The sequence below is a fragment of the Eretmochelys imbricata genome, chromosome 1, assembly GCF_965152235.1.
Source record: "Eretmochelys imbricata isolate rEreImb1 chromosome 1, rEreImb1.hap1, whole genome shotgun sequence".
Taxonomy (NCBI): domain Eukaryota; kingdom Metazoa; phylum Chordata; order Testudines; family Cheloniidae; genus Eretmochelys; species Eretmochelys imbricata.
Genome location: NC_135572.1, coordinates 324232754 through 324376932, shown reverse-complemented (window position 1 = coordinate 324376932; position 144179 = coordinate 324232754). Strand labels below are relative to the sequence as shown.

General features: G+C 40.5%; 1 protein-coding gene across 7 annotated transcripts; it reads right to left on the bottom strand.

The window, feature by feature from the left end:
- Window positions 1-26680: 26680 nt before the first annotated feature.
- Window positions 26681-134061, bottom strand: BRD1 (bromodomain containing 1). 7 transcript variants are annotated; one of them, XM_077834824.1, is made up of 14 exons: window positions 133786-134061; window positions 129226-129297; window positions 127208-128588; window positions 102750-102906; window positions 86867-86998; window positions 85230-85358; window positions 84026-84338; window positions 82760-83020; window positions 73866-74354; window positions 47580-47715; window positions 45376-45503; window positions 35251-35360; window positions 33544-33698; window positions 26681-28288 (listed from the first exon to the last, which is right to left on the bottom strand). In XM_077834824.1, exons 3-14 carry the CDS (start codon window positions 128572-128574, stop codon window positions 28105-28107), a joined length of 3561 nt encoding a protein of 1186 aa, XP_077690950.1. In that variant the 5' UTR covers window positions 128575-128588; window positions 129226-129297; window positions 133786-134061; the 3' UTR covers window positions 26681-28104. The 7 variants fall into 7 exon arrangements, with proteins under 7 accessions (XP_077690950.1, XP_077690940.1, XP_077690969.1 ...); XM_077834814.1 differs by lacking the exon at window positions 129226-129297; XM_077834843.1 differs by lacking the exons at window positions 129226-129297; window positions 133786-134061 and having other exon boundaries at window positions 102750-102923; window positions 127208-127271.
- Between the last annotated feature and the right edge of the window lie 10118 nt (window positions 134062-144179).

The following is a 144179-nucleotide window of genomic DNA, read 5'->3' as shown; positions in this document are numbered from 1 at the left end:
ATGACATTTAGTTTAGATTCAAACAAGGTGTCTGACTAGTTCAAAACACTTCACTCACCTTGCACTGTCAGCATTGAATTTCACAGGCTACCACTCAGACTACTGAAAAACAAGAAAGAAAAGGGGCAAACCCCCAAGAGTGCGGACTCTCCAACAACATGGGCATGAAGAACTCCGTGCTTTAGCATATTTTTAAACTGAATACGAAAAAAAAAGTGACAAAAAAGGGCAGAAAAGGGGAGGGGAGAAGAGGAGAGGCAAATCAAGGACACTGAGCTGTGATCTGAGCTTGTTGCATTTTTGGGGACCTGAAAGGCACCTAGTACCCATGCCCCAGAACCCAGAGCAAAATAAGGGGGTGAGTGGTCTCAGTTGACAGTGTTAGGTAAAAGATTTCAGTATTCACTTCCACAAAAGCAGGATTTTATATGGGTAATTTGCAAAGCAGAAGGCTGTAACTCCTTCAAGGGTCTAGTGACAGGAATGGACCAGATCAGCTTTGGTCTTATGTCAGAGTTATCACTAAGTGTCTCAGGTATTTCTAAGGTTTCTGTCATCTTGGTATGTAAGCACTGAATCCTAATCATCAAAAATTTCTTCACTGAATTACAAAAACAATTATACTCAGTAGCTAGGAGTAATTTAACAAAGCTATGTACTGAAGACAGCATAAAAAAACGTATAAATCACACACACGCAAAGGGAGCCAGGAGTAGAATCCTGGTTCTCCAGTTTAAAAAACACTAGCCTCTGACATGGGAGACAAAAGAGATCTCCTATAGCTGCTAGGAGTAGTAGAACCTTTATCTTGGCAATCCACCCACTAAAGGGCGACATTGCCCACTAAAATACAAATCTAGTACATTATAGTGCATTATTTCATATTTTAATCATTTGAGGGACAAAATAGTAGATTCCAAAGTGTGACTACAGAGATTCTTGGGATCAGACTTTCAAAAATGCTTTTGCAAGAGCAAAATGAGCATCTGTGTTTGGTATGAAATTAGTATAACTGTGTTCAAATGGCTAATTATACATCTCACTGTCTGTTTGTATATGCATATGCTATATCACAGTAACTGCATGCCAATTTTTCATAGCCCAGTGAACATATTCATGTGCTCTCCCTGATGCATTAGGAAAATATCCATGATGGACTGATTGTCCTTTCCTACACTTGATCAAAAAAAGATCAAGATAAAGACTTCTGTTTGCAACCAGTTTCAACAAGGTCTGTGACAGGTTGACCCCAAACCAATAGATTTTCTGCATCACTGGGACTTCAGATGTATTAATGGTGGTTAAAGAAGTGCCCCTACTTAACCGATCCAACAACACATCGCTGTCTCCTGCCAAATGTTATGCATACCAATCCCAGAGACAAATTGCCTCCATGCACAACAGAGCTGAATGAGCACCTCCCTGTCGGTCGATATAATACATAGCTATTTTATTATCTGTCGCTACCTGAACTACTCTCCACTTTATGTGAGGAAGAAATTATCTGAGAGCCAGGCAAACTGCCCTCAACATTTACATGCAATTTATTTTCTTGGAAAACCCAGAGACCCCAAAACTGTCAGAGTCCAGATGAGCTTCCCATACGTTGTTTGATGCATCGAGGTTATTGTGACTGATGGTGTGGGATGATTGATCAAAATCAGTTTCAAAACATTGGACCACTGTCTCCACCATATCAAGGCATCACGTAGTATGGCATGCGGACTAACTTGTGTAGACGGTCCAAATTTGGCCAGTAATCTTGAGCCAAACAACATTGCATCTGCCTCATTCAGAGACGTACATAAGGAACAACGTAAGTTGTCATTGCCCTGATGCCCATAAACCCTAAAAAAAAAGGCCACCATCTGGATTATAGAATCAGACTTTTAAGGTCAGAAGGGACAATTATGATAGTCTGACCTCCTGCACAATGCAGGTCACAGAATCTCACCCACCCACTCCTGTAACAAACCCCTAACTTATGTCTGAGCTATTGAAGTCCTCAAATTGTGGTTTAAAGACTTCAAGGTGCAGAGAATCCTCCAGCAAGTGACCTGTGCCCCATGCTGCAAAGAAAGGTGGAAAATCTCCAGGGCCTCTGCCAATCTGCCCTGGAGGAAAATTCCTTCCTGACCCCAAATATGGCAAATCAGCTATGGGCAAGACTCACCAGCCAGACACCCAGGAAAGAATTCTCTGTAGTAATCCAGATCCCACCCCATCTAACATCCCATCATAGGCCATTGGGCATATTTACAGCAAATAATCAAAGGTCAATTAATTGCCAAAATTAAGCTATCCCATCATACCATTCCCTCCATAAACTTATCAAGCTTAGTCTTGAAGCCAGGTATGTCTTTCGCCTCCACTGCTCCCCTTGAAAGACTGTTCCAGAACTTCACTCCTCTGACGGTTAGAAACCGTCATCTAATTTCAAGTCTAAACTTCCTGATGGCCGGTTTATATCCATTTGTTCTTGTATCCACATTGGTACTGAGCTTCTTGTGTCCACATTGGTACAATCATATCTCCCAGCAGCCTTCTTTTGGTTAGGCTAAACAAGCCAAGCTCTTTGAGTCTCCTTTCATAAGACAAAAAGAAAAGGAGGACTTGTGGCACCTTAGAGACTAACCAATTTATTTGAGCATAAGCTTTCATGAACTACAGCTCACTTCATCGGATGCATAAGACAGGTTTTCCATTCCTTGGATCATCCTAGTAGCCTTCTCTGTACCTATTCCAGTTTGAATTCATCCTTCTTAAACATGGGAGACCAGAACTGCACATAGTATTCCAGATGAGGTCTCACCAGTGCCTCGTATAATGGTACCAACGCCTCCTTATCTCTACTGGAAATACCTCGCCTGATGCATCTCAAGACCACATTAGCTTTTTTCACGGCCATATCGCATTGGCGGCTCTTAGTCATCCTGTGATCAACCAATACTCTGAGGTCCTTCTCCTCCGTTACTTCCAAGTGATGCATCCCAGTTTATAACAAAAATTCTTGTTATTAATCCCTAAATGCATGACCTTGCACTTTCCACTATTAAATTTCATCCTATTACAATTACTCCAGTTTACAAGGTCATCCAGATCTTCCTGTATGATATCCCAGTCCTTCTCTGTATTGGCAATACCTCCCAGCTTTGTGTCATCCTCAAACTATTAGCACATTCCCACTTTTTGAGCCAAGGTCAGTAATAAAAAAATTAAATAAGATTGGATCCAAAACCGATCCCTGAGGAACTCCACTAGTAACCTCCTTCCAGTTCACCTTTCAGTGTGACCAACTGTAGTCTCTCCTTTAACCAGTTCCTTATCCACCTTTCAATTTTCATGTTGATCCCCATCTTTTCCAATTGAGCTAATAATTCCCCATGTGGACCCGTATCAAATGCCTTACTGAAATCGAGGTAAATTAGATCCACTGCATTTCCTTTGTCTAAGAAATTGGTTACCTTCTTTGAGAAGGTGATCATGTTGGTTTGGCACGATCTACCTTTTGTAAAATCATGTTGTATATGGCCCCAAATTACCATTGGCCTCAATGTCCTTAACTACTTTCTCCTTCAAAAATTTTTCCAAGACCTTGCGTACTACAGATGGTAGTTACCGGCCTGTAGTTACCCAGATCACTTTTTTCCCTTTCTTAAAAATAGGAACTAATGTTAGCAATTCTCTAGTCATACAGTACAACCCCTGAGTTTACAGATTCATTAAAAATTCTTGCTAATGGGCTTGCAATTTCATGTGCCAGTTCCTTTAATATTTTTGGATGAAGATTACCTGGGCCCCCCCGATTTAGTCCCATTAAGACGTTTGAGTTTGGCTTCTACCTAGGATGTGGTAATATCTACCTCCATATCCTCATTCCCATATGTCATCCTTCCATTATCCCTAAGATCCTCATTAAAGACTGAGGCAAAGCATGTTAGATATTGGGCTATGTCTAGATTATCCTTAACCTCCACTCCATCCTCAGTGTTTAGTGGTCCCACTTCTTCTCTCTGTTTTCTTCTTATTTATATGGCTATAGAACCTTGACTATTGGTTTGAATTTCCTTTGCAAGGTCTAATTCTACATGGCTTTTGGCCTTTCTCACTTTATTCCTGCATATTCTGACCTCAATAAGGTAGCTTTCCTTGCTAGTCCCTCCCATCTTCCACTCCTTGTAGGCTGCTTTTTCTTAATTACCTCTGAGATGCTTGCTCATCCAGCTTGGTCTACAACTCCTGCATATGAATTTTTTCCCCTTTCTTAGGATGCAGGCTTCTGATAATTTCTGCAACCTTGACTTGAAGTAATTCCAGGCCTCCTCTGCCTTTAGATCCACAAATTCTTCAGTTCAATCCACTTCCCTAACTAATTTCCTTAATTTATTAAGGTTAGCTCTTTTGAAATCTAAAACCCTAGTCACAGATCTATTTTTGTTTATCCTTCCATTAAGTTTGAACTGAATTAGCTCATGATCGCTCGAACCAAGGTTGTCCCTTACAATCATTTCTTCTATGAAGTCCTCACTACTCACCAAAACCAAATCTAAAATGGCATCCACTCTTGTTGGTTCAGCAACTACTTGGTGAAGGAATCCATCAGCTATCGCATCCAGGAAAATCTGAGCCCTATTATTACTAGCACTTGTCCTCCAGTCTATCACACAATTCCCATTAGTATTTACTCCATTAAAAACATTTGGATCCATATCCAAATTGGATCCTAGCGGTCTATAGCACACCCCAAACTCTGTCCCAGGGGAGGCTCTAGTAGTTTTCTCCCCCAATGTGATTTTTGCCCAGGCAGACTCTATCTTATCCATTACATGATGCTGAAGCTCTGATATCGAGGCTCATCTTTAGAAATCTCTCCTCTGGGAGAAAAAGCCACTCCTACTACCAAATCCAGCACAGATCCTATAAAAAAGGATTCTCTGAGTCAGACAGAGGTATGATTTTTTTTGACATTGAGAAGCACTACCAGAGCTGTGAGAAGAGAAGTTGTAAATTGAATGCGATTCAGCAGCACCTCACAATGCTTACTTCAGCAGTCAGTCATCTAAATATGGGTAAACAAAAATATTTTGCTTTCTGAGATGTACTGCAAAAAGATACTTTGTAAAGACTTTTGGAGCAGTAGAATAGCCAAATGGGAGGACATTTTCAACACAAGTCCCTGTCCTACCACAAAACAGTTATTTCCGATGACTCAGTCAGATGGAAATAGGCATCCTTGAAATCAAGAGTTGCAAGCCAATCCATGTTTGAGAGTGAGGGAATGATGGATGCTAGAGTTAGCATTCCAAAACTTCTAAATGAATTTGTTCAACTTTCTTAAATCCAAAATAGGAGAGAAACCAGACTCCTTTTTCTGCATTATGAAATATCTTGAATAAAACTCTTGACTCCATAGATCCTCTGGAACTTCCTTTATAGCTTCCATCAGAGTGCAGAAGTTGCTTTTCAACAGAAGAACAACTTTGAGAGAGGAGAGGGTAGGGAGAATTGAAAGGAGATGTTGTTTTGAACTGAATCGCACACCTATGTTTCTATTATCTCTAGAATCCATTGGTCTGGTATCATAAGTCTCCAATTGCTGAAAAACGGGACTAGCAGGTCTCCAAACAAACCAAAAAGGTAGGAATTATGCCAACTGGTCTCTAACTTACAGATCGTATGTCAAATCTGAGGTCTTGTATTCACAGATGACAAGGGCGCAGTAGATGATTTTGATTTTGGCCTGGATCTAAGAGTCTGCAACTTCTGTTGAGCCTCACAAACAGTAGGCTGCTGCTGTTGTTGCTGATGTCTTGAGGCTGAAAAATATGAGGAGGATGTGGATAAATGTGTGTGTCAGATGACAAACAGAAAGAGTAGATGGTCTCTTTTACATATGAAGGCATAACTGAAGTGAGTGGGTAGTAAGTCGTCTCAGACAAGTTTTTGGAAGAGTCTCATTACTAAGACTACCATCACCCTTGAAAGGGAGATCCTCAGACTTAAGCCTACTATCAATTGGCCAATGAAGAGTATCTCAATGGACACATCTTCTTAGAGCAGTGGTCCCCAAACTTTTGTCCGTGCCCCCCCCCCCCCCCACTTACATGGTCCACATCCCCGTCCTCCTCCCGGGAGCCATGGTCGGGAGTCAGGGCCAGGAGCTGGGCTGTGGTTGGAACCAAGGTCCAGGCTGCAAATTGGGAGGGGGCCAGCACTATAGCTAGGGCCTTGGTCAGGAGTGGACCCACAGTCGCAGCTGGGAGTCAGGGCCGGGAGCAGGCCCAGTTGGGGCTGTGGCCAGGAGCAGAGCTGCAGCTGGAGCTGCAGTCTGGGATGGATCTTCAGGTGGGGCCATGGTCAGGGCCAGGAGCTGGGGGCAGAGGCCAAGGCCGGGGCTGGACCTGTTGCTGGGCCACAGTGGAGCTGGAGGCAGAGAGGCACTGAGTGGTACTCCCTCCCCAGCCCAGATCAGGGCTGGCCTGGCCTGGCCATGCCATGCCCCCCAAACATTCCTCCGTGGCCCCCAGCAGGGTGCACCCAACAGTTTGGAGACCAGTCTTAGAGTGATGGCAGATAAGCCCTAGCTATAGAATCAGAGCATCAGAGGATGCCCAGAGGGCTTATTTTGACACATTCTGACCTTCAGTCAGTATAGAAGTGGCAAATTTCCTCTTATCAGGTAAGTCTAGAACAAACATAGCTCTCTTCCCATAGATTAAAATGGTAATGGGACTCCAGTTTCTCCCCATCTTTGTCAGAAGGTATATAATGAATTTGACCACTCCTAAATCCACTACTTGCAGCTGCAACAACCAAAAAATTGGGAGCCAGGAGAGTATGAAAATACAAAATACAAAAAAAAAATATCCTCACATGGGAGCTCATACAAGTTATCTTCCTTCTTAACAATGTGTTGGCAGGAGCAGCCCAAATAGCTTTAGTAGGCTGTAAACATCTAATATAGGTACAGAAATCCTATTCCTTGAGGGAGCACCTAAGATGTTGAATATCTGATGGGATGTCTCTGAAGGAGAAGCAGCAGAAGCAATGCCCACATTCTCATCAGGAGACAATTCCATCTCAAATCTTTGTGTCCACCTGTTGTTCCACGAGAGGGACAAACTTCTCTTCCTCCTCAGACGATGAGTCAGGTATGATTGTCTGATCTGCAGGCAGATCCAGGCCGAGAGTGGGAGAAGCAAAGAGCCCATTGTAACTGGATCCAGTTACCAGCAGAAACTTCACTAATTCATTCATTATGTGGATTTTCAAAGAATGTTGTACACAAAACCCAATGAAACCAGGGAGTTCATGATTGCCAGTCTTTCCAATAGCTAGTGTTGGGAAATATACCCATAGGGTGAACAGGTACGAACTGACCACAAGACAGACATCTAGGGCAGGTTTTCCACAAACCTAGAAGGCTCAGATCATCTGATCTTATCCTGAGCCTCTTCCAATTCTGAATCTAACCTTGGATCCACAATGGATCTAACCAGAGAAACCATGGCACCAGAGAATGGAGAGAAAAAAAGAAAGAAGAATCTACCTGAATCCCATGGGAGTCTTAGGAGGAAGAGGCACAGACCGGTCTGGGGAAACACTGGGGTCATCTTCATTCCTGCCCTTCTTATCTGAAGTATCAGATTTATATCTTTCTTCTTTCCCCCACCCCCAAACAGATCTTTCATTCAGTTCTGAAGAACTATCTGAACTAGCATGGTGAACTTCTGTAAAAGTTCTTTTCAGATCTGCTATTGGTGCTGGGGCTGGCAATGACAGCAGTGCCACTCTTCTACGGATACTCAGATCTGGGTAAAGTCTAAAATCCATAATCTCTGTCCTGGAATCATTCCTTGTATGCAGAAATGTAGGTTTTGCAACCGCAATTGAGGAAGATGGATCCAAATCAGTAGGAACCAAAAAATCTGACTCATGGGATCTGGCACTACTAACAGTGGCAGTTTTCTCCCTTATCTTCTTTTTTGGAACCAACACAGTCAGAGTTAGTGGCTTTAATATAGGATCCTTAGCTGCAGACTGAGCAGAGGGTGCCTTGGACACCTTGACAGCCTTCATAAATGGATCCAATGCTCCTGAATGTGGGGGCCACACCCAGACCCAAAGATGATGCAGATCCCACCATCTTCTTGGGCACCTTCGATTTACTAGATGAAGTTGGTGCCAACATAGGCATCTTTGCCTTAAGTTCCAAAGATCTTCCAGAACCCGAAGGTGTAGCAGAAAAAGCTTCCTTAACCAAGCATGCCTGTAGCCTATTTTTGTCTCTCCTTATGAGCTCTAGGTGATCCAGCTGTCAGACTTCCCACCTAGACAAAGAACACATCTGTCCAAGGCACACCACATGGTCATCCAAAGCCAGAAAGATTGCTGGGAAGGAAGCACACCTCTTGAAGCCTACTTTCTTCTTTTCAGATCCTCCATAGGTCATGAAATGGAAACTTATTAAAACCTAAATGCTAATTTATAGTCTACTGTTAAATAGTTAACACTAACTACACTAAAACAACTTTAAAAACGAATGCTAGCAAACTAATCTTATAAGGCACTAACATACCTTTCAACCCTGGATACTGAAATGAGAGATAGTAACCATCAAAATTAGGAACAAACCTTGAAATGAGTGACAATTTTTTTTATTGATCACACTGTTATATATTTAATACACACACAGACACACTAAAATTAATTAGTGTAACTAAACAATGATTTCTGTTTACTACAAGAGGTAGGCTTTTTAGTAAGCTACTCCCCCTGCCCCCAGGAAGATCCCAGCCTCCCCTCCCTCATGTGAGCCTCCAGGTCTCCCCTTCCCTCTACCATTTCAGAGGAGGACACCCCACGGGGCCTTCCCAAACTACCCACTCACATAGTCTGGCCTGGTCCCTGGTGGCTGCTGGAGCAGTAGGACAGAGGCATCACACACACAGCAGGGGAGGAGGAGGTTTCCACCACTGCTGCTAGGTGTAGTTGTGTCTGGGTGCTGAAGCAGGACTTTCCAGTAGCAACACAGGACCACTTTACAAACTGGAGCCAGATGCAGGATGTCTTGCACGATGAGGGACACTTGAGAGGCAAGAGCACCAAGAGCCATCTTAGTCGTTCACTTCCCTCTCAGTGATTGGATAGAACTGAAGCAGTAGAGAGCACAGCTTCCCTTCTTCATAGCCTTCCCCCCAGGATGAACCCTGAGGGATGGGCCAGAATGGGGTATGTGAGTGCTCCAACAGGCTTAAAGAAGATTCCACAATTAGGCTACATGCGTCAGCATTTTCCCCACAGGTGGACATCTGCAAAACCACTCAAAGAACAAACCATGGAAACAAACTTTTTGAGAAGGGGTGCTTCCCAATGCACATTAGCCACCCAGGTTAGATCTGAGAGTCTGTGCAATGGGGATGAGATGGATATCCTGGATGTGTTGTTTTCTGATGCGTTCTCTGAGGTGTTAAAAATAAATGGCTTCTTTTCCTCAGATACAACCACCACCATTTTATGTGAAATCTGCTTCCAGGAGGCCACCCCTGTAAATGAGATATTGTCCGCATTGTTCTAGTCTATGAAGAACAATAGAACTCAAATATTTCACTACCTATTGAGAGAAAGCAGAAAGTAAAAAAAGATTTTTTATAGTAGCTGAATTGACATCTCCTCAGAGGAAAACAAAAGTAACGGTTAAATGTTTCTTTTAAGAGACTTAGCCTTATAAATTAGGCCTAGTTAATGGTTTTCCTGGTGGGGATGAGGGGAGAAAGAGTTCCACCTGATTTAAGAGTTTGGAGAGAACAAAAGGTTATGCATACAGTTCTTCTCCCATCCCAAGAGTGTGCCAAGATCTTTCTTCTGTGTCATTGAAATCCCCTTTCAAAGAGTGACATTTTCTTCAAAAACATAGGTTGTTCTTTAATGTAACTGAGAACACATTCAAGTCCCATATTGTCACCAAGGTACACCTGCTGAAAAGTATGGTATCATGCACTTTAAGAAATGCCATCTGTAGAATGGCACACACAAGAATTCAGCTAATTAGATTGTCTCAGTAAAAACTATTTGGTGAAACCGATCTGAAAAATTGATCTTCATGCTTCATTCGTACCCTAACTGTGCCCTGGATGTTATCCCCATAAGCACTGTCTGAAGAAAGTGCGGCAAACTAACTGTTTAATTTCAGTTTCATACTAAAATATGTACATTAAGAACGGTGCCGTTTCACAATTATCAACACAGAAGTCATTGAAAAGGCATGAAATTTAGATTGCTAATTAAACTCATGTACTACTTGTCTAGAGTTTCACTCTTTCTGTTTAAATCCTCTTATTAGATTCATTTCCCCCTGGGCACAAACAGTTATTTTCCTGTCTCATATTCAGGGAAAAAGCAAGTTTAATCAGAAACAAAGTAAAGAGAAGAGACATGCTTTTCTATTGAGAAAAGTCTCAATTTTAAATGGTCACCCTTTATTTATTTATTTTTAAGAGGGACCCAGTTAAAACAATCTTTTAACACACTTTACTGTGTCATCACCTTTTTAGATGATGAATAATTATTTTTCACCAATGGAGAGAGGCAGCTCCAGTTTCAACTGGGTATCTATTAAACTTCTAGACCTTGCACTTACTTTTTGGCTCTCATCCCCATGAAAGGGGAGTCACTGAAGATGCTTGAACGACGACCCTACACCCATGTGTCAGGCTACCACCTTTCTTCAGACAAGCTTCCTCCATGACGACCACATACTTCCAATGTAATATTGGAGTAGAGTAAGATCCAGAGAGGTGTTGGGGACAGGGGACATCAAGTGAATATTGTGGAGAAATGGGAAACGGGGTTTTTTGTTTGTTTTCAGAAAGAATGAGAGACTCAGTCCATTCCCCACCCCCCCACAAACAGTACATCTACACTACTCACTCCTCAGTGGCATTAGAGTATATACCAGGGGTGGCCGGCCTGAGCTTGAAAAGGAGCCAGAATTTACCAATGTGCTTTGGCAAAGAGCCACAGGAACACATCAGCAGCCCTCCATCAGCTTCCCAGCCCCCGCCCCCAGTGTCTCCCACCCGCCAGCAGTACTGCCAGCACCTAACCTTCCATCCCTGCGCCTCCCACCCACCACGATCAGCCATTTTGTGGTGTGGAGGAGGCTGGCGGGGTGGGGTGAGGAGGCGCAAGGGCACAGCAGACTCAGGGGAAGGGCCGGGGGCTTCAGGGGAAGAAGTGGAGTGGGGCTGGGGCCGAGCCAGGGGTTGAGCAGTGAGCGCCCTGTGGCACATTCAAAAGTTGGTGCCTATAGCTCCAGCCCCAGAGTTGGCACCTATGCAAGGAGCCGCATATTAACCCCTGAAGAGCCACAGGTGGCTCCAGAGCCACAGGTTGGCCACCCCGGTATATGCTGTACGTCCCACTTCACTCCCAGCATGGGTATAAACAGTAGCAGAGACAGTGAGGCACTGCTTCGGAAAGGACATGCCTGAACACTGTGGGTGTGTACTCTATTCACCCAAGCAGCACCTCCCCTCCCACCTCCCACCTTCTCTGCTATTTTTAGGAGTGTAGTGTCCCACTGCCTCCCCTCTTCTGGGGTCTTTCCTGTCACATGGTAAGGCGCCAGCAGCAGGAAAAGGAGCCAGAAGCTCTCCCCCCACCAGAGCCTTTCATTCACATATGTAGCTACACAGTACTGAAAAGACACAGCCGGCATTTCGCTTTGGCATTAAACATACCCTACACACTGCCACCCATGGTGTAATGAAATATTAAACTTTACTATACTGTCCAGCCAGTTGGACCCGGGATATTAGAGAGAAACTGGTCCCCTTGTCTCTCCAATACCTTATCTGAGCATTCAGCAGATATATATATGGCAGTGCATTAAAGCATCTCATGGAAGTGGTCTCCCTGTCTGTCTCTGTCCTTCCTTTCTCTCCCTCCCCCCATATTTGGTACAAGAATCTGACCCACTAGTAAAAGCCCTACCACCACAAATAGTACATGACAGCGTAAATGTAGCCAAGTTCATTGAGCATTCATAGACTTTCCTATCAGTAAGAGTTGTATGGGTCTTTCTGGCCCATTGTTCAGTTTCCTGTAGAATCTGGAATCCCTGAGGGCGTAATTAACAAAATCCCAATGCTAATTATGCAGATTGTGGGGAGTTGCCAGCAGAGAGACACATGGAAAACCCCAAAACTGCAAGCTTTTAGGTATTCACTGACAAAGACAGCCAGGTGCTCAACAACAACCCCTTATATGGCAACTGTGGTCATGAGCGAGGGTAAACATAAACATGGGTAGGGAAATTAGAGGGCAATTATTGGGCCAAGACGAGAACTGCCAACCTGGGGAGAGGGAAGGCTGATTATTACAATAAAAGGGGAAACACAAAAGGATCTCAGTGCTCACTCCTCAGGATGTGGGGGAGGGAAACGAGTGTGGTACAGCTATGCTTTTGCAGGGTGTAGCTGAGCTTCTGCTACAATAAACATGACCCATAACCAAAGCCACCAGTGTCCATGTGCTTCTGTGAATGTGTTGATCATGCCTGAAATACACAAGGGATTTCCCAACACAGATACCCAGCCTGTGAAGCTTTTCCCCCTTGGGGAAAGTGGGCATTGACTGACATTTTATCAGTTTCAGGAAGCATGGGAACAAAGAAAAAAAACAGTATGATGCATCAGCCTGATTCTGAGGCCTCTCCCTTGAGTAATGAACTGACATGAGGCTTCAATCAATGGGACAAAACCCTGCTGGAAGGGTTTGAAAGACTGGAAACCAACCAAGGGATACAGCTGGTAAGCTTAGCATGCACATGGACTATTGTTTTATCAAGTGTTTTCTCTGGAATGCTTTCCTCCTAAGCATACTGTGTTTTGTGAAAACCAGTTGGTTGCTGGTAGAGACTATCATAGCCCTTGGAAAAGAGCAGAACTGCAGGCAGAGGACTAAAGCCAGACATGCTAGGACAGGCACAATGAATTGCAAGGGAACTGCAACCCTAAAACTCCAGAGGGAGAGGAATGAGGGATCTGACCCATAGAGAGGTGACTGCTAGAGGCCTCAGCCCTCAAGGTGTACCCAGAGACTGAGGGAGCAGAGGTGCAGTTAACCCCAGAACTGTGACAGATCACTTCCTGTCAGCCTCCCAGTGCTTCTTATGTTGTGTTTACATTACAGCATCGAACCATTTATCAAGAGAGAATGGATTATGCTTAAACCGTTTTAAGCACAAATAGCTCAGTCACTATGGTCACGCTGAACTGGTTTAGGAACTTTTGTTCTTTTGCCCCACATTCACGTGAGTGCTGTCCAAGATCATTTAATCTGCAATGCCCTCTGGGTACTTCAAATCTCCCAGAAACAGTAAATTCTGACAGACTTGGAAAGGCCACTACCATGCTGTGAGACAATAACTATGGACTGAACTGTTTCAGTCTGAACAATTTAATGTTAATTAAACAGTTTAATTCACACTGGCACTAAACCAGTTCCAGATTAAACTGATTTTAGTCTTCCAGAAAGTGAGTCTAATCCAGGCATTGCTTAGAAGTAGGGCTGGCCAGAAAACAAGATTTCTGTTTCATGAAACTGTTTGAACATTTGTTGCTGTTCCAATGCAGAAGGAAAATGAGACCTTTCCAATTTTTTTCAAGGGGTGGGGTGGTGGAGAAAGAGAGAAGAGACACACACACAGATGCCAGAACAACCAATAGCCTAGTGGTTAGGGCATTATAATGTGTTTTACTCACTGCTAGGTCTGGGGATCAGCTCTCAGTCAGTCTAGCACCCCCTTTTGTTGCTCACTCACCGCATGGTCCCTCTTGCTCTCCAGGACTTGGGGTGCTCTCTCTGTGACTCAGCTCTCCAGCTAGGTCACTATATAGTCTTCCCATTTCAGGGCAGCCAAAAGCCACCAGATAATCTGCCTGTGCCATCACAGGCAGTTGTCTAATTCCCAAATCCTGCCCCTTTTCCAGTGGCTGGTAGAGGAACCTGGGCCCACCTGCTACTCCAGCTTCTAGTCCAAGACCCATATTATGAGCAGCCAAAGTTTACACAGTATCAACCCCCACTCGTCTTTCTCTTCGCTTCTCCCTACTCTGTCTTCTATAGGCTTTCTTCCCCACAAATCCTCTGAGTAAACCCTTCTCAGAGAACTAGGACCCCAGGGCTTTTGCTCCCTGGTGGATTTACTCCTACTCACCTCTTTGTGGCCTGAGTGACTGCAGAATCTGTCTGCAAACACCTTCTGCTCACAACTTCCTGGCTTTATACAAGTTCACCCCGTCCCTTCCCAGCTGGGCTTCATCTTCCATTAGTGCTTATTAATTAGCCCCTTCTGAGCCATCTTGACCTCTTCAGGGCTGGTGTGGAGTGAACAGGGATGTGAAATTGACCAGGGATGTGAGAGACTCTGATTCAAATTCTGCTCCACATGATTTGGAGCAGGGATTTGAATCTAGGTCTCCCATGTCCCCACTGAGTGCGCTAGCCATCGAGCTACTGACTATTCTGGAGGAGTGGGTCTTTCTGTCTCTTAGGTCCAGGATAAAATTTCTGGTCAAGACCAAAGAAACTTTCCTGATTAAACTTTTGTTGAGATCAGTACATTTCTATGAAAACTTTTAGTTTCAATACACCAGCATTTTCTGATGAAAAAATGTTGAAAAAATCCCAACCATCTATACTTGGAACACATGTGAGCCCATTATGGCACTTTTATAGGTGGATAGGAGGTATTTCATAGTCATTCTCAGGGGCCAGAATAGCTATTAGACCAGTACATTTCTCTATCATAGACAAAGTTTATTAGCCAGAGTCACAGCAATTAAAATGCTTCAGTATAAGTGAGCAGCTTCAGGAAAATATCTGTCATAGATTCTGTCAAGGCTAATTCTCCACTCTGGCCCTTAGAGTGCAGAAGGTGAGGCCTGCAAGGATTCTAAAGATTAATACTGGCCACTCCAGGCTTGTATTAAACTCCCAAGGTTACAGCTTTTCTCTGATCTTGGATTGGCAGATGCTGCCACCACTCAAGTGCAGAACCCCTTTGAGAACCCAGGAAGGCGCACTTGGGAATTCCTTCCTGTGGGGTACCCTCAAGCCCTTTCACTTGCCCTCTGGGAAAGAGCTGAGAAAGAAAGAAAGGGGGGAAAAAGGAAACCAGCTGTTGCTACCAGCTAATTAAACATGTGCACAAACCTCTTAAGACATTTCCTGATCTACTTACATATCTAGGGTTTCAAATGCATAGTTTCTAGGTATGACACCAAGGATTTTTCATACCTGGCCCCAAGCTTCTTACAGCACAGCTGCTGTTCTGTCTATCTCTCCCCAGAAGAACAACAGCCAGGCAAAAGGGGAGTCTTGTTTCAATTTTAAAAAGTTGTAGCCTTCCCATTGGCTCTTTTGGCCAGGTGCTCACTCACTTCCTTTTACCTATGCATAGCAGTAAGACTTTTTAACCCTTTATAGGTAGAACAATTAGAGAACAGCTACTAAGAGAGATTTTATAGCTACTGGCTGGCTTTGTGTCCATAAAAGGGAGATACCCCCCAAACCCCTTCATTTATCACAGGTTCACACAAGGGACATTCAGAAGTCATGAAAAATTCCATGGCCCCAGTTTAGATGGCTATAAAAGGAGAGAATGTTACAGTCACTTTGCATGGATATAAGATCCAATATCCACGCATGGGATAAGATCATATACAGCAGAAATTGACAAACATGAACTTGCAGGTAAATAACCCTAAGGCTTATCTTAAACCCCACCCAGTAAATACCTGAGTACAGGTTGTAGAGAGTAGGAGAAAAACATCAATGCCCTTCCCTTTCCCCCAGTAAAACAAGATAGCTCTGTACATGAGTTGTATAGTGGAAGAGAATTGTTCCCAACTCTGTAGCAGTCACTCAGCTGGCTCCTGCTTAGATTCCAGGCTCCTATAGAGAGACTACATGGGCTAATTGAATGAGGCATTGGGTTAGGGGACCCTGACTGAAAGGCAGCTTCCACAGGTGGTGGATGATCAAAATGTAATGGTTGGATATCCCAGCCCTTGGCAAACATTCTGGAATACCTCAGGTGTAGACAATTACTCAGGCAGGAGGGGGAGTCCAGCTGTGTTATTTTCTATGACATTGTCCCTGTGATAGACAATTAGGACTCTGCCCAAGCAGAGGGAAAGGACGTGTAACCTACATGGGGCAAGTGTTTTCTGTAATTAATAAGATAATAGTCATTGAAGGATGCTTTTAGTTTATTAGGAGTTACTCTAACAGATTATTTCTGTCACAACTTGGTTATAGATATCTTTTGTAATTGATAAAATAGTGGATGGTTGAACAAATATCTTTAGCTTATCAAATATATAAACCATATACCATGAAAAGAAGTCCATGGTCAATAGCTCATTTTCTTTGTCTCTTTGCTGTGGACGCACAAAGTATATAAAAATGTATGTTGTAATGGGAAAAATGATGTAATTGAGAAGGGAGGTTCATAAATGCTCAGTAACTGATAAAATTAGTAATTGTTCCTTATCCATTTTGTCATGTGGTATAGCAGGTGGGTTCTATGACCAATGTATTGGCAAAACATTAATGTATGGATTAATATCTAAGCATTAAAAGCTAATTGTGGTCACAGGTGGTCCTAGTAGTGATAAATTAATGTTATGGGATGTATGTACCCCATGCCAGCCCAGCAACTAAAAGGTTAACACAGGCACTTCTGGCCATGGCTGATTGGCAACCTCAGTGCAGCTGGGAGGATAAAAGGACTGGAAAGCAGAAGGGGTAGGGTAGCTGCCAGAAGAGTAAGTAGGGCTGGAGGAGGGAACACCTACTAATGAGTGACTCAGGGATACCATGCTGGAAAGAGACAGATGGACAGACCAGCAGGCTGAAGAGCCTCCAGAAATCTTGGGGGAGGTAGGAAAGAGTTCAGAGCACAGCTGGAGATGATGAACCCTGATCTAGCTTACCTAGTTTGAGGTTCCCTGAGTTAGAGCTAAGTGGAATAGGAGGACCTAGGTTCCCCTACCAGCTCCCTGATGGATTTATGAGTGGAGAGTGTCTTTAGACCCCTGGGCACCAACAACAGACTAACAGCCCACCAGGCTGAGTGAGTTCAGCTGCCATGCTTGCTCTGGCCAGAGGAGGCACGGTTGCACCAAAACATTGACACAATTAGTTACAACTATCATTGCCTTTATTGATTCAAAATTAGATCAAGCATAAGAAAAGATTTTTCTTCATTCTGAACAGCATATTAAAAGTGAGTGTTCTAGGGAGTTAGTCAGAAATGAACTCAAATAGGCTGCCTTACCTAAACATACCTCAGATTTGGTATGTTTCCTATACTGCATTAAATATTGCTTGATTGTCTTAACTCAGTTGAAGTTTTATTTATTTGATATCATGACTTATTAAATCTGAGCATGCAATGCCTTTTTAATTTGCTGCATTGCATACAGCCTATGCTATGGATTGGGGGAGAACAGGGACAGTGAACGTTTTTCAGAGTGGAAACTGAGGCTGTCATAGTAGGAAAAGGGCACATATGTATATCCATACCTCAGGGAAGGAGTCAAATGAATGCAAATCCACCTGGCCTCAGCTTGTTTGAAAAGCAGAATGATGAAGGGGTAAAGTGACTTATTTTTCCTTTTCATTTAAGGACTTTCCCATCCTATCTCTATTCCCTTCTCCAAACAGGAGGGGGAAGAGTCCCACTTAAAAACTAAAACCCCAGACTAGTATACTGAGGTCTCAGGTTTTCTAGCCCTAAGGCTATCAAGATCCTACAGAGAAGACTCCAGTTCTGCAGGGGCAAAAGACAAGCCCTGTGTCTAGGCCTGTGGTTCTCAAACTGTTTTTTTCCCCACGGACCACTTGAAAATTGCTGCGGGTCTTGGCGGACCACTTAATGGTCTTTCCAAATGTTGTTTGTACCATTAGGTAACTTTGTAAAGCACTTTGGATAAAAGCACTAGATATAAAAAAAACTTAATGAACATTTTTTTGTTCTACATATAAAAGCACACAGCTCCTATTTTAATATCAGTAGTCTTACCTTTCTAATGTGTTGGAAGTGCCCTCTCTCCCCCACTGCAGCAGCCCCTGAGTTGGGGCTGGGAGGGCAGAGGGTCTCTCCCCAGCAGCCACAGCCCTGGAGCTGGGGAAAGTCACCTCTTTCTCTGGCCGCCACAGCCTTGAACATCCTCCCACCCCCTCTTCTCACCCCACTGTCCCCTACCACCTACCCCCAAGGCCACCACCTCACCTTACATATGTGTCTTCTTAGGGGCCAGGCACCTAATTAGTGGAGTCATGCGTGCGTGGCTCCACTAATTAGGTGGGTGGCCCTTCATTCTCTTGTGTACAGCTGCCCAGGTGCTCACCTTAGAGGGAACTATTTGCGGACCACCTGAATGGAGCTCGCAGACCACTGGTGGTCCATGGACCACAATTTGAGAACCTCTGCAGTAGAGCACGCAACACCTGCACTGCACACTGGATTTTCAGTGCGAGAACTCCTGGGAAGCAGAGAGGAGCTATCACTTGAACCCAGAATGCTAGTACCAGGAAATGGGGCAGACACACAGATGAGAACTCTCTCTATTGCCCTTTTTGAGCTTTCCCTGTTCCTATAGGCTCTGTATCCTTTCCTCTCACCCCCTTGTTCTGTCTTCTCCCTTCTTTTATTACTAGAAGGAGGGAGGAAAGAAGAATGGACAAGGGTAAATGGGGCAGAAGGACTGAGGAAACTGCAGTGCTATATTTCTAGCATTTAGGAAGCTAACGAGGAAAGGGGTTGGACTGAGGTTTAATGAATGCAGTTGATTGACAGATCTTGCATCTTGCTCCCTAACTGGTAGGATCCTAATGCGATAGTAAAGGCTTTTGCTAGATAGGGTAGGAGGAAGGACTTACAATAAAGGGGGCTGAATACAAATGGCTAAAGATAAAATAAATTAATCAAATGCGAAGTTTATACAAAGTTGTAAAAGCTTCTTGCTTTTAGCAATTTAATTTTATTCCGAAACAGCATTTTTCAACTTCAAAACATTCATTCATTTGAATGTATTATTTTTCTACCTTGTCAGAGAGGCCTTAGGGGAAATAAATCTTTCACAGAAGTACTGATAAATTATTGTAAGAAATTAATTTAGATATAGGATTATGGGGAATAGAAATGAAGACAAACTGGTTTTTCATAAACAGAGACTGAACCTGCCCCCTAAAATATTTCCCGTAATAGTCCTCTTCAAATAGTAAAGAATCATACAAATGTAGGGATGGAGGGAACCTCAAGAGTTCAGCTAATCCATCTCCACATGCTGAGGCAGGATTAAGCAAACCTAGACCAGGGGTCAGCAACCTTCGGCACATGGCCCATCTGGGTAATCCGCTGGCAGGCCGTGAGACATTTTGTTTACATTGACCATCTGCAGGCACAGACCTCCGCACCTCCCAGTGGCCGCAGTTTGCTGTTCCTGGCCAGTGGGAGTTCCGGGAAGTGGCAAGCCGCAGGGACGTGCTGGCTGCCACTTCCTGCAGCTCCCATTGGCCGGGAATGGCGAACCACGGCCACTGGGAGCTGCAGGGGGCCAGGCCTGCGGATGGTCAATGTAAACAAAATGTTTCACGGCCCACCCACAGATTACCATGATGGGCTGCATGCCAAAGGTTGCTGATCCCTGACCGAGACCGAGAGAATGGTCATTTTAAAGAGAATGGTCACTTTGGATGGGCTATTACCAGCAGGAGAGTGAGTTTGTGTGTAGGGGGGGGGGGGGGGCGGAGGGTGAGAAAACCTGGATTTGTGCTGGAAATGGCCCAACTTGATGATCACTTTAGATAAGCTATTACCAGCAGGAGAGTGGGGTGGGAGGAGGTATTGTTTCATGGTCTCTGTGTATATAATGTCTTCTGCAGTTTCCACAGCATGCATCCGATGAAGTGAGCTGTAGCTCACGAAAGCTCATGCTCAAATAAATTGGTTAGTCTCTAAGGTGCCACAAGTACTCCTTTTCTTCTCTTGTATGCTACACCTTGGAACCTTCCTGCCACTAACTGCTATGTGTTTGACCCACACGATGTATCAGGCCACAAGTGAGCTTCAATGAATTGGTGTATTTCTCTGTTTGTAAGATTATAAAATGAATTCAGTAGTCTGTGTAAAAAGGAACTTGCAACTAGAGAATTATATTAGAGAGGTAATATCTTTGAGTAATATGGGTGAGGTAATATCTTTTAATGGGCCGACTTTTGCTGGAGAAAGAGACAAGCTTTTGTGCAACACAGAGCTCTTCTTCGGGTCTGGGAAGAAGTGTCACAGCTAATCCAAAGCGGAAAAAATTGCTTGGCATAAGTAGTTAACATACATTGTAAAGAGACCATTCTAGGTGAAGTGGCTTGTGAAAACCTTTGCAGTCATAAGACAAAAAAAGGGGGGTTAGTGGGTTACAGACTGTTGTAATAAGCCATAAATCGCTTATTACCTCACCCACCTTGTCTCTCTAATATCCTTGGACCAACATGGCTACAACGCTGCAAACAGAGAATGATATGTAATGTAATAGGAACATGCATGCTAACGGGAATGAAAACTTTAAAGTCATCTCTCCATGTGAGATGGAAGCAGACAAAAGAACCTGGAATAGAGATCCATTCATTAATACGTCAGCAGAAAATTTAACCATAACCATTTCTCCAAAACTGATCGCTGGCTGAAGAAATCACTTAAAGAGCTACTTTAAACAGATTACAAACATTTCAAGAGATTAAACACTGCAGGTAAACACAGAAACTGAATGTGTTCATAGCAGTGAAAGTTTAAAAAGAAAATATTCAAATATTTAATTTCTTAATCTGAAGATGACCTAAGTATATTGCTCCCTCTTGTGTAAAAACACAAAACTACAATCAACAAAAAGGAAAACTTCCACAAAACAGCAAAGTGTTATACAATACAAACAATAAAGTGGACAAAAGATTGATTTTGGTGATAAAAACAGAGACAGAAAATGGTGAATATCGTGTGGGGCAAAAATAAAAACTGTACCTACCTGTAACTATTTCGCTAAAGTTGCAGTAAATTACAATCTGTAGTTGTTTTGCCTCAGACACAGGACAAATTTAATTTTGATTTAGCTCTCAGTCCCAAGCCATGACAATAAAGCAGAGAGTCCTGAGTCATTCTACCACTTCTTAATTCCTTTTTAAACAAACAGGAGAAACACCAGTATGACAAACCACGGTGGAACCCTCCCACCCCACAACACTTGCCCATAAAAACCTGTCTCTGAGGAAACAATGAGAAGCAAATGATCTCTCTTCAGAGATCAAGGATTTTTTCTTCTTCTTCTGGGAAGTGATAGATTCCCATTCTATGGACATTCCAGTGCAAAATACTAACAATGTCTCAAAAACAAGACTTCTGCTGCAATATGAGTTACAGATAATTAAATAATAGTAAAACACAGTGGAGCAGATTCCATTCTCAGACACATGCAATTAAAGCAAAGGGCTTTGCTCACTATCTACCTACTTGGGTGCAGAATTTGGTTACTTTTAATATATGGTCAGAGATCATTTTAGAGGGACTAAGATTTCTTTCTGAGATGATTAAGAATCCTTTAAATACATAAAACTCGAAATGGAGATGGGAGACTTAACCCCAAACAGGCCCTGCATCACCAATATGTCAAACCTGGCTTTGCATCACAATACCTAGTCCTGGTTATGCTCTAAAATGTACAATATCTGGCTACCATGCAAACGTTCTGGCTGTAAACCTAAAGTGGGCTAAAAACAGTCATAGGTTTACATCTCTGTGTCTTATCATGACTTTGAATTATGAAATCTTCATCTCTCCTAAACTTGATTCGGAATAATCAGGTGAAATGGAGAGCATACCATTTCATGAACATTTCTCAGGGTGTGCCCAAGTATCAGTTGCCGCTGTGTTTTTTTGTCATAAGCAAAATGCTGTTAATTTTGGGGGGGATGTGTGCAGGGGAGATGAGATAGTGATATGGTGAAAAGAGATATCAGTTGTGAGTACTTGAGAAAAACTGGTCAATCAGCTAAGGACCAATCCTGAGACCACATTGCTGTTTACTTCCCGAGGAAGTAAAACCAGACTGATCCGGCCACTTCTCTAGGTAATGTACAGTTCCACATAGTGAGAGGTCCCCTGAACAGAAAGCAAGAACTTGTCCTTTTTTGTTATTGACATAGAACATAGCTGTCTGGGGATTCTATTTCAAACATGGACAGTCTTTTGGAATTCCAGATCTCTCTGAATGACCAAAATACATATAGGACAGCCCTTTCCAGAATGGAACAATTAACCAAGGATTGTGTTGGATTCTCCATCACGGGCCATTTGAAACCAAAGTTGGAATTTTTTAAGAGGTGTTCTAGTTCAAATAGGAATAAATTCAGGGAAGTTCTATGGCCCTGTGGTATGCAGGTCAGACTAGATGAGCACAAAATCCCTTCTGCCCTTACAACCTATGAATGTTTATGTGCAGATGAATCTCCTGAAAGGACTAAAACATCCTTAGGAGAATAGGAACTTCTCCTCCACCTGCCTTATATGGTCTCCCTGTTTCTGTGTTTACTATCGGAACTAGAATTTTGAGTCTTTTTGGGATTGAACATGGTCATTCGTGTGCCACCAAGCCAGTGAGTCTTGGAAGGAAGCCATCATTCATATGTCATACAGGGAGTCCTCAGACTTACGTTGGACACCACTTACAATGCTTTTCAACTGACTGCCCGTTTCAGCCTTAGGATGCTCGATTTGCATAAAGTTTGCTTGAAATCACTTCCTGGTTGTGTTATACTGGGCTGGAGCTGTAAGGGGTCGCTTCTGATTGGCTTAGAGGCAGTAGGATACCTTGTTGCTGGGTAGGGTTGCCACTTGTTTTTGATTGGCTCCTGGCCCTGGGCCTCAGCCAATCAGAAAGCTTGAAGTGAGCTTTCTGAGCCTGAATTGCCAGCATTCTGAGCTGCATATGTGAGTTTATATGTTTATTTGAATGCTGTTTACAAAATAGTGTACAGTAAATATATTGATGTTGCAACATTATTCATCTATAATTCATTTAGTACAAAAAACTGGGTCACTGTGGAGAAAATAGTGTATTCAAGCCTTGCTTCAGGAACCAATCCCCACTTCATACCATTGATTCTTATGGGAAAGCGGTTTTGACTTACATTGCGACTTACAACACAATTCTGAGGAATGAATTGTGTTGCAAGTCCAAGGACTCCCTGTATAAGCCAGCATTTCCTAGGGGCACCATTTAGGGAGGCGTGAAAAGACCACCATGATGATGGAGGGCATCAGGCTCAATATCTACAACATGGTCCAAAGTGCTCCCTCCTGCTCAGGCCATTGTGTCATGGACCTGCCCTAAGTACCATTTTTCTATTTGAGTGTATATATATCACACTCATCACTGTGATTTCAGAACTATTGAAGGGGAAAGAAGAGACTTTCCTTAGTTGTCTCCAAGCAGGGCTCTGATATATATGAAGTAGTCTGTAGGAATAAGCTATGACTTGGTAGTTCATTCTGAATCCCAGGAAGTATAGCACTATGATAGTAACCAGACATGGTCCTTAATCAGCCAGTTGTCTATTTTAAGATACACATGGATATGAATTTTGGCTCGCTTCCATTATGGCCAAACTACATTCAGATGTAGTGGAGAGTAGCAGCTGTAAGGAGTGAGCTGTGGCTCACAGATCCCCAGCTGCTCAGCTGTGGCAGTAGAGGAACAGAGATTTGTAGTGCACAATTAGGCACAGCGGAGTTCAGCTGAGAGAATGGGAAAGGAAGGTGCTAGCAGACAATGCTGCTAGACATATGTCATCAGCTTTATACCCCCTACACAAGGGGAATTCCTGAAGAGAAATCTCCAGGTGGTTTAAGTTCCCTTTGTTCCACATGAGAAAAACAAAAATCTAGTGTGACATTCTGCACCTTGGGGGAGTGCCCTGTAACCCCCATATTCCTCACTTATGTGATCGTGATCTTACATACAAAGCATGCCGTGTGAGGTATCAGGAGAATGGATATGATCTCCTGAAAGTCATTTCTCTATCCATATATGTGTATCATTAATGCCTATGAAATTATGAGAATTGTGTTGTATGGTGGTCACTAAAACATGCTGTAAGTTGGGGAATCAGCCAGATATTAGCTCCCCAGAGGCAACAGCAAGGAAAGTAGCCAATATCCAGGTGGGGTGTCAATCAACCCATCAACAACCATTATCCAGCAAGGGAGCTACAATGCAATGACTCACCTGCATGAGGCCGCACCAGGGGAATTGCTTAACCTTGCTTGGAGACACTCAGCAATGCCCCCCAGACATGCATGGACTTTTGTTTTCCAAGCACATGGACTGAGAGTATAAAACAGACACAGTGGCCCCAGGCTGGGCCTTTCTCCTTCACCCACCTACGCTGCAAGCAACAAGGACACTCTGAAGTCTCCAACTGAGGGGACTGGCGCAGATTTCAAGGGTAAAATCTGCATATTAAGGATTACAATATCCAGTGGGGTGAGAAAAACTGCTTAGTCTAGTTGTTGCCCAGTCTAACAGAGTTGAGAGTTTAGACTGCATGCTTATATTTTATTTTGCTAACTAACTCTGACTTTTGGCCTATCACTTAAAATCTATCTTTTGTAGTCAATACATTTGTTCTATTGTTTTATCTTTACCAGTGAGTTTGTATGAAGTGTGTGGCAAAACTGCTCAGGTTTGCGAATGCTGATGTATGTCCACTTTCCATTGATGAAGTGGTGAATCAATTAATAAATCTGCATTGCTCGTCTTGAGCAGTGCAAGACAGTATATTCCTGAGGTGCAAGGCTGGGAGGGATCTGGCTCTGGTGCCTTTCTCTGTGAGATTCATGAGTGGCTCTGGGAGCATTCATGCAATCTAGCTGGGTGTTGGGTCTTCACATGCGGTTGTGCTGACTGATAACAGCACCTGGAGGGGTTTGCAGCTGGTCACTAGCAAGGCATTTTGAGAGACAGCACAGGTTGGAGAAAGTTTGGGGGCACAGCAGTCCCACAGTCCCAGGCTGCACCCCGCAGATCCTGTCACATCTAGCCCTTTATGTAAATACACCACTCTGACAACAAAGGGTCTTGTAAATAAATGGGCTGCCCAAAGTTTGAATAAGTAGTAATGTTCTTCTATGTCGTAAGACCAAGAATGCATAAATACACCTTCCTCTGGAAGACGTGGAATTGTTTCCAGACGCAATCTTCAATTCTTGACCAGGTAGTTTATTTCTAAGATGATGATGGGTGGAAGCTTTTGTTGTCTTTTTGAAATCAAGCAATAGATTGGTGTAAATGTTTTTTCAGTTAGAGTAGTACATGCTCAATGGAATTATTTGCAACGAGGAGTTGGTTTTTCCCAACTTCATTTGTTTCTAGTACTAAGAACATACTTGATGCGGGAATCTGGAGGAGTTTTCAATAAGCCACATTTTGTAATCCTAACCACTTTTGTGGGGGCTGTGTGTTTTATAACTATTTAGGAACCAGGAGATTGTATGAGGGACACTAGGGTTCTCTTACTTAGCCTCAAAAAAACGTTAGTTTTTGCTACTTACCGATATGAGGCTGAGAACTGTCTCTCAGTTTGATATACTACCTTTGAGGGTATTGGGAACATTTCAACTGGAATTTTCAGAAAAACTGGTCCTTACTCTTACTTTAGCATGAGACCGATATTGAAGGTTAAGCAGCAGACTCAAGGACTTAAGTGTGGCTTTATTTTTTCTGGTCTTTGTCAAACTGGGCTCCATTTTTTTGCTCCCTCCCCAAGAGGTGAATACGGTTACACAACACGTCCTCCAGCCCACTGGAACCCTGAGGCAATCAATCAACTTTACCTTTTGGGTTTCTACTTCAGATGCACTGTCAGTATCATATCACAGACCTTTAAAGGTTATCTTAATTGGATGCATGCCCATCAAGGTTTTCTGCCATGACTAGGGAAGGCAGTCAGCAAATGCATGACCAATTTTTCAAAGCCCAAACTGCTTTTTAACCAGGGAATCCTTGAAAGTACTAGAGTTCAGCATATAAGACTGGTCTTGGATAATGCAGCCTCAAACACCAATCTCTTCAGAGGAGGCTAGTTGGAATAGACAGCAGTGGCCCCCGCACAAGATGACACTTTCCCTCTTTATGAAAACAGCCAGAAAACGATTAAGTTAATGACATGGTAGCAGTTCCTTAACAATCCAATTTACCTCTGGGAGAATGGACACTAAACCAAGATTCCACAGGGGCCAAATGCAGGACAAAATTATCAGTTGAGAAAGAAATTTTATTTCAAGTTTCTAAGGGGGTATTACAAACCATAGAGAATAAAAACATCAAAAAGTATTTAAAAAGTAATTGACTGTCCCTTTAAAATAAAGATTCAAGCAGATTTAACAATGTAGAATGCTATGCAATGAATTAAAAAAAGATTTTAAAAGTATTGGTTTTGCTGTATTCACTAATCCATTATAAAAAAAGCTGGGCATAAATACTTTGTGCATTCATGTGCATTATTTGGTGTTGCATATTATGTAACTTGGTACAGTATTTAAGATATCACTGCAAAAGAGTTCAACACAGTGCATTTATAAATAATGGAGTCATTATAAATCACATTGCAAACATACCTTGCCATTTTCATTGTTACAAATTCAGTATTTCAGTGAACGTAGGAATAAAGTAGCTACAACAATCAATATCTTGACTTTATTTTTTTAATATAAAAAAATGCAGTTCTGGAAACCCACCCTTCTTTCTTTTCCCTCACCCATACATAATGCTTTACTTCTTAAAAATAAAAATAAAGTACTAATTCTATATACATCACATGTACCATACAAAAATGTATCCAAAGTTTCTATTGCTACCAAAGTGTTCTAAATTAAAAGTTACATAAATCCCCTCATTGGAAACAAAGGCATACAGGTTACAAAAAATCAAATTACACACAAGCCATCAAGTCATTTTATACAATTTTCAATACATTTTTCTCCCAAAGCAAGTTATCGCCTCACGTGCCTGTATAAAAATGCATATCAATATACTTTGTCAAATTTATTTTTCATTATAAAGGAAATTAATACATTTTCTATAATAAATAAAACAGGGAGGCACATATATGAAAAAAAAAATCTATGGGAGATAGATGGGATGGTTTTGAAAAAAAAATAATGTGCTCACTGGCTTTAAGCCAAGTTTGTTTATAACAAAGAAAAACGGGAAAAAAATCTCTAAAAAAAAGTTATTTGGGGCAATAATGGAGCGTTTTTGGTGATTTGCAAGTGATGTACATAGCATAATTTTACTCTTGATGCCTTTCTCACAAAGTACCCTCCAAAATAATGTAATTTTCTTTCTTAAAATACACATTTGTAATTGTAAATTTACATCAATCTTAAATATGTGGTACTTTGTGCAAAGAGCAATGATTTACACAAAATTAAACATTCACAAGTCTTTCAAAAGCTACAGATCAAGGGAAAATGATACAAGCAGCACCATATTGTATAATATATGATTTAGGCAAACATATCTTTGATGTTATTTTGATATTAGGCTTTAAATTCACTAAGCACCTTAAGCTGGAAGATGGTGCTTATGTACTTTACTTTTTTTTTTTTATATGTAAAAAACATGGAAATGAAAACCTACTCTCTCCCCATCAAAATTAAAAAAGGGAATTAAAGAGCTACCTCTAAAATCAGAATAAGTTAAGTGTTGAATATACATATATGTACAATTTATGAACACTATGAACAGGACATTTTAACAGGTTTAGTGGAAAATCCTCCAAACTACAACACGATGATAAAATCATTAATCTATATGGCAATGGTGATTTAGAGAAACTGCTCAAGTGTTTGAAGTTTGCAGAACTCAGCCACTGAATCAATGATTAAGGAGTTGTATTGTCAATACATTCTTTTAGACAATGAGGTTAATTAATAAAGTTCAAGTCTGTGTATGGTGTGTTTCTTGCCTTGGTAGCACCTTGTCAGTCAATATCACTGAAGTCGCTGACTGGTTCTCCATGGACTCTACTTAGATGAGTCATAGCACGATCAAAAGCAATTCTCACAGCTTTACGAATGCTTGAGTTTCGACCTTCCATCATTTTTAACTTGTCTATGGTCTCATCAATCCCCAGGGGAACCATTTTGGATTTTGGAAGCCATTGCCTATAAATAGGATCAAATAAATCTTAGGTTAAATAAAGCATAGATCAACAGGATTGTCCTTACAGAGGACTAAACTAGCTCTTATGTAATGCTTCTCATGCAGTGTGTCAAAACAATTTATCATCACTTTAAAAAAAAATCCAATAGCAAAATTCTTACCAAAGATAGGACACCTGTTTTTAACGTGGGGTTTAAGACACAAGTAGCATCAGTCTCTTGAATAAACAAGACTTACAAATCCAACAGGCACCATAGGATTGAAATTGATGGCAAATACTGACTTTAATAGGAGTCAGTCTGATGCAACATCATATCTAGGTATTAAAACAACTCAGGCTTAGATTAGATAGTAATGGATTGTTTTCAGTCACTACTAGATTCAGCTGCTTTTACCTCTAGAATTTTTTTTAAAAACTATTAATTCTTCAATTTCCATCATTGCACAAATTTTTTGCAAAAATTTGGTTACTCCACACTCTAACGTGTGTTAGTTTTGGTCTCCAATAAGGAGTTCCATAGTCAATGTAATTCTGCTCAGTCCAGCATTCTGCATTTACCCTACAACATTTTAATACCACTAATTCGGTGCATAGGGTAGAGAATGTGCAGCTCACTCTTCTCCATTAGGTAGTAGTGACTAGAGCCAGGTGTTTTTTAAAAAATCAATGCTATTCACAAGCTTTCCAAATAGTTTTGAGCACATTTTTTGTGTGGGGTCTGAGGCACCTTTCACAAACAGACCAAGGAGGAAGGGAATAGAGGTAATAGTGCCTCCCTTACAGGCACTGATCTGGGATGTGGGAGACCAAGGTTCTGCTCCCCTCTCTGCCTGATAGGGAGAAGGGATTTGGACTTGGGAATCCCACCATACAGGCAAGCAACCTAGCCACTGGGCGATGGGGTATTCTGATATGGGTGTCTCAATCTCTCCTGTTCAAGCTGTTACACTGCTATTACTAAAAGCAATTACTCATTGGAACAGGGATTTGAACTTTGGTCTCCTGCCTCCCTAGTGAGTAGCCCAGCCAACAGGCTACAGAGTCATTCTAACTCTCTCTCTCTCTGGCCCAATAACCATTATTTATACAAAGTGGAACAGTGTCAACAGAATAGACTGACAGACCCACCATCAGAATATCACACAGCCTAGTGGCTATGGCACTCTCTTGCAGTGTGGAGACCCAAGTTCAAATCCCTTCACCCTGTCAGGCAGAGGGGAGAACTGAACCCATATAGACTCAAACTTCCATCCCACGTCAGTGCCCTAACTGGTGGGCTAAATCTTAGGCAGGCACCATCATCTCATTTTGTCAATCTAGCCATTTAAACACACACAAGGAAACAAAAGGTTTCTGATCAAACAAAATGTTTCATTCATCCGAAACAGATTTTTCTGATTTGCCAATTTTTTCAAATTCTGTTAAACCACAACTGCGTTTTTTATTTTAGTTTTCAAAACTGCCAACAAACCAAGAAAGTCAATTGTTCACCCAGCTCTACTAGTTATAGCATTAACAACTGCAAAAATAAAGAACTCTGAACTACAGTCTTACAAGTACAAGGAGGAGATCTGTTTACATAAAATAAAAAAAAAAATTTAGTTCATCTTTAAAAAGAGATGCTCATTTTAGTTAATTCACTTTTTTTAGGCTTTAGATACTGGGAAGATAGTCTCACTAGGTAAAAATGAAATTCTTTTGAAATAAAATATTTCAATATCTGCATTTCTTATATTAAGAGATGGCAGAAGCTATGCTTCTGATGAGTTAAACTGTTCAAACTTGTAAGATGGGGGCCCCTTTTAAAACTGAATATGAATAAAATTTTTAATGACAGTCTTTAAGAGAGAAACTTTGTTACCAAATTATTATTCATTTCTTAGTATTGCTGTGGTACCTAGCAGCCCTAGTCATAGACCAGGACACCACTGTGCTAAGTGCTGCACAAACAGAGCAAAGAGATGGTGCCTATCCCAAAGAATTTACAATCTAAATATAAGACGAAAGACACAGATGGGGGAGTACAAGGTAACATTAAGACAATATTGGTCAACAAGACAGACAGTGGTCTCTGTACACCAGCAGTCTAGCCACTGTCAAGATTATTGTGGACATCACAGAAAATGAGAGTTCTAAGAAAGGATCTGAAGGAAACTGATGAGTGAATTTTGCAGATGTTCAAGAGGAGCTCTTCCCAAATGTGAGGTAAAGCATGGGAGAAAGCATGAAGGTGCTTGTTCGAAATTTTAACAAGTGGGCAATGGAGGCTGGCATCACAGACCAACAACGGTAAAGGTCAACATCTTGATAGAGAGAGTGGGGACAGGTTATGAAGTACCTTGAAAGTGAAGACAAGTAGCGTACATCTGATGTGATAAAGAGTGGGGAGTCAGTGGAGGAATGCAAAGAGAGTGAGACATGGTCAAAGCAAAAAGGCTAGGAAAACGATGTTTGCAGAAACTTTCTGAATGGTTATCAGTGGGACAAAACTGCATTAGCCAACGCCAGATAAAACGATGTTACAGTAGTCGATATGAAAGATGATGACAGCTTGGATAAGAGTTTTATCTGATAGGGTGGACAGGAAAAGCCATATCCTAGATATGTAATGCACAAAGAAGCTGCAAGATTTAGACAAAAACATGTGTAAGGGCCTAGAGAGAGGTTTGAATCAAAGATGATGTCCAGGTTAGGGGCGTGAGTGACAGTCAGGATGGTGGCATTGTCCACAATGATCTAGAAAGGAGGTAATAAGGGAGGGCTGAGGAGGAAAGATTAAGAACTCTGTTTTAGCCATGTTGAGCTTGAGTTTGTGGCTAAACATCCACAAGGAGATTTTAGTGAGACAGGCCATGCCCATTTGGCCTGACAGGATTGCCTTGTGGAGTCCTTTTAGCTACTGGAAAGGACGTTTGGCACTGCTAATTCACATTATCGTGCTAATGGAGGTGCCCATCCAAAAACCATGCTGTCAGGTGTAACGTCCATAGATCTGAATGCCTGAGTCTGCCACAGTGTTGTGTCAGCAGTTACCAGAAACATCTGGAGCAGAAGTGAAGATTGTTTCAACATGCGGAGAAGAAGGGGGAACCAGAACTGGTGAGGACAGAACACAGTTCATGGAGGAAGTTGCAGGGGGGAAGGGATGCGACCAGAGCATTGCTTAGTGGTGTTGCTGTTTTGTCCGCTCCAACGCAGCCTGTATTACCCAGGAGTTAGGTGGAGGGTGTGAAAATAAAATTTCTGAACCTTTGGGGGACGTAATATCTTTTGTTGGCCCACTTAAGAGTCAGTGCACATGTGGCCGGGGTATGCCACTCGCTGCATGCCAGTTGAAGAATGGCATCATTGTTCTGGTGCCGATGCATGCAGAATGTCTTGTAGCTGGTGCTGACTGTCCTGCACCTCTTCCAATGGCATCTCGATATTCTACAAAGGAGTTCTTGAAAATGATGATAGTCATCTGAGGGGCAGGAAGATGTCTATGATACGGAAGGGAATCTCTCTGGATCTGCTGGTACCATCAGAGCCCGGCTGACTGGAGCATCATCTAACCCCATTTCCAAATGTCTACCCCCGTGTACATCGGCAGAGCCCTGCCCTGACCGTGGAGCCTCCTTCCAGATACTCGTGAAGGATGGGTCGGTGACACGGGAGTTCTCCCAAGCTGAAAGAGACTGCTCTGAAGGCAAATACTGGGGCCGTAAGCTCCAATATGACCAATCCAGTTGATACTGCTGTTTTTGTACTTGTACTCAAGGAGTCAGATAATCAGCTTCTTGGGTAAGGCAAAGGAGGAAACTGTCATGGAGCCGTTGGAACTCTCTGGTAGTCATGTTTCTCTGGAAGTGGTGGACTGTGCTGAACATCTGGGTTCTTGGATTCAGATGAGTTGGACTTTTGCATGAATGGCAGTGCTGATGGAGCCCCTGGAATGGAATGCGTTAGAGAGGCATGGCCAGCAAGAGGTAGATGTAATGCAGGAGATGGAGCCCACTGCACTGGTGAGTGCACCTGGACATGCATAGACCTCGCTCCTTCCAGGGATAACAGTTTGTGAGGGCCGCTTCTCCCTGGAGTCAATGGAAGGTGGTCTACTAATGGGATCGGAACCAGTAAAGACACCTGTCTCAGGACTGACGAATCACGGGGTCTGTAACACCGGTACCAGAGTATCTGGAAGGAGGCTCCACGGTCAGGGCAGGGCTCTGCTGATGTACAAGGGGGATTTCCCAGCCAGGATCCAACTTGGGGCCATGGCTACCTCCATGAGATGCTTCTTGAGGAGAAAAGCTTGGCCTTCCCATGTATGGGCAGGGAAAGAGAGGAAGATACTTTATCTGGAGGCATTGTGGGCTTCCCCCAAACAGTGCAAACAGCACTGGTGTTCATTGCCGATGGAAAAGGAGCACGGGCAGGAAGCACAGACTTGGAATCCTGGCATCTATGGCATAATCCAGTACCCAGACATGGGGGCTGGGAATGTTTGGCAGGAAAAAGCATCCCAATTCCTCAATTATAAAAACTGATAGAAATTACCAAAGTACAACAAAAAACAATAAAATCTTAACTATGAACAAAAATAAGAACATTTTTTTGTAAAAAAAAAAAAAAAAAAATTAAAAAATTTAAAAAATATTGAAAATATGACACTAAGAACGACAGGTCAGCGGAAGCTCCAACTTGGACCATGCGGCAGTGAGAAGGAACTAGAGACGTGGCCAGTCCACCCTGCCCTTTATCGCCTCGGGCAAAACTATGAGGAAATACAAGGGCACCTGACTGGACCACCAAGCAATACTACTTTGAAAAGCTCTAGGCGCATGCACGTAACCCTCAGTGCAATACAGTAGGGACCATCACTCAAAGAAGAAGTCAGATATTTCAGATGAAGAGATAGATATATACAGAAATGTAGACTATCATCCTTTAAAACAGGTTTTGCAATCAAAGGGAGAATTTTAATATGCCAATATCAAAACAATGATTGTTCTGATACCAAACCTGTACTAAGGAATGATAATATCTAGTTTATAATCATACTGTTCCTCCAAATTGGCAGTCTTTTAGCAAGATGTCTGGTTCCAACATCACATTCAGAAATGCTAAATGTTAAATACACATTACAGTTTATATATGTGGAGAGAATGGTGTTTCAAATTTCTTTTAAAACTAAAATATGGCTTATTGCTTTGGATTATAAATCAGTGCATTAAACTATATGTTTCTTACATTTGATTAAATAACTATACGTACCAACTCCTTTTATTGTCAAAAAACAAAACTAAGAAAAGCCTCTCATCAGATTTGGTCTGCATTTGTTCTCCAATTTTCAATACATCTAGAGGTGGAACTGGTATTGTAACACCATTGTGATGACCGGCAACACGAGGCATCTTAGGGTCAATAATCTACAAAATGGAAAAAAAAGAACAGTTCCTAATTTTTTTAAATCTGTGTTCACTAATAGTTAAAGGTTTTTTTATCATGAATGTATTTAATGGGAAAATACTATACAAATCAAACAGCCAATGTGTATAAACTTAGGCCTTGTCAACACAAACTTGTACTGATTTAATTAAACAATCTTATTTTGGTTTAGCTTAAATCTGTTCCTAAACAGTTTTAAGTTAAACTGAAATAAACCTGGTTTAAAGCAAAATAAGAGTGTCCACAATGCATTTTAAACCTCTTTTAATTAAACCAGTTTAAAATCATGTCTTAACTGGTGCCACGCTCCATGTAGAAAAGCCCTTAGAGATCACAAATTCAGAGCACTCAAATACAATTGACAAATTCACAAATAAGTTTAGAAACACAGGCCAATTTTTTAAATGCAATTAGTGATATTTGATACATCAAGCTTTGGTGTCCAACTGACACACCTAAAAGGAGGCCTGATTTTCAGAATGTGGGTGATTTGACAATTTCTGAAAATTAGGCCACTTTAAAGATGTCTCAGGTTGGGCACCCTAAAACTGAGACAAAGTTGACTCAAAAATCAGTAGTTGCATTTGAAAACCTTGGCTATTGGTTTATGATGCCTGATCAGCCTGTCTGTCTGTCTTCAAGTCTAGTACTCTGCCTTTATGTAATGATCAATGGTTGATGCTTCGGGGGAAGGCAAAAAACCACGCAATATGCATCTAGTTAATTCTGCAATGCTGAACATGGAGATTGAGGGAGAAATTCCCTCCTGGTCCCTGGAGATGCTCAGCAAACACAAGGAATCAGGAGAGTTAGTCACCATTTTCTAGCATGTGCCTACTATTAACAGCCATAAGATTATCTACCCTACTTTAAAAGTCTAGCCACGGTATTTAAACAATTTCTCATAAAACTGAACACCAGAGGCTGGCTACTCACTGGAAGAAATAGTATTTTCTCTGTGTATTATCTGTCTAAAGTTGTTAATTTAATGGAATTAATTGTTATTCTCAAAGCAACGTGAACGTGACTGAAAAGTTTCCCCTATCGACTCCATAATTTCGCATGTTTCAATTGAGCATATACCAGTTCTGGCAGATGGGGGGGGGGGGGGGGGGAGAGAAGGAGGTGTATAAGCCAAAGGAGCTACAGAAATAGACTTTTCTTACATTTGTTTTGCAGCAGACAATAGCATACAGTTCCCGTACTGATAAAAAGTCAGCCTGATGTTTATTCTAATTTGCCTTCTTCTAAACAATGCAATATTCTCTTGTACAAAACACGCTGGTTGGTCTATTTTGCTTACAGAACAGGTATTCCGAATCCTATCGGATACATTTATGGTGGCTCACTATTAGCCCACGGTGTCATTGTCTGCCATTGTACGAATTCTGTGTCCTGAAGTTTCATGGAAAGTATTACACGCAAGGTAAAGTGAACATTCACTTTTGCTCCACTCTGCATTAGATTTTATCGGTCCATCTGGAAATAGTGAAAAAGTTTCAGTGTAATACTGGTGGTATGCTGTACACTCACCAGTGCTGGATAGGAGGGATATCCACTGCATTTGGCCCACACTACTTTTAGAGGCTCAAGAACAGATGTTGCAGCATCAGTTGAAATCCACATACTGCTATGTCCAACTTCTAAGAAAAACCATAATTAAATATTAGTAGTGTAAAGATTCAGAGCTTGGGTTACCCCTCTGCAACTCTTCACTATGGGCCATTTTATCAGCCCCTATCTCACCATAATTATTATTGCTAATACTCTGCACCCACACAGCATCTTTCATCTCAGGATATCAAAGTACATTAAATCATAAGACCCACAACATTTCTGTGAGGTATGCTAGTATGTTACAGATGGATTAACTAAAACGCAGAAGGATAAAGGCCAAGATTTTCACAGGTGACTAGCTTATAGGTGCCTCACTGTCTTAAAGGGCTATGTTTTCAGAAGGTGGGTGCTCAGCACGTTCTGATAATCAGACATCTTTAGCTTGTCTTAAATTGGGCACCCAAAATCACTAGTTACTTCTCAAAATCTTGGCCATAATTACTTGCCCAGTGTCACCCAACAAGTTAGTGGCTATCGTGATTTACAACTTTGGATCTTCAAATCTCAGGTATAAATTAACCCCTGTTGGAACACTGAGAAGCATGGTTGGGATTTGATAATTTAGGACCACTGTTCTGCCATTTACATGGCATACCAGCCTTTTGATTTGCAAGAGAGCAAACTCAGGAGTAGATCCTCTCCGCTCTTCTTCTCCTCAGCTTTTTTCATCCTCCATTGATCCCTTCTGTCTCGCCTTTCCCTGGGGCAGCTGTCAAAACTCCTTTCTCTACTACCAAAGCCCGGAACATGTTACAGGACAGTATAAAGTTGCTGCAGTGCTTATTTCTCCACAGAAGGCAGCACAGTAAGCCTCTGAGGCTGAATAAAGCTACCTCCATCTGTTCTCTCAGTTCCCCTTCTCCTCCTTGGTAACCACCACTGGAAGGAAGGAAAACACAAACTGACTGCAGGACACAAGGCAGTCACAGACCAGAGAGAAGATGTGGCCCACAAAGATCTACAGGGATGAGGGTGGGAACAGAGAATGGGGAGCGAGGGACCCACATATCTCTTTTGTGGGGAAGTAGGATGGGGCTCAGAATACTAGAAGGAAATTAAGAGGCTCAGAGCTCCAGGGATGGTTGAGACCCTGATGGCTGTAGCAGATGAAACTCTGGCAAGAGCACCAAAAAAATTATGAGAAATTACAGTCATTTTCAATTTTCAGGTAATAGGGCCATACTGAATAGAAGAATTTTTTTTACATGTGAAGGAAAAATACATTCTTCGGATTTGAAATGGGTAATGCTTCTAGTGAAAACAACAACAAGAACATGTTTCCCACCCAGTACAGATCAAAAAGGTTGTTGTAAAATTCCTAAGGATTGTGGTTTATTTTCCGAGTACTAGAAGTACCCAGGAGATGCTGTAGAAAGTCAGAGAATAATATATACTTTAGCACAGAAAAGTTGTAATCGTTTTCTTGAACAAAATTTTCAAACGTGGGCATCTAAATCCATTATATTTCATTTTCAGAGGTGTGGACACTCAGTACTTACTCAAATAAGTGGCCTGATTTTTTGGAACTAACTTTTGGCACTCAAATTTGTAAACACTGACTCTACTGATAAAAATCTCCCTGTCATCTACTCATCACCACATCATGGCCAAGATGTCAGAAGTTTTAAGCACAAAGAGCACAACTGTGAAATATGATTTATTACAGTATCAATGTAAGCAAAAAAAGCAGAACCCAAGACAGTTTTCCCAGCAGTTTTAAAGGCCTGATCCAAAGCCCACTGAAGTCAATGGGAGTCTCACCACTGACTTCAAAAGGGCTTTGGTTCAGGCCTTTGATCAAGAGGATTGCATTATACTGATTTATTCTTGATGGCACAATTCTACTTTTTAATACTAAACTGTTCAGCCTTCGGGGAAAATAAAAAATCTTCTCATTTATTTTCTTCATATGTAACTTCTGTAGATTTTTTTGAGACATGAGAAAAAGTAGTATTAAGAAAATTTTATACAATCTAACACTTTCTTTATCAAAACCATACAATATTCTTCAATACATAAGTGACAAGGGAACAATAAGGACAGACGTACATCTTAGGGTTCTGATGATATCAAACTACCCTTTTAAGAGCTTGGTTAAGGAAAGAAGATATTCAAGAATATTACGGAAAGAGCTGTGCTAATTCCAAGTGAAGAATTTTGGCAAGATCTCAAATCTAACAACATTGTCAACAATCATTTTCAGCATGATTGACAAATAAACTGGTTTAGGTACATTCTCTATTGCTCTGGTCTCTTAATTCCATCTTGAGCTTCATTAGGATCCAAAATACTACAGATACAGGAACTAGATGTATTTAAACTTATGTGAAGAACAGTACAGGATCTTTATTTAGAATAAGCTAACACAAGGTAAACAATAAAGAAACTTACATTTCTCTCAGCTGCAAAGTCAACATAAAAGAAAAGGAAATGATTTAAAGCTAAGAAGGTGTATATGCTTTTGTTGCATGCATGTGGAATGTGGCAAGTCTCCCTCAGAGAGAATTCTCAAGACGTGACCAACAGCAAAATCTCATGGATAATACTTCCTTTAATAAGCACTTACCTACTTTGGTGACGGGGATGCTATACAAAAATGCACAGTCAGTAATTTTCTCTTACCACAAGAAAAAATTCTGATTACCCCAGTCTAGAAGAGGAACTGCATTTATTCCTGTTGTGCTAATAGTCATGGCAGCTTACACTGCTAGAAAATCTGAAATCTGTTGTCAAAAGATGTAAATAAAAATACTCCTGTGAACTGAAAAAAAAACAGGGAGAGTCTGAAGGGTCCTATAGCTATGGTTGAGACAGATACCAGCTTTGATTTATAACTTCAAACTTGGTATCTGCACAGTCCTAAATGAGGAATTCAAGTTTTGTAAAGTTTAAACCAACTCATTAATAATGAATTTGGAGGTTAATTTTAAAATATAACATACTATATAGTCACAAACCATTTGCATGTTCTAGGTGGAGCTGGTGGCACCACTGATTATTAAGGTTACTCGACGCGTCCCATTATTAGACCCTATTTTCAGTTCATTATAACTTTGCCAAACTTAAGAACAGCCATACTGGGTCAGACCAATTGTCCATCTAGCCCAGTATCCTGTCTTCTGACAGTGGCCAATGCCAGGTGATTCAGTGGGAATGAACAGAACAGGTAATCATCAAGTGATCCCATCCCGCCATCCACTCCCAGCTTCTGGCAAAGAGGCTAGGGACACTTACACGGTGTTGGATCCCTAACCATCCTGGCTAATAGCCATTGATGGACTTATCCTCCATGAATTTATCTATTTTCTTTTTGAACCCTGTTATAGTTTTGGCCTTCACAACATTCCCTGGCAAAGAGTTCCACAGTTGACTGTGTTGTGTGAAGTATTACCTCCTTTTGTTTTATATCTGCTGCATATTAATTTCATTGGGTGACCCCTAGTTCTTGTGTTATTTGAAGGAGTAAACAGCATTTCCTTAATCACTTCTCCATAACAGTCAAGATTTTAATAGACCACTATCATATGCCTTACTTGTCTCTTTTCCAACCTGAAAAGTCTCACTCTTTTTAATCTCTCCATACCCCTAATCATTTTTGTTGCCCTTCTCTGTACCTTTCCCAATTCCAAAACAACTTTTTTGAGATGGGACGACCAGATCCACATGCAGTATTCAACATGTGGGCATACCATGGATTTATATAGAGGTATTATATTTTCTGTCTCATGATCTATCCCTTTCCTAATGGTTCTTAACACTGTTGGTTTTTGTTTTTTTGTTGTTTTTTCTTGGACTGCCGCTGTGCTTTAAGCGACTAGGCTGAAATTCTACATGCCGCATATCTTCCTCAGGCTGACTTTTTTTTTTTAAAGTTTCAGTTAAAATGGTTTAGCCATTTCTGAGACAAAGGCTAGGGAAAAATACATAGTTTTGCTTATGTTAAAATATTCTTGGTGACCTTGTCTTTGAAAAGCTCTATTACTGTGGTGCAAGGACTCTAAATTTGACAGGAAGTGGCCTTGATGTCAGGGATGTGCCTTTTGCTGTCCCAGTGAAAATCCACCCACATTTAGCCAAGTTACAAACCTCTGTGGAAAAAACCCACAGTTTGCCCATGCTCAGTAGGGACTTTAATTTAAGCAGCTAAAAATCTCCTTAGAGTCAGTACTCACTAAGCATGCTTGAACCTCTCTCAGTTCTTAGTGGAGACCTGACTCTCCCGTGCTTTCAGTGACTTCCCGTGGCACCCAGGCAGCGCGGAGGAAGCTGAATGATTCGAATGCAGAGGAGCCAAAAAGCTGAATTGGGAGGAATGGATGGGGAGGGACTGGGACTAGGAATCTGAGGGTGGGTGTTGGAAGGCAAGGACAAGGAGCCAAGTGGGGAAGACTGAGACTGGATGAGAAACCTGGGGAGGAAGACTAGGGATATGTTTTCACTACCCGTCGGATCGGTGGGCAGCGATTGATCCAGCAGGGATCGATTTATCGCGTCTAGTCTAGATGCGATAAATCAACCCCCAAGCGCTCTCCCATCGACTTGTGTACTTCAGCGCTGCGAGAGGAGCAGGCAGGTCACCGGGGGAGCGGTAGCAGTCGACTCACTGCGGTGAAGACACCATGGTAAGTTGATCTAAGTACGTTGACTTCAGGTACGTTATTCACGTAGCTGAAGTTGCATAACTTAGATTGACACCCCCCCCTCCCAAAACCCCCCAGTGTAGACCAGGGCTAGGACTGGAAGGCAGTGTGGTGGTGAGACAGAGAGAGATAAATCAGATGAGGAGCCAGGAAGTGGGGGGGATTAGACTGTCTGAGCAAGGAGACGGGGATAAGGAGTTGAGGTAGGAGAGTGGGAACTGGGACTGGCTGAGCAAGGAGATTGGGACTGGGATGAGAAGATAAAGGAGTGTAGCCTGGGACTGGGTAGGCAAAGAAAAAGGGACTGGGAAAAGGAACTGTGAGTGGGGAAGGGAGACAGGAGGAGGACTGGGAGAGGTTGGAGGAAATGGGGTAGAAGGGATCAAGTTTGTGAGAATGGGCTAAAGAGTCTGTGTTCACTAGAGCATACAGCCCTCCAGAGCCTGGAATGCAACCCAAGATTCCGAGAGTCTCACCATTTCTCTGCTGTCACCAAATAACTATGAAATCAACTGGCAAAGTGTGTCCCATCCCCCTCTAGTGTGAGTCCACATAAAGGAAGACAACCCATTACTGCAATCAGTTACTCTGTTAGCTCAAGCGGAAGCAGTCTGGGTGATGGAGTTTAAGATTCCAATCCTGCTGATGGACAATGCTATCAATGATATCAATATGATGCCACATGATGGAATTTCTCAGTTTGCTTTTTAAAAACCTAGGATATACACACACATAAAACAATGTTAACAGAACATTATTAAGACTGCAAAGTCAGGCAAAAGCTTGGAAATCCAAGAATTAAGATTGCCTGTGTAACTTGAGTTCAGTCCTTTTGTGTGCATGCATGGTATAGGCATTAATTAACATGATCACAAACAATTTTTTTCCACATTATTCTGCCTTATTCAGTGCACAGGATGGATCTGCTCCGAGTATGAATCAGGTTTGTGTAGCAAAGGAGGCTGTTGTATGTAGGACTGCTGTCTCATTTGTTGCAGAAGTTAGGTGGTGCACCTACTGTGGTTCCAGGAAAACAATAGGCCTAAGCCTGCCAACAGCTAAAGACCCTTTATCTTAGCCAGGAGGGGAGAGAGGGGCAGTAAACCTGGGCTACAAGTGAATACTGGGGACAAAAAATAGGGATGGGAGTGAAAGTCACAGGGCAAAAATCAGGTAACTGGAAGGGAATACTGGGCAGAACACCCCTGACAGCACCCACTGCTCCTCAAAGGTATCTGAGGAGTCAGTGGACACCACCCAGGGGAACTCTGCTTTGAGGAGTGACAGAACAAGGTAAAGAAAATAGAATATTCCACTGTCCAACTTCCTCTTCCTGGTATGATGTACACATGTGTTGGCCAGCAACAGGAGGAATCTGATAAGGAGGTCCTGCAACTTTGTGGGGCCACGGACAGGTGTCCCAGGATCAGGAGGTGCAGGGAGAAGTGCAACCAGAACCTCAGTAAGAGATTCTACAGGAGCTGGAAGAGGGGCTACAACTTGACACACTCTATGCAGACGAGTGCCAGCTCTCCCTCTTTCTGCAGATGGAAAGGCATATAGCGAATGAGGCAGAGGACTGCAAAGAAGAGAAAGGATGGTTAAGGCAGTCGAATGCTTCCCTAGAGAATGGGATCCCATCCTTGCCTCTGCTACAGAGTTCCTATGATATGCTGCGCAAGTCACTTCAACCCAACTTTTCATTTTCTGGGTGCCTAACTTGATACCCTGGGGCCTGATTTGCAGAAGTAATGAGCACTCTCAGCTGCAACTGAAGTAAGAGCAGTGCTTTTAGCATATAAAGTGCTAAATAATACTAAGTACTGTGAAAAATCTGTTTTCTAGTCATCTCAAATTGGATACCCAAAATTAGTGGATACTTGCCCTTAATCTTTCTGTTCCCTTAATCTATAAAATGTGGATGACACCATCCTCTCACCTCAGAGACGTCTGAAAATACATGTATTCAATGTTTGTGAAGAACTCATAGTACTGTGATGAGTGACACAGAAAAGCCCTTGAGGAAATGAGAAATTCTGTCTTCAGAGCAGGGTTTGAATATGCTGCAGTGAATAAGGCATGAGGCCACACACTGAATAATGAGGAAAATATAAAATATTGAATAGCTGCTCGTTTATTGAGTGCTATCTGTCCTGTCCATTGAATGAGGCAGGAGTTCTGTCAAAAAAAATAGTAAGTGAACGTGTTATTAAAGACGCAGACACAATGGGTCAAATTAAGGTTGCACAAGCAGTCTTAATTCTGGCACTTCCTAACTTTACTTGGTAACCTTAATAATGTTCTCCTAGAATAGTTTGTGTGTAATATATAAATAAATTTGCAAAACTCAACACAACCTTAACTACATAGCCATGATAAGTGCCCTCCATAATATATATACACACATACACACACACACAGTGCACTCCTTTTATAAGAATCACATCCTTTTCAGATGATTTGATTCTTATAAGCCATTGATTCTTACAAGTGGAGTATAGGAATGATTTTGTCCCAGTGGTTTTGATCACTATATGCAGCTGATTCTTTTATAAATTGAATGCACTGGTATTCTACATTCAAGCAGACGGTACACTTAAAGTTTATTTTGATTTTAGAAAGAGTAAACGTTTCAAAGGTATTCCCTTTACTCAAGGTGAGGGATACTACTAGACTTGGTAAAATCTCTAGAATCAGAATGTACTTTAATTGGGTCCATAATCTACTTCCATCATCTGTGTGCGTGTTGTATGCGTACACTGAAATATGCCACTTTTTATTACAGTTACACATATAGAGCAATGTAAAAAGACTAGAATTTCAGCATTTCAAAATACTGTACTGGGGGTTTTGAGGTAGCACTTGAGGTTCATTTTACTCCATGTACTACATACTCTAGGCAGTTCTGAAGCTGTTAAAACAACATAAGCTATTTTAAAAAAAATACAATGAATGTACTTTGCCTCCATTAAGGTTTCTGTGGGAGCCATTATTTCTATTTTGTGCATTTAGGTCAGCATTTGCACAAGTGACACTGGATGTCCAACTTGAGATGCCTTAAACGTGTCCCATTTTCAGAAAAAGATGAGCACAAACCCTCTGAAAAATCAGGACCGGGAAGGCACCACAGTTCTGGCCAAAAATGAGACATGCCAAAATCGTTGGTCACTTTTGAAAACCTCGGTCCTACATAATGAAAGTTAAAATATAACTTTTTTGTACTGAACTGTAGCATACAGTGGGTAGTCAAACCATGGCCTCAGAGTTAACTTTTGTTGTAATTCATTGGATGGAAACTGGACATTTCACTACATCTCCCTCTCTATCTAGCTTCCATAAGGTACCAAAGATACCGATTGGTAAAGGATGTTGAAATCACCTCATGTCAGAGAAAATGCAGCAATAAATACCAATCCAGTATTTCCTCTGGCTCTATTAAACAGCATTTGCCTCCGAGTTATTTCAGCACAGCGAACCAGCACATTAGAACAGAGACAGGAGGAGGAGCAAGCAACACCCAACTAAGAGCTGGGTGTGAAGGGAAGAGAGCAAGTGAAAAAACTCAAAAATGAAAAAACTAAATGTAGAACTGCCCACCAGTAGTTGTTGAAGTAGAGAAGCTCTGGGGATGAGGGAGGAAGAGATGGAAAGGAAAGGATAAGCCATGTAATAACATGAAAAATAAGGAAACTGATGAAGAAAATATTATACATCCATTTTTCACAACCTATTATACCTGTTAGATGTTTATGCTATCACCAGACCTATTATTTCCTCAGACTACTGAGTTATTTTGTTCTGCATGAATCTGTTGAACATATAAATCCATAGAACTCTAATACGTGTGAAATACCATTCTGCCATCAAGTATAGCAAATGCCATTAAGCCCCCCAATCAAATAATTAAAGTAATGGAACATTACTTACAGCTTGTGCTACAATTCTGTCTTTTCACTTCACTTATTTATGTGGTTTTCACCATGACACAAGTTTATATAAAAATAAGCACATCAAAGAGAGACAGATGCAAATATTAATTAATTATGCACTGAATATTTAATATGCTTGATGATGGAATACAATTGTAGATAAGATTTTGAACCAAACTGTGCTTGCATTACTTGAGTAGCCTTATTTACTTCAAAGAGATTAATTTCTTTTAAAAACATATTTAAAAGTTAAATAGTCCAAAACAAAATTAGTAAGTTTCTATTGGTCAGATTCCTACACCCTAACTTTAGGAACAGTGCCAGTGAAATCAACAGGTTACTTGTTGAGTGAGATACTATATAATGCAAATAAAGATGTCAAAATCTGGTCCTAAGCAGCTTGGCAAAATACACACTTATAATAGTGTATGTTAGGATACAGACATTCAGGCCTGTCTGTAAAGGCCTACACTCTAAGAATATAGGTGTATTCTTATCACTTAGCTAGTTATAGAGGTATAAAAGAAAGAATCGAAATCACTGTCCGCCAGCGTAAGGTCCTTCTCTTACTAGGATAGTCTGAGGCCCTGTGGTTAGGCTAAGATATTTGACTAAGCAGCAGAGGCAGCCATAAGCTGGGAAGCGAATGGTCACATCCTCACATTCCAAACTAGTCACATTGAGATAAGGTGCTATTGGGCTGTTAGGAATACAGTCCTGTCCTGATAATGCCTATCGCCTCCAGAGAAAGGGAAGTGCCTAGAAGATGTAAAAGGAAACTTAGTTTGATAGCATCCTGTCTGGCAAGAACTCACTTATCAATAGGTGGGATGTGAAATCCTCATTTCTTTGTTGCTCTATCACTGTAGTCCCCATTTCCCTATTGTTTATCTGTATAATCTCTGTCTGCTTCTGTGATTGTTTCTATCTGCTGTATAATTAATTTTGCTGGGTGTAAACTAATTAAGGTGGTGGGATATAATTGGTTAAATAATCATGTTACAATATGTTAGGATTGGCTAGTTAAATTTCAGTAAAATGATTGGTTAAGGTATAGCTAAGCTGAACTCAAGTTTTACTATATAGTCTGCAGTCAATCAGGAAGTGAGTGGGTGGGTAGGGGAAATGGGAACAAGGAATGGGGGTGGGGAAACTGGAATCATGTTTTGCTAAAGGGGGAAATGGAAACAGGGAATGGGGGTGGGGAATTGGAATCATGTTTTGCAAAGGGCAGAAATGGGAACAGGGGCACAGGTAAGGCTCTGTGGTGTCAGAGCTGTGAAGGAGGACACCAAGGAAGGAAACTGGAATCATGCTTGCTGGAAGTTCACCCAAATAAACATCGAATTGTCTGCACTTTTGGACTTCGGGTATTGTTGCTCTCTGTTCATACGAGAAGGACCAGGGAAATAAGTGGTTAAAGGAATAAGCCCCCTAACAATGTACTTTAAGAATACAATTATTATAGTTACCAGCTGCAATTCTTGCTGCTTTTGCGTAGTTTCCATTTTCAATACATGATATCAACTCACTTCGGTCTTCCAAGGTGTGTCTTCGTATAAGCGCTGGTTTGCCTTTACCACACTTTGGCAAGCTAAAACTGCAGAGGTATAAATATTAAATGTTACTGGAAAACTAGTATGCTCACTTCCCTCCACTCCCTTCTGTCAAAATGTTTGGAATTTAAGATATAGTACTCATATGTCACTACAGTTACCTGAAGGTGAGTAGTAAATTCTACTGTATTTCACAGAATGACTGCACCCACCTTAAGCGGGGAGGGCCGTTGTCCAGCTTGCTGGCAGATGGGAAATCGCGCTTTATGGGCAGAGGGTGGGAGAGTGGCTCAGAGGCTGCTGCAAAAGAGCACTCATCCTCCAGGGATTGGAAAGGCTGGGGAGTTGAAAAGGGGCAAGCCTAGTGGGAGAATACCCTTTTCCACAGACCAGGTGGCGCAGCACCCACCTTCCCGTCTCTTGGAGACGGGAAGGTGGGCAAATACCAGGTTTGGTCAGGACCTGCTTTGGGCATTGCACTAGCCGCTCCTTTCTAGAGGGGCTGGGAAGAAATTTTTCCCTACCACCAGATTGGCCTAGGTGGAGTAGGGGGTTTTTCACCTTCCTCACAGCGGTTCAGGAAGAACTTTATTATGGTGAGTAGGAACAGGAGTTAGGTTCTGATGCCGCAACTCATTATGTAAGTGTGGGGCAGGTGTCCAGTGCAGAAATCCCTTCCTTATTGAGTACAATGACCAGATAAATGGGTTGATAAAGGACTTAAAAAGGAGGTGTTTGTTAAAGGGGAGGAGGGGGTTTGGGGCTCCTATGACTGGCATGGCAGGAGCCAACCCCTCTTCCTTATAGCCCACCTTAACCCTCATTCCGTGGGGTGGGGATGGTAAGGTCTCAGCAATGGATTGGCTGGAGGACCTGGATGGAAGGGGGCTGGCAGAAGCTTCCCAGGTACATATTGAGTGATCATGGAGTTACCTGCACTGTACACTTTTATCTGCCAGGTAGTCCTCAACATTTAATAATAAGGTTGCAGCCTGATTAAAACCACATCAAGTCTTTTCTTTCAGTATAGCCGGACAACATGTACAAATTGATTGATTCAGCTTGTACTGATAAGGAAAAGATCTAACTAGAGAATAAGAATTCCTTCTCCTCCACCCTCCCAAAAAGTGATGTTCAGAAACATCACTGAACTATAGATATTTTCCCATGGATAAATTTTGCACACTCCTGTATTTTCACTTTAAAAGATTTAAGTAATTTGACCAGAAATTATTTTGCACTGCATGCACAATACATCACTCATCCTCAAGGAATGCAATATGAAATTTTCCTTATGCTATGCAAATCAAATTTTGGGGCATGAATATGTTAATGCTAACCTCTTAAGCAGTCCAACATTGATGGTGAATTTAAGAGTACACAGCAGAAAAATGGTTACTTATTAAAGCAACTCTGGTTCTTCCCGATGACTGCCATATCAAGTCACATTCACGGGAGATACGCACCATTGGTGAACAAGCCTGGAACTTTCAAGCAAGCTTTCAAGACTCAAGTGAAGCCCCACGTTCATCCACCCTACCCTCTTGCTCTAGAACATAAGTGCACAAATGTGGGTGCAGCCCAACTGCCCTTTCATTTCTTTTTTCTTATTCAGGAACCCTTAACAAGAGATTTGTTTCTCACCTTCCCTCCTTTTTTGGAGAGTGGATTCATATGGACAACCATTCAAGAAATGCAATTAAGAACTATATCACTGCATGAATTACTCCCTGGTTCTATGGCCATGGAATTTGCTATGTAATTCACCCCCTGCTGCAAAACTGGGCTCCAGAATATATGCCTTCATTAATAGGGGGAAAAAAAAGTTTCTAGCCCTAATGGTTGTGATAACCTACAAAACATGAATTTCATGTAAACTGAGGCAGTGTTGGGTTCTGATTTTGCAGAAAGCCTGAAATGATTTCAAAAGATATGAACCTCAATGTTGTGTTAATTTTGAAACCTAAAAATGAGAATTTAAACATTTTTTTTAAAACCAGACATGTATGTGTTGTTGCTCTAGTTTAGGGCATACTTTTTAGTTTGCTGGTGCAGGATTATAGTTCTTTATTTAAAACTTAAAAATTTTAAAAGGGCAAAAAAAATAGTCAGATTTTTACCTTGAATTACATAAAAAGCTGTTACTGGAGGATATGCTAGATTCGGATGCACAGCGGCGACGAGGTTCAACTTTTCTTCCTGGAGCATCATCTAACTCTCTCTCTTTACTTCCATCTCCAAAACCATTTGATAGGCCTGTAATGTAAACGAGTGGTATACATTACACCGAATTTTAAACTACATTTTGTTTTTATACAAGTCTATATACATATGTTTACATAATTTTTGTTCCGCATCTGGTAAGCGACTGTGATGTGAGTAAAAGAAAAAATAAAATGTTTCATTTTCAAAAATGAAAGATCAGGCAAAGTTTGTGTAGTCCAGATGTTAAGAAACAGGAAGTTAATTTCAGGTAACAGGAAAAAGATAAAGATTATATTATAAGATATGCACAATGGCACATCAAAAAATATTCCCCATATGTCATACTTCAATAAATTCTGTGTTGGATAGTTAATCTTGAGTGCATGGTTGGAACCAAGGAACAAAAAAAGTGTTACAAAATTTGCAGACTCTTAAAAATAAAAATATCAACAGAAAACTCATCTTTATAAAAGTTTAATGTACTTAAAATCTGTAAATTGCAAGACAGGAAGTACTGAAAATAGCCATTCAATGCTCAAAGTAACCAGCAGTGGTGATTAATTAAGGGTCCTATCCAATGTTCACTGAGTCAATGGGAATCTTTCCACTATAATCAGGTCCTGAAAACCTATTTCAGAATAATGTATTTCAACAAGAATCCAGACTTAAGACTATTAAGAGACTTAATCCAGACTTAAGACTATTAATATTTTGTCTACTTCTCTATCAAAATGAATAATGTAAATTCAGTTGATGTCTGTTGTCTTGTCACCATAGTTTGTGTGTTTTGTTTCAGCCTTCTTATGAGGAAAACAGTAGAAAACACATAGAATGCTCAAGCTACCAATCTGAGACTTTTATAACTGGGCCACCATAAATCTTGCATCTATTTGCTTATTCATACAGTCTGTATTTCTTAAGACTCTTCATTTGTCCGTGTTTAAACAGCATTCTTTACTTAAATAAAGTGTGTATCTGTATAGGATCCGATGAGAAATACATCTTTAAAAACTCTATATTTTAAACAGATGTGAGTCAAAGCAGACATAGGAAGAACATCAACAGAAATGGAGCAAATTAAGCTAAAGCAGAGGTCCCCAAACTCTGGGAAGTTCAGGGAGGATCACCTTGCTCCATTCCTGGCCCCGGCTGAGGCTCCCCTCCTGCCCCTAGCTGTAGTCCCAGCCCCCAGCTGAAGCTCCACTCCCACCCCCAGCCCCAGGCTGAGGCTCTGCTCCCACCCCCAACCTCAGCCCTCTTACCCCTGTCTGTGGGCTCTCTTCCCAGAGCTGTGTCCCTGCTCCTGTGCTCAGCTCCGGGGGGAGAAGAGGTCATGGACAGGGGTAAAAGGGGGGGGGGGAGGAGGAACATGATGTAAAAAGTTTAGGGACCAGTGAGCTAAAGGAATCCATGTTCAGCTAGCTGCTATGGGCCTTGAGATCCTCTAGAATTATCTAATTTTATTCTTAAGTAGGACTTCTGAGAACACACTTATTTTCTTGACATACAGTATGATGTACATTCAAATTTTTTATTTAAATCACATGTGCAAAATTGTTACATTTTGTACTTTTAAATCGAAACTGTAAAAAACAGCCATTCTACATGCTATAAAGGATATCGGGACCCTCATTTCCACAGGCAGAAGTTGCTAAAGACGTTTCTCAAGTCCTCTGTCTTATTTAATTTTCTAATTTGCATTAGGAGATTCTTGTGTATTTTGGAAGTGCAACAAAATTGACAGGAAAATTATAAAAAGTAGTAAGTACAAAAAAAACGTATTACATACCACACGGTAGTAAAGACAAAGGCTGATCACATGTAGAGTTACTTGTAACTTTACCACAGTCTAATTCATTTAACTACTAACTAGAAATGCCACTTCCCAAGCCCTCACAAAGTCACTGACTAATCAAATCTTTTTATATTAGCGCACTATTTTATTTGATACTATCCAACCCTATCCTATGGTGTTTGCACACAGCAGCTCTTTTCAGCATAATTCTTGAAACCTTATGTATCAAAGTATTTAGATTTGTATAGACAATGTAAAAACAAGCACCTATCCAATGCTTTAAAAAACAGACTGTTATAGTCTGCTACCTTTATATTTAAAAGATGAACAAATTAAAAATGACAAGAAGAGATTACTTTTTCATTTTTCACTTTTCTATCATTCTTCCCATTCAGAAACTTCTAGTGTCTTTTGCAATTCTCCACTGGATCTGTCCTAGTAATAAAATATACAATTTTTTAATGTTCCTCAGTACAAAACTATGTACATGCTATGAGGAGGAGGAAGAGGAGAATAAAGTAATTATTTTATCAGTGTCATGAAGCCCTAAATTGTAAATCATTAATCAGCCCTTTATCATGCTCATTTTTATCATGTTTATTCTCAGCCAGTCAGTGCAGGTAGTTCCAGGAGATTAACCTTAATGTTGCTGAAAATTCCTTCAAAGCAAGAGTGATTTAAGAGGATGCCTATATGAAATGTTTTAACAAAGGACATGAAGCCTTACTGAGAAAGACTAGTAATAGGTTTCCGCAGGTTATCCTTTCATTGTAGGATAGCTGTCAGCAGGTAGACAGACCTACTCTTAAATAAAGTCTTGCCAATTTGTTTGTTTTGCATCGTGGCCAGAAACCAGAAATATAAATTACACAATGATTAAGCTACTAAAGAAGCTAACAGATGTTGGCTCACATATCAATCCTAGTGCTGTGGGGTCAGGAGGTAAATCAGAGCTGTTTCCACAACTTAATTTATCAGAGTTCCTAGCCCTTTAATGAACAGAAAAGCAAGAGGAAATCTGTAGAAGCACCCTTGCAAGGTTAGGGTAGCATAACATGCTACTGTATAATGTGGCTTAAATAAGTCTGGCCTATGTGGGATCTGTGCCACCTGTAGTTGGAACGGTACATTTTCATCTGCAGGGCCTTCCTAGGATAAAGAATTTGAGTGGGTTTCATTGTTTTTGACTTCACCAACGCAATATTTCTAACATTACATCTAGCAAACTTCCAATTGGGTCCAGGGCGGGTCTTTAACAAAAAGAAAACAAACCCAACACACATCACAATCGTTACTGTGTTAAGATCACTTTATGATTTTACATCCCGAGTCTTCAATTCCTGGCTGAAAGTTTCATAAAAGAAGACTGGTAGCTAAAGTCTAATTAGAGCTGTATTATGAGACAGACCGTTAGAATCCGCCCCCAGGACAAGATTAAAAGTCTACTTGGGGCTTAGTAGTACAATATGATCTAAAAGAGTCAAATAAAGGGAAACTTTAGAAAGTGCAATAGCACTAATCACGAAACATTTAGCTATTTCTCTATCTTTTTGTGGAAAGTTCAAATTTAACTTATTTCATCTTCAGAAGCTGTTCACAGTAATCCCACTAAATGAATACCAAATCCTAAATGACAAAACTCCACAACTTCTACTTTTTAAAAGTAAAAAAAAAAAAAAGGCATTTTAAATAGAGACTGACTCATTAAATCTTTGAAACTAAAATGGCAAGATTGTTCTGTTATCTAGTTGCAAATCTGTATTGTGACTTCATAACTGGATGATAAAATTTCATCACCATAATTTTCTAAGTACTCCAAAGCATCGCTGACTTATAAAAAAGAAGTAAACATAGCAGTGACACCATATTTAAATTATATTAACTGGAACTGCTTGGCTAGACACCCATGAAGCTCCCTGTCCCAAGAACAGGAGGACATCCAGGGTATGTCTATACTGCAATAAAAAAAATGCGTTGCACTGAATCTCGGAACTCAGGTTATTTGAAGGGCTCAGGTTGAGGAGCTAAAAACTACAGTGTAGACGTTCTGGCTCAGGCTGGAGCCTGGGCTTTGATATCCTGCAAGGGAATTGGGTCCCAGAGCCTGGCCTCCACCCTAAGCCAGATCTACACTGCAATTTTAACCTATCAGCCCAAGCCAGGGTTAGCTGGCCCGGGCCAGCTGCAGGAGTGTTGTGGATCTTTCATTGCAGCGTAGACAGACTCCCAATCTCCTGCAAATATCAGGCAGTTACAAAATACATCAGGACAAGGCTCCCTCCTGTAAAGTACGCAGGAATCTTCTCTCAATCCATTTGAATCTTACAAGTTCAGCAATATATCTTCATAGCAAGATCCACTAAATACAAGACTTTGGGGGAATCTTAATTTTGCCCTCTTTCGCACTTTACAAGTCTATAGAAAGTCTATTAAATCAGCTGTGTATGCTATATACTCAATTTTCAAAAGCCCACAACTTGTTCACATTAAAACTAGTTTTCTATGCAACAGGCAAAAGTCACACCTCGGTGGCAGCTATTTCCATCGACTGCTTCAACTTTCAACCCCCAGTTACGTCAGCTATAGAACTATTCAAAGCAGTCTATACAATTTCTTTTTATTCGGACTTTCACAAAACAGAAAACAAAAACAAAAACTCCCCTCCACAAACGTTTTTAGGCAAAGACCAAGTACAAACCTTTTCAGCCTGATCGGTGAAATTTGCAGGAAGTTTTAAACAAGTGCAAACTGTTAGCAATTTTAAGTGTAAGGGGTCACTACTGCTCCCACTCTTAATACATAAGAGAGCTTTCTAGAGACTGTACAATTTATAAGCAACATTAGCTTCCATGTGAATCACAGAGTAATCATCAATGACATGGGTACTACAAAATACATTTTAAAAATTTACAAAACTACAGAACAGTTTTAAGCTAGAAATAAATAATGCAAATTGAATCCACAAGTTACTTCTGGGTTTCTCCAACGCTGATCATTTGGGGAAGCAAATTTTCAGCTATTATTATAATTATGAATACTGCAATTAAAAATATAACACTTCAAATAACGTAGAATCCTGTGTACATCTAAACATATTCAGTGAAGCAGGAGGAGGTAAAATGCAGAGATGACAGAGCAGAGGCAGGGACAAGGAAAGGAAAAATACAAAAGTTTGAAGGGCAATATATGTTAAGAATATACAAAATACTACCAAAAACATACAAGGTTGTGCATTTAAGGCTGCAATCTCATTCTGAGATTCAGTTGACACCGAAAGAACAAGCAACCAGCAGAATTCACGTAACCAATTTAATTCCAATGCAAGTCAAACCTTATTATGCACAGCTTGATGGATATGTAAGCATTAGTACAGGATAAGGTGTGTTGTTATACCTGGGTACATCTGTATGCCTCTTACAGTGCATCACTGTTTATATAAAAATAGTTTCATACACTTTAGAAATGACTGGTTACCAAGTCCTGATCTGTGCACTTATACTGGATACCCAGACAGTCAGAACCTCTCTTAGCCAGACACTTCTTCTAATAATGCATATTTTATAGAATTATATAAACGCACCAAAAGTAGGTATGGGATTTTTTTGTATGCATTATTTCCAATCTCAAAGGAAGATTCGATTGGTGGGAAGGGAAGGTAGGAGGGCAAAGATGGAACATTCTTAACCAATCATCCCTCAGAGAGCATGTTCTCTGAGTAAGGACTCTGGGGATTGGTAAAAAAATACTGCGACCAATTTGTGTCACATATATTGTAACATGTACAACTTTATAACTTACGGAGATGGGGAAATATATTGAATGAAGAGCATAGGTTCATATATGTCAAAGACTTCCTCCAACAGTGTTCATGTTTTTTGTTTTTGTTTTAAGGATGGCTGGTGTCTCCAACATGATCCAAAATAATTACTTGAAATGTAATTGTCTTTCTGCGTTCCAAAATGATCATTTAATTGAATTCCATTCCGTGTTGAGGATAATATAAAATAATTAGGCTCCAAAGAGATAAATACCCAGCATGATATTAGTTAATATGAGAACCTGGAAGACAGTGAAAAAGCCATTAAGTCTCACTGAAAGGAAACAAAGCTTTTAAATAAATAAGCCATCCTTGCAGCACAGTGTCCAGAGACAGTGAAAACTATACAAATGTTCCATGTACTAATACTTAACATAAGCTTCACAAGAGGCAAGACTAAAACAGAGGCTTCACTCAGATTCAGTTGCTCATTGTTGAAAAAGAAAATTACTTACATAAGAAATTGATAGCACAGAAAACAATCTTTGAGAGTGTGATACTCATCAAGAACATGGTTTTGATATTTTCTAAATTCCTTCCAATGAGAATAAGAAGACAGATGACCCTATTTTAAGAGGTTTTACACTGCCTATGCATATACCTATATACATAAAGGAATAGTCTAACCAAGTCTACAAATATCTGAATATCTCCAGTTACTGAAAACAACCAGTTACTTTCAAACTGCATCAACAGCCTGGGAAGACATCCATAAAGTTCTCATCAAATTAGTCTCAGGGTGAGTTTGAGAAAATGTATTTGCATCAGTAAATCTTGGAGTACACTGCAGACAGCTAAAATACACCCCTCAAGTTCAGAGCACACTGGTGAATCTCAGAGCATGTCAAAGTCCAGAGAAACTCAAACAGAGGTGGCAGACAAATCAGAGCAAGTTACTGTAATCTTGAAGAGGGTACCCAAGAGCTGGGATGAAGAGACAATGCTTAAGAAATGAATTTTCAATTTTTGCCCATAATTTTGACTACGGTTCAAAGAAAGCAGAGAACGCTCAGAATGAGCTCATGATGTAAGGATATTGGTAGCCTACATACTGTACAACAGAATCCTTTCAGTTCCTAAATGGAAAATTTTCACGTAGTGGAAATTTAGTCAATACACTCAGCAAACATTAACTTGAATGATCATAAAAGTGCTTATTTTAGGTATATTTCTTAGAAAGAATGCTTAAAAATTCATCCTATATCCAATTGTATCTACAGTAACGCTGGAATTGTCAGAAAAGTCCCTAGCTCACCATGATTGTTCTGTAAAAACAGTATGTTTTGAGCTGCACACTTCTAGATGAAAACTAATCAACTGTTCAGATTGAATCTTCCACAGGACAGGATTATGTTCAAACAAAAAACAAAAAATGAAATTATATATATAGGTAGGAGACAACACCTACGGAAAACTTTCAAAAACATTCCAGAAAAAAAGTGGTGGAAGAGAAACAGAAAATGTAGAATATGCAAGCAGAATGATCTTAAATACAGAATGTTTTAAAAGGGTTTTCCAAGAGGCTGCTCCAACAGTAAAGAAAGTACTTGTGATGTCAGGGACAAAACAGTATAAACCATGAAAAGCACACATAGCTCAGAGGAGTTTAAAAACTTTATGTGAGTTCACTTAAGTCAGCTCAAGTTTGCATGGCCTATGACAAGCAACAATAAATACAAATGCAACGTATCTATCTACATAGATTTCAGGCTTTTACTTTGTATTTTACAGTGAGATGTGGCTCAGATACAAGAAAAGACTCACCTAGGGGGCTGTTAATATTTAGGATAATCTATGCCAAGATGCAGTGAAAGTAAACAGTAAGAAGATTTAACACCAGAATGGGAATACGTATTTCTGAATTATAAGAAGATACAAATATTAAGTAAGGGTTTCTGCAAAAAGAACTGGAGAAAAACTAAAGTTGCACCCTTGGTAATTTCCATTCTAAATTTTCCACATTTTTATAAAAAACAACATGTAAACTGTGTATTTATACATACCTGTATGTTTTTGCAGACTAGAACCAACATAACATATTCCCATTTTGAGGCACTGATGCAGAATACTCACATTTTAATGGGAACTGTTAGCTGGAAAAATAGTACTTACCTGTTAATATCTTCTTATATCAAGTGCCCAGAATTCTTCATTAGGTTAGATGAGCCTAGCAGTCTCAGAGCTGTCCAACAGGACCTGCTTTGCCCACATCCTCACCTTCCCCTAATGAATGGTTCTTCTGGAATTGTAGTTTTAATTAATTTAAAAACATAACATTTCCAACTAGAACACAAATATCTATTTTCCTTTGTGGAAAACAGAAGTTCATCATAAAAGGGAAAGTCTGACTGCTGGACATTGTACCTAGAGGAAAACTAATTAACAAGCAAGTAAAATTTTACTCCCTTATGAAGACATGCCCAGCAATTCTGTATTACTGGTAAATCACTAAGAAAATCCCAGTTCCTGGGAGGAAAAAAGATACACAATATATAAAACTATATACACTTGTAAACCTTTTAATTTCTGCAACGTGGAAAACCTCACACTTGAAGACAATCACAAGATGACAGCAAATCCAATGTCCAGTGTATGGCAAAGGTGGGAATGGTAGTCCAGATAGCTGCAGTTTAGATTTCTTCAGATTAAAAGGCTGGAGTGGTTTAGTAAACTCCAGTTCCTTGAAATAGCTAGTTGTGTCTTGTATGGCTTGCAGATGAACCTAAGGTGTGCAACCTGCATAGTTTCTTTTTCAGGTAGCAATCTGAGCAAAAATTGAAGGGGACAGTTCTTTGCAACTTTTGAAAGTGTAAGTATTTGAAACCGTTCACACAGCAATCTTGTCTTAGTGAAAAGCACAGTAGTGATTTTCTGTGAATAGTAACCCCAGATCCAATATTTTGCTGAAGAGGAATGCAACGGGGGAGAGGGGAGGGAGAAGTCCCATAGAAAATACTCCAAGATGTTTTAAAGTTCACACAGTTTGTCAGTGCACGGAGGGCTTTCAAATGAAACATTCCTTGATTGCCCAGGAATTAATCAGCACCTAGTGCATGGACGAATGGACAACTTTGTGTTAAAAAATCAGACTGAACAACAATGCTCAATGTTATCACTTGTACTTCTAATGAATTGACACTCAGATCTAATTAGAAGCTTCCCTGTAAGAACTGAAGAATCTGCAGGATGTTAATCTCCCTGGGCCAAAAATCCTTTTCTCTGCATAAATACATGTATTTTATCCAATTTGGGGCATAGACCCTTTCTTCTTAACAGCAGGATGTTAACTCCTGCCTCTGTATTCTCTTAGAGGTTTATCCTTCCTAAAGCTAGTATGATGGGAAGCTGTGCCTGACTGGCAGCTATACTGGTTCTGGCACTGAAAATTGTCCCAGTTTGGGACAGCACAGCCTGCAAGACCAGTTTGGGACTACCAGATGGATCCGTGACCATTCTATTTTGTTCTCTGATAAAAGATCTTTTTAAAATTAATGCTTCTGTCTGCAAATATTTTTCCTACTATTGTTACATGTAATATCTGACGTTCCTATCACTAATAAATACATTTTACCAGCATATTTACTTTGTGCATTAAGAGCATCTTGTGTAGTTTCCTCTGTGTAGTTAATTTTGTCTTTTGGACATGCGGATGTTTCTCACAGTTACATGGGAGAGAAGAATAATTTTTGAATAAAACAAACACGACTGTGTCTGGGGAATTCATGGGCAGGTGTACTACCTGAAACTACTATCAACTTATATTTTGAAAATAGATTTTAAGTTGATGGTGTCCTTTTAACACACTGTTTAAGAGCAAAATCAATGGCAAGACAAAGAAGAGCAGATCTGTGACATAACTATTTTTGTTTCAACCTTGGTCTCAGTTCCCTTATCTATTCTCTTAGCTGTGGTCACGGCAGGTCTAAATTTTGGGGTAACCCATCTGTTCCAAGTAAAAGATTTCTTGATGTAAATTCCGTTCGTCCAACATGCAGAAAGTAAGCCAGTCTGCCTGTGCTTCTGTTTAATATGCATTGCTTAAACTGAGACTACATATACCTCTGCCCACTGGAATGAAGTAGATGCAGATGCTTCCTGTTAGTTTTAGATAGAAGACGGTGACTGCTTAATGACAGCTTTGTAGTTGGCTCTGGAAAGAATGTATGCTCCGCCTTATGTTCAAGAAAGTTTATACTCCATTACTTTCTGCAGATTCCATGACTCCTGCCTGGATGTTCAGTGTCTTCGCTCTGTCCCACATTTAAGGCTAGAGTCAGTTGTGATAATTTCCTTTGGAGAATACAAAAGCAAACACCACATTGTACTTCTTCATTTGCCAAAGCATAGAATCTTTTATCATCCTTTGCATACGGTCCTTCTAAAAAACAGAGAGTTTTACCATAAAATGGTCTTTGATACGGCCACACATATAACTTTGTGCAAGGAACCACTTAAGCCTGCAGAGATCACTGAATGGAGAAACTGCAAGAAGGATTTTCTACATTTTCTTACTTTAACTCACACTATGAACCATTTACATGAATGTGGTATTGGACAGAACTGCTCAGCCTAAAAGCGCATCCAGAATCACCATGAAGTGAGCAATTCTCTCAGAGGCGATAAGGATGACTTTCTGCTGATTTATCACTGGCCTGTGGATTTCTCTCTGAGAAGTATGACTCCTTGCATCAGCCTTCCTTTGTGATCCAGCTGTGATGAGAATGTGATACACAATACAGGTATAAATGGAATTACTTTGACAACAGGGAGATGACAACAACGTACAATATTTTGTAAAGAGCCTATGGGCTAATAAGTTGAAGGAAAGAGGGCTGTATATTGATACCCTTTGTATTGCAAGTCTAGGTAATTCCAGTATTTACCATTGCATCCACATTCAACAGATGTCTCGCATACAAATCTACTGGCAATGTTGGTGGGGAAATGGACAACCCCATGAAGTGCACTTTCATAAACTAATATTTTCATCTATATCTAAATATGATTTTGAGTGCTGAACTTTCAAGCAACGGATTTGAGCTCCAGTAATTTTTCCAGAGACACAGAGAATCAATACTGGCACCAAAAACCAGGTCTCCAAATCTTATTTAGGTATTTTTAAAATGTCAACAAGAGCCGACGATGCTCTGATCCATCTGGGAAACAAAACAAAAAGGCCCTGAAAAGTGCGGTTTTCTGTATTGGTGTTTGTGGAAGAATTATTTAAGTCCTGCTTGGCAACAGTTTCCCTTGTTCCTATTCCACAGTTTTCACCAGCCATCTGAGAAATCTTGTCTGGTGTTTGACTGTAAGACTGAAATTAATCCTTGTCCAAGGAGAAGCTTCTGTAGTAATTTGGAAGTTTCAAGGATATGCTTTTCCTTTTCATCACCATGTTCCACAACAGACTTTAACGCTTCCTTCCCAGTAAGAGGATGAAAATATTTTTGGACACATAACAAGTCTCTATGGGGGAATGCAAGAGCTTGACAAAAGAGCTTGACAAAATCAGGGAGACGGACAGGTCAAAGAGGGCCCATGAAAATGACAGCTCTTAATACCTCTCTCCAGAACCTCTCAAAAGAACAATAAAGTTCCTTTCTTCCCCTTCTCCTTTTCTAGAGCCCTAAAATAAAAGTCAAGCTAGTCCAAAAGATATCAGGATGAGCTCATCTAGGCACTCTCTTATAACTACTTCTACACACTTATCTGAAGAATATCACCTAATAAGGACATAAAAAGATATATCATAATCTTAGAACTACAATTTGTGAGGATGGATGTGCTGTGGCAGGAGAATGGCTGCCACTCTTCTTGCTAGAAGCAGCTCGTTGTGGCAAAAAGAAAGAAAGCCAAAAATGTTCAAAATTTATTCCAAATAAGGATTAATAATCACCACTTATGAAAAAGCACTAAACAAATAAAATGTTGAAAAGATGACAAAGCACAAAAAAGAGAGCCTTGCAGATTGCCTGATCCAAAACTTCTGATGCAGTCTGAAAGCAGAAGACTGCTAGACCCTGTATATAATAGGAACATTTTCTAAAAATGGATCATGTTTGCTAACAATGATTCAGACTGACCAATTATTGCCACAGACAGGTCGCCACCAGAGTTTAACAGTGTTGATCATATCTGCTTTAAGTATGGTTAAAAACTACTAAAAACCCAGCAGCAGCTGGCAACATGTCTATTCTGGGGCTCCCAATGTTGCTAACGCTGGTAGTAAGAAAATGTCTCTAGAGTTCACAGAGCTTTAGTTATGGCTTTGCAAGAGAACACATTCAATTAATTCTAATTATTTAAATAGGGCAAAAACTATTAAAAAAATTATACAGATCTTCTGTATAAAATTTGCAAGAAAAAAAATACACCAAAAACAGAAAAATAGAAACTTTTAATGTGTATATCTGTCCATTTTACATTTACTTCAGTTTGTACAGATACCCAACTATTATACACCACACATCAAAAATGCATATATTTGTATCTGTATATATAAGCATTTGATCTTTGAGGTATAGGGTAATGCACAAAACATATTCTGTGCTCCCAAAATTTAAATGGACATCTGACGCAAGCCATGTACAGTATAAAAGCTGCATTTTATCAAATATTATGGAAATTTATCCTCTCAGCATATACAGTTAAAGCACATGGGTTGACTTGCCGAGTTTCAGTTAAATATTTCCAACACTTTGATTAAAAAAAACCCAAAACACATTTTTGTTGGTGTATGCAATTGATAGTCCTTTTTGGTTATTCTAACTTCTCTTCTCAAAGCCAATTTCAAATATTCTTCACTTCTTCAAAAATACTTCTCTTACAAATAACTAGAGTTTTAAAGTTTTTTTTCTGTTTTGGAATAATACTATATTCTTTTCTTTATTTCAATGTATTACTAATAAAAAGAAGCAGCACTTATCAGGGGCTCGATACCACTGATGTAACTAAAAGCACACTGGCATAAAATATACACAGAAGTTTCCCTATTAATAAAAATAAAAGAGCCTATTAGAGAAAATAAAATCTAAACTATACTCTGCCTACTCCCATAAACACCATATTGACCTCACTGATCCATCTCCCCGAAAGCGTACGTAAAGAGAAAGGCCTTACAGTATACCCTGAAGATCAAATGATATGAGTTATTTTGGATCATACCGGGAAGTCAGTTCCAAAGTTGTGGCCCCCGCACAGACAGCATACTATGAGCACAGCCACATTCATACCAACAAGACTCTAATTCAAGCATTAAAGATGATTGCAGCTGTGGTAGCACGGAAACCAAGTTATTTTACTGCTTATTTATCAGAAAACTAACTCATCTGCAGTGTGTAATAGTGAGGTAGACAGGTGAAAGGTGACTGGAGAAGATTTATTAAAAAGAAAACCCTCAGCCATATTCTTTTTGTTTATATTATTGTAAATGAAGGGTGATGCTTTAAAAATAAAAATTAAAAAGCTTTTCTGCTTGCTTTTATATATTAGAAATAAGACTGGAAACTTTGGTCTTCCCTAATTATTCTGGAGAACTCCTTAGGGGTCTCAAGAGATGTTTAGTGTAAGCTATCGCACCTGAAAGAATAGGGGTTTTGCATCCTTAATATTCATTCTCTGAAATGTTCATAAGTGGGTTTTTTGTTTGTTTGTTTTAACAAACTGACTAAAAAGCCCTTCCTTTTTGCTCTGCTTTCAGTTCCGCGTGATTTCATTTATCTTTCATCTCATCAAGTCCTTCAGGTTAGATGCATGAATTTGTAATAACAAGCCCCCGCCCCGCCAAATCCTTCTCCCACTTTCAAGTTAAAAAAAAAAATCATGGCCTTTTTACATTAAGGCAATAAATATTTCTTTTAAAAATGAGACACTCATTTATTTACTTATTACAGTTCATCGCTCAGTAATATGCTCAATGCCATGAGGGAAAAAGAAAGTTTGTTTCAGGCCTGGGATTGACCCTCAGCTGTGTGCTTGCATTGGTTGTAATAATTTTAGAAAGTTCATATTATTCCTTAGTGACACCATAAAAGACACCTACAGTAAGTGTTACATAAAGTCTTTGTATCATATCACCATGTATTCTGCAGTCCACATATATTACAGGGGAAACATTTTACAAATATTTTAGATATTTTGTGAAATGTATTTGGATTATATCTTGTATCCCTCTACCTTCAAGCCAATGCCTAGTTACTACACAAATGATGGGAGGGAAAAATATAAATAATGAATTTAAAAACATCTCCAAAAATTACCTAAACTCTTCTACACATAAAAATGTCATTGCTTAAAAGGTATCTTGAGACATTAGAAGCAAAATGATGCACCTCCCAATCGAACACAGCGAATTCTCCCTTCACACTGATATAAAACTAAATTTCTAGCCCTGCAGGGTAAAAATAAATAGGGAAATATAACCTGTTACTGCTTTAGGATTGAATAACCCCCCTCCTCCATCTCAGATTGTGATTTTACTTTGTGATGGGTAAAGGGAGAAAATACAAGGACATTGGTTGAATCTGGTTTGTTTGTTTTTTTTTTAAATAAAGCAGTAGCTGATCCAAAGTTTGGAATATTAGAATTAAGTTTGGGGGGAGAAGGATTCACAGGCAGAGCAAATACCAGGTAATTAGAGGTGTGTGATACATGGCCCCACAATTTACCTCATAGATATCTCCACCTGTGATTGTATAATTACGCTGTAAACCTTTCACTGGTCCAGAGACAATATAATCTTTCAATGACAGAAATTCGTATTTCAAGATGGGGAATGGAGGCGAAAAACATTTGAGCAGTCTGTTCATAAAAAATGGCAGTTCAGAAGCTATTCAGAAGTTTGGTATGTTAGTAGCAGTCCTGGTGGAGATGAATTAAGGGGCAGAATACAAGTGAGAGGACCACTGATACCAGATAAATACAAATATATCATTCCCACGTGTGTGTGAGGTGTACACAAAGATTTCCTGAATATAATTTATATATTTGACACACCCCACATGTGGAAGAATTTATTTCCACCACTCCATATTATTTACTCACAAACACACACATATACAGGCCCTGATCCTGCAAATATGTGAATGAGTAACTTTATGCATATGGGTAGCGCCACTCAATTTGTACGATTGGATCCTATGTTAAAAACACACACATGCCTCCTCTTAAAAAAAAATCAAACCTTTATGCAAATAAATATATTCTATAATTATTCTTTAGTTTACACAAGCCAAACAACTGTGATTTTGGTTATCACTGGTACTTTATACATTTGATGTAGGCACTGAAGAGTATGAAATTGCAGATAAGTATACCAATTTGTGAATTTAAAGTGAAATATTTATAACAGGTCTTGAAAATGCAGTTATTTGGGATCAAGACGCAACAGCATACCCCCATTTCATGAGTGTTATATTCACCTCCACAATTCATTGGCTTCTATACCTTTACATGAACAGGGCAATTCTCAATTCACTGTTTATATTCCATGTGCACCACAAAATAATAAATAGCAATTCAGTAGCACTGCTGCATTCACCTAGATGCCCATAGTATTTTACTACTCACCATAAAACTAAACCTAGAGGATCATCACAACCTGTAGCATCAAGAAACATGAAACATTTCTTACCATTACAAAATTATTTAAGTTACAATGATTTAAGAAAATATAATTCAACTCTAGTAAATTTTCAGAGGGTCAATAGTGAACAAGTCTTGAAAAATAATCTACCTTAAAAAATATTTTCAAAAAAGGTAAAGAAGTTTAAGAACTATAACGAGAACAATTTTTGAAATGTTAAGCTGTATACTTATTTATGTTTAAGTATTTCATACACATATTTCACAAGCTTTCAAACAAAACAGAAAACTATCTACACGTTTGCGTACTGGTACATAGAATTCCCCTCATTTATGCTGCTTTAATCTTTTTACTTTACTAATTTAAATAAAAAAATGTAATTTTTAATTAAAAGATAAAAATACTACCTATTACTAAGAATCTTTAAAAATGAAATAAATATCACAGGAGCATAACTTCTCATAAATGCCACTGAACACACTGTATGACATAAAAGGTTTATTTTAACTTTTTTTCTCCCCTATACACTAAGTACTATAAATTTTCACTGTTTTAACTAAATCCATTTTGATAAACAAATTTTGATAAATTATTGGGCGTACTAGAATTCTTCATCTAAACTTCAAAAAGGCATTAGAGGACAAAGCAAACATGAAATTATTGAACATATGTCTGTGTTATATTGTTTTTATTTTCTTGCAAATTGGTCTCTTTTGCACAGGGGACCCAAGCAACTTTTAAATTCAAAATGCATGCACATGCACACCACCCCACTGCCAAAAAAGAAAAAAAAACTAATAGAAATGTTTTGGTTTTAGCCATAACCAACCACCAGAGCTGGCTGGAAAATTTCAGAAGGAATGCTTTTCTGTTGGAAAATACAAATTCATCAAAATAAACATTTCTATTAGAAACCCGCCTGACTTCCTGCCAGTTTGCTTGCCTTGTTCCTTGGCAGACCAGCCTCCCAAGCTCTTTGGAGTACTAGGATCTCTAGCTCCCTGTCATCTCAGGAGGTGGACTGGTCCAGAGCAGGGGCTCTCAGGATTTCCAAGTTGCTTGGCTCCTAGGCTCCCCACCTCAGGGTCTGCTAGGACTGTATACAGCTCAGGGAGCCTCGGAAACTTTTAGAAAAAGTCAAAACTAAATGTCATTTTGACTGTTTTTAAAATGAAAATCTGAAATTCCCATTCTGCTGGAAATTTAGTTTTTTGTTCAATTTTGAAATAATTTTTTTTTAATTTCAGAATTTCCTGTGGAACAGGAATTTTTGTTTTCAACCAACTTCCCTAAGGATTTAAATGGCTGAATTTTATAGCAGACTTTCTAAAAGAAGCTCTTTTATTTCACAACAATGGCCATCTTTAGAGAAAAGAAAATAAATTAAATTTCAGAGTATTTATTTTTAATACAAGGTAAAAGGATCCAAGAAGTGCGTCAGCAGTTTTAACAGTCAGTATTTTTACTGTTATCTGATAAACTTTTCCAAATTTGGACACAGGGACAAATTAAGCCATCTTGGAATGTTAAATCAATTGATTCCTCCAATTAATTAGCTGTGCATAACTTAGGGCTTCAAAATTTACCAAAAGGGAATCAACATATGACCTTAGATATTCATGTGCAACTTCATTTCTTACCTGAGGCATAGGGAGCTTTATGTTGCATATATAAGATCAGCATTTGAACCAAAGTGTTTTGTGCTTGGAAATGAACAATTTTTTTTTGCATTTTAAACCAGCCCCAAGTCAAACAAACACACCAACAAGACAAGACAACCTCCCTTTGCTTTAGGGGAAAAAAACCACCATACTTAAAAAAAAAATTAAAAATCCACAGATGAAGCTGAATAAAAATGAAGATGTCGCTACACTGGACAGGCTGCGGGTCAAATTTCATCAATATCAACACAGAGCATTAGCTTTAAAATTTGTTTTTTATATGCATGTCTTTTTACCATGTTATGTGTTATAAATTCCATGGCCCAAGACTGAAGTCTTTGTTTACACCAATAAGTAGGGCCCTACCAAATTGATGATCCATTTCGGTCAATTTCAAGGTCACAGAACTTTAAAAATCGTTAAATTCATGATTTCAGCTATTTAAATCTGAAATTTCACAGCGTTGTAATTGCAGGGGTTCTGACCCAAAAAGGAGTTGTGGGGGGGGGGGGGTCAGAAGATTGTGGGGTGAGGGGTTGCAGTACTGCAACCTGTCACTTCTGTGCTGCTGCCGGTGGTGGCTCTGCCTTCAGAGCTGGGCAGCTGTAGACCAGTGAATGGCAAAGGAAAAATAAAATGGGGTTTATTCCCCTCCCTTTTTAAAAAAAAAAAAAAAAAACACATGTAAAAGAGCTGGAAAACTTCTGACAAAAATAGTTTTTTTTTTGTTTCATTAGTAACTGAGGCCCTATCTACAAAGAAAGACTCTGGGCTTATCTACACTTAAAAGGCCAGAGCGGCGCAGCTGCACCGATGCACCACTATAGCGCTTCAGTGAAGATGCTACCTATGGCAACAGGAGGGCTTCTCCCATTAGCGGAGGTAATCCACCTCCCTGAGAATCAGTAGCTATGTCAACAAGAGTCTGCACCAGGAGTTAGGTTAGCATAACTGCACTGCTCAGCAACGCAGTTATAGCAAACACAAATTGCTAGTGTAGACCAAGCCTAAAATGACTGGAAAACTAAGGGAATTATGACATCACAAGAGACTGAAAACAGCTACTAAGAGGGTTAAAGGATTTTTAGACAGTGATAAAAACCTTGTTTTTACCAATACTTCTTCCTAATGAACACCTGGGACAAATGACATCTTTGTTAAATATTCCACATCCTTGTCCCTCCAATTAAGTAAGGTCTGACAGTTCAGACCACACACCTCATATACACCTACTTCCCAAGCAGTTCTCCAGCAAAACCAGGGGAAGACAAAATTTGACTTAGAAATATCGGCTAAGGTAAAAAAACAAACACACCACCTCTTGTAACTGTTGTTCTTCGAGATGTGTTGCTCAAGTCCATTCCATTCTAGGTGTGTGTGCGCCCACGTGCGGTCATTGGAGATTTTTACCTGAGCGGTATCCATAGGGCCGCCCGTTGTGCCCCCCCGAGTGTCACACCCATGCGCTGGCATGTCAGGCGCCACAGGCCCTACGCCCTCTCAATTCCTTCTTGCCGACAACTCCAACAGAAAGTCAGGAGGGCGGGCAATGGAATGGACATGAGCAACACATCTCAAAGAACAACAGTTACAAAAGATAGGTAACCGTTTTTTCTTCTTCGAGTACTTGCTCATGTCAATTCCATTCTAGGTGACTCACAAGCAGTATCAATGGAGGTGGGCTCAGAGTTCAAAGCCTTGCATCTTTCAGCACAGCTCGGCCAAAGCCAGCATCATCTTGAGCTTGTTGGATCAGCGTGTAATGTGATGCCAACATGTGGACGAACAACCAGAGAGCGGCTCAACAGATCTCTTGGATCGCCATCAGGGACACCTTTGCCAGCTCTTAGCAGTAGCGGATGCGGACTGTAATCCAGGGTGAGATTCTCTGAGCAGTCACGGGACCACCTTTCATCCTGTCTGTCACAGCAATGAACAACAACTGCGTTGACTTACAGAACTGCTTCATTCTATCTATGTAAAATACCAACGCCCTCCTGACGTCCAGGGTGTGAAGCCTGCATTCCTCATCAGATGCATGGGGCTTCGGACAGAAGACCAGTAACTATATGTCCTGACCAGTATGAAACTGAGAAATGACCTTGGGCAGAAACACCGAACGCGGGCGCAGCTGGACCGTGTTCTTCTAGAAGATCATATAAGACAGCTCAGAGATGAGTGCCCTGATCTCAGACATCCGTTATGGCAACCAGGAACAAAACCTTCAGGGAGAGAAGCAGCAGGAAGCAGGAAGCCACACGCTCAAAGGGAGGTCCGACAAGCCTTCACAGCACAAAATTCAGGTCCCGAGGCAGCGGGAGAGGGGAGGATCCTGGATGTGTGGATAGAGGCATTCCAGACCCTTCAAAAAACATGCTGTCATAGGCTGGGCGAAGAGAGACTTGCCCTGGAATGGAGGACACAATGCCAAAATGGTGGACAGGTGGACCTTGATCAAAGAGATGGACAACCCCTAGCGTTTGAGATGCAGCAGATAATCCAATATGTCCTGCAGTGAAGCCTACTCAGCCCTAAGATGCGTCGCTCCGAGGCCCAGCACTCAAACCTTTTCCATTTAGCCAGGTAGGTTGCCCTGGTGGAAGATTTCTGCTACCCAGCAAGACCTGTTGGACACAGGTTGAGCATGCCCACTCGTCCGTGCTTAGCCATGCAGTAGCCAAGCTGTCAAGTGCAGCACTGCCAGGTTTGGATGCAGAGGAGTGCCATGGTTCTGGGACAGCAGATACAGCCAAAGAGACAGCGGAGGAGGCGTGGCTGCCAAAAGGCTCAGCAACGTGCCAAACCAGTGCTGACGGGCCATGCGGGAGCTACCAGGATAACCGCCACTCTGTCCTGCTTCACCTTCACAAGGACCCTGTGGCACTGGCGGGAAGGAATACATCAGTGCTCCCAACCATGGAATAAAAAGGACGTCCAAAAGGGAACCTCTGTCCAGACCCCAAATCAAACTTAACACGTGACACTTTCTGTTCTGCCTGGATGCGAACAGGTCCTGGAGGAGTCCACGACCTCTAGAAGATTATGTTGACCATCTCTGGATGGAGTGACCATTTGTGGCAAGATGAGAAGGTCCTGCTGAGGTGATCCGCCAAGACTTTCCTGGTGCCTGGCAGGTGGCTGGCGACCAGATGAATGGCATGCTGCACACGAAAGTCCCAAAAGCTGAGCACCTCTTGACAAAGGGCTGAGGACCTGGCAACGCCCTGTCTGTTGATATAATACATCGTGGCGCCATTGTCCGTCAGGACCTGTACCACCTTGCCTTTCAGGTGGGGCAAGAAAGCCTGGCAGGCGAGGTGAACTACCCTGAGCTCCCTGATGTTGATATGGAGGGCGAGATTGTCCCACAGCCAGTGGCTGTGGGTGCTTAGCTCGTCCAGGTGGGACTCCCAGCCCAGATCCAAATAGTCGGGAGACCAGGTTCAAGCAACAGAGACAGAGCTGTGAAGGGAACTCCCTGCAGCACCGACTTGGGATCCAATCACCATTGCAAGGACAACAGGATATGGTTCGGCACCCTGACCTCCCAGTCCAACCTGGGTCTGCTGGGGATATAGACCGAGGCCAGCCATGCTTGCAGAGGTCATAAATGGAGCCAGCATGGGCGACCACTTGGCCCATCAGACATAGGCAGGTGTGGGCTGCAGCGAACAGGTGGTTCTTTAAATGGGAGATCAAGTACGACATGGTCTGAAAACACACTTCCGGAAGGAAGGCCCTGGCTCGCATGGAGTCGAGGATCTTCCTTATGAATTCTATGTGCTGGACTGGCATTAATGCGGACTTTTTAATGTTTATTAGCAAGCCCAAATCGTGACAAGTCGAATTCAGATTGAGGCTCCTCTGCACCTGCTCCTGAGACCTGCCCTTGATAAGCCAGTCATCAAGATACAGGAAAATCTGGACCCCTCAATGTCTCATTTAAGTCGCCACTGGAGCCAGGCCTTTTGAGAACACCATTGGGGCCGAAGATAAGTCAAAGGGCAGCACCATGAACTGAAAATCGTGCCTGCTCACTATGAAGCCGAAAAAAACGTCTGTGACCCAGGAATATGGAAATAAGCATCCGGTAAATTGAGAGCGGTGTACTAATCTCCTGGAGGAGATGATGGAACCCAGGGAAACGTCAAATTCTTGAGAGACTTGTGAGGCAACACAGGTCCAGGATGGGTCTGAGGACTCCTTTTGCTTTCAGGATTAAGTAGTACTAGGAGTAGAACACTTTCCCTTTTGTGTCCTCCTCTACTGCCCCCAGCCACATAAGGAGTTGCTTGTGAGAAGGATCCCTGAAGAGGGACAGGGAAAAGGGGCTGTGGGAGGGAGTGGTGGCCGAAAATTGCAGGGTTTAGCCCTGAGATACTATGTACAGTATCCAGAGGTCCGAGGTGACCCACGACCAGGCCGAATGGTAGGGGTGAAGGTGGTTGAGGAAAAGGAACGGTGGATCTGGGGAATTGGCTGGGTCGTCGTTCTTGAGCGCCATCAAAATGAGCACTTCTGCTCTCTGGACAATTCGCTAGGCCAGGCTGCGCAAGTGAGCGGGAGGCAGAATGGAGGCGATGACTAAACCCAGTGTCTCTGTCCCTTCTTCTAGCAGACCCTGGATGAGACTGCCACAGCCATGGCAGTGGAGGCGGTCAGAACCGTGCCGAATGGAGCTCGGTGCCGGGGGTGCACGTCGCACCGATGCCGAGACAGCTCAGAGGCTGGATGGAGGGCGGACTCCATCAGAAAAGCCTGAAGTCGAATGTCCCGCTCTTGCTGCATGCTGGGCCGAAAGTTTCTGCAGATACGGCACTTCTCTTACATGCGCCTCCCCCACAAGCTGGGAGTCACTAACAGGCATAGGCCTGTTCAAGCTCTGCGTAGGGCTTGAACCCCAGAGACCGGAGCATGCCCACCAGGGGCAAAGTCCCCTCTGGAACTCTAACTACTAACAACTAGACACTTAACAGGTACTTAACACTAACTACTGAAGAATTAATTCTATACAAGGCCTTAAGGAATGAAGTCCAAAGGAGAAAAAAAAACTGATAGCCCTTGCTAAGCAAGGAAAAGCGCACCAACTAACCACCATGGGCAGTAAGAAGGAACTGAGAGGGCACAGGGCCAATGGTGCCTGATATACCAGCGCCTGGGCGCAACACTCAAGGGGACGCCACAGCTGGCCCTATGGTTACTGCTAAGGCGAAAATCTCCGACGACCGCGCACGTGGGTGCGCACGCACCTAGAATGGAAACGACATGAGCACGCACGCCAAGAACAAGCAAGTGGGTTTTTATACGCCTTTCAACTTCTCTCAATATGTCACAATGCATCAAAAAGGGAACAAGCCAATTTTTAAAAATTCCTGTACAAGTTAAAACTAACTTGATTTGCTAGCTTTTTTAAAAGCTTTCCCTCTCGCTCTCCTCCACAAAGGAGTCCTACACAATTCTTGTAATTTTTTTCTACCATCTTCTAATGTTCGTTTGATAATACCAGCCTTCTTGGCAAGGCTTCAACAACCAAGTCAATGCTATCTACTTTCAACCTTAACACCATCTTAGAAGTTTTATGTATGGAGAGTTAAGCTATTTTTTGAAGGACAGGAGGGATTAAGATCTCTCTGGGAGATAAGAGATCAGAAGCAGAAGTAAAGAATGGTATCACTAAAACTGACTGCTTTTAGACCTCTCAAAAGATAATATTTTGATGTTTCGTATATTACCATCTATTCCCCAAAACATTACTTATTTTACATTAATTTATTTCTATTTTATTAGAAAATCATAAAACACAGAAACCGTCATACCAAACAGACCAGCAGTCCTGTCTCTTAACACTGACTAGTAAAGACAATGACCTTGCTTTAGAGAGCTTATTCTAATGACCATAAATACATGAATTAAAAATACAGGAAGAACTCATTATCTGGCAAGAGGAAAAGAGGAAGGGAAGAGTACCTAAATATGGCTATGATTTTTCTATTGCTCAAGAAACTACATGAAAAAGTAAGATTTCAAGAAGGAGTCTGCACAGTGTAAGGGGCATAGGGCAAAATACAAGGCATAGTGGAATAGTGTGGGAGGAAGTGCCAACATCTTATGTGGACAGATAAGAAATGACTTTGAAGAACAAGAGCTGGCAGCGCACAGACTTAAGTAAGAGTAATGGGGGAGACGAGATGTTGACAGCAAAAAACCTGGGACCACCATTCGATCACTTCACTTTCCTTCCAGAGGCTACCGCAGCCTTGAACATTTGATATATAGTACAGAAAATATACAGCTTTTGTTAAATTGCTCATTATATTCCTATAATACAAAAAGATATCATTTAATACTCATACTAATTAAACTGAAAAATTATTATACTGGTTTATCTTCCAATTACTACGAATGTTGATCTGTACTAGGAGAAACACGAGGAATGTAATCATAGAAGAACGCCTTTAAGCAGAACTTGTCTATGACTTCATGATTTTCAAAAGGTACATCTGAATAAAAAACCAAAGTCTTTTGAACATGAATATTTTGACTATCAACATGAAATAATAATTTAGTAAAATATCAATCTGAAAACAGAAATGTCATACTCCTGCATTTTCTGTATTTTTAATTTCATTTCATTTTGATTGAACACTAACATGCTACTCTGTAGTAGTTTAAGACACTGAACCTGCAAAGGAAATCAATTTCAACTAGATTTGGATTTCACAAAGATACAAGGAAGGGTCTGTGCACTGGACCTCTCTAAAGGATCATGGCCCACGGCAGCAGCCAATTCCAACAAACTGATCACTTATCCAAGTTAATGTGAAAGAGATAAACAGGTATGAAAACTTTAATGAAGAACTTTATCAAAAAGATGGCAATTCAGGAAAGAAAAACTTTGTTTAGAGAACAGCAGTGGAGATTGTAAAATAGGCACAAAATGGAAAACAAGGAGCTATGTCAGTAGGAGTTCTGAATCAATAAGGGCTGCAGGATCAGGACTTTAGGAGAGAGCTAAATCCACAGCAGGTGTGTGTGTTTAACAGCTGCATGACTGAACCCCTGAACAATGTTCAAGATTAAGTGAAAAACTTGCTAATTAACTCAAGTCTAGATTTGTATGGACCTAAACCTATATATTCATCTAAATGAACTAAATAAAAAATAAAAATGCATCTTAAATATTTGTACTTTGAGATTAAGCAACAAAAATATTTATAGATTTAAAATGCACAGTTCTATTAAATGGAATTTTATTTTAAAGAAGGCATTTCTCTTCATCTTCAGGGTTTTATTTTAACTACTCAATCAGTTGTTAATGTGGTTAGAGTAATATAGCTAACATTTCTGAACTATGAGACTGACTGCAAGTAAAAGATGTTATCCCCAGTCAATTTACTTAATTCCATAAAGATACTCAAAATAAAGTGTGAGACTGTCTCACTCAAATAGATTTTTTAAAAAAAACCCTGTAAAACAGTTCTGAAACTCAAAATATCTGGGGTGAAATTCTGGCCTCACTGAAGTCACAAAGAGTTCTGCCATTGCCTCAAATGGAGCAAAGATGTTAATCCTTGCATCTAAGCAGAAAGTCACAACCGAATTTTACAATAATTAGAATTTCAGACAAGCTTTGTTTTTCAACTGTTACATAAAATATAACTGGTAAAATTATCACGTAAATGTAAGAACTAAACACTGCAGTTTGTATTTCTTGATTTTTTAAATAATCTATACAATAAACTTTTGTAAATGTAATTTAAATGTTTGGATTAATTTTGTAAGTGGGGCTATAGATAATCTGTACATTCTGTATCTAGGATACAGAATATATAGCAATGCTATATTGTGTACATATTATACATTATGCACTTCTATTAACAATTGGTGAGAGTAAACATGTAGCGAAAGAAGCCCCATAGACTTTCAGTGCAGATTAATCCATTGTCCGAATTCAAAACATCAATCTAGTATCACAGTATTTATGTAAAATACATTAATCTTTCTTATTACAAAACAACAAATCAGATGTCAGTGTTGTTTCCAAGTATGTCTGTAAAAGCATTTTTACAGGAAAAAAATCATTTAAAAATTGCACCAAGTGTTACTTGTAATTCCCTCCCCCTATATTTTCTGGCTACGGTGGTGTGACAGTTCCGTTTGTTTCTCCTTGATGAAAACCCGCCCCATTGGTTCACTCCACTTCCCTGCAAGCCAACCGCCCTCCCCCCTTCGACTCAACAGTAAACAGAAACTTTTTAAAATTATACTTTCACAGCATGAGTTTTTTATGCAGATCCAATTTTGTTTCAGTGGAGTCAGAACTAACATCATGCATACGTTTCAAACATAAAAATCTATATAACATGACAAATGGCAGAGGATATAAAAAAACCAAGAATTTTAAAGACTAACATAAGGAAAGTACATATTACTAGTTTCTTTCTTTATCCTTCCCCCACCTCCCCATAAATTTGTTCTATTCAAAGTATCTACTACAAATATAACTGAGAAAAATACTATCAAGAAGAATAATTAACTTACACAACTTCATTTCACAGGACAGAATAAGTTCCTCATAAAATTTCTGAAAAAACTAGTCCAGGTGACATCTAGCCATGGTAATCTTACAGTTGGATCCTTTAGCTCAAATATTTGACACCTACAATTTTCTTATGCATGGCTTTACTTTTTAAAAATCTACACTTAAAAATAGGAATTTTCTAAAGAAAAGCCAACAATGCCTTATGATTTTAACACTCCAGATACAACATTCTGTATAGCTATCACTCACACATTCTAAACTTATAGTCATATCACTTTTGCTTCATAGAAAGGAAAGGCGTTAGATGGAAAATTAATACAAAGTAAAAAGGCATGGGATAAATATAAAATAAAAAGTCAGAGAGAGTATAATGATGGCTGCTGATGGGGCGGGATTCATGTTTATGTCCTATAAAGAAATGTAATGTAGATTCACCAGTGGTCTTTTCAGAGGAAGTGAGTTGTTTGTCTCCCCTAGTGGATGCAAGGGAAAGATAATAGGAAGCAAGCATAACAAAAAAAACATTTTTTTTTTTTTTTTGAGAGAAAGAGAGAGGTCTGTACTACAGCAATAAAAATTTGAGAAGCAATCTCAATAATAAAGGACTGTCAGCAACAAACCAATAACTTTCCTAAATCATAACTGCACTTGGTTCAACTGTGAGGAAAAAATGCTGAAGTGTTGAAATAATTTAAATGATTAAAGAATTATTTAAAGTAAATGTATATTAAAATGTCTGTTGTATCATCTGTATTATCTTCCAATATTTCTGCCCACCAATATGTAAGTTTTGTAATATTTACCTGTATCCAAGCGCTTTACAGGGGACTCATCATCAACCTCAGAATCTCCACATGCACTTCTTGATCTTTTCCTTGGCTGCAGAAGAGTCTCCAACCTTGGAAGGACTACAGACAAAAAGGTTTTGGTCCCTAGCTGTGGAGAAGTTGGCTGGGTTTCAGTGTTCTTTGCAGACTTTGGGGGGCTTATACTTTTTGATTTGCAGAAGAGAATGGATGTACGTCTGTTTACATCAGTTGATGACTCAGCTACAGCAGAAACAGTCGACTCATTGAGATTACTGTCAAGTAAGTGTTCTGGAGTGTGTCCATTTATTTCTTTCTGAATGGAAGTGCTATATAATTCATTATCAAATTTTACTCTTTTGTAAAGCTTACTCTGCTCTGGATTGAGTTCTACTGGTTTGAGGGTTGGTGGTTCTGAATTAGTCTCCAAGTTTGAAGGAAGAGGTAATGCATCTGATGGTTCAAGTTTAGGGGGAGATTTATCTCCTGAAAAAATTATAAATAGAGTGTGATTTTTGAAAACTGGTAGTTATAAAATCTATTATAACACTCACTATAAATGTTCAGCTCATCAAATAATTGTTGTTTGGAAACAAACCATAACATTTTAAATACATAAACGTTTGGCTAGCAACAACCTATCCTAGTTAGTAGTGCCTAGTTTTATACTGGGATTCTAACAAAATAGGTGTTTACATTTAGTGTTAAAAATTTAAACCTGGGCAGGTATTTTTACCTTACATGCAATGGTATTTAAAATCTTAGGTACAAGAACTTTTTACAGAAAAGTAGAGTAGCAGATGATTTGTATCTGGTAATGCAAGTATTTCACCATTAACATTAAAGTCTGAATAAAATACATTTTCCTAATTTAAATATTCATCTTACCTGTTTACGTTAATTTAAATAAGAAAAGCATCTTTAAAGCAGATAAAGCCATTTTTAAAAATTGCATTTATAGCTTAACCTATCAAAATTAACCGTAATAGCGGGCTATAAACTATTACCAAATTCACAAATTGGAAAGTTCTGCAAAGCTGCTTTACAGTTATGGGTACCAGTTTTAAATTTTAAAACGTATAGTTACTGACAAATGCTTGGCAAAGACATCTTTGCAGCCATTACAGGAGAAATCAGAAAAACCACCCCTCTACCAATTTTTCTTTCCCCCTATCCAACCCAAATGTCAATTCTGACTTCTGTTTTGTTTTTCTTTTCTTTCAATTTCATGGTGTAGAATGGCAAGACACACATTGTGGATGTTTAGATAAAACTAGCTCTAGAAAATGCTCTTTAACACAAATGACAGAAGAAAAAATTCTGCTCTACAGAATTCAATAAAACAAGCAAAAATTACCCAACCCACAGTTTGCAACAGATAAGTGTACAAATTATTCATCTTTCCTCTATACTCCTTTAAAAAAAAAAAAGCCCATGTTGAGATGTCTACCTGCTTTCTCTACAGATATATTGCTACACTAACAAAATGAAAAGGCTATATCTTTACAAGTGAGCATTTATGCAATCAAATGTAACTTGTTGCACCACAAAAATAATCGTTGGTGTAGAACACAAAAAGGATCAAACATATTTAACTAATCTCATGCAGATTTAAGTTTACATACGTATACTGCACATAAACCAGCCAGAAAGTCTGGAATTCTATTGACTTAAATGATAATTCATTAGTTTGTCATTGTTTATCTACAGCAGTATGGTAAGTGCTTTCTATACACTCAAAAAGGACCACCTTTCCTCTGACTAGTTCACAATCTATGCATTAGTAATGAAACACCTAAAATGTTAAAATCTCAGCCCTGGTCTACACTACGAGTTTAGGTCGAATTTAGCAGCATTAGATCAATTTAACCCTGCACCTGTCCACACGACGAAGCCATTTTTGTTGACTTAAAGAGCTCTTAAAATCAATTTCTGTACTCCCCAACGAGGGGATTAGCACTGAAATCGCCATTGCCAGGTCGAATCTGGGGTAGCGTGGACTCAATTCGACGGTATTGGCCTCTGGAAGCTATCCCAGAGTGCTCCATTGTGACTGCTCTGGACAGCACTCTCAACTCAGATGCACTAGCTGGGTACACAGGAAAAGCCCCAGGAACTTTTGAATTTCATTTCCTGTTTGGCCACCGTGGCGAGTTCATCAGCACAGGTGACCACGCAGTCCCAGAATCGCAAAAGAGCTCCAGCATGGACCAAACGGGAGGTACTGGATCTGATCGCTGTATGGGGAGATGAATCCGTGCTCTCAGAACTCCGTTCCAAAAGACAAAATGCCAAAATATTTGCAAAAATCTCCAAGGACATGATCGACAGAGGCTACAACAGGGACCCGCAGCAGAAAATTAAGGAGCTCAGGCAAGCCTACCAAAAAAAACAAAGAGGCAAATGGTCGCTCTGGATCAGAGCCCCAGACATACCGCTTCTATGATGAGCTGCATGCAATTCGGGGGCGGGGGGCGGTCTACCACTACCACACCCCTGTCCGTGGACACCTGAAGGGGGGAGTCTCATGCAACAGGGATGAGGATTTGGAGGACGAGGAAGATGAGGAGGAGGAGGATAGCGCACAGGAGGCAAGCAGAGAAACCGTTCTTCCCGACAGCCAGGAACTGTTTATCACCCTGGAACCAATACCCTCCCAACCCTCCCAAGGGGGGCTCCTGGACCATGAAGCCGGAGAAGGCACCTCTGGTGAGTGTACCTTTGTAAATATAATACACGGTTTAAAAGCAAGCGTGTTTAATGATTAATTTGCCCTGAAGACTTGGGATGCACTCGCGGCCAGTACAGCTACTGGAAAAGTCTGTTAATGTGTCTGGGGATGGGGCGGAAATCCTCCGGGGACATCTCCATGAAGGTCTCCTTAAAGTATTCCCAAAGCCTTTGCAAAAGGTTTCTGGGGAGGGCAGCCTTATTCCATCCTCCATGGTAGGACACTTTACCATGGCAGGCCAGTAGCACGTAGTCTGGAATCATTGCATAAGAAAGCATGGCAGCGTATGTTCCCGGTGTTCGCTGGCATTCAAGCAACATCCGTTCTTTATCTCTCTGTGTTATCCTCAGGAGAGTGCTCATCCCACAGAATTGGGGGGGAGGAAGGGGGGTTAGTTGGATTTGTGCTGCACTTTAACCCAAAAAACCACAGCCCCTCCTTTTAAATGGCCAACTCAACGGGTGCTTGGTATGGGAAAGGAGGGCACTGAGATTTGAAACCATTCCCAAGTTATGAAGGTTGAAGAAGCTGAAAGACTGTGGCTTACCATGGCTGCCTGCAAGCCGAATTCTGTTGCCTGGCCCTGCGTGTGTGATCTCTCACATCAAACCGGCAGGCCCTCAATATAAGAGGCAAAATGCGACCTTGCACATGTGCTATGTAATGTTAACAGCTTGCTTCATTGTGAAAGAGTCTACCCATTCTTCTCTAAAATGTGTCTTTTTAAATACTCCTCTCCCTTTTTTCCCTCCTGCATCTGCAAATGTTTCAACACGCCCCCCATCATCTCCGTCCCAGAGGCTGGTGCAGATAAGAAGGTGGAAAAAAAAGCACTCACGGTGAAATGTTCTCAGCTCATGCAATCCTCCCACACTGAAATAGCTCAGCAGAATGCGTGGAGGCAGACAATGTCAGAGTTCAGGAAAGCAGACAGAAAAGACGAGCGCGATGAGAGGTGGAGGCAGCGCGATGAGAGGTGGAGGCAGCGCGATGAGAGGTGGAGGCAGCGCGATGAGAGGAGGCAGGATGCAATGCTGAGGCTACTGGGGGATCAAACTGACATGCTCTGGTGTCTGGTGGAGCTGCAGGAAAAGTAGCAGGAGCACGGACCCCTGCTGCAGCCCGTGTAACCGCTCACCCTCCTCCCGAAGTTCCATAGCCTCCTCACTCAGAAACCCCAAGAACACGGGGGGGTGGGGAAGGACTGTGCTCCAGGCACCCAACCACACCATCCCAGAGGACTGCCCAAGCAACAGAAGGCTGGCATTCAAGTTTTGAAGTACAGTGTGGCCTTGTCCTTCCCTCCTCCCGTCATCCACCACCCCACCTGCTGCTTTCCTCTTCCCCCACCCCTCCCAGGCTACCTTGGCAGTTATCCCCCTATATGTGTGATGAATTAATAAATAATACATGATTTTGAAACAACAATGACTTTATTGCCTCTGCAAGCAGTGATTGAAGGGGGGAGGGCAGTTGGCTTACAGGCAAGTAGAGTGAACCAAGGGGGTGGGTTTTCATCAAGGAGAACAAACAGAACTCTCCTACCATAGCCTGGCCAGTCATGAAACTGGTTTTCAAAGCTTCTCTGATGCGCACCGCGCCCTGCTGTACTATTCTAATCGCCCTGGTGTCTGGCTGCGCATAATCAGCAGCCAGACAATTTGCCTCAACCTTCCACCCCACCATAAATGTCTCCCCCTTACTCTCACAGAGATTGTGGAGCACACAGCAAGCAGCAATAACAATGAGAATACTGGTTTCACTGAGGTCTAACCGAGTCAGTAAACTGCACCAGAGTGCTTTTAATCGTCCAAATGCACATTCTACCACCATTCTGCACTTGCTCAGCCTATAGTTGAACAGCTCCTGACTACTGTTCAGGGTGCCTGCGTATGGTTTCATGAGCCATGGCATTAAGGGGTAGGCTGGGTCCCCAAGGAGAACTGTAGGCATTTCAACATCCCCAACGGTTATTTTCTGGTCTAGAAAGTGAATCCCTTGCTGCAGCTGTTCATACATACCAGAGTTCCTGAAGATGCAAGTGTTATGTACCTTTCCCGGCCATCCCACGTTGATGTTGGTGAAACGTCTCTTGTGATCCACCAGTGCTTGCAGCACCATTGAAAAGTACCCCTTGTGGTTTATGTACTAGCTGCCAAGGTGGTCCGGTCCCAAGATAGGCATATGCGTTCTGTCTATCGCCCCACCACAGTTAGGGAATCCCATTGTAGCAAAGCCATCCACTATGACCTGCACATTTCAGAGTCACTACCCTTGATAGCAGCAGCTCAGTGATTGCATTGGCTACTTGCATCACAGCAGCCCCCACAGTAGATTTGCCCACTCCAAACTGATTCCCAACTGACCAGTAGCTGTATGGCTTTGCAAGCTTCCAGAGGGCTATCGCCACTCACCTGTGAACTGTGAGGGCTGTTCTCATCTTGGTATTCTTGTGCTTCACGACAGGGGAAAGCAAGTCACAAAGTTCCATGAAAGTGCCCTTACGCATGTGAAAGTTTTACAGCCACTGGGAATCACCCCAGACCTAAAACACTATGCGGTTCCACCAGTCTGTGCTTTTTCCCCAGGCCCAGAATCGGCGTTCCATGGCATGAGCCTGCCCCATTGCCACCAGGATGTCCAAATTGCCGGGGCCTGTGCTTTGAGAGACGTCTGTGTCCATGTCCTCATCACTCTCATCACCACGCTGCTGTCGCCTCCTCACCTGCTTTTGCAGGTTCTGGTTCTGCACATACTGCAGGATAATGTGCGAGGTGTTTACAAAGCTCATAATTGCTGCGGTGATCTGAGCGGGCTCCATGCTTGCCGTGGTATGGCGTCTGCAGGAGAGCAGAGTTGCAGCGGAAGCGGTGGCTGATGATGGATGCCACGAGAATAGATATTTATAGAGAACGACGAGAGGACCTGCAAGGTGGATTCATGGGAGCAGGAGAGTGGAGTTGCAGCAGAAGCAGTGGAGGATGACTGTTAGCACCACACACATTTCCCAAGGAAGAACATGTACCGGGGAGCCCACGACAGACAACATGGAGAAATTCGCTATTGAGACAATAGCGGCAGAGCAGAGTTGCAGCAGAAGCAGTGGAGGACGACAGTTAGCAGTCCTAGTGCACCGTCTGCTGCCAGCAGCACCCAGGACACAGCAGCGGCAGTGTGAGTGAGTTGAGCTGAGCCGGCTGCACACTTGCTGTGGTATGGCGTCTGCGCGGAAAAACGGCGCAGAAAGTGTCTGCCGTTGCTTTCACGGGGTGGGGGGAGCGCGACTGACGACATGTACCCAAAACCACCCGTGACAATGTTTTTGCCCCATCAGGAAGTGGGAGCTTAATCCAGAATTCCAATGGGCAGAGGAGAATGCGAGAACTGTGGGATAGCTACCCACAGTGCATCGCTCCATAAGTCGATGCTAGCCATGGTAGTGAGGATGCACTCCGCTGACTTAATCCGCTTAGAGTGGACATGCGCAATCTACTGTATAAAATAGATTTCTAAAAATCGACTTCTTGAATATCGATCTAATTTCGTAGTGTAGTCATACCCTCAGTTGCATTCAAATCATAACAAGGTGGAATCTGGTGCTTCTCTTGTGAACTTACTCAGGACAAAAAGGAAAGGAGTACTTGTGGCACCTTAGAGATCTGATGAAGTGAGCTGTAGCTCACGAAAGCTTATGCTCAAATAAATTGGTTAGTCTTTAAGGTGCCACAAGTACTCCTTTTCTTTTTGCGAATACAGACTAACACGGCTGTTACTCTGAAACCTGTCATTACTCAGGACAGGATCCCAAAATAAGAATTCTGTTCAAATGGTATCTTTAAAAATAAGATGTAAACTTTCTTATTAAGCACCGATTTGATAAGAATGTTTTATATTGTTCCTCTTTATAAAATCCAAATTATTTGCAAGAAAAATGTGATATATGACACAATATCTAACTACCAATGGAAGCAACTAGCAAAAGGGAAGATTTAACCACATATTACAAAGCTGTAATTTTACTGAGGTACTCTGCAAATATTATAACTCTCAAGAATAGAGATCTTTTTTGTGTGGTCAGAAATCCAAAATGAAATTATAAACATACCGGATAATCCATAGCACTTTGAGAGACTAACAATGTAAAAATTCCTCTTCCCTGGTCAATACCTGCTGTGTTTTTTATTTATTTATTTATTTTTAAAAACAACTATCAGGATCTATTTGCCTGCATCTCTCATATCTGTTTTGCAATATGTTTCTAATTCTTTTCTAACTCATTTCTATTCCAGAGTTTAAATTTAAGCTATTTACAATCCATAAAGGTATATGAATTTTTAACTGTACTTTTGACCTACTACATCACTTCTGAATAGTTATGTTAACACGTTTTTTAAAAATACATTTATTTCAGGTAATAAGTATATGTCTAACCACTATGCACTTTATTTATAAACGCATCTTTTGACTATTTTAAGATTCAAATGTATCTAAATCAATCTGATTTTTTTTTTTTTACTGTTTTAATTATCTGTCAGTAAGAAAGTTCAGAAATAAATGTTTTCAGTTTTAACAAGATTAGGGAGATAATTTAAGGAATCAGATTTGCTTAAAATTATTAAAATAGCTATTCTAAGAGTACTCAGAAATCACAGAATTAGACGAGAAGGCCAACTGCAGTTGTAGTTACATTTTTCTAACACTGTGCTTCCATATTGCAACAGTTTATATCTTTTGAAAAACATTTTTATCAAGCTAAGAGACTCAAACATGCAATTCCAAAGATGGCTAAGTGATGGAACAGTTAAGGATATTTGATTTTTTTTTTTTTTTAAATACCAGCTTTCAAACGACTTGCAAGCCTCAAGTGTACAATAGCTAGTCTATGTAAACACATGATCTCTAAGGTGCCACAAGTACTCCTTTTCTTTTTGCGAATACAGACTAATATGGCTGCTACTCTGAAACATGATCTTATTCTGGCTACCATAATCTCCCCCGTCCCCTCCCCCACTTTCTAATCCCACAAAACCAAACACCCTTGCCCTGTCCCCTGCACCACCCCTTCCTCTGAGGACCCCCTCAGCTCACTCCATCCCCCCACCCTCACTCACTTTCACCGGGCTGCGGCAGGGGGTTGGGGTGTGGGAAGGGGTGAGGGCTTCAGCTTGGGGTGCAGGATGGGGTTTAGGGCTGTGGCAGGCTGTTCGGGTGCAGGACGGGGGTGAGGGCTTTGGGAGGAAGTTAAGGTGTGGGAGAGGTTCCAACCTGGGGCAGGGGATTGGGGTGCGAGCTCTGGATGGGCAGCACTTACCTCAGGTGGCTCCCGGACGCGGCTGGCATGTCCAATTCCTAGGTGGAAAGACCAGTGGGTTCTGCGTGCTGCCTGTGCCAATGGTAGCTGTGGAGGCGGTGCTCAGGGTGGGGGCAGCACGCAGAACCCCTATAGCCACCCCTGCGCCTAGGAGCCAGACATGCCAGCCGCTTCCAGGAGCTGCGCAGAACTAGGGCAGGAAGCCTGCCTGAGCCCCGCTGACCAGACTTTCAGCGGCCCAGTCAACAGTGCTGACCGGAACCACCAGGGTCCCTTTTCAACTGGGCGTTCCGGTCAACCCTACTCTACCCCCAACCCTTCTTTCCTATTGTTTATTATATTCATATTCTGCAACCTTCTACTTAATTTCTGGCAAATTCCATCATCAATAAATTAAACAAAAAACAGCCTACAGTGCAGGGGTCAGAAGGAAGAACTACAAAAGGATGTGTTTAGTGGCCAAAATTTTCAGTATTGAGTGCCTGAAGTTAAGTGGCTGCACATGGATTAAAGACCCTAAGTATGAATAACACAACTTTCAAAAATACGGAGCCCCATAACTTTCAGTATAAAGTAGTACTTTTTAAAAAGTTTAATTTTGCTACCTCTTGTTGTATTTTCTTTAAAAAAAAATCTATTTCTCGCAGGAGCAAGGGGAAAGTAACCAGATAATAGATTTTATGCATACTAAAGGTAACAGTATAGTTCATTTGCAGTGTATTAAACCTGTCCTGAAATCAGATCATAATAGAATATTACTTTCTACTGTGGTATTTACATGACAAATGTAGGATATCTAATTGGAAGTGTTCAAAATAGTACTGATGTAAACACCAATTAAAATCTTACCTTCTTCTTCACCTTCTTGTTCTAATGCTGCACTTTCCTCTTCAAAACTTCCAATACCTGATTCTATCTGGGGAGGCTGGCTGTGTTGTTGACTTAGTTTGTTGCGAATAATGCTGATTTCTTTCTTTAACAGCTTTGCTCGTTTGCTCCTTGACCCACTGGATTTCATTGCACAGGTGAGATCAAGTTTTTCTAACAACTCTCTCAGCTGTTCTTCCAAGGACATATGCACTCTGTTAGCTGGATTCAGTAACCTATCCACTGAAGTCAAAACATGTGTAATTTAAGATATCTGTTAATAAGAATTTTTTTTCCAAAAACTACTTGGAGAAAAAATATTTGCTAAGTTTCATGTTTTGGAATTAAAAATATAAAAATAAAATCGGACTTTGGCCACAAGTTGAAGCAAGTTTTATAGTCTCACTATCACTAGTGAAAAGGTGCCAGTGTAAATTCCTGCTATGCCATTTGCTACAACTCTTGTTAGTTAGCATTTTTTGCTTCAGACATCCAGAACTGGAATAGCAGGGACTCCATAGGTCAGGACTGAGGTATACTAATAGAAAGGATGTATAGTGACGCCTGACCCATAGTTGTACCAAATACTATTAATTCCTCCCCACTATAGTTATTTCTTCTCTTTTCATAGACTTACGTTTACTATTTTCTCAGTGCACAAGTCAAAATAAGACTTTTTGGGATTGCTCGTATTACAAGTGTAACTGATTATTATAACTGATTATTGAGTTTGTTTGCATCCTGCTTCATGTAACACCACTAAACAAAAATACTTCTGATTCAGCAAGCTACTTAAGCGTTTACATACGTTTAAGCATGTAAACAGTCCCACTGAACTACTCAAGTATGCCCATACATAAGTAACTTGTTTATGTCAATGGGAGGACTCATGCACTGAAGTTAAGCACATGCTTAAGAACCTTGTTAAATCTGGGCCTAAATGTTCTGGAATCAGAATTCAATTGAAAAGATTTTTCTTGATTATGGATGGGACAGAACTGAGAATACAGTTTAATCTTTCAAAGGTATGATGTATTCACAGTGCTACAAAATAGTAAAAAAAAAATCTTTTTGTCGGTAAACTAAACAGGTATGACTTGAACATGTGTAAGAACTACATAGTCTGACTGCAGTAAAAAAGTGCCAGTTTTAAAAATTATTTTAAAAATTAAACTTTAAAAATGCAGCTAATGCTTTGACTATATTTCTTGAAAATTGATCGCTACAGTAATTTAGAAAGTTTCTTACCATCTTCCCAGGAGAAAGGCTGGGGTGATTCTAGTTTAGGCTGTTCAGGTAAATGCATTCCAGTTTCATTATTATAACCGATCCCCTCAGCATCTCGCCTAGCTTGTCTCAGAACAACACCTCCTTGATCTCTTAATCGCACTGCAGCTCTATAGAATATTGTATCCTTCGCATTGTATTTCATACAGTTATCTATAATAAGATTAAAATCTTCTTCAAACTCATTAAGGTTTCTATAGCCTTGGGAATCTAACCGTTTTCTCATAGTAGATAAATCCATGGGATGTTTTATATGATCCAAATAATCTGGAACCTACGAATAAATATTAAAACAGAAGATGTTTAAACTTGCAGCTGATATAACAATAAAATAATTGTACTGTGATGAACTAATCTAGATTTTTAAAATTTTAAGTATATTTTGTGAAATAAAGAAAGCAGAGAATCCAGTTTCTAATCTAAAGCCCTGACCCAGTAAAGTTTTATACACATGCTTAACTTTTCCCATTATGAGATTACACAAAGTAAAGATTAGCATGGGCATAAATCTCTGTAGGATCATGGCCTTAGTACTCTTACTGCCACATGTTTATTTATATATTGGTAGCCTGTTCAGGTCAGTTAGTGGACTTCTAAAAGTGGAGCATGAACCTTGTGACTGACAATGAAACTTAAGTAACGCTATTAATGTATATCAAACAGTGTATTTTTGTGATTGTGGAGGGATTAAATAGTAGTATTTTTTTGCATGCAAGTTTGGCATATGAACTTGGTTTTCCTTTGGGAAATTTTGACCTTCCGTCTCCAGAATAATTTAAGATGTAGTTTCTAGGATTATTTGAAAAATAATGTTTACATCTATTTTTACATGTTTTACATGTTTACATCTATGTTTAAACAAATTAAATTTTAGACTGCAAAATGAGTTTCAAATGTCTTCCTATAATATAGGTCTATGTCTAAATACTACAGAATTATTTAATATTTTAAAAACAGGAAAACCAAGTCATAAATTCTCACTGAACTATTTTCATGTTCCCAGTCTACTCCTACTGGGGTTTAATTTGAACTTATTTTCAAATCTGCATATTGTAAAATAAATTTACTTCAAATATTTCCAATCCTGCAGTATAACTGAATAAAAAAAAATTAAATTCAGCTATCATGCTATGAACTATGATGAAAAGATTAATTGGAAAGGCACCTCCTTAAGGTTTACTGGCTGAGTAAATATTCGAGCAGAATCCTTTTCCTGCAGCTGGTCCAGAACTGATCGCAACAGTACAGTGAATGGAGTCAACTGGAGCTCCATGGCGACCTGCTCAACCTTGATCTGAATAATGAAATATAAAAAACACCAAATAGTAAGTTATTTTCAACTAGAAGAAGTGACTACAAATTACTTTTCTTCTCTCTCTCTCAAAAGCGTCTAATTCAAGTGAATTTGCAGCTTCACTTCCAAGGAGGGATTTTATCAGTTATCTGAATGCGCTTTCAAACTGAGAATGATTATAATGCTAGTGCAGATTAAATTTAGTAATTTTTCAAAAATTATTTAACAGTTCTAAAGAAAACAGGCTACAAAAAAAGCGGCTTTATAGAACAAGACCAAATATACAAAAAAATAAGAAAAGGAGGACATCGTAGAGATTAACAAATTTATTTGAGCATAAGCTTTCGTGAGCTACAGTTCACTTCATCGGAGCAACCAAGAAAAATACATTTTTTTAAAACAGTGCAAAACTCAAACATGGTGCCGCATGCAAGCTATGCCAAATGAGTTTATAGCACTGATATCCAAAAGTAAAAATATTACAATTCTACACCTAAGGTCTGTTCTACTTAAACTTCCAGAAAAAATAAAAGCTGTTTATAAAGATCAAAATCACTAATTACTTCAAAGGTTTGATCCTCCTATAGGGATAATCATATATTGTTTTAATAACTGTAAAGAAAGTTTTAAATAATCGTCTATAAAAAGTGGTTTCAGAATATTTTAAGAACATACTTCTAGTATTCAACATTAAAAGCAACAATTTGCTGAATAATCTTGATTTCAATATCAGTGATACTTTCGATATGAAAGATATCCTTTTAGACATCAATTGACAGATAAGGGGATGTATAGGACTTTGTTATCTTTTAATATATTAAGGCATTAAACTTCAGTATGTAGTCAAGACTATTACCAATGGACTATATTAACTCATAATAAAAGTGCAATTACATTCTGAAAAGTAATTTTGGAAAAATGTCATCCTGGGGTTTCATATTTAATATGTGAGTGATTCCAGAGCTCATGTGCCCCATTTACAACTAAATTGAGGTTTTTGTAAGTGCCAGCACTGCAAACTCAATTTTGGCTCTGAGAGTCATGCTGTGTTCTTTCCTTCTCACCTACCACCACCAGTATGAAGATTCTGCAGGCCAAATTATGCATTCCTTTACACTAGGGCAAAGCCACTGACTTCATTATGTTTATACAAGTGTAAACGACTGGCCCTTACTCCCACTGTGCTTCTTTGCCCTCTGTGTTGTCTCTACAGGATTAATAGGAATTAAAAATACCAATTATTTTTCACACAAAAGTGAATAAATGCAACACACACACTCTACTTCAGATCTGATGCGTAGAAAGGTGCTATTTTAATTTACTTAGTAATGGACTGCCCAACATAATGGCCTAAATTCAGTCTAAATTCTTCATACTATGCGTGATTTTCTTATTGTTTAAAATCAATGAGACAGACAGTAGAGTCTTTTTCCTTTAAAAAAGAAATCCATCAGCAATCTTCCTTTTTCCTTCAACAAAGTTTCACCAAATTGAAGTTATCCATTTACCTGTTCTCTTTTTAATTTTTCACGTTTACGTATAAGTTCAATCAACAAACGTGCTCTCTCCAGATCATGGCGCAGCCTTTGCCAGTACTTTAACTTCTCCTTTAGGGCTTGCATTTCTTCATCATCTTCTCTCTGTAAGAAAATAACCATAGTTTCTAAAGTTGGAACATAATAGGAAATGCCAATTATTTTTTACTTATTTCTAAAAACAGCAAACCATTCTCTATTTTTGGCAATTCAAATATTGCATTCAAAACAATTATGGTACAAACCTCCCGCTCCCTTACAAGCCAGTGTATTTCCTTACTACTTCTAAATTCCTTACCTGGGAGTAAGGTTTGACTGCTTTCGGTTTCACACTATTTATTATTTATTATGATTCTAAATAAATGTTTTTATGATAGTGCTCAAGGACCAACTAAATACAGGGCCACACTGTGCAAACGAAGAGTAGTAGACAGTCCCTGCCCTGAAGATATTATAATCTAAACAGAGAAGGTAGAAAGGAGGGCAAAGGAGGTAGAATACACAAGCAGAATGAACAATGTGCCAACAACAAACGTTTTAGTTCCATAATTGGGCGGGGTGGGGGCGGTTGTTGGTTAGGAGGGGATAAACTCAACAGAAAGAAAAGGGAAGGAAAGGCGGGGTGAGAAAGACTGGGCACAGGAGAAGAATGGGTTAGGTATGGTGTGAAGCTGAGCTGAAGAGATTGAGGGGGAGGGTTGAAGCAAAACAGCCAATCAGCATATGACAGAGAAAGTCCAGTCAAAACTGTAGAAAGTTATCCTAATGTCCAAAGGAACAAAGGTCCCTACTTCTGCTGCTTCTCCTCTACCAGCAGGAGTCTCTGGCTGGTTCCTCTTTGTAGTCCCCATCCCCCACCCCAAGGCCACATGGGAGGCAAAGGCGGCCCCACCTGAGTCCTAGTGTACTCAGTCTCCCCTGCATGTTTGTGGGTCCAAGGAAGTGCTGGAGGGGAGGATGGCCCCATCTGGTCCCATCTGGTTACTTTTAAGACAAAAATGAATTTACTTTAGAAAACAAATGGCGGCTGAGATACCAAAAAGTATATGAATCTGGGTCCAAAACTCCTGGACCAGCAGGATTTAGAAGCATTGCAAGAAGCAGTCCTGGTAAAAGAAGCAATTCTTGTCATCTCAACTGACCCCTTTTTGTAAGCTAAGGAGTAGTGGTGACTGGGCACCACGAATGCTGTGACTTTGAAGAATTGGAAACAAAAATCAACCCTCCCACACACTCTCCAGTATTGGGTAGCAAGGGAGGGAAAACCTTAGACTTGGAAGAGGAATAAAGTTAGAAAGCTATTCTGACTATAGATTCAATGGATTAGAACCCTGAAAGTTTCAGCTGCAGGAGGCAAAAGAACAATTTCAACAGAAGATCAATTAACAAAATATATGATAAGGATATGTAGAAAATAATCAGTTCAAAGAGATAATAAGATTAAACCAGATTAAAACAAATTGATAGGCTTTACGAACCCGTGAACATGGGTCTCCTAAGTATCTCTAGAAAGACTAATTGTGTAATATATGAAGTATTTAGCTATATTTGAACAAATATGAAGGAAAAATATTGATAACGCTGTATGGAAGAAACAAACAGTTACAAAAGAAGAGGAAGAGATTATTCAGGGTATTCAAAAAGGATAAGCAAGTCACCTGGAAAGTCCTGAAATTAGACCTTAATCAGGAAACAGAATGATCTACTTACAGAATACAGAGTATCAGATTTTACAAAGATATTTTGGAGCTAATTGAAAATTTTGTCAACTTGCCTGGAACTGTCTTCTATTAGATGATTAGCAGTGCCTAACAAAATGGGCTACAAACACAGTTGGACACTTTAGGTGCTTCCAGAATAGAAATAATAAAAAACAATAAAATCAGGGATTCATTAAATTTGAAATATATATCTATAAAAACAAGGGAAATGCTTGGGAGAACCGTGAAAATACAACACAGCTCAACACAAAAGCTGTCAAATGCACAAACTGAAATAATCTCTCATCTTTCAATTTTAGTAATATTAATATAGGTTCTTTGTAGCAAGGGTAGATGATTTTTTTCAGACTTTAGTGTCACTTTTAAGTTATATCATTTGAAGACAAAAAGGAGGTGGGTGGCAAGAGCCAATGGGTCTGCGATTTTGTGATTTTTTTTAAAAAAAACAAACATCTCAGCACAATAATGTATTGTTTTACAGAAGTTATGGTAAAACAGGACAGCCATATAGTTTATTTATCAAAATGCTTACAATTACAATTTCAAGACATGTAAATCTCTCTGACTCCTCTGCTAAAGTTAAGAATTCTCATCTATCAGCTGTTTTTTCTCTCATCAGGCCAATCTGGAAACAATGGTTTGTTCCTCTTTCCAAATTGCAAAGAGGGACAGAACAGAATCAGACTCAAATATAAGCAGAAAGGAAAAATGGCACTAACTTCATAAAGTTTGAACGTGAGAATTTTGAGCCAACCTCTTTATTCCAATAGGAACTCTGGTCAGGTAGGAGACCCACTAACGAGAATTTTTATTTCTAAATTTTTAAAAAGAGCATTTCTCTACTAGCAGGGTCTGTACTAGCATTAGTTCTTAGTGTTCCCAAAAGGTCCATCATCTGAATCTCAAATAAATCTTGAGTGCTTGCAAAAGACTCAGAAATGGGTAACTGCCTTGTGTGTTGTAGAGGCTCCCTTCTCTTGATGAACAGAGAAACCTTATTTTTAATACAAAGTGGCGTCATGGCAGCTAGACAGGAAGACGCCTCAAAGATGCATAGGCTTCTTCGGGCTTGTCTACACGGGCACGCTAAACCCCTAAATCGGAGCTGAGATAGATGCAATGGCATTGATTTAGCGGGTCTGATGAAGACATGGTAACTTGATGGCAGAGCACTCTCCCGTCGACTTTAGTAGTCCAGCTCTCCGAGAGGCGGAAGATAAAGCAGCGGGAGATAGTGCAATGTTGACACCGCGTTCAGTTGATGTAAGCTGTGTCGCTGAGGAGGGTTATTTTTTTTACACCCCTGAGCGACGTAACTTACATCAACTTAATGTAATCAATGTAGACTAGGTCTTAGATATGTATTTACTTACACCCTCGGAGAAGAGTAAGGCGATTTGAGATACCTTTCAGGTCTCATTTTAGTGTCTAACAAAAAAATTTTCTGATATGCGTAATTTTTTTGTTTTCTGTCAACATCCTTAAATATGGATCTCCAGAGTTCCTTTTTTCCAAAAATCTCTTTTCTGTGGCAAAAACAGAGAGATGTCCTGCCTGACATGAAAGGAAAGAGAAATTTAGGAAGAAAGGATGTGATTCTCCTTTGAATAATCTTATTCTGACTGAAAACCAATTATTCCATTCTCTGCAAAAATCTCTACTTCCCCAACCTGCTGGGTCAAAATAATTACCAATACTAAAAATCATTTTTAGAACAGGAAAAATTGATTAATATCCTCATGGTCTTGAAAAGTGTTAAAGGCCAAGGAGTATTTCTACTGTCCAGGAAGAGACAGTGGGCCTAACAGTAGATGACAGAGTTTGTTCTAAGGAAGTTCATCACTGGGATTTAAACCTTAATGAATCCCATGGACCTTTTACCTAGCTGTTTGGGATCATTATGAGCAATGTCACCATAACTGAAAGCCTCCTTCAGGGCTGAACTAACTGACAGCGGGGCCACACCAGCCCCCAATGCAGCCCAGGTTGTTGAAGAAACACAGGTAGCTTAAGGCAACATTTGCCCTCACGGAGTTAAACCTTCTCTATTGTGCTTCCTGTGACATCTAACAGAATATGACCCCTGAGTTCTACTCCCAGCTCAGTCAGGCATGACCTTGTGTAACTTCTCAGTTACACCCCACATCCGTAAAATGGAGGAAGTGATACTTGCTGGTGTTAAAACAAGGTTATAAGGTTAGGTTCTATAATAAAGTTTCATAGATTGCAAGGCCAGAAGCGACTACTGTGATCATCTAGTCTGACCTCCTGTATAACACAAGCCATAGAACAACCCCAAAATAATTACTAGAGCGTATCTTTTAGAAAAAGATCCAATCTGAATTAAATTTCCTGTGATGGAGAATCTACCACGACACATGGGAAATTGTTCCAATGGCTAATTTTGCACAGAGTTAAAAATCCATATCTTATTTCCAGTCTGAATTTGTCTAGCATCAACTTCTAGCCCTTAGATAATGTTATACCTTTCTCTGCTAGATTAAACGTGTATTCCTCACGTAGCTACTTTCACACTATAGTCAAGTCACACCTTAACCTTCTCTTTATCCAGCTAATCAGATTAAGGTCCTTTAGTCTATCACCATAAATCATGTTTTCTAATTCTTTAATCATTCTTGTGGCTTTTCTGTGTACACTCCACAATGTTTAAACATTTTGGAGTGTACACAGTTCACACCAGTCAGTAGAAGATTTCAGGGTTTTCTCCTTGTATCCAGCACACCTTCTTCCAATGGTTAAAATAGATACATCTCCTTCAATCCAACAAGCTCTGATGAACACGTGCAAATGGTGATTTTCAGAGGCTTACAACATGGCCAAATGTGGTCAGATTTTTCACTGGGACAGCAAAAGAGAGAGCTCTCTCATGCTGGAACCATCCCTTTGTGAAGTTCCAACTGCAAACTTTGGAGGCACACGAATTCTTCAAAAAATAGTAGGAAAAAAATTTTAAACTAGAAAAGCTACCCATTTTTTTCTTAACTTCATTCTCAGAAACGACAACCATTTTTTCTGAGTTCTGGTCCACACACAGAACTTAAATCAGCATAACTATTTCTCTGGGAGCCAGCATGTATTCACACACACATACACACTTATCTCCCATCAACAGATCATTGGACTTAAACAGATTTAATCAATCCAGTTCTAAAAAAAACTGGAAGGAAGCAGAGAATGTGCATGGAAGATTTAAGCTCTCACAACTGAAGTGTAGCAGGGCGAATACGAAATTGAAAACAGGAACTCATAATCAACGTCAGTGAAATACAAATGTAAGTGTCATTAACAGCACCGCCTATAACATAAACATTAAAATAAATTTACCAGTGCAATTACTGGTAAACAACTGCCAGACTGCACACTTGAATGTGCCTCAACTGAGCAACAGTCTTTGGCATCAGCAACCTCTCCTGTGCTTTTCTTTTCCAAACCGATGTAACTGCATTTGTTTCAACACCAAAAGAGTCTGCACAATCCAGTTCTCCTAGGAAGCAAAAATTTTAAATTTCTTAACTTTTCCAACTAAGTTCACAGCCATATCATGTTATGCATATGTTTTGCATTGAACTGAATTAAATTATATCACTACTTCTACTTTTGATTAGAAGTTTATAAATATTTTAAATTTTTGCTGATTTCCTGCTATTAATCTGGACTTTATATACTGTGCGCCACACTGTATTAAATTCTTCAGCAGGGTCCCCTGATTTCTACAACATGTTGACGTTTCTGTGGTATCTTCTAGTGAATTCAAAAAATAGAGTTTAAATGTATGGAGTGTAAAACTTTAAATTTAAAAAAGTAATTTATCACTGTAATTAACTGCCTCAAAAAGTCACTGCCACATCAAAATGTGATGACGCTTCATGGATCACAAAAGAGACGTAAGGAATCATGAAATCTTCTGCTGATTGTTGGACATCGAATTGTTCAATTAAAAATAAATGACAGGAGGGAGAAAAGGGTGGGTAGTAGAGCACTTCAGGTGACTCCCAAGCAGTAACCGCATAAGGAGGTGGAAGGTTTGCACCAGAGTCCAATTCAGAAGAGAAAATTGCACCACCTACAGCAGCATCTGATTTTGGCACAGGTACCAAAACATAATGATTAAAATAAGTCTGAACAGACGACCACGTTGCCGCTCTACCGCTGTCTGCAACTGGTATATCCTTAAGTTAGGCCATAGATGTTGGTAGTGCTCTTCCAGAATGTGCTGTCACTCCTGAAGGGGGCTGAACATGAGTTCTGTCACAACAAATTTTAATATAATCAGAGATCCATTTTGATAACCTATGTTTTAAAATTACTGAATCTGTGTTTCTGTATAACAATGGACACAAATATTCTCGGAGATCTTTTTAATAGTTTGGTCATATCTAGGTAGAAGGCTAATGCCCCTCCTGACATCTACTGGAATATGGTTTCTTGAACAGTCCTGGCAGTTTTGGAAAAAAAAAACTGGGAGGTGAACGGTTTGATTAATATAAAATTCTGAGGACACCTTACGTAAAAAACTTGGATATGCCTGTAGTGACACTTTCTCTCTGGTGAATACCCTAAACGAGGTCTGCCATTAAGGTCCCCCAGTTCTCCCACCCTTGGGACAGAAGTGATTGCAACCAGGAAGACTGTCTTCATTGATAAATCTAATGAGGAACACATAGCTAGTGGCTTAAAAGGGTGTTTCATGATATAATTAAGAACTAGGTTCAAGTCCTTGCTTGGAATAGGATCTGTGATTTATGGGGAGATATTCAATAAATCTCTTAGGAATTTTGCAATAGTTAGGTGAGCTAAGAGTGAAAAAAAAACCCTATAGGTGTGTGAAAAGTTGTTACTGCTAAGTGAACCCTAATGGAATTCAAAGAAAGTCCTGATACTTTCAGTTCCAGTAGGTAATCCAATACCCTGTGAAGAGGAGAGCAAGTCGGCTAACTGTGAATACTGTTACACCAAAGATAATATTTTCTTTCCTGGAGATAAGTATTTCTTATAGATTCTTTTCTACTATTTAATAAAACATGTTGTACCTCTGACAAACAGGATCTCTCTATTGCACAGAACCTTTGAGGACCCATGCTTGGAGCCTCAGAATCTGCAGGCTGGGGTGAAATGCTCAGCCAGCACCCTGAGTCAGTAGGTGAGGACTGATCAGAAGCCTCCTTGAAGGGTGAGAGATTAGTCTGATCATATATAGATACCAGACCGGTCTTGGCCGTACTGGTGCAATCAGTGTCACTCTGGATTGATCTTGGTTTCTTACTGAGAACCTTTAACAGTAACAGTGTAGGTAGATGCACACAGAAAAGTCCTTTCGTCCATGAGATGAGGAACGAGTCCACTGTAAATTGGGGCCTCCTCCCTCCAGAGCAATACCTGATGCATTTTGTGCCGGCTGCCATGGCAAACAGATCAACCCCCAGGCTAAGAACACCTTGTGGAAGAATCTGGAGTTCAGTTCCCATTCATAATTTAGAGGAAAATGTCTGCTGAAGTCATCTGCTATGGTGTTCTGAATATCTAAGAGGTAAGAAGCTGAGATGACTATGTGGCTGGCTATACACCAATTTCAGGGTTTTATCGCTTTGGCACAGAGATGGTGATGGTTGATATGCATGCCACATTCTCGATCATTTATCTTTACTGACTTTGACTTGATTAGTGCTAAAGAAGTGTAGACAAGCATTTTTGAGGGCTCTCAATTCCAGAGACTGATGTGGAGAAACTGCTCTTGTAATGACCATTGTCCCTGTACATTGTGAGGTCTCAGATGTGCCCCCATCCCAAAAGTGAAGCATCTAATGTAGGGGGAATCCACAAGAATGGAACACCTATGCAGTTCTGTTCCAGGCCTTCCACCAGTTGAGTGCTTGTAGAACCCATTGCGGAACAGAGAGTAATCTGCCAAGACTGTGTACTTGGTTTGCGAACCATTCAGTCATCCCTGTAGACCTTGGAGGTGTAATCTGGCATGCTGCACTAAAAAGACGCAAATTGGACATGCCCTAGCAGTTGAAGACAATCTCTTAGTGTTGCTTGAGGACTTCCCTGAATCTTTCAGATGAAATTCGCTAAGGCAAGAAATGTGCTGGACAGTAGATATGCTTTGCCTGTCACTGCATCCAGGGATATGCCTATGAAATCTGGATGCTGTACTGGAGTCAAAATGGACTTTTCGAGGTTGATTTGAAGGCCCAGGCTGTGAAACGGGGAACACGTGATCTTTACTGATATCAACGTTTCCTGATACAACCTGCCCCTGATGAACCAATCCTTTAGGGACACGAAAACCATTATACCCAAACGACGTAGGTTAGCAACTACAACTGCCAGACTCTTTGAAAATACACTCAGTGCTGAAGATAGATTAAAGGGGAACACCATGCACTGATAATGTTCTCTGTTTATTAGAAAATGAAGAAGCTTCTTGTATGAAAGGTGAATAGCGACATGAAAATGTGTGTCTTGTAGGTCGAGAATCAAGAATTAGTCTCCTACTTCTAATAAATGAATCATTGCTGCAAGGATCACCACCCTGAATTTTTGTTGCTTTAAATATTTAAGATCTAATGTCTAAAATTGGCCTCCACCCTCCATTCTTTTTGGGAACCAGGAAGTACTTTGAATAGAATCCCCTTACCCTGCACAGGAACTGGTTCCATTGTTCCCATATGTACAAGAGATGTCACTTCTTGTTCTAGTAAATGATCATGAGGGGGTCCCTGAAGAGGAACAGGGGGGGAGAATGCGTAGGAGATTTGAAATGGATAGTGTAACCAGATGTTATTTCCAAAACCCATTTGTACGATGATATATGCTCCCATGCATCCTGAAAATGGGAGAGGCAACATTCAAAAGGAGGATAAGATGTTGCAGCTGTAAGACCTTGTTGGTTGGATGGTTGAGATTCTCGACCAAGTCATCAAAACTGTCATGTGTGGGACACGGATGGCTGAGAAGATGTATCTGTAGCTGAAGGAGGGTTTTTTTGTTTGTTTGTTTTTTTGAGTATCTTTGTTTCTTCACCAGGGGATTCAGAAGGATATCTGGCACAAAGAGCATGTCCTCTATCGGAGACCTACCAAATCTCCTCTTATTGAGAAGAGTGTAAATCCCTAGGGATTGCAATATGGCTCTCAAGTCCTTTAAAGTGTGGAGAGATGTATCTGTCAAGTTCACAAGGTTGTGACTGCCAAAGGGGATATCTTTGACAGTACTCTAAACCTATCTTGGAAAGCCCAACAGATGTAGCCAAGATGCTCTTCTCATGACTACTGCAGTGGAAATAGACCATGCTGCAGTATCTGCTGCATCCAAGGAGGCCTGGAGCGATCTCTTAGTCAGGAGCTGACCTTCCTGTAGAATGGACTTAAACTGGTCCTGATGTTCTTCCAGCAGCTGCTCAATAAAAGAACTGAATTTATCACCATTTAAATATAGTCATATTTGGCCACGAGTGCCTGATGTTTTGCTATCCTGCACTGAAGTGTGGCTGAAGCATATGATTTGACCAAAAAGATTGAGTCTCCTGTGGTCCTTTGAGTTATATTGTCTGCCTCATTCATTAATGGTGTGCATGACAATGGAATTCTGAGTTGGGCGAGAAAATAGAAACTCCGATTTCCTAGCTGGAACATAATACTTTGTAACTACTCTCTGGCAGGTAGGCAGTGCGATAGCAGAGATTTACCGAACCATCTTAATGGGCTCCACAAGAGCTTCACTGACTGTAAAGGCAATCTTGAAAGACTTTCAAGTGTGTAAAATATCTAGAAGTTTATGGTGGGACTCCTAAACCTCCTCTAAGGGAATCTGCAGCATGTCAGCAATCTACTTCATCAGTTTAAGAAAATGCCTGAACTCATCTGTCAGAAGATGGTGGAGTTATAGAGTTTCATCAGGAGATGAAGAAGAAATATTAGTAAGAGGTGCAACCTCCTTATTGGCCCTTGCTTCTTGCTCCTCACAGGTCTGTTCCTCTGGGATAGGTGGTGCAAAGGGGCTCTTCTCTGTTCTCTCTGGTGTTGCGAGGACCTTGATGTAAACTGTTGGTGACACAATGCCCACGGACCCCAACAACAGCACTCCGGGGCCCAAAAGGTATAGGTAGCCATCTGTGTTCCTGCCATGTAGGTGTCATCTGAGGTCTGTCCTCGTACACTAGTATAGAAAGGAAAGTGATCTGTTCTAGAATAGGCAGGGGAACCTGTAACAAAATTTGAGAGTGTGATGAGTCCTTTCCCACATATTCTAAGGGGGGGGGGCAGTTGTTTGGCTTGAAGAAGAGATGAGGGGGAACGTGGTGCCCTAGGTCATAAAGGAGTCATTGACCAAGAGAGTCATGATATTGACAAACACCAAGCACTCGATAACAGAGGGGGGGACTGGCTCAGAAGACATTATTAGAACCTTAGGGTACCTAAATCTTTGTATTACTGATGGTATCAAAGACTGGACCAAGTGGGAACCTGTGGAGAACAGCTTCGATACTAATGCTGCCTGTATGGAACGCTTAGTACTATAGGTAGGTGAGCAGCCTTTGATACCACTGATTTTCTTGTTCTCAGTTCCACGTATTGTTCAGGGATGGGCTTGATCTTTTCAGTCTTGTCTTTGCCGCTCTGGGTACTGGTATCCAAACTCAGTACTGAGTCTGTCTTAGAGTACTGACTCCTCTATGCCTTTGCTGTGCTAGCCTCACGCGGAGCCTGCATGGAACTCCCCATGGGACCTGAAGTTTCCGTGGCCTTCTTGGCCGTTTATCCTTACCTCTTTCGGCTTAGAGGCAGATGTAGATGAGGACTTTGGTCCTGTAGATGTACTCAGTGTTGCAGTACCACCTACGTCTCTACCAGCGTCCAGTGACCAAGATGTCCATGTGGACACAGCACTAGCTGTGCTGGGCAGTCTATGCACAGGGGGTCCCCCTGCTCCTGGATCCAAAGCTGGACATAAAGCTTGCTCCATGATTAGGAGTTTAAACTTTATTTCTCTATATTTTCGGGATCTACCCTTGAAGGAAGTGCAGATCTTGCACTTCCTGAGGAAATGAATATTACCCAGACAGCGGAGGAACTGGGAGTGTCTGTTACTTACTGAAATAGCCTGACGACAGGAGAGACATCTCTTGAATCTCAGGGAGCCCAACATTCCAGAGCAAAACGAATGACAAGGTAACCCTTAGAAGGGGAAATCTATATAACTACCTCTATGAATATAAAGTTGTGTGTGGTGGGTTGCTGGTTTTTTTGGGAGGGGTTAGAAAAAACAAGGGTAACAATTGCTCCAACAACCATAACACTAAGGTAAGTAACAATAAGAGATTGAGAAAAAGCTAAATATTAGCGAACAAGTCCATAGACTCTGTCTTGGGCCAAAGGTAGATGAGAAGGGACAGAGTGGTTTGCCTTCTGCAGACCCATATAGCCTCAGCACAGTGCCCAGAAAGGTGTGGGATATATGACTAGGCCATACAGGGACTGCTACCAAAAATCTCTGATCAAAGGCACAGGCACAGCTGAAGCTGAGCATCCACAGGGACACTATTTGAAAAAGAACATTATATTCAGGTTTCTATTATTAGTCCTCTTCTATACTAGGTACTTTCAATCTAGGAAAATCATTTTAAACAACTTTAAAATGTTTGTAATTTCTCCTCCAACCTTACAGGTGCATAAATAAAACTGACACTTGAAAATATTATAACCCTCTTTTGAAGGAGTTACTTTTGAGTCTGAAGAAATAAGGAACAAATAAAACTTCAATCTTTCTATTTCATTTCAAAACAATTGGAGGCTCATCATCTACCAAATATATTTCACAATCTGTTTGTATGGGGCAGCTACTCCCTAAGGCGAAATGAAAAGAAAGTGTAAAAAGTTCTCATTCTCATTTGTTGGGCATTAACTAAAATGGACCAATGGCCTCTTCAGTTGAAACAGTTTACGTACAACCAATCTCAGTTTCTAATTAGGGTTCTTGTTTGTGGAATTTGTTTTCAGATTAAATCTTAAAAAATCCTATTATGAAATTTTATTACACTGAGATTTTATCTTTATTGGTTAATCCTAAACTATAGAAACAACTCACAACAATGCAGGAAACACCAAACCTATTTAAAATTTTTTTTATACCAAATTATTATAAAGAGCAGTATGTATTGACATTTAGATGCTTAAAAGGATACATACATTGTGGTATCTGAAGTTGCTTGTTAAATACTTAAAGTACAACCTGCACAACTTAAAAGTAAAAAAGCAGCTGTAGCAAAAAGTGTTTAATACTGCCAGACAGGCAAGCTAAAGGGTCGCTGTTCAAGGGTTACAAATCAAGTTTTAAAAACGTATGTTTAGTATACATCTTTATTTCAGTTAAATCTCTTTAGGCTGTAGCAATCTGTTGATTGACCTAATATTTGAGCACATTTTAAAAGAGAAGTGACTCATTAAGATTAATCCATTATATTAAATCACGCCAATATTTTCTAATATTTGACTTTAAAATTTTGAACATAAGCATCCGGAGTTCACTGTTACATTTTCATCAAGCTGTTCCAATACACCCATTTTTTGTAAAGTGGATATGTTCTCCCCTCCCCCCCCACAGAATTCTTAGTCAAGAATGGCTGAACCATGTTTTCATTAAGCTCAAAAAAAACAAAACATAAACCAACCAACTACACACTCACCTTTGGAGAAAGGCACAGAATTTCTCAGTTCTGCAGAATTTCAATTTAGCAAGCAAAAGTTTTTGAAAGTGAGTCAGAAGAGGGGTTTAAAATGAAAACACTTCAACAATCTAAACTATAGTTGTTGATACAATTGGAGTGCCAATATAGAGTGCTTTCATCCTGCCATTAAAATTCCATTATGTTACTCCTGGGGAAATTCTGTGACAAAAGATTAAAAAGTCTGCGCATAATATTTTAAAATTCTGCAAAGTTCTGCATATTTTATTTGTCAAAACAACACAATATAATCACACCAGTTACAATTATTTTGGTAAATTATTTCAAAATGCCTGTCAGTAAGTATGTCTGTAACTATACAGACAACAAAAAAGATTCCTCCAGGAGTAGAATTAAAGAAACCCTTATGACAACCCAGTTCCTCTTTCTCTGTTATGTTTTCATTGGGTGTCTCAGAATGGGTGTGTCACACTTGCCTGCTGGGCACATCTTGGGGCAAAACTCTGCCACTCCAGCCTCAGACACACACACACACACACCCTCTCCCCCAGAGCAGAGCCTGCTGCGGAGCACTCCGCAGCCCAGACACCCACATCCCTCCCTCCCCAGAACCCAGCTGTGGGGTGCCCCTCCCAGCCCAGACACCCTCTACCCCCAAAGCCCAGCTACCCACAGCCCCTACTGCCCAGAGCCCAGGGATCCAGAGAGAGAAACAGCCTGATGCTGGGTGCCAGGGTTGTACAGAGTTTCCTGCACACCACATTCTTCCTTCAGGACATGCTGGGAACTGCAGCTGCCTGGAAACCTCCAGCTCCCCCTCTCCTTCTCCCCAGCAGTGTCCTGTATTTGCGAGCTGGAGAGTCAGACTCTGATGGGTCCAGTGGCCCCTAGCGATGGCCAGCAGCTCTGCAGTACCAATTCTGCCAGGAAAAATGAAATTCTGTGCAGAACATTAATTCTACACAAATTCTGCATTGCTCAATGGTGCAGAATTCCCCCAGGAGTACTATGTAGTACTTGCCAATTAATTTAAATTATTCACTGTTAATTATTACAAGTTTTAAAATGTATGATTCGAGACATCATCCCAAAAGCAGAATTATTTTGTGTTTTCTTTCCCATCCACCAATTAATGGGGCCAACTTTTTCAGAAACAGAAGCCTAAAAAGCCTTACGTTCATACTTAGGCAATTGTCCTGATTTTTAGACATGCTGGGCACACACATAGCTCCCACTGAAGTCATTTTAAAATGGGGGATTTTTTTAGTTGCAAATACTTCATTAATGTGTAACATTATGTCTTCTAAGCTGGAATTTCTAGTATTTAAAACTAGAAGATTACACAAGACTTTTATAGTTGTACAGTTTATCTGTTTTATAGTGCAATGAGCTATTAAATTTCTGACCCAATTTAGATTAGTGAGACATTATTCAAATAGTCTTCTATAGGAGCTTGATCCTTCACCCATTGACTTCAGTGGTGCAGGATAAGTACCTAGTTGTGTAGAACATCAAAAATTCAAAATCTAAGATATTTAAAAAATCAAAATTACACATTAAAAAAATTCTACACCACCAGAATGGGGAAGTAAGAAGAGAGGAGAAGGATAAATGACTGGCTGATTTATATCCAATGTCAATTCTAGCAGAGAATGTGTCAGTCTTATCAATCAGCTATGTTACCTCTATAAATAACTACTTTGGATGTCACAATCTGCATCAATGGGGTTTTCATAAAAGAAAAAGAGAGAAGAAATGTGAGAAGGGGAGAAAGGGACAAAGAGAAGAACAAAGGAAGTGACAAAGCAACAATGATCATGATCCCCCCCAAGTCAGGCTACCAGCGAGTGATATATTAGCAAATAATAGTACAGTATAAACGGTGTTCTTGATGCACTGAGGGAAATTTTCACTTTAATAGTTTTTTTATATAATCATAATTTAAATGACAATATAAAATTACACAAAACTCTTCTGATAAAGAGTTCTTCATGAAAAGAGCACAGCTTTAAAAGTAAAGACTACTTTATAACTAATTATGGGGCTCACTTTTAAGTAAGAGCACAAACTGAAAGAAACAGTCACATATATTCTCAGCTCTTTTAAAAAAAGACCAAAAAACTCCTGCATTTTTATCCATGCAGGCTGAAATCTGCACTGCGTGAACCATCCTGAATCAGAGTGGGGGAAGGCTCTGCCCTCATGATTCAGATTGCAGGATTGGGGCGTTAACTCATTTATAGAATCTACTAAGGACTTAAAATTAGACACATTTTTAAGCACGTCAAGACCCAAGGTCAGGGTTATGTGTTATTTGTACAGGAGATGACGACCTCACAAACCCCTGAAACAAAGTACAAGTTGCTTCCTACTCCTGATTAAGACCCTGAAATTGGATGGCAAAGGATAATAATTTTTTCTTTTGTTTTTCATGTACTTCATTTTCTAAATATATTTATAATTTTAAGTCAACCTAAATGTGATTTTGCTAGGGTGCAATGTGCAAAAAGCCAGTACAAGGCCTTTGTATAATTTTAGTCCCACTTAAGGCATCATAAAATGGTTTTAGGAGTATTGAAATGGTACATAGATCTCTGCTGGGTTCTCTGCATTGGGGGGAATTTCACCCTGGACTGTTTATGGCTTAATTCTGCTGCCACCAAACACAAGGAGCAGGAGAAAGCCTTTGGGATTTAAAAAAAGTTTCAGGTCATGTTTATATCATCTTGATTTTACATAGCATTTTTCATCCCCATACATCTCAAATCACTTTACAGAGAACATCAGTATCATTATCCCCAATTACAAATCAGGAACTGAGGTACAATGAGGGGAAGTGACTTGGCCAAGGCCACCCAGCAGTGCAGTAGCAGAGCTGGAGAATGAATCTGAATTGGTCTCCTGAATGCCAATCCACTGCTCTAATCACTAGATAACCCTGCCTTCCCCCATTTGTAAAATATACCTCCAAAAGCTTTCCTTATTTTCTTTTCCATTTGGCAACCACTGAATTTGCTTCATGTGTTTCCAATAGATCTTAAAATAAAAAATGCGTTTTTGGGTCTTTATTAGTGTACCATAGGTGTAAAACACTCAGACCCTGATAATGAGTGGGATACAATAACCTGAATATTATTATAGATGATGTACGAAGAATTTGGCAAACAGTATTTCCCTGCTACAACATACCCAAGATAAATACAAAAAAATATTTTTGTAATCTAATGAGGCCTAAATAATATTTGTCAAGACTAAATGATCTTAAATTAGAATTCAGAGGACATTATCCATCAGATGATAATTTAAAGGAAAATCAAATTTTATTCAAAGCTAGTTTCCTAGAAATTTTTCTTGTGTTTTCTTTACAAAATGAAATTAAATTAAAAGACTTGAAATCTGTGTTTTGAGTAAAAAGTGTGCTACGTACCTGTTGTATGTTTCTTTGTGACTGTAAACTGGACTGCAGCCTTCTCAACAGAGGAACACCATTCCTAGACAGTCTTTTAAGTAACCAGTAACTGTGTACTCTTTCAACAAACTGCTTCTTCCGTTGAATGGCCACCTGATTCATAATTTTATTTAATCTAAAAACGTGGAAAAACTGAAAGTTTAATTTTTGCAGCAAAGCATCAAACATGTTTTTGGTTATGGAAATTAAATATCAAAATTTTCATTTCTATCAAGATATTTTGTGTACTACAACAATATTGCACTAACATTTATTATAAAATCTCTTTGGACTATATTGCTCTTGGTGCAATTTTATCTGATTGCTAAAATAAATAAAACCTTTAACAGCAACTACTCAACATTTTAGTTTCTATCAAATTACAAATTATGATACTAATATATGAAGATGTGTAAATTTTCATGAGTTACTAACCCAGGCATAAAAAATGCTCTCAGATTAGATTTGACAGTAAAATCTCAGCAGTAGAATTTTTTTTTTTTTAAATGTTGACACTTAATCCTAAACCCCTGTAATTAATTTTCAGGGCCATAAAGCCCTATACAAATTTTCGGATGAATGTTTTGTGCGTTCATTACTTACTATTTTATGTTTAGTTTATTTTTTAAAAAAGAAGATGGATTTTTAGCTTTTTCTAAACATTTAAAATGCACCTTAGATATTAAAATATGTCAAAAAAACCCTCCTCTAGATTTGTTTTTTCTTAAGTGCCTAGAAGAGAGACTTTTCCGAAGAAAAAAGCAATATGAAAATTAAAACATCAGAACACTGATGCCATAGTTGTGCACACACAGCCTCAATGGAACGTATGTAAACAGGAGCTGCAAGACTGGGTCATCAAATAGCAATTATGGGACACTTTCTAAAGGTAAAAAAAAAAAAATATTTTAAAAGATTCTTAAAAGAGAACATGATCTATTTCGTTCAGTTCAGTAGTCTTAAACTAAAAAAGTTATTCATTTCTTAGTGGATAATCCATGTCATGTATTTACAAAAAAGTTTATAAATGTAAAAACAGGTTACTCACCTTCTGCTCCACTTTAGGTACGCATGTGCCTCTCGAGCCCTTGATCAGAGATTTTCCATTAGCAGTGTCTCTTTGGCCTGCACATGCGCTCTAGACAACCCTGTGCCACAAGAGTATCTAGGGCTGTGTGGGCGAACCGCCCTCAGTTCCTTCTCTAGTCAAACATCCAGCAAGAACAGTCCAAAGCAGAGGGGAAGGAGGGTGAGTAGTGGAGCACCGACAGGGACACACACCTCAAAGAACCACAGTTACTGCACAAGGTGAGAAACCTTTTCTTCTTCTATGAGTAGCGTCCCTGTGGGTGCTCCACTTCAGGTGACTCCCCAACAGCATCCTCACATGGAATCAGAATCAAGACCAGGACTGAAGATCATACAACAGAACCAAGTTCCGCACCAGCTCTGATGGACCAACGCACAATTTAGAAAATGTACGTACTGAAGCCCATGTAGCAGCGCTGCATATCTCAGACACTGAAATGTTTCTGAGTAGCACCATGAAAGTTGCTTGTGATCTGGTAGCGTCCTATAATCATTTGCAGAGGCAAAACACCAGCTGCATTGTAGAAAGCAGTAATACACCCACAGATACATCTCAACAGTCCTCTGAAGAGATTGTGGACCTCTCTGAACTTTCTGCATTGGAGACAGAGTCTAGGTGATTTCCAAAATTGTTTGGTCCTATCCAGATAAAAGGCCGATGCCCATGGTACATCTAACATATGAAGAAAAGTCCCCTGCCGAGATTTATGTGGTTTAGGGAAAAAATACAGGTAGATGAATCGAATAGGATGCTCCCAACCTAACAGTGATGTGTCCATTGTCACAATTATTGTTGGAACTGGGCAGATGAAAAAGACACCTGCACAGACTTTGTGCTGATCTTTCCACCAATCCAGGGAGTTCCCCACCTGGCAGGGAACTGTGACCTGTTTATCCAACTTAACTCTCGTTGAGGAATAGGACTTCATGAACCAGCCTTGAAAGTAGCCAAGGTGTAATCCTGCATGCTTGGTCATGAAGGTGCAAGCTGCCGCATGACCCAGGAGCTGCAAGCCATTCCTTACTATAGTACTAGGGCTTCCCTGAATTGTCCAAACCAGATTCAAAGTTGTTAATCTGTCTGTGAGAAGGAAGTCCCTGGCTACCAAAAAATCCAAATATGTCCCAAGGAATTGTATTCTCTGTACCGGGACTAACTTGGACTTCTTTACGTTTAGTTGGAGACCCAACTCCTGGAAGAGGGAGAGACCTGGGTGTAAGTTAGTATGGCTTCATAAAATTGGCCCTTATGTAACCAGTTGTCGAGATATGGGAAAACTAAAATTGCTTCTTACAAAGATAAGCAGCCAATCCTGCTAAACCCTTCGTGAACAACCTTGGGGCTGGAAAGAGATCTGGACAGGACCAAACAATTTTGAAACCACCTAGTCTCTTTGTCGCCAAAGTAGGAAGATCAAAGGGGTCCACAATCTCTTCAAGGGACTGCTGAGATGGACCTCTGGTGTGTTACTGCTTGCTACAGTGAAGCTCGTGTTTTGCCTCCCCAAAGGATAATAGCACACTATACCAGATCATGAGTACTCAGTAATGAAAATGATCCCAGCCCATGGTGAAGCACAGGTATCTGATGTGTGCCAGAACCACCATCTGGAACTTTTCAGACTTTACAAATTTGTTCAGTCATCTTAGATCTAAGATAGGTCTCCACTCTCCAGCCTTCTTTGGCATGATAAAAGGGAGTAAAACCCTTTCCCCTGAGGGGATGGGACTGGTTCTATTGCTCCTAAACAAAGGAGTGAGTGTACCTCTTAATACAGTCTGGTGAGAAGGGTCCCTGAAGAAGGATGGAGAAGGGGGATGGATGTGGAGGGATGTGAAATGGATGGTGTAGCCCAATGTTATAACATCCATGACCTGTTGTATTATGCTGCCAGGCCTACTGGAAATGGGAAGGGTAGTCTCCTGAAGTGGTGAAGGAGACAAATGGTTGCAGCTTGCAAACTAGAGGTGAGGAAGAAGTCGAGCCCTCAATCAATCTGTCAAAATTATTGTTTTGATAATGACTGGGTACTAGTGAAGGAGGGTAGGAAGTTCTTTTTCTCTGGAATCTGTCTTTTTCTAGCAGGTTCAGTGGCTCTGTGAAAACAAAAGTACTGACTTGAGTGCAATCTCTGGGCAGTCTGAGACCTGCTAAATCTCCTCGTTTGTAGGGGTGTATATATCCAGAGACCTCAACATGGCCCTGGAGTCCTTCAGTTTTTGCATGGACCCATCCATAGCTCCCAAGCAAAGCTTCTGATCATCAAATGAGAGATCCTCAATCACATTCTGAGACTCTCTCAGGAATCTCGACAACTGTAGCCACGACACCCTGCACATGAGTGCAAGACAAGTAGTAATTCTTCCACTCTACTCAGCACTGATAAGGCCTTAACTTGAGTACTGTGTCCAGTTCCGGATATCACACTTCTGGAAAGATATAGACAAACTGAAGAAAGTCCAAAGGAGAACAAAAATTATTGGAAAACATGACTTATGAAGAAAGATTTAAAAAAACTGGTTTGTTCAGTCTGGAGAAGACTGAGTGGAGACTTCAATATGTAAATGGTTGTTATAAAGATGAGGATGATAAATTGTTCTCCTTAACTACCAAGGACAAGAGAAGTAGTAAAGGCCTTACATTTCAGAAAGGGGGATTTAGGTTAGACATCAGGAAAGCTTCCTAACTGTAAGAGTAGCTAAGCATTGCAACAAATTATCTAGGGAGGTTGTGGCATCTCTGTCATTAGCGGTTTTTAAAAACAGGTTAGCCAAAAAACCTGTCAGGGACGGTCTAGAATAGATAATACTCAGTCCTACCTCAATGCAGGACATGGGATTAGATGACCTATCAAGGTCCCTTCCAGTTCTACATTTCATTTCTCGGGGTCCACGGCACCCAAGGACACTTGGACAGAGATTTTGGCTAAAAATTCTACTTAATGAGGACCTGGAATTGTTTTCTATGCTCCTGTCAAAGATGTACAATAAAGGATGCAAATTTGTTGTAATTCATGTAGTCATACTTGGCCATTGTTGCCTGATAGTTTGCGATCTGAAATCTGAAGGTCCTGGATGAGGAGGCCTCCCATCATGAAGGTTTTACCTTTTCTGGTCCTTGGCATAAGGAGCAGACCTAGAGTAATAATGTCTACCGTGCCTGTCTGCAGCATCCACCACCAGGGAATTAGTTTGGGTGTGGGAAAACAAAAATTCGGAGTCCCCATGGGATGACATAATATTTCTTATATGCCAGTTTACAAGTTGGTAGTATGGTGGCAGGAGTTTGCCAAACAGTCTTTGCTGGATCCAGGAGCACTTCATTAATAGGCAACACAATCTGGGTAGGTGTCACTGACTGCAAAATGTCTAGGAGCTTGTGATGTGAGTCTTTAACCTCCTCCAGTGGTATCTGAATGGTGTCTGTAACCTTCTTTGCAAGGTCCTGTAACTGACGGAAATCATCGGCCATCAAAGGTGGCAGAAGTGTGACTGTCTCGTCCGGCAATGAAGACAAAATCGGAAGGAGTAGACTCTTTTCCGCCCTAGCTTCCTGTTCCTCAAAGGTCTCCTTGTGTTGGGGGTTTGCTGGAGAAGACTGTGTGACCCTAGTTTCCTGGTGTAGTGAAGCCGGAGGTCTGGCAAACTGCTGCTAATATACTGCGCAAGGAACTCAATATGGAAACTGGGAAGACCCATATAGGAGAGATGGTACCCAGGACTAATCCCACCATCCCTGACGGGGGCAAGGATCTTTCCCTTCTCAGTTGAAGTTGGAGGGTCACTGAACCCGTTCGGAGACAGACATACATGGGGGTATCCTGACCTGACCTGGAATGATCAAAGGGAATGCTCCATCAGCAGCAGCTTCAGTTTGGTCTCCCAGTTCCTCCAAGCTCTAGATTTTAGAGCCAGGACAAAGTTACACTTTTGGGAGATATGGAATTCCTCCAAGCAACTGATGCACTCAGAGTGGCTGTTGTTGATCGTGAGAGCCTCCCAACAAGAGAGGCAGCATTTGAAACCTGGCAAGCCAGGCCTACTAACCCAAGCCAAATAATCTTTAAAAAAAAAAAAAAAGGGAGAGAGAAGGGGGGAAAAAAGAGTTGGATCCCTTAGAGCTCTGTCTCAGGCCAAAGTGGTAGAGAAGGAACAAATGTAGCCCTATACACCTATGCAGCCCTATATACCCTTGGACTGCAGCAGAAGGTTGGGTAGAGCACATGTGTGGGTCAAACAGACACTGCTAATAGAAAAATCTCCAATCAAGGGCTTGAGCGGGTCATATGTACCCAAAGTGGAGCGCACATAGTGACCCTACTAAAAGAAGAAGTAGTTTCACCCACTGCCAGTGGTAACCAGTTTAGCAAGTGATTTAATTTCTCAGTGTCAGACGTCTATCCAAGTCTAGACCACTTTTGACGCGCTGAAGATTATTAATTTATCTGTAACCACTGTTTTCTGAAGATAATCAAAATAGATCCCCAACTTTTTAGGCCTACTATTGCATGCAAATGAGATGGGAATGCACAAAATTCTAAAGCTATTCATGCAAACAAGTGCTGTTTTATTTCAGTCCCTGCAACGGAATGCAAAAGCTTTACAAGGCTCTAACCACAGTTCCCTTCTGAGTGGGAGGTAAAATAATAAAGGGTTACAGAAACCTCATCTCTGGGGGAAGGAGTGTAAGAGTGAATGGAAACATTTTAACTTTCTCTTTGGTAAGATATTATAACAAACGTACATCCATCTAGAGTAAAACACTCTAAGGATGTTTGAATAAAACAAAATATTGCAACAAGCAGTAGCAACTGCAGAAAAGGTGTTTGTTTGATTTTGTACATGACTATCAAAAATTACTTTTTTTAGTAGAGGTATAAGATACCTGCATATATTTTGTTTTTTTGTTAATATAAAGAATGAGATAGTTCTTAAAAAGAAAAAAAAAAAAAAAGGGAAATTCCAAAACTAAAAGCTAAAGTTACAAAAGCTTGGGCCTAAAAAGAGGTCCTGTATCTCCGACAGACAAGCCAGATTATCTGGAAGCTAAGGGTAAAATTTTCAAAAGTGCTACAGCAATTTAGGGTCCTAAGTCCCAGTGACATTTAATGACTAATTATACATAACTTAGATGCACTTGAAAATGTTACTTTAAATAAAAGCAATACTGCTAAGCAAGCATGTAGAAATCCGGCTGCTTTGCAAATCTCCTGGATAGAGGGGGAAGTGTGGCCCAGGGGGAAGGAAAAGGACTGACTACCCTGAGGGAAAATCAGAGGCTGGCTGCCACAACAGACTTTTCTGATATGGAATAGGCTTTAAGACCATACTAAGCTGATAAGCAACACAGTAAAAGATACAGTCAAATAATTGCTTTGACATGGTTCTCATGGAGACAGAAAAACCTATTCAACTGAGTCAAAAATCTGGGTCCAAACTACACCAACTTGAAGATACCCAAGTAACCACAGCTTGAGATTCTTGTGTGATCAGATGTGGTGAGACTAAACCACAAAATCCTTATCAGGTTTAAGAATTGTATTTGTTAATCCAACAGGGGACTACTGGATTCTTGGAGCATTTGTGTCCCCCAATCTTAGCCAGGACATTTGCTATCAAAGGTAACAGAAAGCAGTATACACTAGCTTCCCTTCACAGTGAATAAAAAGGAGTAATTTGCCAGTGCAGGATCTTCTCAATGGCTTATGCAAACAAATCATAGGCCATTCAGATGTTTCAATCATTTATTTCCATCATGTTCCTGCTCAGAACAGATATGGACCATGAACCCTCAGTTCTTGTTTCCATTACCAGCAAAGCATAGCCTGTCTCTGACAGGAAGGAGAGGAAAAAAAAAAAAAGAGAGAGAGAGGGAGAACCTGATTAGCTATGTGGCCATTTGGAATGCCTTGTGGAACTCTTCTCAATCCTAAACTCTCAGGACTTCCACCATGGGAATTGTGATCCAAATCTTCTCTACTTGTTCACAGAAAACATAGTGGACCAACTGTCCATTTGAATCAGGCCCTCCTTTTAGGATAGCAGGTTTATGAAAGTCTTTTGTACATTCAGGAATAGCTGCAGCCACAAAATATTGATGTACAACACTTCGTGAAGAGACTAAGGCCCAAATTTCCAGAAGTGCTGGATACTTGGAACAGTTATAATACACCTCTACCCCGATATAATGTGGTCCTCGGGAGCCAAAAGATTTTACCGCGTTATAGGTGAAACAGCATTATATCGAACTTGCTTTGGCCTCGAGCATTTCCATTATTAATAGCCACTTCCTGCCGCCTGACTGACCCCTCAGAACCCCGACCCATCCAATCCCACCTGCTCTTTGTCCCGACTACCCCCTCCAGACACCCCTCCACCCCTCACCACCCCTCCCAAGACCCCACCCCCATCTAAGCCTCCCTGTTCCTTGTCCCCTGACCGCCCCCTCCAGAGACCCCCTCCATACCTAATCACCCCCAGGACCCCACCCTACCCCATTCCCCCAGTCCCGACTGCCCTGCCCCCCATCCACTCCCCCGACCTGTGACAGGCCCCCCAGGACTCCCACGCCCTATCCAATGCCCCCTGCTCCCTGTCCCCTAACCACCTCGCCCCCAGAACCTCTGAACCATTCAACCCCCCCAGCTCCCTGTCCCCGGACTGTCCCCCGAGACCCTCTACCCCTTACCAACCCCTCGGCCCCAGCCCGGCACCCTTAACACGCTGCTCAGAGCAGCATGTCAGAGCCAGACACGCTGATCTGCGAGAACGCGTCGCCCCACCCTCCAGAGCGCTACTTTACCACGTTATATCCGAATTCGTGTTCTAGCAGGTTGTGTTATATCGGTGTAGAGGTGTAGCTAGTGGGAGCTGCAGATACACATTATCCTAGGCAGAATAATCTTGATCATGTTCAAGGTAATAAGTTGAGATGTATGTGTACTACAGTTGTCTTTGTGGGAACAAACCAAGACTTATCTTCAACTCTAGTGGCTCCAAAACCCCAATGGTAGTATAGAATAATGGCTAGAACCCTTCCAAGATATTGTCCTTGACCTGCATATCAGAATATAGTTGCCAGACAAATTTAGTTTTATCCTGTGGATGCCACTAGTGCATAAGTGTGACAAATTACAGCCACATGATAAACTGCATACAGACCATGATTCAAGAAGCACTTAACCATGTGCAGCCCTATTCAGCAAAGCAGTTATGCACATGTGTGTGCCCCACTGATTTCAGTGGACATAAACACAAACACATATTTAAGTGCCATTCCTGGACAAGGAAATTTCTGCCACTGATCCATCTCGGTTAGGACTACTGCTAACATTTCAAACCTCTTGCAGCTTCTAAACTGCCATTTTTAATAAATCTTCTTAAATAAGTTTCAGGGATTCACTCCCCCCACAAATATTTTTATACACAGCTATTATAATTCTAGTAATAATCTAAAGCTCTTTCAGAAGCAAACAGTGTATACACCATCGGAAAGCTGGGAGTTTGCTATACCAGTAAACCCTCCTGGTGTAAATGCAGCTTATACCAGCAAAAGAGTGCTTTAATTGGTATAACCTTGCATCAGTTCCCAGCTATATCAGCAAAAGCACTTTTTGCCAATATAACTGTGTACACACTAGGACTTCTACTGATATAAAAATTAGGGCTGTCAAGTGATTAAAAAAATTAATCACACTGTTAAACATCCAAAAATATTTCTATTCTATTGTTTAACAGTGTGATTAATCATGATTAATTTTTTTTAATCACAGTTACTTTTTTTGAGTTAATCGCGAGTTAACTACAATTAATCGACAATCCTAATAAAAATGTTGTCGGGGGGGGAGGGGGAAGAGAAGAGACACCATAGCTGTAACCAACATTACTATACTAAGACAGTTTCAAGTGTAGACCAGGATTCACAGAAATGTTGGGGTAGGAGATTAATGGGAAGAGTGCTCATGCAGGCATTAAAAGTGCAGGATAAATGTAAATTTTTGCTCTGATCTGGAAGAATCGCTGCAGGAAAGGCAGGTCAGTCTCCACGTTTGTGCAATTGCTGACCTCTCTTCTGAGACTGCTGACAAGGGTGCCAAATTTGTTAACGTTACTATGGGGCATCCCATCCCTGAGGAACTGAATGTGTATATTATAGATTAAAAACAAACTTCAAAATTCAGTATTCCTAAAGCCTTTCTGTATTGTTTACTTCTTAGAGAGTTGTAAAAGGAAAGTAGCTCTGTTCCATTGGCCCTCCATGTATAATTGGTCCTGTCTAATAGGACCAGACTTTGAGCCTCCAAGTTGTTGTTCTAGATAGAAACCAAAAGCACAAATGCACGTGCTACCATCCTCACACTGGCTATTTTCTAAAGCTATTTTGTCTGACTGCTACCTTTTAATTTCTTGAGTTTCCCCTGGCAGGCCCCCTGCTGGTTTCCCCTTTCCTGAGCTCCACTCCAAAACCACAAAGATGTTTAAACACTTCCACAACTGTTATACTTGTTTCACAGCCTTACAGTTCTGCTTGCAGCCGAAGTATTGTGATGTTACTATAACTGTGGAACTGGGATATACTGAAGTCCTTACTCATAATTTTTCAGTTGGGGATTTACCTAACGGTTGTCAAATGGGAGCTGCATATATATTGCATCTGCATGACAGAGCCCAAACTGGGAAGTTAAGCTGTAAGTGAATTTTGGCTTGAAAACAATTGCATCCAGAAAAGGATTTTAAAGTCTTTGAAAGACTGTGGCCTAGGTAGATGTAGCAAAAGGACAGGTTTTTCTCTAATGTGGATAATTTCTTTATTCAAATATGTTTTCATGGACTGCTTGGCCTCCCAACAGCAATCTCACAGAACATCTCCCCCATTATTATGTCGGCCAGTTCCTCTCTCAGTTTCAATTATATACCACCACTATGGCAGCTACAGTAATTAGTTACATGAAAACATAACATATTTTTAGTTGCCCTTTAGATGTGATGTAGCAGCTTGAAATAAGGAAAGCCAGTACTATAAGACCAGCCAGTTCTCTTCTACTGCAGCAACTGCTCCACAGTTTGAGAACCACTAACCTAAAAGAACCAGATAAATATTAAAATATGTAGGGCCCAAACCTGTGACATACTGTGCACCCAAAACTTCTATTTGGCTTCAATGGCACTTGCCCATTTTGGCAATTTGCATAATTAAATCCACAGTGAATAAACACTAGCTTATGAAGTTCTCAAGCAGAAACAAAACAAACAGAAAATATTTGCATAACAGTGCATATGACACAAATAAGCAAGAAAGAGAAAGATCTATTACAGCCTCCACTTCCTCAGAAAGACTGGTCCATCTTTATAACTTTTTATATGCCAAAAGAAAAAAAAAATCCACACACGCATTTTATAAAAGGAGGCTAATGCATCGGATCTATTATTCAAGCAATTACAGTAGTTTCTTTGTTGCTCAGCAGAATTGTTTTATTTAACAGAATCAAATATAACCTGTTAAGAGTCTTCTGCAGTCTCCCGGGGTGGGAGGGAAATCTTTAAAACTTCTGATAAATATTACCGAATATAACCAGAGACTGTTTCTTGTAGGGACACCAGAAGTAAAGAGGGTGTCTAAATAATGGGAGTTTCGGGTATAAAAACAAACTTTCTCTCTTAAGTGATGACTGGAAGAAATATATGGAAATCAAAATTCACATTAGGCAGTGGTAAAGGAAATATGCTACCTGTGCAAATTAATGTGGATCTTTTTAACATAATGCCACACAATTCACTTTAATTGGTAGCTTACTGACGGTATCTAATTAAGAGACTAATACCAAATAGCAAGAGTATGGCAGTTCAGGATTAAGGACTCAGTTATTACAACTATGCAAGAAAGTTTCTGTAGTACTTGCCTACATTACACATTTACTATGCTTTCAAAATGCAGACCACCTAAAATGAGAGTCTTCCCACAAAAATGCAAATGTGTATTTTTCCAGTATAATTATATTAACTGAACTTATGTGGTGGTCACTTCCTATTCTTGTATATAGATATCATAAAGGATCAAATGCCCAGACAACCAGTTATATGAATGAAAAGGACACTTAACAACCGGAAATCTAATCAGTTTTGAAATATGAACTATAACTAAAATTTCAGGAACTATTCCTATCCCTGAGTTTCCTTCATTCCTGCCAATTTTTATGACTTTACAGTCTTGTTTGTTATTCCCTCCCTTGCTGTTATGTTAAGAGATCCACAAAAAACAAGCAAAACTAAATGCCTAAATGAAATATAGTCACTAACTAAAACAATACATTGCTGACTTTCCACTGACTCATCACTGATGCTAGTATACACACACACAAAAGGAGTCAAATTTGCGTCCATTCTATTCCAACTTCCTTATTTCCCAAACAATAAAAATTTCTATAGAGAGAGGAAGAAATTTTATTTTAATATGCTTCTTACATAATGGAAACAAAGGATATGAAAGTATGACATTTTCAATAATTTTAACTATTAAAGGTTAAGAATATAACTATAGGAAGTTAAATTAAATCACGGGGACGTTTAATTACATTTGAATTTCTGATTATCTAGTGTTTGAGATCAATTACTTTAGTATTTTAAAAGGAAACAAGGTGATCTTCAAAAAGAATCCCAGGAGATTCTAGGTGCTTTTAAAACTACACTTAACAATACACAGCAACTCACAGAAAGAAATAAGGCTCTGATCAGACAACGAAACATGCACATAACTTTATACACTTCCAGTAGCCCCAATGAAGTTAACTGAAGTAGAGCTTGCTGGAAAATGGAATTTCTGCCCCACAGAAAATTGTGTCCCAATTCAAGATGAATAGTAAGCACCTCAACAGGTTTTTTGTAGGACAAATTCTGAAAAATTCTGTTTTGTGAGAACCAAAACAATTTTTATGGTGGCCAGCTACTCACCTGGAAGGCTCTGGTCAATTTCACTTTCTCCTTACAGGTAGAAAGTTAAATTGACAAGAACCCTCAAAGTAGACTCAGCTGGATGCTGAGTTCTTCCCACTCCCCAGCTGCCTAAGATTTGGGAAGCACAGCCTCCCCATCTCCCATCAGCCTAGCTGAAGCTGCTCCTCAGCTGCCTGCCTGGATGGCTCTTGTCAATTTCACGTTTGCTCTGACCACAGCCTTCTAATCAGGCAAGGGTGCCATCATTTATATTTTCCAGCAAAAGTGAAATTTTCCCACAGATTTCCCACAGATTGTTTTTAAGAAAAGGACACTGAAGAAAATTTCTGACCAGGAAATATTCAAAATATAAAAAGAAAAGGAGTACTTGTGGCACCTTAGAAACTAACAAATTTATTAGAGCATAAGCTTTCATGAGCTACAGCTCACTTCATCGAATACAGACTAACATGGCTGCTACTCTGAAACCTGTCAAAATATAAAGTTAAATATATGTATCACTTTTTGCAGGATTTGGGTCTAAAGATCCACAGTTTTCCTTGAAAAAAAAAATGGGGGCCTCATCCAGCACCAACTGAAGTCCCATTGACTTCAATGAGCATTGGTTCAGGCCCTAGAGGATTCATAGTTTTTTTTAAGGCCAGAAGGGATTAGTAGATAATCCTATTGGATCTCATATATAACAAGCCATAACATATCATGATTAAATCATATTTTACAGAAAGGCACCAGTCTTCATATGAAGACTTTATGAGATGGAGAATCCACCCATTCTGATGGTAGTTTGTTCCAATGGTTAATCATCCTCATTGTTAAAAATTATGCTCTATTTCTACTTTGAGTTTGTCTTGCTTTAATTTGTAGCCATTGGTTCCTGTTACAACTTTCTCCACAAGATTAGAGAGCCCTTTAGTACCTGTTTTTTTCTTCCCATTAAGGTTCTCCATGAAGCTCACACATCCTTCCCTAGGCTCTCATTATGATAAAAAGCAATAAAACAAAGTTTTTATTTTACATTTTATATTAGTACTTAAATGACAATTACCTCACTTTGCTTTTAGTAAAGTCAATGTAAGCCCTTTACCTTCACTTCTCACTCACACTATGGAATGTAAAACCAAGTCTCCATTTTCTAGAGTTCTCGCAAAAACTCTACCTGTCCAGTCACCCATTTGAGTAATTATTTTTTTTTTTGGATGGGGCAAGTAAAATATAAACATTTATTAATGTAACAGGTGAGCAGGGGGTTTTGTTTTTGTTTTGGGGGGGGGTTCGGTGTCTTGGCTGGTTAGTTTCATGAGTTTTACAAGGTTAATATAACTACTCCTGTATAGTGATATAGGATGTGACCTTCAAAGGAGTCAGGCATACAAATCCTTTTGAAATCCAATGGTTTTTGGGAACCAAATTCCTTTAGGTTCCTTTGACAAACCCAAGCAGGAACTGTTTTGTTTCTAGTACCTTTAAAATACTATCTTGTAGGGTAGCTGTTTAAAAAAATCGCATTGAAAATATTTTTTAAGAGGCATTTACTCTTTAAATATCTAATAAATTTTAAGAGTTTTTCTTCCGTGTCCATCACCACAGCACTTACCTCAAAGGACTACACATAGCAATGAGGAATGAAATACTGATCAAAAATTATACGCTTAAAAATAAAAAGCAGAAATATAACATCATATATGTTAATTCTTCCGACCTTCCCATTTTCTATTGTCTAAGCCTTCATGTGGCTTATCTTAATTATAATTCATGGAGTCATACAATATTTAGAACTTGCAAACTTAGTGTATGAATTTATTTCCTACTGATTTAGATTATGCAACTTTCCTTTTAACTGATTCTATAGAAAATTTGAAATCTTACTTCTATACCTCAAGGGTATTTTTGTTTGTTAGTTTGTTTTCCCTTGAAGAATTGCGTGCCTCTTTTCCCTCTAGAAGAGTACTGAACCGTGGTCTTTCCCTGCTTTTTGCAGTTCTGTAACCTTCTTGTGAAATAAATAAAATGACCAGTAAACAGTATTTTTGGCAATGTATGTTGAAATCAAATTTCTTCTATAATTGAAGAGGAAGAACCAACCACTTCTCATTGCCTTTGTATCTGTCAGCACGAAAAATTTTAGTTAATATATGCAATTGGTAGATAAGTGAATCTCAAAATATTTCAGATTTTTTGCCTTTAAAAAACTGAAGTTCTGTTTTAGTTACCCTGTTGGTTCAGGGCAAGAACTTTGGACTTATCTATGTTAACTGAAAACAAAGAACATCAGTTATACCCATGTATGCAATTATCAGGGACTGAATCTCTTTGGAAGATGCACTAGAGATTGCCTGCAAAAATACTAACATTTGTCTCCACTTAGGTTATAGTAATACCATCTATTCTCCAGTTGGCCTCCATTTCAAGTTGGCTTGCACTGTACATATGAAACAAACAGAAAGTAACTCAGGAAAAGAAAAAGGAAGGACATACCTATGGCATGTCTCTATGCACAATTTATAATTAACTGATGAAGTCAGACTTTCTTCCCAATTGATTAGATTTTTATACAGAAGGTTAAGATAAACCAATTAATAATTTGGGACATGTGAGTTACATGTAAGGAGGTTTTCAGTAACAACACAGCACGTTAAGTACCCCCCAACAACTTTATCAGAAACCTTTTTTACAAATAGCAGAAAAGCTGTTATGGGAAAAACAGGGAGCGGGAGGGTTGCTTGTTAAAATACAATAGTGTTTATTAAACTTAATTTAAAATCCATCTACACGCCCAGGTTGGCCAGCTTGGAAAGAGAGGTTTGAAGCTTCTTTGCCAAAGTTTGTCCAAACTATCAATGAGAAGTGAGACTGTCACAATTCAGTAGCTCTTTTCCTGGTTCAAGTAAAAGAATTTCTTCAATTTTTATTCAGTGAAGGGGACAGTGACTTCAACAAATAGTCTTACATATCCACCAGAGAGGTTATCAACTTCATGAAACTTATAGGACAATCAGTCTTCCTTAGTGACCAATTTCCTACTTCCTTCGGAGGCTCTAAATTTCTTTCAGTAATTTGATCATCCAATTAATTATTTTTCATCCAGACAAGACAAGTGTTCTACAGCTATTTGGTAGTTATGGCATTTTGTGAGGCTGCTGTTTTTTCCTCCCCATGTTAATTATGTGGATGTATTTTGTCATTGTCAGGAGGTGCAGACAGTGTGAAATACACACCTCTTACTCTTTTATAAATTCAAACAAAACAATATTGTACATTAGCCACTTATCCTCCGATTCAAATTTATACAGTTATCAACTAAAACACTCAAATATTTATCTTCAGATTTTTTGTGGTACCATCACCAGGAGTGATAATAAAAATAAAAAACATTTTGATGTTGCCACTTTTCTGATATCGCCACTGCATAATATTATCACTATTATGCCAAAAGAAAACCTCAAGGTTTGAATAAACTATTCTACGTGTTGAGTATGCCTGTAAGAGACATTATTTTGAGGGGACCCTTTTAAAATGTAGCCTCTTTAACCAACTATATACTTCAGCAAGTTCATATTCCAAGCATCTTTTGTTAAAATATTTTCTAATCCATGCTCTATGACATCCCAAGTCACAACTGTGGTCAAAGCTTTTTTTTTAACCACATCCATATACTCAGTCAAGCATTTCATTATTTGGATATAAATACTTGTTCAGGAATGGTGGCCCCCATTATTTATTCAAGAGAAATGGAGTGACAGGCATATTGTGCACTGAAGCATATGGTGGCAAAATTTGAATTTCTACTATGTGTTGAAATAAGCCATCATCATCAAAACAAAGATAAATGTGGAAGAAAAAAAATCTATGTAATATAGAGAAAGTTTATCCTCCAAGATATCAGATATAATTATTTAAGAGTCTTAGGAGCTTTACTGTTCCTTCTCCATTGGTTACATCCTGCAGACCAATTTTTCATAAAAATAATTACATTAAATATCTTTTAAAGGTAATAGCATAAGATAGAAGTGGGCTACCTCCTGAACACAATTTGACACACACAAAAAGCTAGATCATTCCTGTCCATTACGTTGTTATTTGAAAGTATTGTTCGTATTCTCTTCAGCTTCCAGTCACCAAAACAACCTTACATTTCAGATGTTATTTTCTCAGCTTCCAAGACTACATACGTACTCTCCAGTATCTGGAGTGGAGCTGGACAATATGGATTTATTTTTTTGTTCATGAGCAATTAAAAAAAAATGTTTTGGGTCAAACAAAATGTTTCATTTCACCAGCATCAAAGATTATGTTTAGACTGACCATTTTTAAACATTTGTGGGTTTATAATAAAATTAAAGAATTTTCAAACAAAAAGTCTTTTCAAACCAAAAAAAAAGTTTTCTTTCAAAAATGTCTAAATGAAAAATTTGATTTTGTTTGTTTTTTTTATTTCTTTAACTGAAACAATCATGTCTGGTGAAACTGACAAAAACTTTTACCCAGTTCTAATCTGGAATTGAAGATGCCAGAAAAAGTTAAGTCTTTTAATTTATCTGCCTCACTCAAGGGTGAAGGACAATTCTTGAATGAATGTTATGGTAACCTAGTGGGTTACATGTCACAGTGCATCTCCAAAGTACTGAAGAATTTTAAATCTTTCTACAGTATTTTTGATCTCCTTAACATTATGTAAAAATATTCCTGAGCCACACTCCTTACAGTTGGTATCAAACTTCAGTTAGTTCTCACATAAGATTTTCCCTCCCCCAAACAATATAAATTGTGCAATCTGCCTCATTTTACATAGTGATCAAACTTGACATGCTTCTTTTGGCTCAAACATACAAATCAAGTCTGTATCATGTCTATATGTATAAAAACAAAAAAACAACACTAAACGAATGTTATTTAGGTTGCAAAGTCAAGAACTAGAAAATTAGGAAATGCTAAATTTAGTTTGCACAGGCAGCCATAATTCAGCCCCTTGCCCATCTATCATGTGCGCTGAATGAGGCAGGGATCATGCCGGGAAAATAAAAGGATGAGAAAATGAAATTAAACACTGTATCAATGCATACACGAGGGGAAGAATGAAGGCTGCACCAACAACTGTAAATCTGCCATTTCCTAACTTTTGAGTGCTTTACATTGCAGTCTTTGTGTGTAATTTCCTAGAATTATTGTTTTAAAGGAAAAGGGTAAAAACAAATTCCATTATGTACAACTGTAACAGCTTAGATATCACGTAGAGTTTGAACCATGAACCTTGACACTACAACACAGACTGCTACCACGTGAGCTCCAGAGCCAACATTAGCTGCCAGCAGAAGGCTGTTATTCCATAGGGAGGATGGACCACTCCGGCAATGTGCTATATCTGCGGGGTTGATCAGAGGAGCCCAGCCCCCCACCCCTCCTTCCCCGCCACAACACCCTCTTGTCCCAGATGGTGTCAACTGGGACCACATGCTGAGTCCCAGTGGGGCAACATCCCCATTACAGTTGCTCTAGCATCTTTTAAGTGTTCCCACTATAGCATGTGCAGCAACATTGTCAGCACTGCCTCAGATCATATTTAGTTATTTTAGTATACTGCCAAAGTTTTGCTGAGGAACGCAAGCAACAGAAGGTAAGTGATAACTTTCAGTTTCTATCTCAGCCAAAGCTTTCATGGAAGAAAAACAAGGCACTTCTGTAGCCTAAGGGATATCCCCCTGTTCAATGTCAAAAGCAACAATGCAGTTGTGAGAACTTCTCAAAGAAGATATCAGTCTTTTATAATCAAAAGTTTTACGTAATCTAGATCTAGAGGATGCTCCCTTATAATAAACAGAGGCAAAACTTAATGCAACATTAAAGTTACAACATTTAAAAAAAACAAAACAAAAGGAAATAACAGAGTCCTGTTGTAAGTAATTAATTTATATTTTCAGTGTGGGAGAAGTAGCCGACTTAATGAATAATTGAACACATACAGCATGAGCAGTCTGGGTGACAATGTTAGAGAAGACTGAAGGGGGGAGAGTCCCTACCCATTACCACTTACATCAACAGGATAGAAGTGGGCTCATTTTGCCGGAGAGTTTTCTCAAAGAGTAGTTTAATAGGGCAGTAATGTTAATTTGCACTGGGCGAGATGTATTTTTCCTGAGCAGGAAAGAGAACTGGTAACATTTTTGAAAAATGCCAAAAGGACATAGGAGCCTATGGGCTTATCTACATGGAACAGCTGCACTGGTATAACTTGAATCTGCTTTTAAACCAACCTAGTTAAACTGCTGCAAAAACCTGTATGAAAATCTGACCTTAACTCCCTTAAACGATTCTGAAAGCTTTACCTAGGATTTTTTTCTTAGACAAGCTTAATGTACAGAAAACTGGAATACAAAATAATTGCACAGATATCCTGAAATCACAGGGACTACAAATTTCACACCTACCGTTTTCATTAGTGTTATGGCAGGGGCTTTCGGGGATAATTTTACTGTGGGTGTATGTCAATATCACACATACATATTGTTTAGGTATAGCTTCTCTCACTGAGGCACTCCAGATTAAGGAGACTGTGCAGTTCTCATTCATACCTAAATGAATGTCATATGGAAGCAGGGGCTCATTAAGTTTTGCTAAAGTTTCAGAGATGCTCGCTGAACATGTTCAGAAGACCTTTTTCCACTCACTTTACTTTTAATGTTTTTTTCATCTAAGGTTGATTAACAAACACTCAAATGAAGGTCTAGCTACATGTCAAATAGACAGTGTCTTTATTCAGCCAATTCTGAGGTATTACTCAGCAGGAGATTTAATAAATATATACATTAAATGGCCTGATTTTCAGAGGTGCTGAGCACATGTAGCTCCCCCATCAACTTTTACGTCACTGTTCAACACCTCTAAATATCAAGCCAATTAATTATTTTTAAAATTTGAGTTTATGCTTTCCTTCTTTTATAACTTAAATGGCTTAAATTTTCCTCACTCTGTAGAAAGGGCATGGCAAGTTTCATCCCCAAGAGAGATACAGCTTAAAAATAGTATTAGAAAAGGGGTTAGTTTCCATGAAGACTGCAAGTAGCATTAACCATAGCATTTACTATCATTTTGTGGAATTGTACTTAAAAACTGCCCACATATTAATTCTCATAGTATTTATCCTTCAGGAAAAGGAGATTAGATCACCAAGTTTTTGGGCTACAGTAAAATCAATTTTCTCTTCAGTAAAGGCAAAATCAAACAAATCAAAAACAAACTTTTTTGTCTGATTCACAGATTAGTTTAGGAAAATATACACCTTTCAACTTTGGACTCTGAGGCAATTTCCAAAGCCAAACAATTTATTTTAAAGAACTTGCCTTTAAACCATTTTTTTAAACTGTTATTTTTTAACTACACTTTTAAACCCTGGCCCACTGCCAAAAATATAATTTCTGGTCTGAGAAATCAGTGAACATTACATGTCCAACTGCTTCAGAGCAAGGCTGGAAACAAATGCTGGAATATCTGTGGAATCTGGGAATGGAAGCAGTTTTCCCAACAATGTAGAGAACTTATTTCTATCCCTGATTTTTCATAAGATATCAAATATTAAAATTGGGTCATTCTGACCATAATGCCCCCCCGCTCCTTACCCTCCCCCTCCTCTACACATATGTAATGGCCTCATTTTAGTGAGAATTAATTAAAAAAAAAAGAGGAAGAACTGAAAAAAAGGTAGAACTGGTTCAACACTGTTTGAACATTTAAATTCTAAACTGCTATTTAATTCAGCCTGTTTAATTCCTGTTCCCCTTGTTATCTGTGAACATTCAAGCAAACAGAATTGCTTGCAAACATTTTTGGAGCTAGACTTAATGTATGAATACCTATTTTTCATGTGAACAAGAGTATTTGTTACTTGCTATTACCCTGTTTTAAAATATTAATTATCTCATCAAGAAGCAGAAATAATTTCATTTAATCAATCACAAACCATGAATAATGAACGGAGTACAATCTAACTGAAGTCTGCTACCAACCCAGAGAGACTGAAAGCTGTTCGTCCAAGCTATTAAGCGTACATATTAACAGAAATCAGAACAGAAGGGGGCTACATTCTCAACAACCATTATTTGTAAAGAATAATTTGACCAGCTCTAACCATACATTATACGTACATTATACATCAAATGGTATAATTTATTTGTAGTATTAGGTAGAGCTCAAAGGCCCAATCAGGATCAGGGCCCTGTTGTAGTAAACATTATGAACACAAACATTGTCCATGCCACAAGTATCTTACAAAGCATTCGTCTCGCTTAATCCTAAAAAGAGAATACTGGTGCTATAACAATGCTGGAAATGAAATCAGTATGAAGAGAGAGGCACATCAGAAAAAAATCTCTTTCCCTAAATTATGTGTCATATTTATTTCCTGACCCCTACTATATGTTGTGTTTTTGAGTATCAACTAGGTAAAGTCCCAATTGTTCAGCAAAACTGAAGTCAGTATGCCTCTCTGACAAACCTTCTGTCCCAAGTCTCTGACATCATAATCAGTATGTCTCCACATTCAAGAGGTATTAAAACTCAATTAACGTAAGTGAATGGAATCCGACAAAAATAAGTTTCAGTGCTCTCTTCATTTAATTAAGCTGTTCTAAGTCCTCCTAAATTTGAAAATAGATAAATGAAGCCAAGTTACAGTCTTGCAACTTTGCTCTCCTCCCCCCACGCAAAGGAAACTTCATAAAAGCTAACACTGTGAGAGATTATCAGTCTCTCATTAACTCACACAAGTTCTAAATTAGACTGCCAGTACACCAGCAGTCCTTGTTTAAAGTATTGGTAACACACACACATAATTTTAACAGGTGAAAATAGCTTTGATACTAGTTTTGGTCCATTTTAGTTTGTATTTACACTTCTGCACATAACAAACTCCTGCAGGCACTAAAACCAGTAAACTATATAATTTTCAGTGTGTTTCCATATATTTTATACATATATACAAAAAACTGTACAAGATACAGGTTTAAGTTCCTGCAGGAACTTACAATATAACGAAGTTTAAAATGAAAAAGAGCAAGAGTAGGATCACAGAAATTTTATCCCACCCACGTTTTTGTTTGTTTTTTTTTAAATAATGGAAACATTTTTAAAAGAACTATTCAGTTTTAGTTTTGACTATACAATTGTACTTCAAGACACAGCAAAAAATTTAAAGTACATCAAAAGAAGGAAGCCTGCCAAATAATCAGTGGGGCCTTGGGAAGATTCAGATGTTAAAGGAGCACTCCAGGAAGACAAGGCTACTGCAGAAAAGCTAAATGAATTCTTTGCATCTATCTTCCCTGTAAAGAACGCGAGGTAGATACCTTAGCCATTATTTTTAGGTGACAAATCTGAGAAACTGTCCCAGATTGAGATGTCAATAGAGGAAAAATTCATAAATTAAATAATAAGTTGTGACCAGAACCAGAGGATATTCACCCAAGAGTTCTGAAGGAACTCGAATATGAAATTGCAGAACTGCTTCCTGTGGTATGTAACACAGAACTTAAATCAACATTGGTACTAGATAACTGGTAGATAACTAATGTGACACCGATTTTTAAAACAGGCTCCAGAGACACTTCTGGCAATTACAGGCCAATAGGCCTAACTTCAATACCAGGCAACTGACTGAAATTGTAACAAAGAACAGAATTGTCAGACACACAGATGAACACAATACATTGTGGAGAATCAACAGATTTCGTAAAGGGAAATCATGCCTCACTAATCTATTATAATTCTTTCAGGGTGTCAACAAACTTGGATAAGGATTATCCAGTGGATATAGTGTACTTGGACTTTCAGAAAGCTTTTGACTAGGTCCCTCCCCAAAGGCTCTTAAGAAAACTAAGCAGGCATGGTATAAGATGGAAGGGCCTCTCATGGATCAGAACTGGTTTCAAGATAGAAAACAAAGGGTAGGAATAAATGGCCAGCTTTCAGACTGGCGAGAGGAAAATAGTGGAGTTACCCCAAGAATCTGTACTGGGACCAGTGCCATTCAACATATTCATAAATGATTTGGAAAGCAGACTGTGAAGAGATACAAAGGAATCTCACAAAACTGAGTGACTGGGAAAGAAAGTTGAAGGTGAAGATAAATGTAGATAAATGCAAAGTACTGCACGTTGGAAAACATAATCCCAACTATACATACAAAATGATGGGGTCTACATTAGCTGTTGCCACTCAAGAGAGAGATCTTGGGAGTCACTCTGTAAAGTTCTCTGAAAACATTCCCGCAATGTGCAGTGGCAGTCAAAAAAGCTAACTATGTTAGGAACCATTTGGAAAGGGATAGATAGTAAACCAGAAAACATAATGCCACTATATAAATCCATGGTACACCCATACCAGGAATATTGTATACAGTTCTGGTCACCCTAACTCAAAAAAAAAAAAAAATTAGAATGGAAAAAAATACAGAGAAGGGCAACAAAGACTGTTAGGGGTATGGAACAGCTTCCATACGAGGAGAGATTAAAAAGACTGGGACGGTTCAGTTTAGAAAAAGAGAAGACTGAGGAGACGTATCATAGAGGTCTATAAAATCATGAATGGTGTTGAAAAAGTGAGTAAGGCAGTGTTATTTATTCCTTCACATAATACAAGACTCAGGGGTCACCCAATGAAAGTTAACTGAAGGCCAAAACTATTATTGGGTTCAAAAAATAATTCAATAAATTCATGGAGGATAGGTCCATCCGTGCTCTGGGTGTCCTAAAATCTCACTGTTAGAAGCCAGATAACTTGATAAATTTCCCTGTTCTGTTCCCTCCCTCTGAAGCATTTGGCACCAGCCACTGTTGAAAGACTGGTTACTGAGCTAGATGGACCAATGGTTTGACCCAGTATGGCTATTTTTATGTTCTCATGTACATGTATTAGTGTCAATGTATTGATGGCACAGAGCTTTTGGTCCCATGCCTAATAATTCATTTCAGATGCATTATTAAACTGTAGCGCAGTGCTTTAATGACTTCCTGGTTAATTTCAAGAAGAAATCTGCACAGCATCAAACTGTAATTCTTGCCAGCCTTGAAGAATATAGCTGCACTGCAATACCAAACAGAAGGTGTAGGAACAACCACGCGAGAATCTAACCCAGTGGTGGGCAACCTGCGGGCCGCATCAGGGTAATCTGATTGCAGGCCGTGAGACATTTTGCTGATGTTGACAGTCTGCAGGCATGGCCCCCCAACAGCTCAGTGGCCACAGTTCGCCGTTCCTGGCCAATGGGAGCTGTGGGAAGCAGCAGGCCTGCAGACAGTCAATGTCAGCAAAATGTCATGCCACCCGCAGTCAGGTTACCCTTGCAAGCCGCAGGCTGCCCACCACTGATCTAACCCGTTAGCCAAAGAACTGCCTCAGAGTGCTTCTTATACTACTTGGAAAACATTCTATAGTAGACTAAAATTGAATGAGCACAGGATGTCCAATTCAACAGAAGCCACTAGTATTGGTGGTCTAAGATGAAATTTTGAGGGAAACTCTCAACTTGAATGTTTATTCAATTTACTAATTTCAAAAAATTCCAATTTCTGATAAAGTATTCTTTAATCAGCATGTAGAGAGTATTTTGATTAATTCCTGCATTAAAATGTTTTATGTTGCTTTTTTTCCCCCGTTCCCTGCTGATATTAAGGGATCTTTCCAGCATGGAACAGCAGTTGGACCACAAAACATGCTTATATTCACCCTCCTCCTCCACACTGTCCTCTTTTCACTGCGGGCTTAGGGAAGAACATAACTGCAAGCTCTGTTCAAAGTACAGAGAATGATATGGTGCTAAATGCACAGGACACTAAGAACAACTGACTATCAAAAAACCAATGAAGTTGACTGGATACAAATGCTGTCATATGCAAAAGTGATTTTCATGTTCATGTCCCTTTAAAAAGCCCCGCTGAGAATGGAAAGTCAGGTACATTTCGGAAAGCAAGTAAATCTCAGCTTAACCTTAAAGATGTGTTTAAGAGCTTTCCTGAAATGAGGTGCAGTTAAGCATGTGATATTTTTACTATTCTGAATTGGGGCCTAAGTGAGTAAACTATAAAGGACATACACAGAATTTACAGAGTGGAAGAAAAATGATTGCTGGCTCTAACAATGAAAGTAGGATGGGGGGAGGACTATCCTCCAATTTCTATGTGAAAATATTTGTGTGCGCTTTTTAACTACAAGTGGCAAAAGTAATACAACATGCACAATTTACATGTTAGGGACACCTATTTATTTTCCTTTTTTCCCTTTGTTGTATAAGCACCTTATGCAGTTTTTCAAACTTTCATTAATTCTTTATCTATAGAACCTATGACAAATGTATATTCAAAAGTACATACAGAAATTTGTGTCTACATTTTGCTGTATGATTGTTTGCTTACCTCTGAGGGGGAATATAAGGAGCAGATACTGTTGGCATAGCTGTACAGTGTTCAACCACTGATTTCTTAGCCTTTTTTGCCTTTTTTCTGACTTTTGATGTAGACCTTGCAGTTCTGACTGATCCCTCTTTTCTACACACACCATTTTTCATATCAGCTTCTCCATAAATATTTAGAGGTCGCCGTATACAACCTGGTGGAGTATGTACATCACAGTAGGCAGTCTTTTTTACAGAGAATGTTGTTCCACTGCCAGTTAATTCTTTCACAGGTTCCATTTTCATATACAAACCAGCCTTTTGAGCACATGTCACATGGAATGCTGTGTAACAGTTTGCTTTGTGGCACTGGATGCAGGCACCAACGCCTTTCTGTTTACAGAGGTAGCATGTTAACTTCCATCTGGCTGGGGGAATGTTTCTGACACCATCAATGGGCTCAATAAAAACCGTATTGGCAAATCCAACTTCTGGAATCCACAAAGCACACACAACATGTCCCCAGCGGTCATCATCAGTCTTTTTAAAGGCACCTCCCTTATTTGGGCACAGCACACAGTCTACAGGCCGGGAATGGGACTGCAGACAGCGTCTGCAGAGCCACTGACCCTCAGGTATATATGGCACACCATAGCACTCCTGATGCACTGCTAAATTACACATATCACAAAATAGGATTACATTGCTGTTCTGACATTCACCATCCATGCATATACAACATACTGCATCTTCGTCAATTAAAGACTGATGGTCACCCTGTTTTTGGTTCTCACAATAAGACTCTTTTTCAAACCTGTCCATAAGGAATTCAAACATATTCTGTGATACAACTGATACTCCATCACTTTTTCGCTTTTCATTTATTATTTCTAACCATGCATAATCTTCTTCATCCATGTCATACTCTACTTCGTTGTCAAGTTCTTCTGCTGACTTTTCAATGAATTTATAATAAATTGGAGGTCTCCGAGGGGCAGAAGGTGGACTGTACTCAACAACACGTACTTTTGGTTCTGGAAGAGGACTTGTTGTAGCAGGTGTACCATGTGCACTTGGAAGAGCTTCATTTTTCTTTTTCACTTTGTTATTTTTATGCCGCTTAGCTCTCAGACAAACTGGTGGTCTCTCACTATTTTCTTTATTGCTGTTGCATTCACTCATTTCTTGTGCTGTGAGATCATCTTCTAATATAATCTCTAATGGATCAAAAATACTAATCCTGTGCAGGCGACCTTCAATTTCTATTTCAACCATCCTTTGAGCTTGAGCATATGTCAAAGTTTCTCGTGTAGGTGAGTGTTTAATACTGCACGGGGAAGAAGAATGCCTTGTTGCAGATACTCGATGGCATCTTCCCTTTCTCCTCATTTGGTAATGTTTACCTAAAATTATAATCAGAGTTATTATGTTGCATTTTAAATATTTATCTCTCTTGCTACAGTATAAAAATTAATACAGTAAAAAACCCCAAAAAACAGAAGCTAGTTTAAGCTTTGTACTACCCAGGGACATGCAAGTCTTAAATTTATGCAATGTTTGTACTTGAAACAAACTTAAATCTGGCTACCCCTAACTTCCAAAGACACACCAGTGAGTAGCACATTTAGCATTACTCCAAATCCAAATGTGTTGATAGATTACTGGAATTAATTACACTCATTTCCTACATTAAAAAAGTCCCGTAGAGACAAATTAATAAGAGTATAATGAATTTACAGAACTATAGGTTCTGTAAAGCTACAGGAAGCCAATCCAACTGTAGCAATTCAACATTGGCACAGAGAAATTGTTGCCAAGGCCCACCCACCAAAGGATTAAACTTGTGCCATAAGGTAACAGAAGTACAGCGGACCCTCACTAGAGCGTGGATTCGCATATAGCGCAGTCGCAGTAATGGATCCCAAATTTAAATATTTAAATTGGGATCCATGATAACGCGGCCCCCGCATTAACACGGTACCGTGCATGGATCCCGCATTCTAGAGAGGGTCCGTTGTAGTCATTGTAATGGAAAATTACCATTGTTTTCCAGAAATAAAGGCCTGTATGCAAAGTCCTGGTTTCACTGTTGAAAGCTTATTCAGCAGCAGCCTGAAGAAGAAATATTCCAGACATAGTTTTGCACAAAAGGCAGTTATGATCTGAAAAATAACTATGTAAAAATTGCACTTGCTTTAACAAATCTGACCTCTTTATGTATTCAGAATTATATCTGCTTAGTCAGTATGTTTACACTTACCTAAAGTAAACCTCAAAGATGTATGGTTTATGTTATTTCCTCATGTGTCTCACTATTTACATTGTAAACTTTTAGAGATAGGGAATGGTCTTATACATATTTTCACAGGTGTGCTATCAGACAATCAACATAATCTTTGTCACCAAAATTATTACCACCATCATACATTTTATTCAGTTCTGTATAGCCCATATTGCTGTGGAAGAGCATATTCCGTTACGGCCCACGTATCACCGAGACAACTATGAATTAAGGTTTAATACCAATACTTTTACCACTAGGGGAGACGCAAACTGAGAACTACTTTAATTTTAGCTCCCAGACTGGGTTTTTGGGGCTGCCAATTAGAGAAGAAAACAAAATCACTTTTAAAATGAACATTTGATCTAAAAGAAACCTCCAATGCTATTTTCAGCAATTGATTCTCAAGAGTAAATCAGCATTTTCTGACTTGTAGTAGGGTTCCTAAAATTCCATTAACTTCAAAATTATACACAGCTAGCTTGGGCTGGATTTGAACCAGTGACCTAGGAAAAGAAACATTCATCTTTAGCTTCAAGTTCTACTGGAATAAAGTATTGCATCTGTATCATAAATGAAGCTGTGATAATAAGATTGTAAAAATGGAAAACTAAGCATCCTGACCAGACTGGTCCATACACGGTTGGTAATCTGAAAGATTACTAAAAATAAAACTGTTGGCTTCCATGTTTGTATTTTTTTCAGCACAGGTCTGATCAGCTGACCAAATGAAAGATAATTTTCTCCATCAGCCCTGCAAACTCAACCTGGCATCTGAAAGTTATGGTAATTACTTTATATTAATTTATCTTTAGAGCACTCTGAAAACCAGCTGTTAGACAGTAAGCAAGTCTCAATCTTACCAACAGCGAACTCTTGCTCCCCCTAGAATTGATTTCTTAAGATCCCATGGCCATGTATCTGACCTGCTAGCTAGACCATACAAGCCCCATCAAGTCAGGAATTACACACGATGGCGTGAGTAAAGTTTGCAGAATAAATATTTCAGTCAGTGATAGTATGCCTAACAAAACATTGGAGCAAATATACATCGATTCTCTGCCCACCAGCTCCATGATACTTCTATTTTCTTCATAAAAAGTTGAAACAAAATTTACTACAACCAATAAATTCAAAGGCAAACCTAAAATGCACTGCTTTCCTCACCTTCAGAAGTTATATGCACAACAATCACATACCTCATGATTTGCAGTACAAAGACAAGATGGAAAGTATCAAGCAGGCAATATCAGATCACATCCATTGCAATATCTTCACCCTCCCCCCCACAAAAGGCCTCATTTAACAAACAACAACAACAAAAGGATCAGCCTGAACTTGTTTTCGTGGTTTTGTAGATGTAATAGTGTGTTATTTAACAAATTTTGTGTTAAAGTCAAACACAATTGTATTAAAAATATGATTCTAACACAAATCCAAAAAAGCAACATCCAGTGCACAGTCATTACAGGGCAACATCTGGATTTCCACTGTTCTTGGTAATGATCAAAAAAAAATCTACATAGATTTTTCTCCTTTTGTGAATTTCCATGAAACTTTTAATAGAGGTGCTTGTGAGGATAAATATATTAAAAGATTGTGAAGTGCTCTGATACATACTGATGAAAAGCACTATATTAAAGTTAGGTACTGTTATTATTAGTTTGTAAAGCAACATTTCATTGAACGTGTCAGTTTCCAACCACAGAACAGATGAATCCATTAATATTCGCTATAGTAGGCCTAATAACTAGATATAAAGAGTGACAATTTAATTTAACTCTAAATTTAGTTCCCATAATCTCACAAATTCTGGGGCAGGGAATATAAAATGGCCCCTCTAAATTTCAATAAAAATGTAGATTTCTTTGTACCCTTATAATGTTGTAAAGTCATTTATCAGTTTGTTAGTGCAAGAGAACCTGACATTGAAATTGACCAATTTAGTTTCATTTTCTAAGATATGCTACTTATCATTAATAGGTAAAGAGTAAATAGATTTTTTAATTCAATTTTAATAATCCAACATATGAATATTTGGAGTATTTTTATATAAACCCACCTATTTTTATATACACCATAACCAGAGCTACAAACACCAATGACATTGATCATGGAGGTAACTGCCTATTACCTCAAACTGGAAAAGAGGGACGGGCAGTGGCTATTATGACTGATTATACAACATGGGTTCTCAAACTTTTTCTTTCTGAGCCCTCCCTCTTTCCCCCCCCCCACCCCCAACGTGCTATAAAAATTCCCCAGCCCACCTGTGCCACAACTACTGTTTTTCTCCATATTCAGTAGGTTAAAAGCCAGAGCTGGCATTAGGGGGTAGGAAAGCAGGGCAATGGCTCAGGGCCCAACTCCACAGGCAGCTCTGTGAAGCTAAGTTGCTCAGGCTTTAGCTTCAACCCTGGGCGGCGGGGCTTGGACTTCAGCTTTCTTCCCTGGTCCCCAGTGAGTCAGCCTTGCTCTCTGGTTTATTCTGGCAGACCCCCTAAAACCTGCTTATGGCTCCCTAGGGGGCCCCGGATCCTTGGTTGAGAACCATGGCAATAGAAGACACTGCCATTTGTCCATATCTTAGTCATTGTTCTTTCATATATTCTAATATTGGAAAAAACACAATAATGTGTATTAGTTTCCAGGCCAAAAAGCAATTTCTCAAACACAGTGGCAACCAGTTGATGAATAAGAGTATCTCAGAATGCAAGCAGCTTGCCTCCCAGGTGTACCGCAAATGTCATAAATCCTAAATAAGGGAAGATGTCTACCACAAAGTGATGAAAAAAGGCATCTCCCAATAATGAGATTAGGACAATTATCATTTACATACTTAAGCACTTTCTCTTACATTTAGATTAGTTTCCAGTCTGGAAATGGATGGCAATTTAATATTTTACACTTAAAGGGAAAACAGTAAAAATGTGTGGGAGGGAGCACACTACATGTGGAAGTAGTATCGAAATTATCTGTCCTCATTTTGCAGATACCTAGTTTGGGTGAGTAAAAAATAACCTGGACCCTAAAGCATAATAATAAGGGTTGCTAACCTTACCATAAAACAGGAAGAATTCCTAATGCATTACACAACTCAGTTTGGGTCACTTCTTTCCTCCTTTTAAAGGATGACAAAGCCTGCAGAAGATGGAAGAAATGCTCTCCACAGAGCTATTGTTTTTCTTAGAATGACCATTTGCTGAGACAGTTTCCACTATCATGACCAAAAAAAAAATGCAGCTGTTTTTGTGCAATGAAAGTTATGGGGCTGAAGCACTCCTTGCTAAGGGGACAGGTGAGGGGAGAGCAGATTAAACCTATGGTGCAGCACTTGTACGGACCTTTGTAAAGGCTACCAATTCGTTTTGCAAGCCTGCAGTGAACCCTGCACTCACTACTCTCCTTCTCCCTCATTTCTTTGTGTTTGGTCCTTGACTCCTTTATGGAAGAGAAATCCCCCATTCCATTCATGGTTCTCAACAAGCATCCTTCTGTGGAGCACCGCAAAGAGATGGACACAATGAAACTACCAAGGATGTTACAAACAGTACATTAGTACCAGACCATAAGGGAGAGCAAGCAGAAACATTTCCAGCATACACGTGGAGATAGGATACCAGCAGCTTCAGCCTTCAGAGTATGATCACCCTCTCAAGTCTAGCCATATTGATACACAGAAAAAACAGTGGCTGAACCCTGAAGAATTCATTTGATCCCATCAATGAAAATACCCATTTTAGGCCTAGGCTCTAGCCCACCTGATATTCCCAAGCCTAACATTTCCTGGGTCTCCCGGAACCCAGCAAGGAGGTAACCGGCATCATTCAACCCACTAGCCCCTTCTCTACCCTGCCGCCCTCCCAAAGGGCACTCTCACTTAGTCTCTTCCAGAAGGGTTTCCTCCCCAAGCTCCCTCTGCCTTCTCTCCCCCCCCCCCGCAATGGATGGTTCCTGCCCACGCCCCTTATCCCTCCCACACCCTGTTCCAGCAACGAACACTTCCTACCCACGCCCTTCACCGCTCTAGCCACACACCCCCCCACGCGCGCGAATGGTTCTTACCCGCGCCCGTCACCCCCGCGCGAATAGTTCCTGCCCAGGCCCGTCAGCTCCAGCCCTTCCCGAGCCTCGCCCCACCCCCCACCCTGACAATACTCGGCCCACAAACATGGCGTCCAACAAAACAGCTTGCGCTGCGCCCTCCCCCGCCCGCTGTGCCGGGCAGCCTCCGCCCGCTCCCGCCGCCAAGCCCCTCTCGCTGGGCTCGGCTCCGGCCGCAAGCCGCCGGCCCCGCTCTCCCGCCCGGCCGCACTCACGCTGTGGGAGCCGCCGGAGCGCGGCTGACAGACCCTCCTGCTCCTCGTCTCCGGGTCGACGCTGCGGCCGGTCTAATGGCGGGGGCGGCCCCACCGATGCCGCTCCCAGCAGCCCCGAGCGGCCAAGCGGGCGCTGGCGGTGCCGGGCTGCCTTCGGGCTGCCGGCGGCGGGTGCGGGGCTCCTGCTCGGGCCTCGCGCGGCGCATTCGGGAGGCGCGGCGCTGGTCGCAGTCCGGCTGCGGGCTCGGCGCTCCGTCCTCGGGCTGAGAACCTCCCCTCCCCCCTCAGCACAAACAATGCGGCTTCACCACAGCGCTGCGCCGGCGGGGGGAGCGGGGGACGGGACGTGAGAGCGCCAGTCCCAGGCACCGCCCCGCCGCCGTGGGGGAGGGGCCCTCCCAGCCCTGTGTTGCAAGGGGGAGGGGGCCTGCCCCATGGTGCAGAGCCGCGGCGCGCCGCCGGGGAGGCGGCTCTCCCTGACACGGAGAGGCACGCGGCGCTGCCAACCCCGGAGCCAAAGTCATGCGTCGGCGCCCCAAAAGCACGATTGGCCTAAAATAGAATTGGGGGGGGGGTCACCCTTTTCCACTCCCTTCTGTCCCTGCAGATGTGAGAAAATTTCAGGTACAAAAGCCAACCTTTAATCCACACAAAATGCACACCTCTTCCTGGCTGCTCAGGGGGAGCCTCAACTTCCCCTCTGTTCCCCTAGATGTAGGGCCTTACTATCCATTTCCTATTACTGCTTTGACCTCGCAGCTATGCTTCTCTGCCTCCCGCTGGGCTGGACTCCTGTACCTGGGTTCCAGCAGCAGCAGTTTGTGACTCTCCCCTGCACTGCTGCCTCCTATCCCAGTATCCTCTCTGGGCTCCAGGGCTATACACATGTTAAGGCAGGTCTGTGGCTGTGGTCCCAAGGCTTTCGCACATAGCTCTGCCCACATGTCCAGCCCTGAAAGTTGTGGGATGGAAGATTTACTGAGAAGCGTCATCACAACAGCTCCTCGTGCCGGTACCAAAATCCTGTGACTCATGGATCGGAATCAGTTCATGGGAGTTGGCAACACTTCTTCCCCTGGCTGCTTGGAGGTGACTCCCCCACCACTGACCCCCAGGCTGGGTAACCTGCTATTCTATCCCCTCCATATCCCACCCTCATCACTGTCTTCTGCCCCCCCCTTAGCCTCCCACAACATCCTGCAGCCCTGAAAATCCTAAATGTGCCTCCTGCTCCCCCTTATTCTCCCCATCTACTTTTCAGTGTCTCTGCTGCTCCTCAGAGTCCCCGTGTCCTGTCTACCCATTGGGACCATAGAGTGGCAGCTTTTTTCCCTGTGGGCCTGGCTTCAGTCTTATTGAAAACAGTGTGAGTTTATTAAGGGCGGCCTCACTTCCACATGCAGATGGCCTGGAGGGAAATTGCATTGACAGTAATAGGGGATGGTGGCAATTCTGAATAAGGGAAAAATTGTGAGTTGGCACCTTTCATCATGTTTTCATGAGACAGATAAAATAACATCCCAGAATTACTAAAGTTGTGATTAAAAATCTCAAAAGTTGGCAACAATGGCACAGCCACCATGCAAGAGAGACACACAGCTTTGCCTGAGTGAGGTCTGACTGCAGAGAACTATGGCCCTGGCCCTCTTTAGCTCCAGGGCGAGAAGGAGGCCCACAAGCTTTTCTCAACCATAAAGTTATTCCTTGGGAAACAGGCATTAAGTACCTGAGTATCACATTAAAAAGTATGTGTGTAGAAAAGAGAAATCATACAGAAGAGCTGGTAAAATATACACTTAGGCCTTGTCTACATGAGAGCAATGAGGCATGTTAACTGCTGGTTGGTCTCATAGCACCACTGCAACACACCTCACATCCACACATAAAAGTGCTTCAGTGGTTCACAAATGTTACAACAAATGTTAGGTTATCTTTGTTCAAAGAAAGTCTGTTTAGGTAGATGGCACCTACCACCATAATATCTGAATGCCTCACAAACAATGGATTTGTCCAAACATAAGAATGGCCCTAATGGGTCAGACCAAAGGTCCATCTAGCCCAGTATCTGTCTTCTGACAGTGGCCAGTGCCAGGTGCCCCAGAGGAAATGAACAGAGCAGGTAATCATCAAGTGATCCACCCTGTTGCTCATTCCCAGCTTCTGGCAAACAGAGGCCAGGGACACCATTCCTACCCATGCTGGCTAATAGCCACTGATGGACCTATCCTCCATGAATTTATCCAGTTTTTTTTTGAACCTGTTATGGTCTTGGCCTTCACAACATCCTCTGGCAAGGAGTTCCACAAGTTGACTGTGCATTGTGTGAAGAAATACTTTCTTTTATTTGTTTTAAACCTGCTGCCTATTAATTTCATTTGGTGGCCCCTAGTTCTTGTGTTATGAGAAGTAGTAAACAACACTTCCTTATCTACTTCTCTACATCCGTCATGATTTTATAGACCTCAATCATATCTCCCCTTAGCTGTCTCTTTTCCAAGCTGAAAAGTCCCTATCTTATTAATCTCTCCTCATACGGAAGCCGTTCCACAGTAAATCTATCCCTGTGAAGTAGGGAAGTGTGTGTTACCATACTTAATTTACAGACGGAACTGAGGCACAGACAGTTTGTAACTTGGAAATCTGTGGCAGTGCAAGAAACTGAATCCGGATCCCAAGTCCCAGGCAGGTGCTTTAGCCACAAGACCATCTGCCATGGTGTCTTCTACCATGCCAGTATCCGCTGGTAATTTGTCAGAATGGACAGATACCACTGGCGTAATAATTCCAACATTATAAACTTCCATCACTGTCCCACAGTGCACCAATCGCTGCTGAGGTGGCCTTTCAGTTCTGATTTCTGCACTCCATTCTGTCAAGGTCAAGTTGCCTCGAAGCCCTTTACTTCCATAAAAACTACTGCACGTGCTGTAGAGTTCTTGTATGCACTATTTTCACAAAGAAAATCCATTTCCCATTTCTGTTACCCAAATGTGATCATATTGTCAACTAGTCCCAGAGGAATCCTCTTACAAGCTTGCTGCCAGCTGGTTTGAGGTTGCCGTGGAGATGCTGGTAACCATCTGGAGAGAAGAGATCCAGGGGCAGCTGAACTCAAATCATACACATTACCTGACTAGGTATCCAAAAAACTGGCTGAAATGGGCATTGTTAGAAGTGCCAAGTAGTGTCAAGAGACAGTAAAGGAACTGAAGTTCCTCTATCATGAGGCCTGGCGTAATAAAAGCCCAATTTGGGGCAGACAACAAGCCATTTTACAAAATGCTAGGGTACACACTGGATGGGTTAAAACTGGCTCAATGGCAAATCTCAAAATGTAGTTGTTAATGGGGAAATACCAACAAGCAGCTCTTGGTCCAACACAGTTTGATGTTTTTTCAACAACCTATATGATAATATAAAATTTTTGCTGATAAAGTTTGCAGATGATACAAAGATTGGTGGAGTAGTAAATAATGAGAACAGATTACTGTTACAGAGTGATCTGAATCTCCTGATTAAATGGTCACAATCCAACAAAATACATTTTAAAGTACATTTTATAGTGCAAGATAATACATCCGGGAACTAAGAATGAATGTTATACTTACAGGATGGGAGATTCTGTCTTGCAAAGCAGTGACCCAGAGAAGGATTTAGGAGTCATCATAAATAATCACTTCCACATGAACTCTCAGTGCAACGTTGTGACAAAAAAGGACTAATGCAATCCTTCGATGTATAAAAAGGGGGATATCAAGTAGAAGTAGGGAAGCAATCTCACCTCTGTACCAACACTAGTAAGACTGTGATTACTGTGTCCAGTTCTGGTGTCCACACTTCAAGAAGAATGTGGAAATACTGAAGAGATTTCAAAGGGAAAAATCACAAAAATGATCCAGGGCCAGGAAAACAAGCCTTACAAGGTGAGGCTTAAGGAGCTCAATTTATTGAGTTTATCAAAGAGAAGGTTGAAAGGTGATTTTATCACTGTGTGTAGGTACTTACACATAGAAAAGAGATCTGATAGTGGGGGACTTCTCAAGCTTGCTGGCAAAGGCATAACAAGATCCAACAGCTGGAAGTTAAAGTCAGCCACATTCAACCTTGAGATAGGACACAATTTCCTAACTGTGAGGGTAATTAAACATTGCAACAGTTTACAAGGAGAGGTGACAGATTCACAATTCTTTGGAGTCTTTGAAATGAGATTAGATTTTTATTTTTTAAAGATATGCTTTAATCCAGCTTCTGGGAGAAATTCTACAGCCTGTATATGCAGGGGGTCGGGCTATGTAGTGGTTGTGTTCCTTTCTGCCCTTGGACTCTGTGCCTGAGTATCCCTGTTCATCCCTTTCCTTCATGGGTCATGAAGAAACAGGATTGCTGCATTGCCCTTAACATACTCATAACACTTGCAACTCTGCACTAGGTTAATGACTATAATCACATGCAATGCTTCAAACCTTCAGTTGGTCATCACATGCAGGAATCAGGAATAAATGTTTTCCCCAATGCACAATTGCCTAGATGTATTCTATTTTCTTTACCTTTCTCTGAAGCATCAGAATTAGGCCACAAATGAAGAAAAGACACCAGACAGGGTGGGCCAGTGTCCTGTAGTGGTGTGTCTGTGGCTGGTGTGTCTTGCTCATATGCTCAGAGTCAAAATGACTGCCAGATTTGGGGTCAGGAAGGAATATTCCCCCATGTCAGATTAGAAGTAGGGTGACCATATGTCTCATTTTAGCTGGGACAGACCCTTTTTTAAGATCTGTCCCGGCCATCACAACTTTTTCGGAAAAAGTGGGCATTTGTCCTGTTTGCTCTTGCTTTGCTCTTGCAACTTTATCAGTTGGCAAGAGCAAACAGGACAAATGCCCACTTTTGTCAAAAAAAAGTGGGGTGTGGTGCGGAGAAACGTGTTGGGGATCAGTGGAGATGCCAGCCCCACATAGAGGAGGAGACAGGGCTGGGGAGGGGAAGGCAGTGTTCCAGCATGTGGGGGCCAGCAGCGTCCCAGCAACTGGGCAACAGCCTCATGCCGGGGGGAGAGGAGGAGGCTTGGGTGAGTGGCTGGGGGTGTCCCATTTTTCCTTTGGGAAATATGGTCACACTAATTAGACGGGACCTAGTTTTTTTGTTTGTTTATCTTTCTCAGTAGCATTGGATGTGGTTGGCCTGCTGGGCATATCTCACCTAATCAGTTCCCTGCCCTTGCAGAGGCCCCAGGCATTGGTGGAACTGCGATCTGTCCAGTTATCTGCCTATGGCACACAGTTTAGTCTTATGAGGACTGAAATGCATTGGTGTCAGGGTTCCCTCCCAACTCTGCACTCTAGGGTACAGATGTGGGGACCCGCATGAAAGACCCCCTAAGCTTATTTCTACCAGCTTCGTTTAAAACTTCCCCAAGGCAGAAATTCTTTGCCCTTGGATGGTATGCTGCCACCACCAAGTGATTTAACAAAGAATCAGGGAAAGGACCACTTGGAGTTCCTATTCCCCCAAAATATCCCCCCAAGCCCTTATACCCCCTTTCCTGGGGAGGCTTGAGAATAATATCCTAACCAATTGGTACAAGTGAACACAGACCCACCCTTGGATCTTAAGAACAATGAAAAATCGATCAGGTTCTTAAAAGAAGAATTTGTTTTAAAAAAAGATAAAAGAATCACCTCTGTAAAATCAGGATGGAAGATAACTTTACAGGGTAACAAAAAGATTCAAAACACAGAGGATTTCCCCTCCAGACAAAACTTTAAAGTTACAAAAACAGGGATAAACCTCCCTCTTAGCACAGGGACAATTCACAAGTTAAAACACAAAGATACTCTAACACATTTCCTTGCTATTACTTACTATTTCTGTAATATTAGATGTATCATTTCAGTGGGAGCTGGATTACATGCTTGGCCTCTCCCTTTGTTTCCAGGGAGAACACACAGAGAGAGCCCCAAACAAAGCCTTCCCCCACCCCAAGATTTGAAAGTTATCTTCTTTCCCCATTGGTCCTTCTGGTCAGGTGCCAACCAGGTTATCTGAGCTTCTTAACGCTTTACAGGTAAGGAGGAATTTTAGGCTACCCTTATGGTTATGACAGTTGGTCTATCAAACGTCTTTAGACTCAGTATAGGGGTGTCTGGGTGAAATTCAATGGCCTGTAATACATACATCAGACTAGATGATCTAATGGTCCCTTCTAGCCTTAAATTCTATGAAACTATGTAATCCTTAGAGCTTGCCTCTCTACCCAACTCAAGGTCCTTCTGGAAAGTAAAAAGGAACCATACTTAGTGAGGAGTGTATGTAGGAGAATGCTGGCTTTGTGAAACTTGACCAGCTGGATAAGGATCCAGGTCAGGAGATGGCAAATGCATTTCTGGAATCCCAGCATCTATTACGAGGCAAGAAGCCATAGGATCTGGAGACGGTAGCTAAGCAGTTCAGGAAAAAAAAAAAAATGTGACGCAAGGGACCCCTTACAGCAGATATGCATTTTTATTGTTGTAAAATATACCAGTGTGGGATAATTTAGCAGGCTTTGTCACAGAATTGGAATTTAGGGCCAGAAGGAATCACCACAATTAGTCTGACCTTGAGTATATCACAGATTACTGCCCCCACACAGACCGCAACAACCAAAATTAGACCAGAACACTACAGCTCTCATGAGATTGAACAATTGTGTGCCACAGGCAGAGACTAGAAGGAACTGAGGTGCACTGATTCCTGAGGCCTATGCAATAACAGGGACTTGATTAAATATACCTAGATGATCCTGGCAAGTGACCACTTCCCCATGCGCAGAGGAAACCCTGCAGGTCACTGCCACTCTGACCTGAGGAAAAATTCTTTCCCAGCCCCAAATATCACAATTAGTTAGCCCCTGAACATGAAAGCAAAAACCAGCCAGACAAGCACCTGAGAATTCTCACAGCACAGATACAGAGGACTAGCCCAGCCCATCCATCAGCCCATCTCCTGCTGTGCCATCCCTGATGTTTCAGAGGAAGTAGACAAAAATCAAAGAAACCACCCAAAATATCGGGGTGGGGGGAAGATTCCCTTCCTGGCCCCTATAGATGACAGGCTAAGGCCCTGAAGCATGATATTTTAGGAATATAAGACTTAATAAATCAGAAGGGATGCCCAAGATGGCCATGCCCTGCTCCATACCTTTACAACTCCATTATACAATTGAACTCATAAATTTGTCAAGCTTTCTCTTAAAACTAATTAAGGTGTCAGTCTCCCAACAGGAGTTGCGGGAGTAGTTCCAGAACCTCACTCCTCTTCTGGTTAGATACCTTCTAATTTCCAGCCTAAATTTGTTCATGGCCAGTTTATACTTATTTGTTCTTGTCCCAACATTGTCCTTAGCTTAAATAGCTCTTCACCCTCCCTGGTGCTTACCTTCCAGATGTATTTATATCCTCTCTCTTACAAGGCACACTCTCTATTCCTCTGATCAGTCTCATAGACTTTCTCTGTGCTGTTCTAGTTTGAATTAAACATTCTTGAATATGAGTCAAAAAATTCCCAACTAGCACAACACATCGCTTGTCCCTGTCCACCTTGGCTCCTATTTCTCCAGTCTGTCATTGTCCTGTCCCTGTTACCCTATGCTTCTCTCTCCCACAGCCTATCTGTCTTCCTCCCTGACTGCTCTTCACCTCCATGTACTCAATTGAACATGCTTCCTTCTCCTCTAGGATGCCGGTGTACCACAAGGGGCAGCACTGACAGCAGAAGAGTCTCCTAGTCAGGAACTGGCACTCAGAACAACACAGCAGGCTCAGCACTCAGGGGGAGCAATTGCAGGAACAGTCCTACCAGCCGTTGCACACTGGGAGCATGCTCAGTGGAGATGGACTATTTGGAGAATGTACATGCCCAGACTCTAACAAACCTCCACAAAGCATGTTCAAATGTCAATTTTCGGAGGCTTAAATTCTGTCACATTTGGGTTGAGTTTCACAGGGACAGCAAAAGGTGCCTATGATGACACCCCTCTGTGACGGGTTGGACCCCCCTTTCTGGGGTGCCACCTGATGTACTGGGATTTCACTGAGCGCCTCTCGCTCAACCAGCCTGGGTTCCCTCTCCACGCTTTGCTGAATTAGGCTCTCTGGCCTCTTGTAGCACATACACAGGTACGGCCACACCCTGCTGAGACACAGACTGAAGTCAGCTCTCTGTGAGAGGACTCCCCCAGCACTCATGTGCACACCCCTTTTGGGAGATAAACCCAAAATAATACTGTCTTGCACTGTATAGCAAAAGCTGCACAGTGCAAGCTCATAAAAATCCACCCTCTTCCTCAATATGAAGAGAGATGTGCTCAACTTTTCCCCACGCCGCCCAGTTAGAAATTACATAAACTGGGTTTAATGATAAACAAAATAAGTTTAACTACAAAAGGTAGATTTTAAGTTGTTAATGGGATAGCAAACTGAACAAAGCAGATTACCTTAGTATATAAACAAAACCCACAAACTGAGCTTAGGTAGGATACAAATGAGCAAATTCTCACCCTGAGTGATAAACTGGCTGGCAGATTCTTAAGGCACAAGTTGCCTTGGCTTTCCCAGGCTAAAAATCCTTCCAGCCTGGGACCATCACTTCCCATAGTTCAGTCTTTGTTCCTCAGGTGATTTCAGGTATGTTGTTGTAGGGAGAGTGAGGTCCCCTCATGTTGCCATTGTCACTCTTTTATATCTTCTCCCCACTTGCTGGAGAAAGCTTTTTTGCTGTGACCTGAGTCAAACAGTTCCCATTGTGTAGAGCTATCTGACCTGGGTCAAACAATTCCCGTTGTGTAGAGCTATCTCTGAGAGGTTTCTATTGCACACAGTTTCTGGGGTAATCCTTATGTTTGTGTGCATTTCCTCAATAAGTCACTAACATTATTTGGCCTCATCCAACATGACACATCTGAAATACAGAGAGATGGTCAATATTCCCAGCTTCAGTTTCAAAAATATCATACGAATAGGATAAACACATTCAGTAAATCATAATCTTTCCAGTGATACCTTACATGAGCCATCTTGCATAAAATACATCCTAGTTATACCATATTAATATCAGAACCATATTTCCATGAAGAATATGGGGTATAACATCACACCCTTCACCCACCAAATTTCAGATGCATGCCCCAAAACATGGGGGTAAAGATAGGAACCATTTTAAAGATAGGAACCATTTATACTTAATATCCAGAAAATTAAGCCTAAAGCAGACAAACAGCATGAAAAATTTCACTTGACGCAGGTAAATTCTGACAAAGATGTAAGCAACTGAAAGTAGAGTCTTACAATAAAAAGTGTTAGGCAATCTTAACTCTAGGCATTGGTGCAAGCTCTGCCTGCATTAAACATTGGGTGTATGAATTCTAATAATATGTCATTACCATCTCTGGTCTAATAAGAAAGTGACCTACAAGAAGGTGACAAAATAAAAAACAGAACAAAAGTTAAGTTAATTATTGCATTCCCTAGCATTTCAAGAGATTGGTGGACGACTGATAGGGTTATTCACTCTTTTTTTCTTTCAGGGGCCATAATTGTGCCACAGATGTCCTACAGTAGGGCTGTTTCACAGACTGGGTTGGCAGCAGTGGAAAGGCTCACAAGCCGCTGGTCCAAGAAAAGAAACAATATGGAAGATCTATTCCTGGTCATGCCAAATGACATGAGGTGTATATACCCCATGTTGGCCCAGAAACCAAGGGCTTTATGAACATACTGCTAGCCAATGCTGATTGGCAGCCTCACAGTGGCTGTAAAGATAAAAGGACTGGGAAGAAAAGGAATGGAATGGCTCCCAGAGGAGCAAGCAGGCTGGAGAAGAGAACTCCTGCTGGCAAGCTGCTGAGAAGCTGTTCAGAGATAGAACCCTGACAAGGGAGGACTAGCCCAAAAGGCTGAAAAGCCTACAGAAACCGGAGAAAGTAGGAAGGAGCTCAGGACACAGCTGGAGTCATTGAGTCCTGATTCTGCCTGTCTAGTTTAAGGATCCTGAACTGGAACCCAATGGAGTGGGTGGGCCTGGGTTCCCTAAGAAGCCCCTGAGAAACGTAAGAACTGAGGGGATTCACGGTTTTAAGGATTGATAGGAGAGAGAACAGCAAAATAAAGATAATGAATTTCAAGAAGGCAGACTTTAGCAACTCAGGAAGTTGGTAGGTAGGATCCCATGGGAAGCAAGTCTAAGGGGGGGAAACAATTGAAGACAGTTGGTAGGTTTTCAAAGAAACATTATTAAGGACAAAAGAGCAAACTATCCCACTGCAGGATAGGAAAGATAGGAAGTAGGGCAAGAGGCCACCCTGGCTTAATCAGGAGATCTTCAATATCTGAAACTCAAAAAAGTCCTACAAAAAGTGGAAA

Coding starts and splice junctions, on each gene's coding strand:
- BRD1 (XM_077834824.1), bottom strand. CDS start 128,574: ATGAGGAGAAAGGGAAGATGCCATCGAGTATCTGCAACAAGGCATTCT. Junction 84,339..85,229: donor AGCCAGTAAACCTTAAGGAG/GTGCCTTTCCAA, acceptor ATTTATTCGTAG/GTTCCAGATTATTTGGATCA. Junction 83,021..84,025: donor GCCTTTCTCCTGGGAAGATG/GTAAGAAACTTT, acceptor TTTTGACTTCAG/TGGATAGGTTACTGAATCCA.